Source organism: Oncorhynchus kisutch, linkage group LG16 (assembly GCF_002021735.2).
Source record: "Oncorhynchus kisutch isolate 150728-3 linkage group LG16, Okis_V2, whole genome shotgun sequence".
NCBI lineage: Eukaryota > Metazoa > Chordata > Actinopteri > Salmoniformes > Salmonidae > Oncorhynchus > Oncorhynchus kisutch.
In genome coordinates this window covers 28,752,275-28,857,548 of record NC_034189.2, presented here as the reverse complement: position 1 = coordinate 28,857,548, position 105,274 = coordinate 28,752,275, and the positions used below count along the sequence as shown (strand labels likewise).

At 44.0% G+C, this 105,274-nt stretch overlaps 5 protein-coding genes across 16 annotated transcripts; all 5 read left to right on the top strand.

Annotated features, from left to right (window-relative positions):
• The first annotated feature begins 3,658 nt into the window (after positions 1-3,658).
• LOC109906591 (menin-like) lies at positions 3,659-13,084 on the top strand. Of its 3 annotated transcripts, none has more exons than XM_031792178.1 (10): positions 3,659-3,680; positions 6,082-6,602; positions 6,851-7,059; positions 7,313-7,441; positions 8,290-8,330; positions 8,497-8,584; positions 8,733-8,869; positions 9,908-10,040; positions 10,238-10,402; positions 11,389-13,084. In XM_031792178.1, exons 2-10 carry the CDS (start codon positions 6,167-6,169, stop codon positions 11,899-11,901), a joined length of 1,851 nt encoding a protein of 616 aa, XP_031648038.1. In that variant the 5' UTR covers positions 3,659-3,680; positions 6,082-6,166; the 3' UTR covers positions 11,902-13,084. The 3 variants fall into 3 exon arrangements, with proteins under 3 accessions (XP_031648038.1, XP_020359955.1, XP_020359954.1); XM_020504366.2 differs by lacking the exon at positions 3,659-3,680 and adding an exon at positions 4,095-4,182; XM_020504365.2 differs by lacking the exon at positions 3,659-3,680 and adding an exon at positions 4,095-4,432.
• A 123-nt stretch (positions 13,085-13,207) lies between these two features.
• Positions 13,208-33,401, top strand: LOC109906590 (mitogen-activated protein kinase kinase kinase kinase 2). 5 transcript variants are annotated; one of them, XM_020504361.2, is made up of 32 exons: positions 13,209-13,610; positions 16,848-16,905; positions 18,448-18,538; positions 19,903-19,967; positions 20,070-20,125; positions 21,779-21,826; positions 21,935-21,977; positions 22,156-22,228; positions 22,497-22,628; positions 23,141-23,203; positions 23,416-23,497; positions 23,837-23,947; positions 24,066-24,144; positions 25,229-25,287; positions 25,471-25,523; positions 25,855-25,893; positions 26,571-26,604; positions 26,752-26,908; positions 28,761-28,936; positions 29,491-29,532; positions 29,810-29,894; positions 29,987-30,066; positions 30,157-30,217; positions 30,480-30,603; positions 30,711-30,769; positions 30,870-30,973; positions 31,102-31,285; positions 31,399-31,479; positions 31,578-31,664; positions 31,828-31,898; positions 32,020-32,075; positions 32,194-33,401. In XM_020504361.2, the coding sequence occupies exons 1-32, from the start codon at positions 13,515-13,517 to the stop codon at positions 32,279-32,281; spliced, it is 2,637 nt and encodes an 878-aa protein (XP_020359950.1). In that variant the 5' UTR covers positions 13,209-13,514; the 3' UTR covers positions 32,282-33,401. The 5 variants fall into 5 exon arrangements, with proteins under 5 accessions (XP_031648037.1, XP_020359950.1, XP_020359948.1 ...); XM_020504359.2 differs by having other exon boundaries at positions 30,708-30,769; positions 32,194-33,386; XM_031792177.1 differs by lacking the exon at positions 29,491-29,532 and having other exon boundaries at positions 13,208-13,610; positions 32,194-33,386.
• Positions 33,402-33,736: 335 nt separating this feature from the next.
• Positions 33,737-42,888, top strand: LOC109906588 (RNA-binding protein 4.1). 6 transcript variants are annotated; one of them, XM_020504353.2, is made up of 4 exons: positions 33,737-33,846; positions 34,631-35,066; positions 39,417-40,311; positions 42,114-42,888. In XM_020504353.2, exons 2-3 carry the CDS (start codon positions 34,655-34,657, stop codon positions 40,289-40,291), a joined length of 1,287 nt encoding a protein of 428 aa, XP_020359942.1. In that variant the 5' UTR covers positions 33,737-33,846; positions 34,631-34,654; the 3' UTR covers positions 40,292-40,311; positions 42,114-42,888. The 6 variants fall into 6 exon arrangements, with proteins under 6 accessions (XP_020359942.1, XP_020359946.1, XP_020359943.1 ...); XM_020504357.2 differs by lacking the exons at positions 39,417-40,311; positions 42,114-42,888 and adding exons at positions 35,370-36,197; positions 36,430-37,689; XM_020504354.2 differs by lacking the exon at positions 33,737-33,846 and adding an exon at positions 33,853-33,931.
• A 9,307-nt stretch (positions 42,889-52,195) lies between these two features.
• Positions 52,196-67,091, top strand: LOC109906587 (splicing factor 1). Its single transcript, XM_020504350.2, has 12 exons — positions 52,196-52,594; positions 53,136-53,267; positions 55,510-55,585; positions 62,660-62,812; positions 63,129-63,218; positions 63,368-63,551; positions 63,699-63,814; positions 63,946-64,053; positions 64,356-64,542; positions 64,713-64,962; positions 65,156-65,320; positions 65,552-67,091. The coding sequence occupies exons 1-12, from the start codon at positions 52,339-52,341 to the stop codon at positions 65,878-65,880; spliced, it is 2,046 nt and encodes a 681-aa protein (XP_020359939.2). The 5' UTR covers positions 52,196-52,338; the 3' UTR covers positions 65,881-67,091.
• A 7,215-nt stretch (positions 67,092-74,306) lies between these two features.
• LOC109906586 (glycogen phosphorylase, muscle form) lies at positions 74,307-99,092 on the top strand. Its single transcript, XM_020504348.2, has 20 exons — positions 74,307-74,788; positions 89,606-89,707; positions 90,088-90,166; positions 90,316-90,419; positions 90,639-90,770; positions 90,859-90,970; positions 91,184-91,266; positions 91,380-91,523; positions 91,744-91,836; positions 92,167-92,313; positions 95,003-95,166; positions 95,279-95,393; positions 95,499-95,600; positions 95,709-95,856; positions 95,940-95,998; positions 96,247-96,388; positions 96,618-96,825; positions 97,155-97,289; positions 97,402-97,468; positions 97,687-99,092. The coding sequence occupies exons 1-20, from the start codon at positions 74,546-74,548 to the stop codon at positions 97,837-97,839; spliced, it is 2,532 nt and encodes an 843-aa protein (XP_020359937.1). The 5' UTR covers positions 74,307-74,545; the 3' UTR covers positions 97,840-99,092.
• Positions 99,093-105,274: the final 6,182 nt, after the last annotated feature.

Sequence of the window (105,274 nt, the reverse complement as noted above, 5' to 3'; positions counted from 1 at the left end):
CTAAATACAAAGGGTCTAAATACAAAGTTGGAACCATGTGTTTTATGTATTTGACACCATTTCACTCCAACTCTTACCACGAGCCTACCCTCCCCAATTAAGGTGCCACCAACCTCCTCTGTAGTACACTGTTGTAGGTGATAAAACAGATCTGTATATAATAACAAGATGCTCATGTCTCCGTCCTAACAATGGGAGTCGTTGTCCCAAAGGCAGGCGAAACGCATTTGGGCTTATTTTGGATAGATTATGGCTAGAGTGCAACCTCTCGCTTTGCCTCTTCCTCTCCAGATAAAATCATTGACCTTTCGATCAGCCGACCTATGCTTGGCAGTAATGACTGATTTTATTGGTGCAGAAGAGGTGGATTTGGTGAATGTGCACTTGGTCAAAAACAATACTTGCATGTACCTTTTTACTTAGACCTTTTTTGGAAGTACATACCGGCCATGAGGGCAATACTGACAACTTTCTCAGTGAAACTCCATTCTTTGGTAAGTACTGAATGTATTTTGACATTATTATGCTTAAAAAGCTGGTGAGTGACAAGTTGAATGTGTGCTTCCTGGGCTTAAAGGGGAAATCTCCTATTCACCCAGATTCTGGTTCAGTTATACACATGCTGCGTTCAACCAGTTAGCAAGTCGGGAAATTTCAGAGTTTCCTAGTTCCCACTAGCACGTGAATGCGGCATAGCCTACTGTGCATTCAGAAAGTATTCAGACCCCTTGAGTTTCCACTTATTCTAAAATAGATTAAATTACTTTTGTCCCTTACTCTACACACAATAGCCCACAATGTCAAACCGAAAACAGGTTTAACATTATTGCAAATGCATAAACAATTAAAAACAAATACCTTATTTCCATAAGTATTCAGACCCTTTGCTATGTGACTCGAAATTGAGCTCAAAGTGCATCCTGTTTCCATTGATCACCCTTGAGATGTTTCTACAACTTGGAGTCCACCTGTTTTAAATTCAATTGACTGGACATGATTTGGAAAATCACACACTTGTCTATATAAGGTCCCACAGTTGACAGTGCATGTTCAAGCAAAGACCAGGCCATGAGGTCGAAGGAATTGTCCGTAGAGCTCCGAGACAGGATTGTGTCGAGGCACAGATCTCGGGGAAGGGTACCAAGACATTTCTGCAGCATTGAAGGTCCCTAAGAACACAGTGGCCTCCATAATTCATAAATGGAAGAAGTTTGGAATCACTAAGACTCTTCCTAGAGCTGGCCGACCGGCCAAACTGAGCAATGGAGGGAGAAGGGCCTTGGTCAGGGAGGTGACCAAGAACCCGATGTTCACTCGGGTACTGTCCACAGTGACCAAGAATCAGATGGTCACTCGGGTTCTGTCCACAGAGACCAAGAACCCAATGGTCACTCGGGTTCTGTCCACAGAGACCAAGAACCCGATGGTCACTCGGGTTCTGTCCACAGAGACCAAGAACCCGATGGTCACTTGGGTTCTGTCCACAGAGACCAAGAACCCGATGTTCACTCGGGTTCTGTCCACAGAGAAACTCTGGACAGAGCTCCAGAGTTCCTCTGTGTAGGTGGTAGAACCTTCCAGAAGGACAACCATCTCTGCAGAACTCCACCAATCAGGCATTTATTGTAGAGTGGCCAGAAGGAAGCCAGTCCTCAGTAAAAGGCACATGACAGCGCACTTGCAGTTTGCCAAAAGGCACATAAAGGACTCTCAGACCATGAGAAACAAGATTCTCTGGTCTGATGAAACCCAGACTGAACTCATTGGCCTGAATGCCAAGCGTCACATCTACGGTGAAGCATGGTGGCAGCATCATTCTGTGGGGTTGTTCTTCAGCGGCAAGGACTGGGAGGCTAGTTAGGATTGAAGGAAAGATAAACAGAGCAAAGTACAGAGAGATGCTTGATGAAAACCTGCTCCAGAGCGCTCAGGACATCAGGCTGGGGTGAAGGTTCACCTACCAACAGGACAACAACCTTAAGCACACAGTCAAGACAATGCAGGAGTAGCTTCGGGACAAGTCTCTCTGTCCTTGAGTGGCCCAGCCAGAGCCCGGACTTGAATCTGATCGAACATCTCTGGAGAGACCAGAAAATAGCTGTGCAGCAACTCTCCCCATCCAACCTGACAGAGCTTGAGAGGATCTGCAGAGAAGAATGGGAGAAACTCCCCAAATACAGGTGTGCCAAGCTTACCCAAGAAGACTTGAGGCTGTAATCGCTGCAAAAGGTGCTTCAACAAAGTACTGAGCAAAAGGTCTGAATACTTGTTTAAATGTGATATTTCTGTTTTTTATTTGTCATTATCGGGTATTGATGAGGGAAACAACAATGTAATACATTTTAGAATAAGGCTGTAACGTAACAAAATGTGGAAAAAGTCAAGGGGTCTGAATACTTATATAAATGTGATATTTAAGATTTTTTTTTAAATACATTTGCAAACATTTCTAAACCTGTTTTTGCTTTGTCATTATATGGTATTGTGTGTAGATTGAGGGGGGGAGAAACAATTTAATCAATTTTAGAATAAGGCTGTAACATAACAAAATGTGAAAAAAGTAAATGGGTCTGAATACTTATCGAATGCAATGTTTATGCATAGCCTATTTATGGCAAAATACCTACCACATTTTATGATTGCAAACATTGCCCTATTTTTTTCTGCTATGAGAATGTAAATAGGCCTATGAAATACTAAGGCTATAATAAAAAAGAAGCCCAGTGTATGCATGTGTTATGATCAATCTTTCTACAAACAATAATATAAAAACAATTCATTGAAACATGTTAGGCCTATTATGTCCAACAAAACATAGCTTTGCGAGACCATTCCATTTCACACGGGGGGTGTACACGCCTCTTTTTCATTATGTAATGTTTATCGCTAGACTTTCCCATTTTGTAACAATGTATCAGTATCTCGTTATAATGTTGCCCTCTGCCGGTGAACCTTATTATGATGTTTTGGCAACAATGGTGCAATGTTGAACTACATCTCCATAAATGCATCTGTTCAGTCGATAAGGAAGTTCGATACAATTCAATGAATTTGCTATCTGGTATCCTTGGGACGTCCCTACCCCCCCCCCCCCCCCCCCCCCCCTCTACTTTGATGCTAATTAGTATTTTCACATCAAGGGTAAATACAGCCGATTTATATTGATAGATCACCTTGTCCGAGAGAGATTTACATGGTTATCAAAACGTCAACCCAGAGTCAGCCTGCACGAAACACAGCCTAAAATCCAGTTTCTAAAATGCCCGTTGGGAAAAATGAATTGTTGGAAAATTATTTAAAACATTTCCCTGTTTTGGCCGCTAGGATTTGACATCTCCACCGTGGCGCTCTATAGAGGCTTACAACCCATAGGAATTCCCACCCAGTTGACTACTTTAAAATGGTGGCAGGTAGCCTCGTGGTTAGAGCTTTGGGCCAGTAACCAAAAATTGTGAGATTGAATTCCCAAACTGACAAGGTAAAAATCTGTCGTAACCCCTCCTAGGCCGTCATTGTAAATAAGAATGTGTTCTTAACTGACTTGCCTAGTTAAATAAAGGTTAATAAAAAATAAATGGTGCTCCCATGGTAAAACGTTTTTTTTTTTTGAGTTTTTGTATGGAGGCCAAGAAGAGTCGACTTTGGTCAACAACGACAAAAATGAATGGCTTACTTCCTAGGTGAGATTTATTTGATTGAATAGAAATGTAATTATAAATGATTTGTTTGTAGTGTACTGATAGGTAGGACATGTGACATTACGGTAACTTTGAGATTAAAACACATTTTTTTATCGGAGATTGCTATGGGTATTCATGACATGAGGCTAGAAGCAAAGCAACTCACTCAATTTCAATGTATGGGGCTTTATTGGCATGGGAAACAGATGTTTACATTGCCAAAGCAAGTGAAATAGATAAACAAAAGTGAAATAAACAATACATTTACAGTAAACATTACTCACAAAAGTAAAAAAATATATATATATATATAAAAAAGACTTCTCTCTCTCCATTGAATAGAATACAGGCGGTTGACGTCGTCAACCCTTTTCGAATATTCAAAAAGGATTACAATAATGAGATGTGTCCACCAATCCAAAAAAGGATACGTGGGAACTAGACAGCCCGCCGTGCCTTGGACAACGACTCCATTGTTAGGGCGGAGAGAGACGTATATCTTGTCAGTATATCCACAATCTTTGATAGAACTAACACAGAAACAAGGGGGTTTGTTCAAACACGTTTAAATTGAGCGTGCAGCTTCGTAAATCTACGGATACTCTGAACTAATATTGCATTGAGCGCGACTCACAATGTAAGATTAAGCAAGCGCGCCAAATCTTCGAGTTCTGACCGATTTGAACAGACCAACACAGTCATAGCACTGCGCGGCAAAGCACAAACATGTGGGTGCAGCTTTCAACAAACTGGTGCGTATAAGGTTTATTTGTACATTTTAATGAGCGGGCTATGAGTTTGGTCATGTTTAAGTAGATTAAAATACACAAGTTGTGTATTTCATGTTGGCATGATTACTGCTAGCATAACCATAGCCAAATTGCATAGTATATTTGCATATTTGTAGCTGCCCGTTTTAGCTTTCAATGTATTGCCTCCACCTGCATGTTTGGTGTTGACTAGAAATTAATCTTAATAATAAGCTAGCTAACGTTACATGTTTAATTTTCCGGTCCTGTGTGGGTTGTTGTAACCGTTCAGTTTCAGTAAACTATCTAACCTACCTAGCTACTGTAGGTAGTTGCCTGGAAACCCGACGTTGAATTGCATTAAAGTCTACGCCAAGGCAGAAATCAAATTAAATTGTATTGGTCTCATACACATGTCTAGCAAATGTTATTGCGTGTGTTCCTTGCTCCAACAGTGCAGCAATTGCTAACAATACACATCTGTCTGTGTGATTGGATGTAGAGACATGATGGACCGTGTGTGGATAGAATATTTATTTAACCTTTATTTAACCAGGTAGGCAAGTTGAACAAGTTCTCATTTACAATTGCGACCTGGCCAAGATAAAGCAAAGCAGTGGAGTAAAACAAACATACAGTAGAAACAAGTCTATACGATGTGAGCAAATGAGGTGAGATAAGGGAGGTAAAGGCAAAAAAAGGCCATGGTGGCAAAGTAAATACAATATAGCAAGTAAAACACTGGAATGGTGGATTTGCAATGGAAGAATGTGCAAAGTAGAAATTAAAATAATGGGGTGCAAAGAATATATAACGTTAGTATCGTCGTTATCTGAAGGACTTGGTCAGAATAATATGCACAGCAATAGTTGAATAGGGTGGACTAGAAAACAATATACGCATAAAATGGGTAAAACAATATTTAAACATAATTAAAGTGACCAATGTAACATATTTAATTCATTTTCTGAATAACTAAGATGTAAATATTGTTGTTCCTGGAAGCCGTTGTCGTAGTGATAACCAAATGATACCTGCGCAGCCTCTTAAGGCGCAAGAATGAGCGTTTGAATCAGGAAGGTTTACTCTCGCGACCTCTACAAGCCAGAATGTTGAATACAATTATATTTTAATGTACTTCACCGGTTGTCTGTGCGGTTGGTCCTTTCGGTGGTAGTAATGTGAGACAATATATCAACAGGGAAGTATATTTACAAACTTTTCAAACCGCTGGTGTCACCTGAAGCTTGCGCAGAATCATGTCGCTAAACATGCTCGGCAAGTATTCCTCTTGTGCATGTATCCAACTTGTGCGCATGCTCCAGGTCATAGAAATATGAATGCACTACTAGCGCTTTGAGAAGTTAGTTAGCTAGAATAATCTGGATTTGTTATTAATTGAAAACCTTGTTATTAATTTAACCCAGTTTTGTATCAGATATCAATATTTGTTCCCCGTATTAGTTTACCATTTTTAAACACATTTTGCATAATGAATGGGTAAGTGGATAAATGTCACGCCCACTAAGGCAACCTAGTCTATTCTATTTTCTCCATAGTGGAAAAAAAAACATTTGAATTTTACGGAAAAATACAGCTCAAGTGATTTTAAGGTGTGTGCTGGTACTGATTTCCACATTACTCTCATCCAGCCCCTGTGACATCACTACAGCTGAGAGTAGAGAAGACACACTGGCCAAGTGAGTGACTGAGCTGTGGCAGAGGAGAGGGGTCAACATGGGGCTACACTCAGCCCAGAAGAAGCACTTTCCCCTGAAGGGGATTGGTGGCGTGGTTGCCCTGTTCGAAGCGGAGCTCCGTAAATCTGAACCAGACCTAGCCCTTCTCTCATTGGTCCTGGGCTTTGCAGAACACTTTCTGGCTGTCAACCGGGTCATACCAATTAACGTCCCGGGGGTGCGCTTTGAGCCGCTGGAGCTAGACTGCCCAAACTCCTGCTTTCCTACAGTGGAGTTAGGGATGCTATCGGCCCTGCACGAGCGCTTCGCAGCCCAGATCCGGGGCGCTGTGGATCTGTCCCAGTACCGCAGGCCTGCTGGCGGGTCCAGCAGGGAACTGGTGAAGAAAGTATCTGACGTCATCTGGAACAGCCTAAGCCGCTCCTACTTTAAGGACCGCGCCCACATCCAGTCCCTCTTCAGTCTCATCACTGGTAGGGGTCATTAGATGCAGGGACGGGTTATATGGGGGTACCACTACATTAATAGAATATGATCTATAATATTGATACAGTCTCCTATGTTGGATGATTAGCTATATTGCATTTGTGGCCCAGTAGCTATATTTCTTGGATAAACCTGTTTCTGTGTCTTTGCAGTGTGTCCATCCTCACACCAGTCAGTTATCTGAAAGAGGGGTAAAGCTACAAATAATCTATCATATTTTTGTCATTTTGAACAGGCACAAAGCTGGACAGCTCGGGGGTGGCGTTTGCGGTGGTGGCAGCATGCCAGGTGCTGGGGCTGCGGGACGTGCACCTGGCCCTGTCCGAGGACCACGCCTGGGTCATCTTTGGCAAGAACGGAGAGGAGACTGCAGAGGTCACCTGGCACGGAAAGGGCAACGAGGACCGGAGGGGGCAGACAGTTGCTGCCGGTGTCGGTGAGAGGGTAAGTAAGATAACGATACTTCCGTCCCCCGCGGAAACATTATAATAACATGCACTCTCACATACCTTTTTTAATATAGCTACATATCAACTACATATAACAGCTGTTCTACACACACACACACACACACACACACACACACACACACACACACACACACACACACACACACTCCTCTCACCTTGCACATGTAATCACAGAGTAAAACACAACACCTCTCAACCCTAACCCCCATCTCTCCCCCCTTCCCCAGAGCTGGCTGTACTTAAAGGGCTCATATATGAAGTGTAACAGGAACATGGAGGTGGCCTTCATGGTGTGTGCCATCAACCCCTCTCTGGACCTGCACACTGACAGCTCCGAGATGCTACAACTTCAGCAGGTCAGACCACCACCAATATTAACAATAGATGTACACTAGCACAGGGGTTCACAAAGTGGGGTCAGGGGGTCCATGGCCAGATCTCAAAATATATATATCTAGTAAATTAATATTTGTTTTGAACATTAATGCTTTAAATGAAGCTTTAAAACTGCAAATGGCATACTGCCCCATGTCAAAATTTGTAGAATTGCAATAAATTAGCTTAAAACGGCAAAAAAAGGTTTTCTCTGCCCAAGGCAGAATGTAAGAGGAGGGCCTTTTAATATGTTATTTCCCAGGGCCTGAGACTTAATTACTCTGGTCATGTACTGCAGAAGTCTTGTAAAACTGCTTGTATGCTATTTTTATCGCACTCTAATTTTTAAAGTGATATTGATCTGATATTATTTTATTTAGAAAATAAATGTAACCTTTATTTAACTAGGCAAGTCAGTGAAGAACAAATTCTTATTTACAATGACGGCCTAGACCGGCCAAACCCGGACGATGCTGGACCAATTGTGCGCCGCCCTATGGGACTCCCAATCACGGCCGGTTGTGATACAGCCTGGTATCGAACCAGGCTGTCTGTAGTGACACCTCTAGCACTAAAATGCAGTGCCTTAGGCCACTCTGGAGCCCAAGGGGTCCCTGACGCAAAAATGAATCCCTGCACAAGCACGTGTGATATAATGAATAGGACTTCCTGATATTGTAAGGGGAGAGTTGCACCTGTTGGCATCATCAAAGTCCAAGACATCAAGCATTCCCGAACTGTAGTTTATATTTACCGTGATCAGTGCTTCTGTGTGATGTCCTCTTTCTGATCTCTCTCTCTCTCTCTCTCTGATCTTTTTCGTGCACAGAGGCTTCTATGGTTGCTGTATGAGCGAGGAGACCTGGAAAGGTGATACTTTTTGAAATGTACCAAAAAGTATCTGGAAAAACAATCTGTTTTTTGAATTGTTGCGGTGAAAATGTCTCATGGTTCTAACCAAATGAATTATTATTTTCTGTGGTGAACAGGTTCTTATCCTGTCAAATCAACCATCTTTTCACTTGCTGTTTCACAGATACCCCATGGCCATGGGCACCCTGGCAGACTTGGAGGACCAGGAGCCCATCCCTGGCAAAGAGAGCCCCCACGCCATCCACCTTAAAGTGAGTGTGTGGAGAGCTGTACATATTCTTGTAAAAAAAAAAAAACTTTGTCAAAATGTCATGATCTTAAATAATTGCTTCTTTTACTCCTTAACTTATGTCATCATTGTGAATTTGTTTGCTTAAAGTGTGTTTATTTTGTTTCTAGGCTGTGAACTCTGCTAAGAAGTACTACAACAACGAGCACATCTACCCCTTCATGTACCTGGCCGGCTACCACTACAGACACAGGGAGGTCCGGGAGGCCTTGGGGGCCTGGGCCGAGGCTGCACAGGTCATGCAGGAGTACGTTACTGGAGCAGCTAGCCTGGCTACCTTCTCTATGCATCTTACACACTATTGCTCTGTGTCAACTGTCTTTCTTATTGCAATAAGTGTGTTTGACCCACATAAATAACCTTAGGCATCATTCATTTAAAAATCCTTGTTAGGTGGTTATGATAATGCCTTATATGGTATGATAAGTTATATTGAAATCTGCATGGATGCTGAGACAAAGCCCGTTGACCATCTCTGGCTGAGGTACGCATTGACGATTTACATCAGTTGCTGTTTCACCTTTCTGACAGCAGAGGGCAGCAGATCCCTAGCGGTAATGTTTTTGAACACTTCCTCAGTACTTTATGGTGTTAGTTTGTCGTCTTAAATCTGGAACAAGTTGTCTGAAATTGTGATTTTTATTCTAGCTTGAGGTTTTGCATGGCAGTTTTCCATTTTCTATGGCGTTATATACCTTTTATATAGCTTGAAACGCTTCTCTTTTTCTTATGATTTCAGTGATCCTAATGCATGCACGTCTTCCAGGGGTAGAATTTTGTCTAACTAAAAACGATCCAATCACAGGAAACTTCCTCCCAACCATCCAGCCTTGGCACTAGTTCTTAGAGGTCGGACCGACCGGATCCTCCCGTCTCTGTCTTCTCTAGCATGTGTGCGACTGGCACGCCCAGAGCAGTGTAGCAGTCAGTGCATTCCGTCCCTCCTCTTTCGCCTTCCCTTTCCCCCTCTGCCTTTCCTTTCCTGTTTCACCTATTGTTCTTTAATCTCGGCTCCATCTGTTCGCTGTCACGACAAAAAGGAACATGGAGTGTGATCTACAAACATACACAAAACGTTACGTTTTTGAGTATTTGCTATACTGTTTTTGTTTTCCCACCAAAAAGATGGGCTAGAACAGTGTTTATAAGTGCACACACCCTTTAATACCCCTTGTCCTGCTTATGTGGAAAACAAATAACAGAACAATTGTATTGGTGATGATCATGAATTGCCAGTTTTCAATGTGTGTTTAGAACAAGGTGTGATTTCTCACCTGTCTCTCAGCTACAACTACTTCCGCGAGGACGAAGAGATCTACAAGGAGTTTTTCGACATTGCCAACGACGTCATCCCCACCCTGCTGAAGGAGACGGCTGCAGCCGCCGAGAGCGGAGAAGGGAGCGAGGGAGGAGAGAAGGTAATGACTCTCGCCACCAAGGCACCATTGGAAATTTACATGAGAATGGAATAGAATGGTTCCCCTTCTCATTTTAATCTCAAGTCAAAGAATGAGGCAATCATATTTCATATTACAGCTACTGCCTCTCATGCTATTCTCTGAGGGTTTCCTTTTTCTTCTCCATAACACACTTTCCCCCCACCCACCCCCCTCAGGACCAGCCCATACAGGCCTCTGCCCTCCAGGACCCAGAATGCTTTGCCCACCTGTTGCGTTTCTATGACGGCATCTGTAAGTGGGAGGAGGGAAGCCCCACCCCTGTCCTTCATGTTGGCTGGGCCACCTATCTGGTCCAGTCCCTCAGTCGCTTTGACCCACAGGTAAAATAACACAAACCTGGATTTTAAATCCGAAACCCTTCCCCATTTACTTTAAAGAGATCTAGTGTTCCACTCATAATACAACCAATCTAACTTGGTCTTTCCACAAACGTTGGCTGTACATGGTAGTGGTACATCTCTTTGAAACAATGTTATTATTATCCCTTTTTTTTTCTCGCGCCTTTTAATTATGTTGCCTCACATTGGGTTCAATGTAAATTACACGACGTGACCTAAAGTATGTGGACACCAGCTGTCAAACATCTCATTCCAGAATCATGGAGTTGACCCCCCCCCCCCCCCTCTTTGCTGCGTTCTCCTGGCATCGGCCAAACCCAGATTTGTCCGTCGGACAGCCAGGTGGTGAAGCATCACTCCAGAGAACGCGTTTCCAACCCCCCGAGAGACCAATGGCGGCGAGCTTTACACCACTCCAGCTAACGCTTGGCATTACGCATGGTGATCTTAGGCTTGTTTACGGCTGCTCGGCCATGGAAACCCATTTCATGAATCTCCCGACGAACAGTTATTGTGCTGACGTTGCTTCCAGATGCAGTTTGGAACTCTATAGTGAGTGTTACAACCAAGTACGGACGATTTGTACGCTCTACATGCTTCAGCACTTGGTCCCGTTCTATGCGCTTGTGTGGCCTACCACTTCGCAGCTGAGCCATTGTTGCTCCTAGATGTTTCCACTTCACAATAACAGCACTTACAGTTGACCGGGGCGGCTCTAGCAGGGCAGAAATATGACGAACTGACTTGTTGGAAAGGTGGCATCCTATGACAGTGCCACGTAGACAGTCTCTGAGCTCTTCAGTAAGGCCATTCTACTGCCAATGTTTGTCTATGGAGGTTGCATGGCTTTGTGCCCTATTTTATATACTTGTCAGCAACTGGTGTGGCTGAAATAGCGAAATCTACTCATTTGAAGGGGTGTCCACATACTTTTGTGTGTATATATAATGTATGGACATCATCCACAGATCCGTCAGAGGGTGTCCATCATCACCAAAGAGCCTGAGCCCCAGGACGACGATGACCAATCCAGTGAGGACCCTCGCGAAGGCCGGAGACGTGGCCCGAGGCGTGAGTCCAGACTGGAAGACCAAGCTTCCCCTCCAACACAATCCACTCCCACCACCCCTGTCCCACCACCAACCCAACCCAACCAGGCTAAGAAAGTAGGTGGCGAGGGCGGGACGCGGCGTCGCTCTTCAGGGCTCCGCGGTGGAGACCCCGAAGGCAAGGCCAAGTCGTCCAGCCCGGTGCCCTCTCCTCTCCAGCAGCTGCCCTCCCCCAGTGGGAGTCCCCTGGTGGCCTTCCGGAGCAAGAAGATGAAGGGCATGAAGGAGCTGCTGTCTGCACCCAAGGTCAACGCCAGCGCCATAAAGCTCCAGCTCACCGCCCAGTCACAGGTGCAGATGAAGAGGCAGAAGAGCACGCCGTCGGGTGACTACACCATGTCCTTTATGAAGCGCCAGCGTAAATCTCTGTAGAAGGAGGACTCTGTCTGTAGAACATTCCTCTAGCATGGTTCCCAAGTCTGGTTGTGTTGTAAAGCCAACACTTATGGTCATTTATCATAAGAGTTGACTATACAGCTCACACAGATCTGGGACCAGGCTAGACTTTCTCTTCATTGGGAGAGAAATGAGGAGAGGCTGTCTGTAGGACATTTCCATTGTGCTGTGACTGTGAGAGGCGAGGCAGCACAAAAAAGACTGCCGCATCAACTTGCTTGCATCTGCTGAGCATTATGCGATTTACTTTCTTTTTTCATCCAAAGGTTATTTTAGCAATCATATCATAAGTCCCAATAAGTAGGGCCGGGATGATACCAGTATCATGATACTCGTTAGTATTGTGGCAATCATTAAGTTGTAGGCATCCAGAGTCACATTTGTTTATTTTCCGAGCTAGAGTGTACAATATTGTACGTACAGCAGGTTTTGTATGGTTTGTGTTTTCATTTTTGCCATGGAAAAGTATTGTGATGCTGGCATCGTCCGGACCCTACCAATAAGGCCATACGAGGGTCGGTAAGCACGTGACGTGTGTTTTAAGAGTGGAGGTAGTCACTTTAATCAAGTTTGAACATGTGTTGACCAAGTTGCTCCTTTTAATCTTGTGATTCAATAATGATTGTGTATCATACAATTAAATGCTGAGCAGTGGCACACATCAACTGTTGAGTTCTGATTGACTTGTGTGGAAGTTATTTTAAAGCCAAAGTAATGGGTGTTTTTAGATGATGAAAACACCCTGTCCCTGGACATTTTATGGGATGGGAGAATTGCTCTGTTAATGCAGCCAGAATTCCATTCTATATTTTCCATTCTATATTTTCAAGTCTTGACTTAATTTTCATATTTTTCACTGAAATCCCTGGAAGTGATTCGGTCTATTACTGTGTAACAATGTCCAACCCTGCTCTGTTGTCTCTTACATGCTAGCTATTGGTTGCCTTATACACCGCCTTTTTTTATTTCAAATTTAGGTGGCCTTTTTTTTAGTTTTGAGACTAGCCAGAGCTGCAATAGGCAACCTCATGATTAGAAACTGACCAGAAATACCATGCACTGTTTAAAGGGTATTGCTGTAGTTTTCCCAGCTACATACAGTAGTATTTTGCTTGATCATTGGTTTTATTTGCAGGTAATAAAATAATTTCAAATATGATACCCTTTTCTGTTTTGAATATAATGTGAATACTGTTGCACGTGTCATAATGGGCTATTCGTAGATGTTACAGTGTGCGTCCTCTGCTCGTCTGCTCTAATGACCAGGAAAATTCCGACATGCGCCTATAGTCGACTTGAGAATTGAGATCACTTGACTTTGCATGATCTGGCGGGCTCGCCTCGGGTAACATGAATGACTCGGGACAAGGGTATCTGTGGTGTCTGGCGACGTAATCAATACCCATACTGTCAGGCTATCAATTATATTTGCTTGGTCAGAAGAGTCGTGGTGTAATAGTATTTCATCGAGACAGCACCCCTGGGATTACTGCAACTATACCGCGCGTCCAGTTGTTGATTCGCTGTATGTATTGTCATGAGTGGATATCAACGTGCGTGAGTGACCAGACGCAGTTCTGTCTGCAGGCATGGATACCACTATTGGAGTCTCGTTTTTGGACCCGTTGAATGATTACGAGTTAATTCATCGTATTGGGAGTGGCACGTACGGAGATGTGTTCAAGGTGAGTCGTGAGTGGGGGGAAATATCAGTTCGCACGTATGCGTATGTATGCGTTTTAATTGACATGCCAAGTCATTAAACCATTAAACCAACGTAGCCTAGCTGTTAATTAACGTTTTTTTCCTTCCTGTATTCCACAATGGGACATTTTATTGAATTTTATGTTGACAGGCTTGAAACCTTCAAAAGTGGATAGAAGCACAGCCACCATACATTAACGCTCTTAACATAATCTATGTTAAACTTTATGTATGACCATTCAACAAATCACGTGTATGCAGGTAACCAATAACTGGTAAAAGGTTGGGTATGGCGCCCTTGCAAGTGTGACTGCTATGTGAGAATAATGCGGGGATAGTCAATGAGCCCTCATCTTAATGATGCCTTTAGTGCCTATGTATGGTCAATGCCCATAAACTACTGGTAGGTATTACATCTTCTGCTGTTCAGTATTCATAATCAGGCTGGAATAGCATCAGGGCTGGTCAATTAGTTCAACATCCATAACGACCAAGGCCACTACAGGAACATTTATCAAGGCTCAAGGCATTTCATTCTAACTTTTTATTAGCTCTCTCAGCAATACTATAAAGCTCTCTGTAATATACTCTCATTTTGTGCTGTTTTTTTTCATGAAGGTGGAATAACTGACTTCATAGATCACCATTTTAAGACCAGGGGATGTTACAAGAAATCTAGTCTGAAGGGCACTGCGACATTTATCAGCATTTATGTTTTATGTATCTTGACTATCGATAAGGTATTTTTCAGTCAGTCTCGTCTATTTTGACTTCGTGATGTGAGCCACAGGATAAAAAAACATCCTGTGATCCCACCCTGAATGTAAAATAGATGCATCCTGCAAGATCAACAGACTCAAATTGCTATGTGCCTCTCCCCCCCTGCCAGAAACATTTGGTATCCAATAGACTACAAAAGGAAAACAGGTTCAACAGGCAACATTTACTGCAAGCACAATTGTTAACTTTTGGGCTAATGCTTTATGAATAATTCAAAATGTCCCCTAGACAAGTCCTCTGTTTCACTCAGTCTTGACGTTATGTAATGTTGTACAACCCCTGCCATGCCTTAGCGCCATGTCACTGCCCGGGCTATGCCTGCCTGCCTGCCTGCTGTGAATGGAGAAACTGCTACTGTCCCATAGACAATGGCCTATTATCACCTCCCACTACCTCGCTGTTCTCCTCCTCTCCTCCACTGTTCTGTTTCTCCAGCCGTATTGGAGCTCCGTGGAGGTCAGGGGTCAAACCACTGGCCATGTGACCTCGTGGGCTCTCTGACTCTGTGGACATTCATTAGATGACCATTGTTCACAAGATCCAGGAAACTCTTCAGCTACTCAGCTGAGGGTTCTGCTCTCAAGTGTGTGACCTGTTGCAGCTACATAAATAAAGAATGAAGCCTTTGTCAAACAAGAAAGCATGGATTTCATGCCTCAAAAGTAGCCCTGATATTCATCTCGAAGACCTCAGTGGGAGGTTGCTTTTACGAGTGAGTAGTTGTTTTTGTCTTGTCGTCTAGTGAAACTATGCCAAAGACAGGTTGAGGAGTCATACATATGTACGTTCATGGTTATAAACTTGTGACCTGTGACCTGACTGAGATTACCTGAGGTTCGATGGTAGGGGAAACCCACAGAACAGAAATATGTTTCATAAACCAGCAGCAGCACTGCAATGCCCAGTCATCACTGTCACACTGTGGGCTGTTGGTTGTTTGTTATTGCAAGTTACATCACACACACACACACACACATTTCCATTTGTGCTGTTGTTGCAGTTGTGCGGATCTGTCTCTCACTGAATATCAATAATGTCTTGAGGCCAGTTTAGTGCAACATACTTCCGAATGATCGTATGGAAAAGCAGGGAAAAGCCGTCTGTTTTTATTGTGTGGTATTTCAATCATCAAGCCCTGAGAAATAACTACTTTTGGAACTATGATCAAAGTGATTAAGTTTTATTTTCATTACCACTGTCTGTGAACTCTATCCCACAACACACTGTTATTTCATGCTGCCTTTGGCGAACCTTAAAGAGACATTACTGTCACTTTAGTCACAGGAAGTGCTCTGTTATAACAGGAAAAAAACAGGAAGTCGGTGTAGCCAAGCTTCAGGTTTTGTCTACAGGCAATCTGATAGACCATTGGTTGATTCTATATTTGTCGGGCATAGAGTTAAGGGCCTTTACGACCTGACGTCACTTCACCGTTTGACCTGTCAGAAAGAATGGGAGCAATCCATGTTTTTAAAGGATAAAACGAGAGGAAATGACGGACGAACGTCGGATGGACATTGTAAACAACATCCTCTGGATTCAAAGCCAGGGACTTTTCCCCTTGTTCTCTCTTACGCCCTGACATAGACCATGTCACTGAGCATGACACTTAAAGCTCTGGGTCTGCGTCTGAAGTGGCACACTATTCCCTATACAATGCACCACTTTTGATGCAGGCCCTGGTCAGCAGTAGTGCACTATAGAGGGAATAGGGTGTCATTTCAGATACAACCCGGGACTGTGTAGGAAATACCTCTCACTACTATAGTGTCCCCAGCAGCCCCTGTCTCTGTCTCCTGCTGTTGCATTTCTACAAGGTGAAGCTGAAGGTCAGAGGCAGCATGCGAACAGCCCGGCCAGACCAGGGTCTAATATTGTTTCTTTTATCGTCAAGATGGCCGACTAGGGGGTTTGGGTTTTGAATGGATGCCCGGGGCTTCCTATAGTGATGGGAGGAATGTGGCAGATCTCCAAACTGAGATGAAAATGCATTTAGGAATGAGTTACAGAGAAAATTGCATTTTGGCCCCCCAAAAAATGGCTTTTCACTTGAATTTCACAAATAGGACTATCATAGCTATATAAATCTAGATATTTTGTGATTTAATTGCATTAGCTGTTATGTTTTCCATTGCCAATACTAAGAAATTGTATTTAGAGTTAGAAATTGTGGGAGAAAAAATAGAAAAATGAAATGGTTGTAAACAGCTAATTGACTGTTGTAAATAGAACGATTGCGATGAGCTGTCAGCAATTTGATGCAATTGCTTCGAGGAAACTGCTTGCTGATGGTTTAGTGTTTCACTCTCCCGGATGTAGCTGTCTAGTGCTGTAGGCCTATGTACTGCTGACCAATCCATGGACATGTCATTCTGTAGTCTGTATTCCCTGCATTAAGTTCACAGTATTAATCACTCACAGTTCACCCTTTCTTTCAGGCTCGCAACATCAAGAGTTCGGCAATGGCAGCCATCAAAATAGTCAAACTGGATCCTGGTATGTGACCAGTCTTGTCAGACCTGTATTATGGGTTATTTCTTGCATGCTTTGCCTTCCTGTATGCTTTGTGTAGTACATTCTTAAGTCTTTGGAGACAATCTATTGTGTGTGTGACACAGTTAGCTACTACTACTAGCAGCAGTAGGCTAGTAGTAGAAGTAGCTAGTAGTTCTAGTACTAGTATCAGTATTAGTGTTGAGATGTCAGGAAATGGCCTACAGTGAGGGGGGGGGGGAGTATTTGATCCCCTGCTGATTTTGTGCGTTTGCCCACTGACAAAGAAATTATCCGTCTATAATTTTAATGGTAGGCCACTCCAGGACCTTAATGTGCTTCTTCTTGAGCCACTCCTTTGTTGCCTTGGCCGTGTGTTTTGGGTCATTGTCATGCTGGAATACCCATCCACAACCCATTTTCAATGCCCTGGCTGAGGGAAGGAGGTTCTCATCCAAGACTTGACGGTACATGGCCCCGTCCATCGTCCCTTTTGATGCGGTGAATTTGTCCTGTCCCCTTAACAGAAAAACACCCCCAAAGCATAATGTTTCCACCTCCATGTTTAACGGTGGGGATGGTGTTCTTGGGGTCATAGGCAGCATTCCTCCTCCTCCAAACACGGCAAGTTGAGTTGATGCCAAATAGCTCAATTTTGGTCTCATCTGACCACAACACTTTCACCCAGTTGTCCTCTGAATCATTCAGATGTTCATTGGCAAACTTCAGACAGGCATGTATATGTGCTTTCTTGAGCAGGGGGACCTTGCGGGAGCTGCAGGATTTCAGTCCTTCATGGCGTAGTGGGTTACCAATTGATTTCTTGGTGACTATGGTCCCAGCTGCCTTGAGATCATTGACAAGATCCTCCCGTGTAGTTCTGGGCTGATTCCTCACCGTTCTCGTGATCATTGCAACTCCACGAGGTGAGATCTTGCATGGAGCCCCAGGCCGAGGGAGTTTGACAGTTATTTTGTGTTTCTTCCATTTGCGAATAATCGCACGAACTGTTGTCACCTTCTCACCAAGCTGCTTGGCGATGATCTTGTAGCCCATTCCAGCCTTGTGTAGGTCTACAATCTTGTCCCTGACATCCCTGGAGAGCTCTTTGGTCTTGGCCATGGTGGAGAGTTTGGAATCTCATTTATTGATTGCTTCTGTGGACAGGTGTCTTTTATACAGGTAACAAGCTGAGATTAGGAGCACTCCCTTTAAGAGTGTGCTCCTAATCTCAGCTCGTTACCTGTATAAAAGACACCTGGGAGCCAGAAATCTTTCTGATTGAGAGGGGGTCAAATACTTATTTCCCTCATTAAAATGCAAATCAATTTCTAACATTTTTTACATGCGTTTTTCTGGATTTTTGTTGTTGTTATTCTGTCTCTCACTGTTCAATTAAACCTACCATTGAAATTATAGACTGATCATTTCTTTGTCAGTGGGCAAACGTACAAAATCAGCAGGGGATCAAATACTTTTTTCCCTCACTGTATATCTGTATATGTGTCTTAGTTTGGTCATGTGACCTGCATGCTCCCTGTTCAGGTGATGACATCACATCCATCCAGCAGGAGATCACTATGATGAAGGAATGCAAGCACAAGAACATTGTGGCCTATTTCGGCAGCTATCACAGGTACATGTTTAGGCTTGTCTAATGTTACACTTCATGAGAGTTCCACGTCCACCTGTGGAATTCCTTGGATTGTGAGTGTTCTTGGATGTGTTGAATTCCACTATTTTTATTTAACTAGGCAAGTCAGTTTAGAACAAATTCTTATTTTACAATGACGGCCTACCCTCCCCTAACCCGGACGACACTGGGCCAATTGTGCGCCGCCCTATGGGACTTCAGATCACTGCTGGTTGTGATATCGCCCGTAATCGAACCAGGGTCTGTAGTGGCGCCTCCTATAGCACTGCGAATCAGTGCCTTAGACCGCTGCGCTACTCACTCATTGTGCCACTCGGGAACGCTCTTACCTCAAACGCCCACTTCTAGGACTTAGAATGCAGCATTCTCTCCCACACTACAGAAATTGTGGCTCTCAAAATGAACGTTATACACACAAAAAGTTTGGTTGTTGATAGAATACGGTCACTAACAAGCGCATGCATACACACAGAATTAAACTTATGCGTGTGTGTGTGTATGTGTGTGTGTGTGTATGTGTATGTGTGTGTGTGTGTGTGTGTGTGTGTGTGTGTGTGTGTGTGTGTGTGTGTGTGTGTGTGTGTGTGTATGTGTGTGTGTATGTGTATGTGTATGTGTATGTGTATGTGTATGTGTGTGTGTGTATGTGTGTGTATGTGTGTGTGTGTGTGTGTATGTGTGTGTGTATGTGTGTATGTGTATGTGTGTGTGTGTATGTGAATGCGTGTGTGCGTGTGTATGTGTGTGTGTGCGTGTGTGCGTGTGTGCGTGCGTACGTGTGTATGTGTGTGTGTGCGTGTGTGTGTGCGTGTGTGCGTGTGTGTGTGTGCGTGCGTGCGTGTGTGTGCGTGTGTGTGTGCGTGTGTGCGTGCGTGTGTGTGTGTGTGCGTGTGTGTGTGCGTGCGTGCGTGTGCGTGTGTGCGCATGCGTACGTGCGTGTGTGTGTGTGTGTGCGTGCGTATGCGTGTGTGTGTGTGTGTGTGTGTGTGTGTGTGTGTGTGTGTGTGTGTGTGTGTGTGTGTGTGTGTGTGTGTGTGTGTGTGTGTGTGTGTGTGTGTGTGTGTGTGCGTGCGTGCGTGCATACACCCACACTGTTGCTAAGTCTCAAATTATTTTGCTGAAGGTTTTTACCTTTTTATCTTAGTCCTTTTGGAACGTCTGAATATTAACTCTGTAACATTTCAAGGTCAGATAACATTGCGATTTGTTTGGATGGCAAAACAGTCCCTACTCAGTTCTCCTCTACAATGAAGTTCATAGTAATTGGTTTTTTTTGTTGTCTGGAAAGTCAACAAAAATGCATTCCCGACTGGTAATCAAAGTGTGTATCTCCCATTTTTTTGCAGAAACACTAAATTGTGGATATGTATGGAGTACTGTGGAGGGGGGTCGTTACAAGACATTTACCACGGTATGTATTGCTACAACTGAACTGACCTTACCTTATAGCCATGTATTGTCCTTCCTCTCTTGTGTGGCCATTAATCTAAGGTCTCTACTGGTATTTCCACAGTGACTGGGCCCTTAAAGGAGAAGCAGATAGCCTACATCTGCAGAGAAACCCTCCAGGTTAGTCAGCCCAGGGATGTACTATAAGTGATGAGCTCTGTCACTTTCCTAACTGGGACAGACGGTCACAGTATAATCCAGTAGCAGTGTGTGGATAGAATCACTGCGGAAGCCAAGCCAGGACCAAAAAATATATACATATTACAACCTATGTGTTGTGATAATTGCGTTGTTTGTTCTATAAGCTGGTGGTTCACATCCCTTTTTACCGTGATATAAAGGCCGAGACAATAAGAAGACACAGTGGCAGAATAAATTCAACCACACCTTGGTTTCATCATTAAATCAGAGAGCAACATCTGTCCGGTGAAGTCCACAAACAGACAGTTACATGACCTACGACTGCATGGTCAAGCAAGTTAATGTTTCCAACATTTTCTGACCAGTAAACAACTCTTAATTTAGAACCACAGTGTGTTACCGCAAGTTGAAAAGAAAACAGGAGCTGCCTCCACTATTCCAGCACCATTTCAACTTCAACATCATCAAATCACCCATGCTTAGTCTAGTAATTACAACTAAAAGATACCAAAAAACAATTTAGTCCAATCAACGTAAACTAAATATGATGTGGCTGTCGATGGTTCTGATTTCCGTGTGTGTGTATGCGCGAGCTTGCAAGTAGACAAAAACATGTTGACTCACCCAGAAATGCCAATGTCATCCTCCTTTCTTTCATGACTCTGTCATACAGTCCACACTTTAAAAAATGTTGTTGTCCTAGGCTACCTGGCTAAAATGCTTGATCACTACCCTGACTTCTTTTCATGGACAACGATGCGCCAGACCAGCTAGTTAACATTAGCCTACTTCATCTAGCTATATATTGAACTTCCATCCTCTCAGGCCAGGGGCACAATATGAATTTATGGTTGGATCAGAATCTCTGTATTAATCATTGGCCAGTCCATAATTCATTTAGGAAAGGGATGATTTTAGCTAGCCACCAGAGGACAACGACACTACGAGATGCAACAATTCAAGTTGTTTCTGTAAATGACGCTTGGCTTGTGAGTTGTGTGAAGCAAAATCCACTGGGCTCTTTTTATTTCATTTATAAAAACATCTTTAACCTTTATTTAACTTGACACTTTGTTTTCGTTGCTCCAGGACCATTCACAGTTGAGCTCTCTCAGTTCAGCTCAATGCTGAACTGAATCCTCGCTGGCTTCCCTTGCATTCAATGCGACGAGCGGCATCAATGTCATACTCTTTTTGACCAGACGGTATCAGATAGATGGCTTACAGATCCAGAGACAGAGGGGCGCTGTTTCGCTCGCTCTGTTGTTTTCTCCAGTGAGATACATTCAACCTCCTGCGAATTGAAGAAAAAGGATGAAACACAGAGAGAAAAAATATATATATATTTTTTTCTTTCTTTGTCTATTCTTTGGGGAAGGCTGGCTTCTCTTTGGAATCCTTCAATAAACGCCACTGGTATAATCATGTGTTTCTAACCACAGGAAAGCAATGCAGCATGTTTCGTGACACCACACACACACAGCAACATAACATTACCTCCCTTATTCGTGTCAACACTTTCTGATTCTTGCACACTGTTGTGTTGTGTCTGGCTTTATGGGCTTGTGTGGTGAACTGAGGATGAGATTGAGAGATTTGTCAAACTGTTTCTGTGTTTTTGTTTTTCAACAGGGCTTGTACCACCTGCACGAAACAAGTAAAATGCATAGAGACATAAAGGTATCATTTTGACATACCGGTATGTTATTGTCAGTGAATGGCTCTGATCGGAATCTTTGTGAGCTCATATCTGTGTGTGTGTGTGTGTGTGTGTCCATCTGTCTATAGGGAGCAAATATCCTTATCACAGAACGAGGAGATGTCAAACTGGGTCAGTGAACATCTATTCTATACCATCAATCACACTCACTCACTCACTCACTCACATACATTGTCTGCGATAACTTTGAGGTTAACTAGCGTGGTAAAAATAAACCACTCACAAGACATATTGGATTCTGCATTCTGTCTCCCCCTGCCACCAAACTGTCATCTCTGTTTCCATGCAGCCGATTTTGGAGTTGCTGCAGAGATCAGTGCTTCTGTAGCCAAGAGGAAGTCTTTTATAGGAACTCCCTACTGGTAAGATAACTGGGCTCAAACCACGACCTTCAACGTTATGACTCATTGAAAACGATATACTTCAGTGCTTATTTATGCTGACACTGATACGTCTTACAGTAGTCATACGTTTCCTTCTTTGGATATGTTCTTTCAGGATGGCTATGAGACACTTTATAAGGTGGTCCTATGTCCTTATGACAAGTCCTATAATGCATTATAACCACATCATAATTCATAACCCCCAATCTCCCATTTCACCTGACTGGTGTTTATGTACCCATGCCAGGATGGCACCGGAGGTGGCAGCAGTGGAGAAAAAGGGCGGGTACAACCATCTGTGTGACATCTGGGCGGTGGGCATCACGGCCATCGAGCTGGCAGAGCTCCAGCCGCCCATGTTTGACCTCCACCCGATGAGGTGAGCTCTGAGACAAAGGACAGAGTTACAGACACAAACTGAGACGGAGGCAGAGATCCAGGCACAGAAAGGCAGAGATCCAGACAGAGACACAGACACAGACAGAGACAGGCAGACTCCGTACCAGTCCCCTCTAGACTCTAGCCTTTAACATCAACAATAAATAGTTTCCATCCCCTTTTCATTCACTCCTCTAAATCCACAATAATTCCACTGAAAATAAATGATGATGGATATATATATTTGTGCTGTGTTGCATTTCGCGGGCTATCCACACACCTCTGAATCCAATATGGTATCATAGCTTTGTAGGTGACGACAACAACAAAAATCTCAAGCCTGGGAGCAGGTCTGTTTGTGCTTTTGGAAACCGCCTCTGGAGTGTTTGTCGTTGTGGCAGACATGTCAGCGAAGGACAAAGGAGCTGGCCAAGGCACATAATAAACAGATCTATGAAGAAGGCTAGGCTTTCCACCGTGTTAATGTTTCAAACTATTAAAACTATGTTCCAGAGCCTTGATGTTAATGTCGAAAAGCAGCTTCCAGCCACCCAGGCTCAAGGACAAGACCAAGTGGTGAGATGGACATGAGCACACCACATTCCCTGAACAATTCAGCCACCTCACCATGCATCATACTGTATGTGAAATACCTCTTCTCCGAAAGCATCCTCCTGACACGAGATTGTTTTTTGAATGCAGCATTGATATTCTCCATATTTCTCAATATGGATATGCATTTTTATTTTTTTTGCTGTCTCATCTCCCTCCCTCCCGCCTCTCTGCAGGTCTGCGGGGTTCCAGAGCTTTGTGAAGATGTCCCTCATTAAGAACCCCAGGAAGAGACCGTCGTCCGAGACTTTACTGCAGGTACACTTCGGTACACCGCTGAGAGCACGTTGCTTTCCCCTCTCTCTCTCTCTCTCTCTCTCTCTCTCTCTCTCTCTATAAACCAGCGGAGGAAACATTCATGAAAAGCCCCTGGATGGCGATCAACATTCACCGTCATTATAGACAGAGCCTCTGGACTAGAGCCTCTGACTGAGGTGCTAAAAGCATAGCGATTCTGTATTCATGTCTATAGCTAATAGGGACCCCTAACAGGGCCTCGGGAGCTGTGAGAGATCAAGGAAATTAATGATGAAGTTATTTATTGATGTAGAGCTTTTACATAAACTTTTTTTTTTAAATCTGTTGTCGTATCCCCAGCATCCATTTGTGACCCAGCTACTGACTCGTAACCTGATCATTGAGCTGCTGGACATGGCCAACAACCCAGACCTCCACTCCACACACGGCATGGATGATAACGACATGGAGGTGAGGATAGGTGACAATAGACAGACAGACGCACATGCATGGCCATCACCCAGAACTCTCAGGAACATTGCTTGTTCCTAGTGTGATTTATTATGCGTGTGCGTGTGTTTGTCTGCAGAATGTAGAAGCTGCTCCTGATAAGATCCAGTCTGCAGGGAAACACCTGCCCGTGGAGAGGACTCTGTCTGAAGAGCAGTGTGAGTCTTCAAATCCCTACACAATTATGACACTGAAGCATCATCATCAGCCCACGCATGACATCATCACTACAATTTGTGAAAAGGGTTATCGAAGTTCTATTTGCAAAACCATCAAAATCAACATCAATGAGGGTCTTATTCCCTGAACACTGTACACTGGCTTTGACTGTACATCCGTCCACGATAATTCAAGTGGACACTCATCTATAGATAGAGAGGGTGTGTGTGTGTGTGTGTGTGTTTGTGTGTGTGTGTGTGTGTGTGTGTGTGTGTGTGTGTGTGTGTGTGTGTGTGTGTGTGTGTGTGTGTGTGTGTGTGTGTGTGTGTGTGTGTGTGTGTGTGTGTGTGTGTGTGTATGTGTATGTGTATGTGCGTGTGTGCGTGTGTGAGTGCGTGCGTCTATCCTTGTGTATCGCGCGTACTTGGAGAGTTGAGGTCAACATCACCCTCGCTGGCTTAATGTATGGAATTGGGGACGAGGTAAGAGAGCAGAGCAGCACGCAACACAAGACTCTTGGGGTCCTGACTCCTGTTACAAGACGCTCATTGAGACTTGAAGGGGGAGATGAAGTCACCAAGTCACACGGTCACCCAACACAGAGGGACGCATAGAGGTGGCACTGTCCTCACACGCACATGCCATGTCCCCTTTCTGCCATGACTCTGACGTGCCTGGCGTCCCACGTGTGAGGAGGAGGTGGGGGAGGCGAGGAGGTGGGGGAGGCGAGGAGGGATGACTGAGGAACTATTGTTATGTCTCCTATCAGTGGGATTACAGCATACACAGGGTGCGGTGATGGTGGACAATGCGGCCGCTCTACAGCAGCCTGGGACAAAAAGCGTATATATAGACAAGCATGTCAACAAAGATGGTGGGAGTGGGGAGGGGTGTTGTGACTCGTCTCTTATGCAAATACAATAGGTTCTTGGGCATGTTTGTGGAAAGGGGTGTGGTGAGTCATTGTGAATGGGCATCACAATAGGTTTTCTGGGGTGAGCAGTGCAGTTAGTAATTATAAGTACATACTTTGTATTTAATTGTAACTTTTCCTCATGGTTAACTAAGCTGTGCTTTCCTTAGTTGACCAAATGAAGTTTGGGCCCCCGTTGAGGAAAGTCACAGAGCCTTATCCTGATATGGTGAGTGACATTTATTTCCTGTGTTTGACATGTAGGGGGTTAGAGGTCAATTCAACATAGAATGGCTATTTGGGGAAGTGTGATTATGGGATGTATGAGTTCTTGTATGGCATAGTTTTAAGATGTTATTAATAGGGATACTATGAATGTGTATGTTGTTGATGTTTTTTTGTCATATTTCAGCAAAGCTCGTATGAAGACGATTGGGACCTCTCAGAAGATGAAACTGAATCACCGTAAGATGCTCCTCTTCCTCACCAATTTTCTCAAATCTAGTAGCATTACATCAAAGACATAGTATTTCAGAGCATTATCTCAAATCTGCTATCGGTGTTTGTGTGGCCATGGATGTGACATCCCCACTAGAGAGGGAAAAACATTGAAAAAACTCCCGATGCATTATTAATAGACTCATATTTGCAGTAAAAGGAAAAGTTTGCTTCCTCATTGAGAGAGAACACTGGCTGCAACGCTCCTATTGTCACAGAACAGGCAGTGCTCTGTCACATCATGTACACAGAACAAGTGGCTCCATAGAGACATTAACATCTTAGCTTCCTATTTCAGGAGCCTGTTAGAATGTGTGGAGGAAGCTCTGCAGCTGAGGTAGGCCTGCAGACCCCCCCCCCCCCCCCCCCCACCCCCCCCATTGTAAAAACACTATTCAACACTATTCTACCCTGTGGCAACTTTTATCAAGGAAGCAATGAAAGTTTGTTTATTTACATTTAAATGATTAGCTTTTCATGTTAACTTGACATTATCTGGTAAAGAAGTATAGAATATTTGACCACTGATTATTATTGTTTGGTATGCATATTTTAAATTAAATTTAAAAAATAATTATTTAACCTTTATTTAACCAGGAAGGGCTCATTGAGATGAAAATCTCTTTTTCAAGAGCGCCCTGGCCAAGATAGACAGCACCAAGTCATTACAAAAAAATTACAGACAGACGACATGAAAAACTACAAGTAATAACGAAGTTATGCAACCATAAATAAATAGGTTATTAGTAGGTTAAAATGTACTAGTCACAGACAAACGACTTGACATGCTGCCATCTTGGATTTGAAGTTGATCGAGTGTGATAGACATGTTGTGTTTTTACAATTCATTGAACCTGCCCTGCTCCAAATCTTGTCCTATTAAGATCCAACACAATTGAGCCCATGTCAGTTTATTGACTGTGACAGCAAGTATCCCACATGGAAAGCAAATCTGATTTACCTTTGATTTACCACAGAGTGCTTCAGTAACAATATTACCATTGACTATTTCAGGAGCTTAACCATCAAAAGAGTGCCATCTACTGACGTAAGTGCCAATAACACAACCCCAAGAAAACAAAGAGTTCCTTCTGAAATAGTGTAATGCAATACATGAAGACAATCCTTTTGACCTTTCAGCTATTTCCTATTGCATTATATGATGGTGTTTTGTCTATTGTCTTTGGTTGTGTAGGGGGGTAAAGGTGGGAGGAAGAGTGGGTTGTTCAGCCCTTCCACAGCCTCACTGCCTGCCATCGGCTCCTTCTGTCCCACCCTGGAGGACAAGGACCTCACCCTCCGCCCCAGCTCCACCCTGGGGCCCGACTCCACACCCAACAACTCCATGTCAGGTACTGAACTTCCACACACAGAGTAAATGTTTCCAGGTTATATGTCAATCTGTCATGACAACTGATTTGGTTCTGGGTCCCGAGATTATACACTGCTCAAAAAAATAAAGGGAACACTTAAACAACACAATGTAACTCCAAGTCAATCACACTTCTGTGAAATCAAACTGTCCACTTAGAAAGCAACACTGATTGACAATACATTTCACATGCTGTTGTGCAAATGGAATAGACAACAGGTGGAAATGATAGGCAATTAGCAAGACACCCCCAATAAAGGAGTGGTTCTGCAGGTGATAACCACAGACAAGCTTCCTGGCTGATGTTTTTGTCACTTTTGAATGCTGGCGGTGCTTTCTTTCTAGTGGTAGCATGAGACGGAGTCTACAACCCACACAAGTGGCTCAGGTAGTGCAGCTCATCCAGGATGGCACATCAATGCGAGCTGTGGCAAGAAGGTTTGCTGTGTCTGTCAGCGTAGTGTCCAGAGCATGGAGGCGCTACCAGGAGACAGGCCAGTACATCAGGAGACGTGGAGGAGGCCGTAGGAGGGCAACAACCTAGCAGCAGGACCGCTACCTCCGCCTTTGTGCAAGGAGGAGCAGGAGGAGCACTGCCAGAGCCCTGCAAAATGACCTCCAGCAGGCCACAAATGTGCATGTGTCTGCTCAAACGGTCAGAAACAGACTCCATGAGGGTGGTATGTAGGCCCGACGTCCACAGGTGGGGGTTGTGCTTACAGCCCAACACCGTGCAGGACGTTTGGCATTTGCCAGAGAACACCAAGATTGGCAAATTCGCCACTGGCGCCATGTGCTCTTCACAGATGAAAGCAGGTTCACACTGAGCACATGTGACAGACGTGACAGTCTGGAGACGCCGTGGAGAACGTTCTGCTGCCTGCAACATCCTCCTGCATGACCGGTTTGGCGGTGGGTCAGTCATGGTGTGGGGTGGCATTTCTTTGGGGGGCCGCACAGCCCTCCATGTGCTCGCCAGACAGAGGTAGCCTGACTGCCATTAGGTACTGAGATGAGATCCTCAGACCCCTTGTGAGACCATATGCTGGTGCGGTTGGCCCTGGGTTCCTCCTAATGCAAGACAATGCTAGACCTCATGTGGCTGGAGTGTGTCAGCAGTTCCTGCAAGAGGAAGGCATTGATGCCATGGACTGGCCTGCCCGTTCCCCAGACCTGAATCCAATTGAGCACATCTGGGGCATCATGTCTCGCTCCATCCACCAACGCCACATTGCACCACAGACTGTCCAGGAGTTGGCGGATGCTTTAGTCCAGGTCTGGGAGGAGATCCCTCAGGAGACCATCCGCCACCTCATCAGGAGCATGCCCAGGCGTTGTAGGGAGGTCATACAGACACGTGGAGGCCACACACACTACTGAGCCTCATTTTGACTTGTTTTAAGGACATTACATCAAAGTTGGATCAGCCTGTAGTGTGGTTTTCCACTTTAATTTTGAGTGTGTCTCCAAATCCAGACCTCCATGGGTTGATACATTTGATTTCCATTGATAATTTGTGTGTGATTTTGTTGTCAGCACATTCAACTATGTAAAGAAAAAAGTATTTAATAAGAATATTTCATTCATTCAGATCTTAGGATGTGTTATTTTAGTGTTCCCTTAATTTTTTTGAGCAGTGTATGTTGACGTGAATATTTGACGAGTGATCAGTGTATTCCAATGCAATCGTAATACGTTCAATTATACAGTATATCTTCTGTGTGTTGTAATCCGAATCATTGTAGCTTTTCTCATTCATGCTAAGATTGACAACATGTCTCAACATGACAAATGGGTTCCCCCATCTCTCCTCCTCTCGTGTGGTTCTCTAGTCTTGGCCAGGTGTTCTGCTACCCAGGACATCAGCAGACAGTGGTGCAGTGACCCCAGTGTTTCTGAGGGGAGCGCCGTGCAGGCGGAGAAGATGACAGGGGGAGTGGCCTCTCCGAGCAGGGAAACCTCTCTCTCTCCAGAGTGGAGCACACTGAGGAGAAAGACCGAGGACTCTGTGAGTGTCCAACACAGGAAAATGTTGGCCCACTACATATGAGTACATTAGTTTCATATCCATACTGTATGTGCTGATGCCGATAGTTGGCTTCAAGATATGGTATGGATTCGAGGCTGTCAGTATATAGCATGGTTGGGGTTAAATCCAATGTAAATTCTGACACTTTGGGATGAAGTGAAATTTCAACGCAATAGTTGAAAAGTGCTATTCAATCCAACCCTGGGACGTAGTGACAAAAAGTGTGTGGTTTGTTAACCAAAAAAGTGTGTGGTTTGTTAACCAAAAAAGTGTGTGGTTTGTTAACCAGCAAGTGTGTGGCTTGTTAACCTAATATCCTGTTTCAAAACATCCAGTTTTATCTCATTTTAATAAACAATCATTTTGTAACATTAATATAGGAGGAGAGAATTCAGAATAGTCAACCAAACAGCAGCCAGATCCCATGACATTGCTGTTTTTGCTCCATTCATTTAAACAACATTATCATTTGAACGACACAGTTACCCCTCTTTTCTGTTGTTGTTGTTGTGTGTAACCCTTTTAACTTCTAGAGAGCTGATTGTCATGGACTCCCTCCTACCCCTCAAGTCCATGTAAGTGCAGAGGTCGAGTCTAACAGCATGTGCCCTACGGTACAGGGACATGACCAATGACACTGCTGCGCCGACAACTAACAACCCATGCTTACACACAGACCTAGCTAATGGCTGTCGGTCTAACAAACGCCTGGTGGAATGCTCACTGCAACATTGCTTCTGTGTAGATGGACAGTGGACAAATTTCAGTATTCTAACCATGCCTATTTTACCGTAATGTCGGAATTAGTCAACACGATATTAAAACACACAGTATGTTGTTTTGGTGTAATAGATGGGTGCCTGTTTCTCCAAAGTCTTCAATGGTTGCCCTCTGAAGATCCACTGCGCTGTGACCTGGATCCTCCCGAAAACCAGAGGTAGGGTTGCAGAAATGGTTGAAGAGGTTCAAATGAGGTTCTAACATACGACCTAGAATATGAACCAAGACATGGTCTTGTCTCTTCCTCAGATCAGTATCTTATTCTGGGTGCAGAGGAGGGTGTATATACTCTCAACCTCAACGAGCTCCACGAGGACACTCTGGAGAAGGTAGTGGTACAGACGTTTATGAATAGGGTAAAGGGTGAAGTCGTGTTGAATTCCTGACCATACCACTAATACCTCTCTCTTCCCCCACAGTTGCTCCCGCAGAGATGTGCCTGGCTGTATGTCATGAACAACGTTTTGATGTCCGTATCAGGTAGGACAATCGATCCCCATTTTTCGTTTGCCCAATCACACACCTATCCGATTGGTCATAGGATCCTACACCATCAACTACACTACTCCAAACCAGATCTGGGTTCAAATAGTATTTGAGTGTTTGCTTGAGCCTACTTTGACTGCCAGGTGGGTGGGGTTTGCACTCCATTGGTTCCATTGTACCAGGCAAGCTCGAAAAAGAACTGCTAAATTGGAACACTGGTTCTTACTATTCCTTCCCTCTCCACCCCCATCTTCAGGGAAATCTTCCCAGCTGTACTCCCACAGTCTGATGTCTCTGTTTGAACAGAGAAGTCACAAGCAGCAGAAACAGAGTCACCTGTCCCTCAGTACCAACCGCCTCACTGAGAGGATCAACCCCAGGTAAAGTGAGTGAGTGAGTGAGTATTAATGTTATCGGGTTAAGTTTGCCTTCAATTTATGTGCATCTCCTAATTTCAAATGTTTTTCAAATGTTTGTCCATCAGCAGGAAATATGCTGTAACTGTGAAGATACCAGACACTAAAAGCTGTCGAAGATGCAGTGTGGGTAAGTGTAATTTCACGTTGCAATATGTTCAAGAAAGTTTATGAAATTGACCTAAAGTGTTTTCAGTTGCTCTTTCTCCCTCCCTCTCTCTCTGCCGCAGCAAGGAACCCATACACAGACAGCACGTTCCTGTGTGGGGCTGTACCATCAGGTCTGGTTCTACTCTTATGGTATGACCCCATGCAGAAATTTATGCAGCTCAAGGTGTGTATTGACATAACTCAATATTGTGCTATTAAAATGATTACTTACAATTGATTTCAATGAACCGTGTCTGTTAGACTTGTAAAATGTATCCTCCTATGCTCTCTTCTTCCCTCTCCTTCTCTCAGCATATAGACATACGTCTACCAGATCCGCTCCCTATCTTTGAGCTACTGGTGTTAGTGACAGATGAGTTTCCACAGTTGTGTGTTGGTGTGAGAGACTGCACTGCAGAGAAAGGGAAACCGCCAACCAACCAGCAACTGAAGTTTGATATCGTAGAGTTGAACGGCACACCAAACTCTTCACCAGGTGGCACAGAGATGTTAGATGCCAGGATTTCAACCATATAACATTGTGTCGAGGAATTGTATAATTATCTTTCTTTCTCTCTATTTCTCTCTTTCTGTCTTGTGCGTGTGCAGAGAGTATGCCTGTCGGAGCCGGACCGGGAGCCGTGCAGGCGACACAGCTGGACAGAGACACGGTTCTCATTGCACTGGAGAGTGAGTCTATTGGAGCTCGATCGGAATATATTATCTCCCTGGAATATCATTATCACTACCTACCCTTTAATGTACAATACTAATGGTATTTTTTACAGAGACTGTGAAGATTGTCACCCTGCAAGGGCTTCCTTCCAAGGAGCTGCCTTTTGAACTGGTCTTTGACTTCCCCATTGAAACACTAAGTAAAAACGTCATTCAATCCCAATTAGCATTCTTTACTGCATAGAATGTTCTCAATTCATCACCAAATCATAGCTACAGGGGTGAGGTACTGTAGCTACAGCTAACACACTACGTACTGTATGTGTGGGAGATTCCTTTGTGACATTACTGTTGTGTGGCTAGTTTGTTTACAGGACAGTGTTCTGGCTTTCTGGAAGCATGGTCTTAAAGGGAGGAGTCTTCACACAAATGAGGTGATTATAATGCCCTCTCTCCACCATGAGCTTGTGCGCTCATTCAAACCAAAAATGCTTGATCTGCATTGTAAGTATTTTATCTCTCTGAAACATTGAAATACATTTACACTCCTCTTAGGTCACGCAGGAGATTACAGACGAAAGCAGAGTATTCCGGGTCTTGGGGACGAACAGGTATGCTCCAAACTCTAGCTGACCTGTTATCTTGAAAACCACATTATGTGTGATCCCATAAGGGGTCAAAAGGTTATTTTGAGAAAACCAATCACGCTGTCTTTTGTCATTTCCATAGGGATATTGTCCTTCAGAGTACCCCCACAGAGGACCCATCAGCAATGAGCAACCTCTATATCCTGACTGGCCATGAAAGCAGCTACTAAGATTAGACAGAGAAAAAGAACTGAGGAAGGAAGGAAGGAAAGGAGAGAAAGCTATATTAAAGGAAGAAGTGAAGGAGTGTGTGTCCCAGAGATGGGCAGCTTTTATTGTGTGAAGAAAGGAGGCACTACAGGCCACTGGCTCTTCCCTGGCACCTAATAAACTCGAACGAGCCCCCTGTCACCTAATAAACTCGAACGAGCCCCCTCAGTGTAGACTTGTCTCAAACTGATGTAACCCCCTCTACCTGCATACTGGGAACAGACAGACCATATGAGACTCTCACACAATTAGCCACAGAGAGAAAACTGAGCTGTTGTGTGTTCAAGGAAGAACTTTCTGAAAAAGACTTGTTAGAGAGAGAGCCCCCCAGTCATGACCCCTAACCCCTTGAATGCGCACACACTACTTTTAACCTGGTTCCAACCCCATTGTGTTTTCTTACTGGTATGCCATTGGAAATACACTAACTGATGACCGAAGTCTGCACTGTCTCCCGATACAACATTGTGAAGTGGAAACCAACTACATCGGTGAACGGAATATACCGCGAGACCACCATGCTCTGTTCACTACCTGAAATGGCATAGGTGGCACCGCTCCCAGATGTCAACATGAACAGTTTTCACCTCATACGCTTGAAAATATGTCACCTAAAATCAGAGTGCTAATACAGTTTAAAAGTGCTCAGATTAAGACTTTTCCAGGATTTAAAGTGTTTTCAATAGAGATCTCTGTTGAGCATGCTTTTTAGGACAGGATTGGGCTTAATCTGCATCTTGGGAAACCAGCCCTAATGGAGTTGAATTGTATGATGAACTCCAATATTGTTTTGTTGTGTTTGGTCTCAAACCAGACATGTGTGTTTGCCACAAAGTAAGACTACGTTGTGTTTAATGATACTGGTTTGCTTTTGTTTGGTTGTGCATGGGAGGGACTGGGCCCAATGTAACACTCGTCATCCCTGAAAGACACTTGAAGGAGAATACATGTTGCTATTTAATTGTTTCTTTTAATAAAAAAAAAGTGAAAATATGGATTTGAGAGTTTTTATGTATACTTGTTGAACTTATGCCAAAACATTGAATTCCCAATGATAAAATAAAAATATTTTAAAAAAAATGTGAGTCGACTGATGCAAAGATAAAAGATGAATGTGTTTCTCTAAAGACATTAGACAACATTACCTATGAAGTTAGTCCAGTTTAGCAAGCCTGAAGAATGTGTGTGACAAGTGGCAAAATAGATTGGCATGCTAATTAGTATTAGTATAAATTTCATTATATGGCTCTTTGTACAATTAGTTGATAAAAATTGTCATCCTTTTTATCCACTTGTAATAAGACGTTCCTATTCAAGACTATTTACAACAGTATTATGAATTGGGTCAGTTTACGTAAAAACATGACATGTTGCTTAACTTTATAATTGATGTAGTATCTCGACTAAACAGACGGGGGCGCCATTGCTTTTTTAAAATCCCTTTGCGTCACACACTTCCTAAAAATAATCACGGCGCCATTTCAGAATTCATTCATTGGCATTTGCAGTTTGAGTCGTTATTCAGGTAAGGGGGACATGGTGGAAATTGACATCTCAATCAGTGTTGATTTGTATTCAACAAGTTGCTAAAGGGAGGACTAAGACACCCTGTACGATATAATCACGATGTGTTTTGTTTGACCAGAGTTAGTCATAGCTAGCACCATACCGTGCGAACGTTTCTTTTCAACAACAAATAATATAGATATATAATGTTAGAAACTAGTTAACGCAAACGAAGACCAAGCTAGCTGGCTAGGTTATCAACCTCATTTAGATTTCAGTTGGAGGTTTTCGAGAGTGTCAGCCAGGTTAACAGAACAGGTAGCTAGCTAAACTAGCTAAGTTAATTCCGACAGAACAAGCAACTAGCTGACGTTAACTGGCTAAAGTGAGGGAATTTCTAGTTTTTATAACCACAGTCAGACTTACGAAGTTAGCTGCAAGATAAAAAATAAAATAAATGTATATATTTATACATTATCTCTTAATAGCCATGAAAGATTAAATGGAACGTTCTCAATACTAACGTTAACTTTCCTATTTGGCCTGGTCAGTTACTGTTAGCTGGAGAATTAGCTAGCGGTATGTAACTAGATAACATTAGCTAGATTGAGTTGCTAGCTACTGTACGTCAGATAGCTTGCAAACTTATTCTCTTTTGACATTTTATTAAAGTAGGCCTATAATCATAACATTAGTTATGAAAGTTGTATTTCATGGCAAATTTTGGACGTGGTATTTTTCTTCATGCTTCACATAGTTGAAATGGACTTGGTAAACAAACAACTGCTTGTCTCCACTTCCAGGAATAACACGCCACAGATTTGAAGATGGTGAAAATATTCATAGGCAATCTTGACTCCGACACCACCGTGGACGAGCTACGCACTCTCTTCTCCCAGTATGGCAAGATCTCAGAGTGCGACATCGTCAAGAACTTTGGCTTTGTGCACATGAACGACAAAGCCGAAGCGGAGGAGGCAATCAAGAACCTTCACCACCATGAGCTCAACGGGGAGCAAATGAACGTGGAGATGAGCCGCGGCAGACCAAAGTCCACCACCAAGCTGCATGTCAGCAACATCCCAGAGGGTTGCACCAACGAGGAGCTGAAGACCAAGTTTGAGGAGTATGGCCCTGTGGTGGAGGCTGACATAGTGAAAGACTATGCATTTGTCCACATGGAGTCTGTGGATGATGCCATGGAGGCCATCAGTAGGCTGGACAACACAGCCTTCCAAGGTGAACCCGCAGATAGTCTGAGCTTTCTGTAGTTACGGAATACACTTCCCTTTAGATGGCATAAAGATCGTAAAGTGATGCCGAAAAGCATTTTGGTTTAATTCTCTGAGTTTAATGGATACGTAATGGCACTAAAGTCGTGAGTCTTTCGTGATTATTTTATCCGGTTTCAACGTAACTGCAGGTGAACTAATTGATGCTAATATATAAGTATTTGCAATGAGGAAATAACAGCCGTTAAGAAGCAGTGGTGTGCGTGTCAGAACCCAACCGTCTCATGCGTCTCTTCTCTCTCCTCAAAAGGCAAGCTGATGAGCGTGCATCTGTCCACCAGTCGCCTGCGCACGGTCCCGGGAATGGGAGCTCAAACGGGCTGCTATGTCTGCGGGAAACAGGGTCACTGGTCGAAAGATTGCCCGAACGGCGGTCAGAACGGCGGTAGCTATGGTGACAGTGGTGAACGCCCCAGAGGTGGCCTAATGATGGGCCGCGGCAGGGGTTTCCCACGGGGTCCCCCAGGTTTCAGCAGGAGTGGTGAAAGATACCCGAGTGGCTACGGGATGCCCCCAAGAGCTGCGGCATCCTATTACATGGGCAGGCTAGGGTATAGCAGATCGTCCAGTTATCTGGGGGGGCCGCCTCTTCCCCCTTTGAGCCGTAGGCCTAGCTATGGCTCTGCTCGGGAGTACAGCTCCGATGCCAGGGATCGGTACAGTGGCAGGCTACCGAGCTCTTATCCCGAGAGGGTATCGGCCTATGAGCGAGACCGTTACAGCATTCATGTTGACTATTATGAGAAGTACAGGGCACGGCCATACGGCTCAAGCTATTTTGAAGAGCGCCGTCTGGGCTATATCCCCCCTCCCCCCTCTTCCTCCCTCTCAAGGCTCTCCTCTAGTGTCGACCCGTACGAGCGTCGCCCGCTACCACCATCCTCGGCGACCGCCTCGTACTACTTGCGAGACCGCAGCCCGATCAGACGAGTGCCTGTCACCTCTGACAGCTATGGTTATGAGCGTTCACGGCTGTCCCCGGTGTCATCCTCCAGAAGCTCCTCGTACGCCGTCCCACAGGCCAGGGACCCTTACACCGATCGGACACGCTATGCTTACTGAGCTACATACTGCCAAGGTGAGCCAACCAACCAGGAGTACTGGCCCATTGCTCTGTGACATTTGGAATGGTGCGTGCCATTGAATGTAAAAAGGTACACTGATGATGACACAGTGGGGGCTGGGAACTGTAGACTCGTGTTCATCCTAATAGTTCTTCAATGAAGAACATAAACTATGCCCACCCCACAGTGCTTTTAAACCGTAAAACACAATCCAATTCTCAAAGCGAATGCTCTGCTCTTTTCTAGGTGTGTATGACTCGCCAGACTTTTCCTTTGCTACCATTCCTCCTCTGAGCTGCATGGTTCCATCGAGCTGTGCCGCAAACAAACCTTTCGTGACTTGGAATGTGATGGCACGAGATTGATGCAGGCGGAAATCGGCATGTGCATCGTCCTGGCACCTGTGTGCCAGCCGTCGGCAGATGAATCTTCATCTTCAACTGACTAATCAATCCATATTCAAGTCAACATACTTTCTTTATTTACAGTTGTCACTTACAAGGACACTTAGCTATCTGGAACCACAGGTCTGGCACTGTGTGTGTGTGATGTTAATACTAGCTTAACTATACCGGCTTTCCACTCGCTTTGTTTGTCTTTTTTATTTTTTTTATCTTTTTTTAGAAATTATACATCTTTTTATTTTTAAGAATCTCCTCAAAGCAAATTAGCCACTGAATTTGGCGTATTGAGGTGACCATAGTTTAGAGACTTTTGTCTTACTTGAGAAATATTTTTCATTCATTTAAATTGTTTTCAGCTATTAATGACAAATTATCTCATTCATGCCATGTTTCGCTCAGTCATTCAACCACATTTTCGTTTTGAATTTTCCCCAGTAATACACAATTTAAGAATAGACCGGTATGAATATTTGTGAAATTCATGCACTGGCTTTGAGAACGTTCATTAACATCTGTTTTCTCAAGAGGACATTCCACTTCGTGTTGAGGAAATCCTCGTCATACTGCTTTTGCTTAGAGTTGCTGTCACGGTGACATTATCCGTATCCCAAAACAAACATTCCAATTTGTCTCAGTTGATATGCTTCATCAATAATATCTGCATACGTCTCCTAACCAAAAAGAAGCATTTAAGTTTGTACTAATTTGAACAGTGTGCATAGCACGTATAGATTAATGCACCGCCAAAAGTAATCTTCTTGCGTAATTCGGGAAGGCCCAATCTGATATACACCAATTCAAGAGGATATAGCAATATGTTAAATATTGTTTTCTAACAATCTCTGTTTTAGTAAATCAAATTCACCTGTGTTCATTGAATATTCATTGCTACTAAACATGAACATGTTCAATACAGCAAATAACATGAGCATAACTCAGGGCTATGACATAATCATTAAGGTAAGGGGCTCTTGTCTTAATCACTTTCTATGGGTGCCTTTTACAGCGAAGCTATTTTGGGAATTGTTGTAGTTTGTATTTTTCCTAAGTCCAAGCGTGTACGTTTTTCGCATTTTATTTTTTAATAAACTATAAAGTATTTTTTTGTGCCAGTTTTCTTTATGTATGCTCTCTTCCGCCTTTATCCACATCGACACTAAATTGAAATGAATGCTTTTCTGAAAATACCTACTAAAACCTGGTACTACTAAATCAAGTACAGTCGGAAATAAATGCACGTATGCTGCTTTCGTCCAATCAACCGGTCTGATTTCGACGCCCTCCAATCTGGTTTTGCCTTTTGAGGGGATGGGCAGAGATTGTGCTGTGACTAGCAGGCGCGGCGCCATTTCATCTCGGAGACCAGTGGCATCCCACAGTGAAAGGTACGAAAGTAGAAAATGTGATTTATGGCGTTTTAAAAAAAAATGTTATGTACATTTTGACGTTGCATATTTCCTTATGTGAACAGCAAATAACTGACATACAGCTATGAACGCGTTTCGGATCTATTGTTAGGATAGCATGCTCGTTATGCATGCATATGCGGACACTTGCTAGAGTTGCCACAAGAGGCAATTCGGTGTCGCTAGCTGTCTTGCACGTTACAAATGACTACACGTGCAAATGTATGCTTTAACTATGCTGAGATGGCGATGTATTTTAAACGTTCGCTTACGTGCCTGAATCATTGGGCTGAATTAATGACCAATGGACAGCTTGTCTAGTTCCAAACCTGCTAGCTACTTCTGACACTGGTGGCAGAGAGTAACCAGCATTATGATTGGTAAATTGGTCCTGTTAATGATCCAATGCATCCTCTTGCACAGCGGATTATTGATAGAGCGAATTTATCAAATAGTCAAATAATCAATGTGCTCTTAGGTTCATAAGACTTCCTGAGCCAAGTTATTTCATGTTTCATCAGTTTAATTTCCTCTTCCACTGTTTATATACTGAAGCAGGAGCATCATCACCATGGTGAAAATCTTCATTGGGAATTTGTCTCCAGACACCACGGCGGAGGAGCTGCGCTCCCTCTTCTCCCAGTATGGCAAGATCTCAGAGTGCGACATCGTCAAGAACTTTGGCTTTGTGCACATGGACGACAAAGCCAAGGCAGAAGATGCCATCAAGAATCTCCACCACTACGAGCTCAACGGGCAGGCCATGAATGTGGAGATGAGCCGCGGCAGACCCAAAGCCTCTACCAAGCTCCACGTGGGTAATATCAACAGCAGCTGTACCAACCAAGAACTACGGGCCAAGTTTGAGGAGTATGGCCCAGTGGTGGAGTGTGACATAGTGAAGGACTACGCCTTTGTCCATTTGGAGCGTGTGGAGGATGCCATGGAGGCCGTCAGTGGGCTGGACAACACAGCCTTCCAAGGTGAACTCACACAGGCAGGGCTTGGTTGGTCAGTGCCCAGTGTGGTGTAGGTCCACCCTGATAATTAGAATGAGTTCTATTCACTAAGAAAAGGTCTTAACAAAACTGATAGGTAAGTCATGGATAAAGGTAAGTAGTGAAAGTAAGGGGCAGTTAACCGCTGTCTCCAAATGCACATGTTGTACTCATTTTTGTATCTTTAAAATTCATCCCAGAATATGGACTTGTGTGTCAGTTGTGGATATATTTCCGTATACCTGGGTCAGTGTTGCTTGGATAGAACAATCGTCAGTGTTTACGTTCAGAGGTGTTTTAAAATGTAGGCTATTAGGATAGTGTTTTAGTACGTGCCCGCCTCCTTTCTGATTCCGTAGCTCATATGCATAGATGGAACAGTTTATTGTATCGTCGTAAACTCTTGCGTCTTTTTTTTTTTAAAGGCAAACTGCTGAGCGTGAAGCTTTCGACTAGCCGCCTGCGTACTACGCCTGGCATGGGAGAGAGGACTGGTTGTTATCGGTGCGGGCAGGAAGGCCACTGGTCCAAAGAATGTCCGCTCGACACGTTGGGCAACTACAGAGAGGGTGCCGAGCCACGCTCTGATGGATTCGATGGCGGTGCCCCCAGGTTCGGCGGGGGGAGTCGCAGCGGTCGCGTTTATCAACGGGGCTTCAGTGGCGGCGATCCAGGTTACAGTGGCAGCTACGCTTCCGTGCACGACTTTGGCAACAGATGGTCTGTTTACGGCAGCGGCAGTGTACCCGGGTATGGCAGGGGCGCGGGCTACGAGGGCGCAATGAGTTACAGTGTCCCGCAGGGTTATGGAATGAGCGCTGCCGAACAATGCATGGCCCGGACATACGCCAGCGAGTCAGCGTACGGCTGCACCAGCTCGAGCTATGGTGTGATCCCAGCCAACCCAGTGCGCCGGTCATCTTACGAGGACCGGGATCCTTATGGTGTTGTGGACTTCTACGAGAAGTACCGGGCTCACTCGTATGGAGCCAGTTATTTCGAAGAGCGCCGGTCTGTCCCTTTGCCAGCCCCACCTCCCCCCTCCTCCTCAGCCATAATGAGGGAGCGCCTGCCGCCCTCTAGCCTCGACCTATACGAGCGCTGTCCCCTCCCTCCTCTACCAGCCTCCATCTCCTCATACTACTCCCGCGACCGGAGCCCGATCCGGCGAATCCCTGCTGATGCTGAGGGCTACGCGTACGAGCGCGCGCGCCTCTCCCCGGTGTCCTCCCTCCCCAGAAGCTTGGCTTATGACATCCCGCGGGACCCCTACGCTGAGCGGGCGCGCTATGCTTACTAACCTTTTTCCCACTTGTCCAGGTGAGACCTGACTAGCTTTCACAGGTTTGCGTGATTTTAAGTTCCCTGGGAACTAAACCCAGGTCGCAATTGTAAATGAGAACTTGTTCTCAACTTGCCTACCTGGTTAAATAAAGGTAAAATAAAATAAAATAAATAAACTGAACAAAAATATAAACGCACCATATAAAGTGTTGCTCCCATGTTTAATGAGCTGAAATAAAAGATCCCCAGAAATGTTCAATACCCTGAAAAAGCTTATTTCTCTCAAATTTTGTGCGCAAGTTTGTTTACATCCCTGTTAGTGAGTATTTCTCCTTTGCCAAGATAATCCATCCACCAGACCGGTGTGGCATATCATGAAGCTGATTAAACGGCATGATCATAACACAGGTGCAGCTTGTGTTGGGGACAATAAAAGGCCACTTCGAAAATGTGAAGTTTAGTTACACAGCACAATGCCACAGATGTCTCAAGTTTTGAGAGAGCGTGCAATTGGCATGCTGACTGCAGGAATGTCCGCCAGAGAATTTGAATGTCATTTCTCTACTGTAAGCCACCTCCAATGTCACTTTAGACAATTTGGCAGTAAGTCCAAACGGTCTCACAACTGCAGACCACCTGTAACCACGCCAGCCCAGGACCTCCACATCCGGCTTCTTCACCTGCGGGATCGTCTGAGACCAGCCACCCGGACATCTGATGAAACTGGGTTTGCACGACTGAAGAATTTCTGCCCAAACAGTCAGAAACTGTCTCAGGGAAGCTCATCTGCGTGCTCGTCTTCCTAACCAGGGTTTTGACCTGACTGCAGTTTGGAGTTGTAACCGACTTCAGTTGGCAAATTATCACCTTTGATGGCCACTGGCAAAATGTGTGTTCTTTACGGATGAATCTGTTTCAACTACCGGGCAGATGTATGGCATCGTGTGGGCAAGTGGTTTGCTGATGTCAACGTTGTGAACAGAGTGCTCCATGGTGGCAGTGGGGTTATGCTATAGGCAGGAAGTTGCTACTGACAACGAACACAATTTGTATTTTATTGATGGCAATTTGAATGCACAGAGGTACTGTGCCGAGATCCTGAGGCCCATTGTCATGCCATTCATCCGCAGCCATCACCTCATGTTTCAGCATGAAAAGGCACGGCCTCATGTCACAAGGATCTGCACACTATTCCTGTAAGTTGAAAATGTCCCAGTTCTTCCATGGCCTGCGTACTCACCAGACATGTCACCCATTGAGTGTGTTTGGCATGCTCTGGATCAACATGTACAACAGTGTTCCAGGTCCGGCCAATGTACAGCAACTTTGAACAGCCATTGAAGAGGAGTGGGACAATATTCCACGGGCCATAATCAGCAGCCTGATCAACTCTCTATGTGAATGAGATGTGTTGTGCTGCATGAGGCAAATGGTTGTCACACCATGTACTGACTGCTTTTCTGACTGAAGCCCCTACCATTTCTTTAAGTTATCTGTGTTACCAACAGATGCATATCTGTATTCCCAGTCATGTGCAATCTGTAGATTAGGGCCCGATGAATTTCAGTTGACTGATTTCCTTATATGAACTGTAACTCAGTAACATCTTTAAAATTGTTGCGTTTTATATTTTTGTTCGGTGTAGTGTTAATATAAACACTGGGTGTTTGATAGTTTCTCTAGGTAATGTCTTAGATCTGTCAGGTTTTCTGTCTCGTCATAGGTTGATAAAGCCGACGCTGTCAAGCCTGTTGATCGAATAGGAGAGAATGCATGCCGTGGAACTTGACTGCATCTTGTGGATGACCGTGTTACTATTTGGTATGCTCTCTTTTCAGGTGTCGCAACAGTGTCGTGCTCGGTTGGCCATCTTAGTTCCGTCTCGCTATGCGTTTCGACGTGGTCGTGGGATGGATGGGGAATGTGCGGACCTTTATCTTCACTGTTCGATATCTGTCTTGTGTGTTAACTGATAGCTTAGTGATGTTTTGTATTTCCCAGCTGAAAACAGAATGTAAATATAGATTTCAGGTATTATTAGATTTTAGGTATTTAACGAAAAGCAACCATGTGCACGTTTTATTTTTTAATGTGAGTCCTTCAGTTGGAGGTGTTGTAGCAGTAGTTGAATCAGTCATTGCACTTAACTCTAGTTAGCAGTTTTATGCATTAGTGCGATGAATGCAATCAGTTGCTCATCACATTCGCCTTCCTTTTTAAAATGCATATAAAACCATTAAAACAATCGATACAGGTGTTGTGAATGAATGTGTAAATAATATATATTTTATTTTACTCCACATCTAAGGCAGGGGAGGCATATTATGCATTTCGGCTGATATTTTTCAATACCTTTTGAAAGTGAAATTGCACTCAAGGGAAGCCCTGCTGCTTCAAATCTAATTTTCCACTTAACATATGACTGTATTGCTCATGTGTTTGAATGAAATAATACACTTTGTATACATCCTGAACATTTCTAAACTGTTGTATAGTCCCATTCCATCTTGAAAAGCAATGTGTTTAAGAGTGCATTTGGCACTATTTGCCCTGAATGATATGAGAAATATTTATGTCCATTTTGTTTCTCAATAAAATCACTCTGAAAAGGTGTACTATTTGTCATTTGATTTGTGATTTCGTTCCATGTCTTGTTCACTTTACTATCCCCCCCCTGAACTCTTGGAATGTAGTTTTCAAGCTCAAATGTTTCCTCCTCGGTATCTCAGCAGTAGCATGAATACATTTTAGTGTGTATTTCTTAGACTCTTAACATGATAGTGGTAATATTGAATGGCCATGATCTATACTGTAGGTTAATTAACACACCTGAGGTTAATCCAGGACAAATCATGTTAAAACATACTATTTGGTTAGGCCTTCACATTGGTTTGATGATTGACCCAAAAAATATTCTGAATTATTTTTCCTTTTTTTCTTGTCATGGTCAAATAACTCAGGCATAGATTGGTAGTTTTTCCTAATTTGGCACACAGAAATTTGAGGCCATGAGTAGCTTGGTAAATGAAAAATAGCACCGATTGGCCTATAGGTGACACTGTTATAAACAGCTTCACTTAAACCATCATATCCTTTGCCCTGTTTGAGCTAGAGACTATAAACTTTGTTGGTTGCAGAGGGGGGGCTATAGGTGGACGGGCTCATTGGAACGTCTGGAATGGAATTAATGAAACCGAGTCAAACATGGTTTGTGTTTGATACCGTTCCATTCCAGCCATTAACATTTTCAGGTCTTGCCTTAGATTTTCAAGTTAATTTAAGTCAAAACTGTAACTCGGCCACTCAAGAATGTTCGCTGACTTCTTGGTAAGCAACTCCAGTGTAGATTTGACCTTGTGTTTTAGGTTATTGCCCTGCTGAAATGTGAATTCATCTCCCAGCGTCTGGTGGAAAGCAGACTGAACCAGGTTTTCCTCTAGGATTTGGCCTGTGCCTCCATTACGTAATTTTGTTTTATCCTGAAAAACTCCCCAGTCCTTAATGATTCCAAGCATACCCATAATATGATGCCGCCACCACTGTGCTTGAAAATATGGAGAGTAGTACTCAGTGATGTGTTGTATTGGATTTGCCATAAACAACACTAGCTATTCAGGACAAAAAGTGATTTGCTTTGCCACATTTTTTGCAGTATTAATTTAGTGCCTTGTTGCAAACAGGATGCATTTAAAAAATAAAAAATATTTCTGTACAGGTGTCCTTCTTTTCACTGTTGATCCATCCTCAGTTTTCTCCTCTCACAAACATTAAACTGTTTTAAAGTCTCAATAGGCCTCAGGGTGAAATCTGTGAGCGGTTTCCTGTATCTTTGTCGAGACTGGGTGTATTGATACACCATCCAAAGTGTAATTATTAACTTCACCATGCTCAAAGGGATATTCAATGTCTGCTTTTATTTATTTTTTACCCATCTACCAATAGGTGGGTTTTAGTGGTTGAATCTGTGTTTGATTTTCACTGCTCGACTGAGGGACCTTCAAGATAATTGTATGTGTGGGGTACAGAGATGAGGTAGTCATTCAAAAATCATATTCGACACTATTATTGCACACAGACTGAGTCCATGCAACTTAATATATGACTTGTTAAGCACATTTTTACTCCTGAACCTATTTAGGTTTGCCATAACAAAGGGGTTAAATACTTATTAACTCAATACATTTATCTATTTTTTTCTCCCCAATTTTGATCTTGTCTCATCGCTGTAACTCCCCAAAGATCTCAGGAGAGGCAAAGGTCGAGTCATGCGTCCTCCAAAACAAACCAAGCTTCTTAACACCCGCCCGCTTAACCCGGAAGCCAGCCGCACCAATGCGTCGGAGGAAACACCGTTCAACTGACAACCGAGGTTACCATGCAGGCGCCTGGCCCGCCACAAGGAGTTGCTAGAGTGCGATGAGCCAAGTAAAGCCCCCCTGGCCAAACCCTCTCCTAACTGGATGACGCTGGGCCATTTTGTGCACCTCCCTGTGGGACTCCCGATCACGCCTGGTTGTGATACAGCCAAGGATCAAACCAGGTCTGTAGTGACTCCTCTAGCACTTAGATGCAGAGCTTTTCATTTTTTATTAATTTGTAAAGATTTCTAAAAACAAAATTCCAATTTGACATGGGTAATTGTGTGTAAGCTAGTGACAAAAAAACTTGAATGAATAAATGTTAAATTAAGGCTGTAACACAACAAAATTGTGGAAAAGTCAAGGGGTGTCGATACTTTCTGAAGGCACTGTATTTTACGTCCATAACCATGTGTGTGAGGTGTATAATTTGTTTCAAAGTAGAATTGTTTAAGACTACCAAGAAACACTCTGTGTGACCCTGATTTAACCTACTGCAGCAAAATTAACTGTCCTCCAAGTTTAGCTGGAATTTAGCCCATAAGGATTTTACAAATGTGATTGGTTGGTGATATGACATTGGCACACGTCTCTTGCGCTGCGCATCATAGCAGATCACAACAACAATAGGATAAATGTTTAACATCACCAGCACCATATCCATATAATATAATATCTTGCCATAAGCGCAAAGTGACTGCAAAAGATACAGGTTGAAATGTCACTTTTCATCAAATGAATTGGAAGTCTGACTGAAATATGGGACAAATTGACAATTTTTTCACAATTAGTGCATTTGAATTCTTATGATAAAATGCGGAACATGATTGGTTGGTTGCAGGGCGCAGGAAAAAGGGCCTATATTCGGGACTGTCCCGCACAATCCGAGATGTGGTCACCCTAGATACTAAAACAATAACTATTGATCAAGTGGACTTTGTCCTTCAAATTAATGTTAGATTTAAATTATGCAGACTAACTGTGAAATATTGTGATTAGTCGATCTGTATAATCACATATTATTGCCCTATTATGTGGTCTGAACTTAGTGAAAAGTGGATATTTTATTCTGGAAAATTCCTGCCGCTTGAGCAGTCAGCGTTTTACAGCTGTGAGAGTGTGTTTTAGTATTTTGGAATGCTAATGTGGAATGTACCAACTCAAATTTAAATTATTTACACCACTCGGGGCTCCCGAGTGCCGCAGCGGTCTATGGCACTGCATCGCAGTGCTAGAGGCGTCACTACAAACCCTGGTTTGATCCCTGGCTGTATCACAACTGGCCGTGATCGGCAGTCCTATAGGGTGGCACAATTGGTCCAGCATCATCCTGGTTAGGGTTTGGCCGGCGTAGGCCGTTATTGTAAATAAGAATTTGTTCTTAACTGACTTGCCTAGATAAATAAAGGTTAAATAAAAAAATACACAAACAGATTTAGACAAAATGAGTCCCAGTATTCAAAGATGCCTGTAATATACTGTGGAAGGACCACCAGAGGGCAGGCTGGGCTCATGGATAGTAGCCCAACAAGGCATGGGAGACAAGGTAACCAGAGGCAATTAAGCACAGCTGACGGTACTAATGACATACTCTCCTTCCCCTATAAGACAGAGAATGGAACCAGCAGAGAAAGGGGGGGGAACTATCTCTGGAAGATGGCCACCGAGAGAGAGGAGCTATCCAGGAAGAACCACTAAGACGGTGACAATCCCGTGACTTTTTGTTGTAGTTTAAAGATAATCCTATTGTGTTCCTGTTTCATCTGGAGAAGAAGATGTATGTTTTTCCTTGGAAGATTTTCATTGATTATGTTGGAGTGTTTGTGTTGACCAAATGCCCTCAATAGAGAACTGTGTTCAATCAAGAAAACCTACTCCTGACTCGTTTATTCCACCTTCCCGCTTTAGAGTGACACCCAATTACTTGGTCTGCTCACATTGGTGGAGAATGCGGGTATTAGGTGGACGAGTGACACAAGGATAAGTGAGTAAATCAAGATTCTTCCAGTAGACCCGGAGGAACCATTCAAGAACGATGGATAACGCCCTACTACAACAATTGATCACGGCACAGCAGACAACCATAGAACTCCTGCAACAACAGCTGAGCCGACGAGAAGAACCCAGAGTTAAGCCAAGAGCGGCTGCTCACGCCATCTTACCTCGTCTCTCCAAGGAGGATGATATTGAGGCCTTCCTCATGACCTTCGAAAGGACGGCCACCTCGGAAGAGTGGCCGCCCACAGAATGGGCGAGCGCATTAGCCCCTCTTTTGACCGGGGTGGCTCAGGAAGCCTATTTTGACCTGGATTCCCGTGAAGCTGCGGACTATGGGCGACTAAAAACCGAGATCCTGTCCCGGTACCAGCTGACGGCCAGAGATAGGTCTGTAAAGTTCCATCAATGGACCTATACAGCTGATCAACCCGTCCGTGCCCAGATCTTCGCATTAATACGACTGACGAAACAGTGGCTAGAACCTGGAAAGGGAGTAGGACATGTGATAGAGACTCTCGTAGTGGACAAGATATTGAGAGAATTACCCAGTGACTTAAAAAGGGTTGTGGGGCAAGCCAACCCGTTGTCAGCCGACGACATAGCCCAGGCGGTGGAAACATATCGGTCTACAGGGGAGTTGTTAAAAAGTGACAAGGAGGAACGGAAGGAGTCTTCCAATCCCGTACCACGACTCACCCCGGCGCGCCCGCCACCGAAACGTCCAAGCCCCCCCCGGAGGTGGGAGAAGTCAGCCACCACACAGCAGGGTCGGTGTTATAAATGTCAGTCTCCCAACCATTATGCCCCACAATGTCCTAGCAAGGATGAGCCCATGGTCACGGAGTCATCACTGCCTACCCCCACACATCCCGTTTTGAGGGGGCAGGATCAACACTGTTGGTTAGCAGAGATAGCCCCAGCCTCAGAGATTCCGGTGCGAGTCGAAGGACAAGATGTGGTAGCTATTCTCGACTCGAAGTATGGTTACGTTAGTAGAGGAGCGGATGGTGACCTCTGCAACCCTGCTACCAGACAAAGTAGCCGTATCCTGCATCCATGGAGACACCCACTATTACCCCACTGTGAATCTGCCTATTCTCACTCCAAAAGGAAGGTGTACAGTCAGGGCAGGGAAAGTGCCCCAGCTGAAGGGGCCATTATTCATCGGGAGAGACTGTCCCCTATATAAGGAGCTTCGGCAGATGACGTTATGCACGGGAAGAAGGGGGACAGGAAAGAAGAGAAAATTCAAGCCCGAGGTAGTAGTCCTACAAGGAGACGTAGCTGCTTCCTCGTCCTCTGCAGCAGAGGAAGAAATAGCGACCCAACGTTTACGACAGATATTCCAGGAAACCACCGATGAAGACACATTTGAAGGGTTATACACAACGCATGAAGGAAGGAGCAACCAGGCGCTAAGGGATATATTTGAAGCTCCATCCGAGGAGGGAACCTGGAAGGGATTCTCCTCGGTCACCCCTGATGGGGATGTGGAACATCCTCCACATCCGTCTACCGAGGTCGACCTGCCCCAGGAATTAAAGGGACAGTTCGGCACCTCGCAGCATAGAGACCCAGACCTAAGGGAGGCCATGAGGAAGGTGAAGGTGATCGACGGGAGGAACGTCGACGGATCAGGTGAGCCTCCTCTTCCTTACTATGCAATCTTATACTGGGTCGTACGACAAAGGGGGGAAAACCAGGAATTACTAATGGTGCCTAGGCCATACAGGGATACAGTTCTACAGTTAGCCCATTCCCACGTCCTAGGAGGACACCTGGCACGAGACAAGACTATTGACAGAATCATGCAGAGATTCTATTGGCCCCAGGTCACCCGGGATGTGGCCAGGTATTGTAGGACGTGTGATCAATGTCAACGTACAGCCCAACGGCCACACCTACGTAACCCTTTGATTCCTCTCCCCATCATAGAGACTCCCTTTGAACGCATAGCTATGGACCTCGTAGGACCCCTCCCAAAATCCGCCAGAGGACACGAGTACATCCTAGTGGTTATAGATTACGCTACCAAGTTCCCGGAGGCCATACCCCTGCGTAACATGTCGTCAAAGGGAATTGCCAAGGAGTTATTCCTGATGTTCTCTCGTGTGGGCCTTCCCAAGACTATCTTAACCGATCAAGGAACCCCGTTCATGTCCCGGTTGATGAAGGACTTGTGTCGGTTATATCAGGTGCAACAGATACGTACAAGCATATTCCACCCTCAAACAGATGGGTTGTGTGAACGCTTGAACAAAATGATTAAAAGCATGTTGAGAAGAGTGGTGTCCCGAGACGGGAAAAACTGGGACATGCTTCTCCCACACTTAATGTTTGCCCTGCGAGAAGTACCCCAGGCATCCACTGGATTCTCTCCGTTTGAATTGCTCTATGGCAGACCCTGTCGAGGAATCCTCGACTTAGCCAAGGAGACTTGGGAAACCCAACCATGTCCCTTTCGATCCACAATAGAACACGTTACCCTGATGAGAGACCGCCTGTCAGCAATATGGCCCATAGTCAAGGGGCATATGGAGAAGGCCCAAAGGACCCAAGGCCGGGCCTATGATAAGTCCGCGACCCCCCGTGAGTTCACCGTGGGAGAGAAAGTGATGGTGCTTGTGCCCACGGCCGAACATCGCTTGCTGGCGCAGTGGAGGGGGCCCTACGAGGTAATGAAAAGGGTCTCACCGGTCAATTACCTCATCAAGCAACCTGACAGGAGGAAGAAGGTCCAACTCTATCACATAAACCTGCTGAAGACGTACCATGGACGAGAGGAGGAGGTGGCTTTGATGGCCCTGGAGGGCAAAGGAAAAGAGGAGGCTCTACCACAGGTGCGCCGTGGCCAAACTCTCCTACCGGAGCAGTCAAGACAGCTAGACAAGCTGATTATGAACTTCGGTTGAATATTCTCTCCATTCCCAGGACAAACAGATGTCCTGTTCCACCATATCCACACCCGGCCAGAAGGTGCATATCCGCCCTTACAGGATTCCTGAGGCTCGCCGAGTCATCGCTAAGAAAGAGGTGAGGGAGATTTTGAGGATGGGCGTGATAGCGCCCTCAACGAGTGAGTGGTCCAGTCCCATAGTCCTGGTCCCCAAATCCAATGGTAGTATGAGACTCTGCAACGACTTTAGGGGCGTGAATGCCATCTCTACATTCGATGCGTATCCCATGCCCCGCGTGGATGAACTCTTGGAGCGCTTAGGAAAGGCCAAGTTCATCACTACCCTGGATTTGACGAAGGGATATTGGCAAGTGCCGGTGGCTCCGGAGGATCGCCCAAAGACTGCCTTCGCCACCCCAGAGGGGCTTTTCCAGTATGCGAGGATGCCCTTCGGACTGCACGGTGCCGCTGCAACTTTCCAACGCCTCATGGATGCCATTCTACGGCCCCATCAAGAGTATGCAGCGGCATACATAGACGATGTGGTCATCCACAGCGAGGACTGGGATAGTCACCTCCTGCGATATGGGGCGGTGCTCGTGAGTTTGGAAGCCACAGGGTTGACAGCCAATCCAAATAAATGCTGCCTGGGCCTGGGGTACACCGTGGGGAATGGGAAAATACGCCCACAGGCAGAGAAGACCAGGGCAATTCGTGACTGGCCTCGACCCCGGACCAAGCGAGACGTTCGGGCCTTCTTAGGGATAACAGGATATTATCGCCGTTTTATCCCGGGATATGCAACCATTGCCAACCCCCTCACAAACCTCATCAGGAAAAACCTGCCAAACCAGGTAGAGTGGAAAGACGAGACGGAAGAGGCCTTTCAATTGCTAAAATATGGCCTGTGTTCTGATCCCGTTCTACAGGCTCCGGACTTCTCACAAGAGTTCATTGTGCAGGTCGACGCCTCGGATACAGGGCTCGGGGCCGTACTAGCTCAGGGTAAAGGTGAAGCAGAGAAGCCGATTCTCTTCATTAGTAGGAAGCTCAGCGATCGGGAACAGAGGTATGCGACCGTAGAGAAAGAGGCCTTAGCCATCAAGTGGGCCCTCGATTATCTCCGGTACTACCTACTGGGTCGGAGGTTTGCATTAGTTACTGACCATGCGCCCCTCACGTGGATGGCTGGTAAGAGAAACAATAACAACAGAATAGCCAGATGGTTTTTGTCTTTACAACCGTTCTCTTTCCATGTCATCCACAGGGCCGGATCGAGGAACGGGAATGCAGACGCGCTGTCCCGACGACCAAGACGCAGGCTGGGCTCATGGATAGTAGCCCAACAAGGCATGGGAGACAAGGTAACCAGAGGCAATTAAGCACAGCTGACGGTACTAATGACATACTCTCCTTCCCCTATAAGAGAGAGAATGGAACCAGCAGAGAAAGGGGGGGGGGGGGGAACTATCTCTGGAAGATGGCCACCGAGAGAGAGGAGCTATCCAGGAAGAACCACTAAGACGGTGACAATCCTGTGACTTTTTGTTGTAGTTTAAAGATAATCCTATTGTGTTCCTGTTTCATCTGGAGAAGAAGATGTATGTTTTCCTTGGAAGATTTTCATTGATTATGTTGGAGTGTTTGTGTTGACCAAATGCCCTCAATAGAGAACTGTGTTCAATCAAGAAAACCTACTCCTGACTCGTTTATTCCACCTTCCCGCTTTAGAGTGACACCCAATTACTTGGTCCGCTCACAATACCAATACACTAACGCTGAGAATATTTCACAAATGTTAACATACACCATTAGTCAAATTGACCCCAGAATTGGTATATAAACTCAGTATATTAAGTAATGACTATAAGAAGATTACCTGCTGCATTCAAAGATAACTAACCTACAGCATAGATACACATGGACATTTTCTCTGATTGCACATAAAGGAATATAGTTCCTACATGATAATGCTTGCTTTGTTATCCAACTTTGTTATCCAGCTTGCTTTGTCATCCTTCGAACTCAGTTCATTGCTGCTGACGGGCTATATTTATAATAATCTAATATCAAGAAGAGCATACCCACCATAACTTGTTTTTTCAATGTTTTGATCTACTATTTGTAGTATGGAGTGGTGATATTCCTAATTTCAATGCAATCATGTGTTAAGGTTTGTCAGTGCATGTTTATTTATTTAATTTAAACGTATTAATCCAAAGTGACAAGTGAAGTGCTTCCCTGGCACTACCACCAAGGTATAACTAAAACGAGCACCAGGGGCACAACTGTACGGTCGCGCGCGCGGGTAATGGTAGGCGGACACCAAATGTCAAAGCCCAATCAAAGAGTGTGGCTCAATGATTGTCAAAATTAGAGTCCAATCGTTTTTCGAGGAAATTGAGCGATGGCAGATTGATGCTATGTTTTATCCAATGATAACAACGGGCACAACAGTCACAACTGGGCGGTTGCGCGCGCAGGTAATGGTCAACACATTTAAAAGCCCAATCAAATAGTGTAGCTAAATGATTGTCAAGATTAGAGTCCAATCATTTTTTGAGGAAGTTGAAGACACTATGTTTTATCCAATGAAAAGCGGGACGTTTCGGCTGGCACTGCTCTACACCAATAGCTATGCTACGCTGTACTGTTCGTCCTCCTTTGTGATATTCCGCTGTGCGCCATCTTGTGCCCCCCCCCCCCAGCGCGAGTGGAGAAGGTTGTGGAAGTCGTTGAATTTAATATTTCTTAATATATTTACAAGCCTAATTTAATACAACCTTAATTTGAAACAGAGCACATTTGGAAATGGCTACGGGAGCAAATGCAACCCCTCTGGGGAAGCTGCACCCGAGTATTGGCGCTAAACGAGGCTTTGAAGCCGGGCCCGGTGCGGGGTTAATGCCTACACCGGGGCCGCCTGTTTCCTTTCCTTCGCTCCCGAATTTTCAGCCCCCAATTCCAAACATCTCTTTCCCGCAAGCTCACCCAGTATTTACTGCGGTGGCCGCTTTTCCCACCCCGCCACAACCACCCCAAGGAGCAGGAATTCCGTCTCAGTCAGGTAAGCCAGGCTAGCTAACGTTATCTAGAGAAAGGTCTGCAGTGCAAGGCTGGTGTTGCTGGGATGAGCTAGCTAGATATGTTTTAGCCGCTGATAGCTAACTTTAACTGATCATTCACGTTTATGCGAAACATTGCAACTTCAGACATGCAGCATTATCACCCTGGCAAGTGAAGTAAACAAGATAAAGATAGCTAGACATTAATTAGTAATAGTTAACGCTAGTTAGCAAACAATGCGCGGTAGTTACACGTACAATGCTTTTGTGTAATAACTAGTTCATTGCAGCCACGGTAGAGCCCCGTTTCATAATATTACCATATGTTCCAGTTACCTGTCGTAGTTTTGAAGTAATCACGAAAAAACGGGCCCTTTATTTTTAGGGCATTTTTCACCCTGGCGTCGTCTTTTAGCTGTGTAACGTTAGCTGACGTTAACGTCACTAATTTAACATTTAGCTAGTTGTATGTTAATCCATTTGTAAATTCAGTGAACATGTATAAATACTCAAATTGAGAATACCCTCTATCTCATCTGTCAGACTTCGGTCAGAAAAAAGCCAGGAAAAGAAGCCGCTGGAGTAGCGAGACACCCGACCAGAAGACAGTCATTCCTGGCATGCCCACCGTCATCCCGCCTGGACTGACTCGGGATCAGGAGAGGGCCTATATAGGTAACCATCTTTTCCACTACTGTATAACTGAACTGTAAACTGCACTGTACTAGTGTTTTAGATATACAGGAAATCAGTCAAGTCAAGGGGCGTTAATGTAGCGTGTTCTTCTTTACCTGACCCAGTGGGACCCAGTTGTGATTTCCTCACGTTTTACACATTGAAATGTTATGCATAGGTCCTGACATGTTTGCTAAATTTCATCAGTAAGAGTTGATTGAATCAGATAACAGGACATGTTGGGTCACTCACTGGTAGAGCTGGGAGACTGACCAAAATCCAGACTGGTGCATAACCACAAGGTTGAAATGCATTCTTCAAGATGATTCAAGTACAGTATTTGCCAATAAATTTAAGGGAAAAAATTGAGGGAAAAAAAGTTTAAATTATGCAACTGAAGCTATAATCCAAAATCCTATTGCTCAGATGAAATTCAGTATTCTTATCCACTGAGTATACTAACTTGTTGATGTGGAGTGTGACGGAAGGCCATTGTCCTAAGACAAGGAGGTACAATAATGTGGTTCTCCTATAGCATGCTTTTTGTGGCATTAAGGTTTGCATACCACTGGTCGTCCATTAGCAAATCAGAAGGGTGTTGCTGCTTGCCGTGTAATTGTTTTGGGCTGCAGGTCACTGTCCCCTTGTACTTCACCAACTGCCCTGGCATGAAAGGGTCTACCCACGTTGTCCTTGTAACATGCAAAATGATTCCTTGATATCATACATGTGAGTTTAATGTGTGAGCAATGGCGAAAGATTCATACTCATTTCCAGTGCATCCTTTAAAATAGGCACTCATCTGGATGTTTTCAGACCAAATGAGTTTAAGAAACGGTTGGCTTGACAATAACTGCCTTTCAGCTGTAGTGTAACACCACCAAACTGGCTTTAGACACTTGTAAGGTGTTTGAAGCAGGTGAATCTACCCCTCAATAACAGAAGGGGTTATCAATGTATGTCATTGTTTATGGTTGGTCTTCCTTGGTATGTAAACATTCATTTCTGCCAGGGTTGGGCGGTATCCAGATACTTTTTTTTTCTTGATCCAGTAGTGGATTGATTGTCTGCTGTACCCAAGAAGCTTGATCTTGCAAGCTAGCCACTTAGCTGGCAAGTTATCAAGCCAAATGCATAGCTGGAGCCCTGAGCTTGGGAATTTATTTGGCACATCTGGGATCGTTAACTTCGTTATAAGCCATTTCTTTATTTTTTAAATTTTTTATTGTGTTCAAAGTCAGGCTGTCTGTATTTCAAAATACCTCAAAATATGGCATACCGCCCAAGCCTAATTTGTGCCTACCTTATGTTCTCACTTCTATGTTTACATTGCTCATTCAAAACAAGAACTGCGGGGGGGGGGGGGGGGGGGTCCAAAGGGATTTGTTTGAAGCCCATAAGATGAAATAGCAGTGAAATATCAATTCACAGGGGCTGTCTTCATCTCTGGCATCATTTCTCAATTAAAGAAGAAACTTCATAATTGAGTCATTGTTGAATCTTGTCAGGAAAGGGTGGGAGTTTTTGGTGTGGGGGGGGTGTATTTGGTCATGATCCCATATAGACAGAAATGTGCATGTCATGAGTGATTTATTTTTGTTCCTTCTCATTTTACATAACAAATAGCTTCTCAGCTGTAGCTCTACAGGAGTGCAGACAGTGACACTTCAACTTTCTTCATGTATATTGTGTTAGTCCTATTTGTGGATCAGGCTCCCCTTTTATGCCAAAGCCACATTCAACTACCATCGTATGACAGTCTCAAATTTAAATTATTCTTGAATCTTTTGGGGTGGGGTTTGGAATGTGGTTAATTTATGCTGGCGGGCATCGAATGGAACTCTGGTCTAATGATCCACGCTAAAATGTTTCTGTTTAAACCCTTCATCACTGGGATGCCACATTTTTCACCTTTGCATTTGTAAAACATCCTGGAGCTTGTTGTTAGCTATTGACGACAGTTCACTTTCAGTTCAATGAATTGGTTCTAGAGTTTTGCATGGTCATTTTGGTACCTCCGTTTCCCAGAAATGAAGAAGGGTTTTTACTTGCGTAGAATATTTGCTGAATTTCAGAAGTAATTTTATTCCCCTTGTATTTTTATGTAAATGATTCATCATTCATTGTAGTCATGTTTTTGCCTCTCAAACAAATGAGACAGTGCTTGAATTTGAATGTTATTGTTGTAACCACATTTCTCTCCATCCTTCTTGTTTTTCTTTCCTAACCTGAATTCTTCCAGTCCAACTGCAGATCGAAGACCTGACTCGTAAACTGCGTACAGGAGACCTGGGAATCCCTGTTAACCCTGAGGACAGGTCGGGAAAAGTTTTAAACCCACGAACAGTAACATTTTCTCTACCTTCTTGTCGTTCTTTTTGACGCCAAATGTTGGTCTTTGGTAAAATGATACATATTTCTCAGAAGATGCTTTAGGTCCCGAAGTTTAGTAGGTTTAGTTGCCACAGTAAGGATGAGTTATTATCCAGCAGTGGTAGTGTCATAATATAACATATGTTCTCCTTCCAGTAGTATTTTGGGATGTCATACTTCTAGGTGCTTATAGTCACAACTTCCAGGATGACTGAAGACTAAAGTTTTGCTCAGAATGACTTTTTAGTGTTACATCCCAATCTGTGCAGTTGGGTAGTTATTTTGTAAATGTAATCCTTTAGTTTCTAGTTACCTGTCCAAAACTGTAATCAGTTAGGTACCTTTTGGATTACCCAAATTCCTTAATGAGATCACTTCCCCTTAAGAAGCATTAGAAGAAGACAAAAAGGACCCATTCCTTTTCCTGCTCTTTCCCGGCAATCCATCAAACACATTTGGTGTGCCATGATAGTGGTCTCTGACCTGTGGTCAGTCTCGCTCAGGTGGAGCAAACTCAAACGTGCACCTTTTTTCAATGCTGAATTGAATGTCATTGAGAAAACAAAGTTGTTCAAATGTACATTTTAGTCATTTAGCAGGTGCTCTTATCAGAGCGACTTACATTATTGCCTTAATCTTAAGATGGCTAGGTGAGACAACACATCACAATCGTAGCAAGTACATTTCCCTCAACAAAGTAGTTATCAGAAAAGACAATTGCATATATGTGTGTGTGTGATTACTTTTTTTTACTCCCCGGGCCAATTTGTTAGATGTAGACCTTCATTTCTGAATTGGTAGGCATCTAAATAGGAAGGAGTAAAAAGTGGTAATTACAGTGCCTTGCGAAAGTATTCGGCCCCCTTGAACTTTGCGACCTTTTGCCACATTTCAGGCTTCAAACATAAAGATATAAAACTGTATTTTTTTGTGAAGAATCAACAACAAGTGGGACACAATCATGAAGTGGAACGACATTTATTGGATATTTCAAACTTCTTTAACAAATCAAAAACTGAAAAATTGGGCGTGCAAAATTATTCAGCCCCTTTACTTTCAGTGCAGCAAACTCTCTCCAGAAGTTCAGTGAGGATCTCTGAATGAACCAATGTTGACCTAAATGACTAATGATGATAAATACAATCCACCTGTGTGTAGTCAAGTCTCCGTATAAATGCACCTGCACTGTGATAGTCTCAGAGGTCTGTTAAAAGCGCAGAGAGCATTATGAAGAACAAGGAACACACCAGGCAGGTCCGAGATACTGTTGTGAAGAAGTTTAAAGCCGGATTTGGATACAGAAATATTTCCCAAGCTTTAAACATCCCAAGAAGCACTGTGTAAGCGATAATATTGAAATGGAAGGAGTAACAGACCACTGCAAATCTACCAAGACCTGGCCATCCCTCTACACTTTCAGCTCATACAAGGAGAAGACTGATCAGAGATGCAGCCAAGAGGCCCATGATCACTCTGGATGAACTGCAGAGATCTACAGCTGAGGTGGGAGACTCTGTCCATAGGACAACAATCAGTCATATATTGCACAAATCTGGCCTTTATGGAAGAGTGGCAAGAAGAAAGCCATTTCTTAAAGATATCCATAAAAAGTGTCGTTTAAAGTTTGCCACAAGCCACCTGGGAGACACACCAAACATGTGGAAGAAGGTGCTCTGGTCAGATGAAACCAAAATGGAACTTTTTGGCAACAATGCAAAACGTTATGTTTGGCGTAAAAGCAACACAGCTCATCACCCTGAACACACCATCCCCACTGTCAAACATGGTGGTGGCAGCATCATGGTTTGGGCCTGCTTTTCTTCAGCAGGGACAGGGAAGATGGTTAAAATTGATGGGAAGATGGATGGAGCCAAATACAGGACCATCATGGAAGAAAACCTGATGGAGTCTGCAAAAGACCTGAGACTGGGATGGAGATTTGTCTTCCAACAAGACAATGATCCAAAACATAAAGCAAAATCTACAATGGAATGGTTCAAAAATAAACATATCCAGGTGTTAGAATGGCCAAGTCAAAGTCCAGACCTGAATCCAATCGAGAATCTGTGGAAAGAACTGAAAACTGCTGTTCACAAATGCTCTCCATCCAACCTCACTGAGCTCGAGCTGTTTTGCAAGGAGGAATGGGAAAAAATGTCAGTCTCTCGATGTGCAAAACTGATAGAGACATACCCCAAGCGACTTACAGCTGTAATCGCAGCAAAAGGTGGCGCTACAAAGTATTAACTTAAGGGGGCTGAATAATTTTGCACGCCCAATTCTTCAGTTTTTGATTTGTTAAAAAAGTTTGAAATATCCAATAAATGTCGTTCCACTTCATGATTGTGTCCCACTTGTTGTTGATTCTTCACAAAATAATACAGTTTTATATCTTTGTTTGAAGCCTGAAATGTGGCAAAAGGTCGCAAAGTTCAAGGGGGCCAAATACTTTCGCATGGCACTGTATATAAACCTCATGGCTCTGCGTTAAGGTGTGCTGTGAAGTTACCATGGTAACCTCTGGTTTACTTGGGTGTTCAAGCATTTCCAGTTTACGTTTATACCCATCTAAATGAGCCTCGTAAGAGTTTGTATCCTTATAATATTCCTATATTCCATAATTATTTTCTTATACTTAAATGGTGTCATCGTCTCCTGACAGATGGAATTATTACTATGCATTACTTTGCTCTGTCAAAAGACTCTGTCAATTGCCCTAATATTCTGAACTCCCCTATGTCTTCATTTGGACAGTGAAACTAAAATGTTTCATTTGACTTTATACTCCAGCATTTTGGATCTGGTATCAAATGTTTTATGAGGCAAAAGTACAGAATTTCGGCTTTCATTTATGGGGATTTTCATATCTGTTTTACCGTTTAGAAATGAATGCACTTTATGCATGTACTCTTCCTCCCCCATTTGAAAGTGTAAAAACAGTTTTCAGGTGGGCATGGGCCAGGTTTCATAAAACATCTTAAGTGTTTACCTTATGGACTCATTTCCCCTTACCTACGTGAATTGTTCAAGGGCGTTGCATAGAGCCGCTCAAATATTTCCTTAGTTAAGGGCATACTTAAGGGGTTTTAGGGTAGTTTGAAGGCACGTATAGTGGAAGGAGTATCTGGTTACCATGGAGATGGCCTGATTCACTGACTAAACATCTCCTCAAAGAGATCACTTTCATTTTGTGAGATGGCAAAATTAAGTTTATACAGCCAAGACAGGATAACTAAATTCCTTTAGAAGATAATAAACCATGTTTCTTGTAGTTACTGTTCTTTTTTCTCAACTTGTTTATATTACTTTCTCGTGCGTCAACCTAGCTTACAGAGTAGCTGGAGTAGCGATGGAGTAGCGATGGATCGTGCACCTTCCATTGTTTAGCTAAGTAGCTAGCTGGTTGACGTTTTCCTTTTGGAACCAGAGCAGATGAAATCAACATTCACCTCTATAAATGCTGTTTACATTGATATCAATACATAATGAGACAGTTAAGGGACCTCATGGACACCCTTAACTTTTGAACTTAATTTAACGGGGAAATTCACCCTAAAATGTAATGTTAAACTGTCTTAAAGTTAAGGAAACTTTAAGGGAAAGATGAGGGGAAAATTTAACTTAAGGTGTTTTATGCAACCGTGCCATGATAGTTGTTCCACTAACTTTCTCACTCATTATTCACAATTCATTCATGAATATCCAGAATCATGTTAACATCCACCTTAATGTAGAAGTTTTCTAAAACGTATTATATTCTTATTTACAATATAAGTGACTACAAAATGATACAGTACATTATTTATTATTTAGTTCCTATTGGACAAAACAATGTAATCTGAAACACAGTCTGTGAATGCATCCAACAAGTTTGACATGCCACAAGCTTGATATAGTCATTGCGTGCTTGGAATATGGGACCAAATACTACACTTTTGACTACTTTAATACGCAATGAGGGGAATTTAGCCAAATACTTAGATATATTTATTCAAATGTGGGGACTAGATGCATAAAGGGCCTTCATTACTAAATGGTAAAACATATGAAACATTTGATCTCTAATCCAAAATGCTAGACTAAAGAGCCAATTGTCGCTTCACTGTCCAAATAAATACGTAGGGGAGTGTATATCACACTTGCTATATATTTCTTACTGCCTTAGCTGTGACCTCTTGTATTTATCTATCATCGTCTTATTTTTGTTGACTATAATTGAGCTAATATGTCGACTTGTGCGTCATGGTTTAGCCGTTTCCTGTCAACTCAGATGTTGACAATGTGTTAGAGTTTTTTTTTTAGAATGCATCTTAGAGGTAGGTTTGGGTCAGTACTTATGACAAATTTAATCTATTTTTGGTTTAACAGCTTATTATGATTGCTTATAATTTAGAATTTGTGATTGCATATTTCTCCTTTTGATAGTCATAGAGCTGTAAGTTAAAGTGAGTAAGTAGACCCAGATCTAACATCTTAAATACTTACTCAATGATATACAGATTGCTATATGAACAACCAACTAGGACAGGTTTGGTTTTCAGTAATGGTTTTCTTTAGAATAACCTGTTTCTGCCAGTGCTTGACCTGACTTTAATCCTAATGTGTTACCCTTTTCTTGGCTTGTCTCGTAAATTAAAATGGTCCTACCATTGTTAGATTCCACCTGAAACCTGACTAATGAACATTTAACCGTTGGGTGTTTTTCCATGGTCATTAATGGGTTTTCCATAATGAAGCTTCCCAAAGTTCCGCCCAGTGGATTCGACAGTATTCCAGTTGGAACTTTGAGGCTCTGGAGGAGAAACCCCTCTGATCCTGGCTATTCCGGAATGACACAGATCGGCTCTGACACTGTAGAAGTCTGCATCTATTATTCCAGCAGGAAATGTCATAATATTTTTATGAGTGTGAGATTGATCTCTCTTTATTGGCCACTGTCCCTGTCGTCTGTATTTGACATAGTTTCATTGTAATCTTAATCAGATATTTCCACAGCGACAACAAAAAGCTCATCGCAGGACGCTAACAATGTCACTCCAACAAATAACAGGAGTGTTTCCGGTTGTCACCGGTGGAAATTTCAAGATTTAAAAAGAACCCTTTCCTCTATTTCGATTTTTCTACTTTTTCTCTCCTGAATTGTTCGGCCAAATGTTAGCTCTCTTGTGGGTGAGCGCACTATGAAAAGGGTTAACTTCTAACCATAATTCATTTTCTCTAACCCCAAATTACCCCTCGTCACCTTAACCTTTTTCAAACGCAGAGCCTCTAACGCAGAGTAACAGGTTTTCAGGTGTTCCATCCAAGAGGAGGTATGGACCTGGCTTAAACACCCACCACCTCGGCATCCAATATGGCACCTTCTGACTCCCAAAACCAGCAGTTCCTTGAGGAATGCATCCTTTTTTTGCCCTTTGCAACCTGTATGCAGGATTAATTCTGTCACCCCCCCTCCTTTTTTTTCCTTCTTCTATACTGAACAAAAATATAAACACAACATGCGACAATTTCAAGGAGTTTACAGAGTTATAGTTCATATAAGGAAATCGTTCAATTGAAATAAATTCTCTAATATATGGATGTCACATGACCGGGAATACAGATATGCTTCTGTTGGTCATAGATACCTTTAAAAAAGGTAAGGGCATGGATCAGAAAACCAGTCAGTATCTGGTGTAACCACTGTTTGCCTCATGCAGCGTGACACATCTCCTTTGCAGAGTTGATCAGGCTGTTGATTGTGGCCTGTGAAATGTTGTCACACTCCTCGTCAATGACTGTTTGATGTTGGTGAGAACTGGAACACGCTGTTGTACATGTCAGTCCAGAGCATCCCAAACATGCTTAATGGGTGACATGTCTGGTGAGTAAGCAGGCCATAGAACACATTTTCAGCTTTTAGGAATTGTGTACAGATCTTTGCGACATGGGGCTGTGCTGAAACATTAGGTGATGGCGGCGGATGAATGGCACAATAATGGGCCTTAGGATCTCCTCACGGTATCTCTGCGCATTCAAATTGCCATTGATAAAATGCAATTGTTCATTGTCTGTAGCTTATGCCTGTCCATATCATAACCCCGCAGCCACCATGGGGCACTCTGTTCACAATGTTGACATCAGCAAACAGCTCGCCCACACGACGCCAAGCACTCCGTCTGCGGTTGTGAGGCCGGTTGGACATACTGCCAAATAGTCTAAAATGACGTTTGAGGTGGCTTATTGTAGAGAAATTAACATTCAAATCTCTGGCAACTGCTCGGGTGGACACTTCTGCAGTCAGATGCCAATTAGTGGCCTTGTGTTGTCCTCAGCACAAGGTGCACCTGTGTAATGATCAGCTTCTTGATATGCCACACTTGTCGAATGGCTGGATTATATTTTTGAATGACATTTTTTTTATGTCGATTGATTATCTTGGTAAAGGAGAAATGCTCACCAACAGGGATGTAAACAAATTTGTGTACAAAACTTGAGAGAAATAAGCTTTTTGTGCATATAGAATATTTCTGTGCTCTTTTATTTTCGCTCATAAAACATGTTGCGTTCATATTTTTGTTCAGTTTAGATAGATTTAGTTGATGAAGTTGTGGTTGCCCCTTCAGAGTAGTCTTTATTACATATCACAAGGTGATATGTCCCCATTTTTAAGACGTGTATAAAATACCAGAACCGAATTGGCCAGTCCAACGCTACAGCCTATTAGCAACCAAACTTCTTGAATTCTCAAAAGGAAATTAACACCAATATTGATATCTCATAACAAGCCCTATGAGAGAACACTTTTCTCCACCAGTGACTGAAATGCTTGCTTGTAACCATTGTTTTTCTTGCATTGCCTTCCCTTCACTGATAAGTGGCTTGGAGACATGACCATGCTATTATGAAGTGGTCCTTAAAATGTTTTATTTCATGGTAACATTATTTAAGGCGTAGTTAGACATAGGGAAACTTGTGTATGGTTGTCAGTGGTCTTAGAGATATTAATGTTTGTCTGTCTACTCTCTCCCCTCCCCAAGGTCCCCGTCTCCAGAGCCCATCTACAACAGCGAGGGGAAGAGGCTGAATACCAGGGAGTACCGCACACGCAAGAAGATCGAGGAGGAGCGTCACTCCCTCATCACCGATATGGTGGCACTCAACCCTGAGTTCAAGCCCCCCGCTGACTACAAGTATGTTCTCTATCTCCTAACATAGTCTTGTTTATTTGGATCCCCGTTAGCCGTTATTAAAGCAACAGCTGTTTACCCTCTAGTTTGTTTCCTGCTCCTCCCAGAATGGTTTATTTCTTGTTTGTTCCCTATGGTGGTGTTGTGATATCTCATTTTCCTTTATGGTTGGTCTGAATTTCAGAGCTATTGCTGTAGGTCTCTGGTACTTTTCACATGGCTTCTGAGAACAGCCATACTTTATTTTCTTCACCTTGGCATGAATGTGTAGAGACTGGGTTATAGCCTTCACTATACTGAACATAATTGTCCCCCACAGGCCCCCAGCTACTAGGGTCAACGACAAGGTGATGATCCCACAGGACGAGTACCCCGAGATTAACTTTGTTGGGTTGCTCATTGGGCCACGGTGAGTTATAGGCCTTTACCATGGATCTATCTAATGTTCCTTTTGTGTTGTGGGTCTATTTGGGGATTTGCCTAGAAGCCCAGTAGGTGGCGCCTATGAGTCCTTACTGCAACACAAACACACGGTGTGTGTTACTTGTGTCCTTGCAGTGGCAACACCCTGAAGAACATAGAGAAGGAGTGCTGTGCCAAGATCATGATCCGTGGCAAGGGCTCTGTGAAGGAGGGCAAGGTGGGCCGTAAGGACGGTCAGATGCTGCCAGGGGAGGACGAGCCGCTGCACGCCCTGGTCACCGCCAACACCATGGAGAACGTCAAGAAGGCGGTGGAACAGGTCAGCTCACACCCCCACACCCATCATACAACTCATTATCTACTACGAGCTTACCTTTCAGTGTCCATTGAGTTGGATTATACTGCCACTATGCAGTTGTATTTTGATTTGTCCACACATACTGAGAGTGCAATCTGGTCTCCGTAGATCCGTACCATCCTGAAGCAGGGCATCGAGACCCCCGAGGACCAGAACGACCTGAGGAAGATGCAGCTGAGGGAGCTGGCCAGACTCAACGGCACCCTGAGAGAGGACGACAACCGGTGAGCCTGCCACATTTTGACAGCAGCCATTCTATGACGCTTGCATATACCCTGCCTGGCCTGGATAAATCTGTTATCCACTTCACTTCTCTTGGTTAAATATGAAATGCTTCTCTTTGTTCCCCACCCAGGATCCTTCGTCCGTGGCAGAGCACTGAACCCCGCAGTGTCACCAACACCACCCTCTGTACCAAGTGCGGTGGCGCAGGCCATATCTCCTCTGACTGCAAGTTCACCAGGTAACTAATCAGCTACATACTGTTGTGTAAAGGATTTCTGGTCAGAAAGCAGTCTCTTTGCTTAAACACATTGAATGAAAGATACTTTTTGCTAGCCCAATCTGGTACTAGAGATGATGCCAGGAACCTGCCCCTTGAGGTGTTGCAGTCGGACTGTAAGTGTGGAGTCTGTGACATGTCTACACAGAGGGCCCAGAACAGTGGCTACTTGGAGTGATTGTAGCTCTGACAGTAAATAAGGCCATTCAGGATCTTTTCCAAAAATCGACCATGTATTATAAGGACCTATCTCCTCTTTCTAGCTCCTTTGCGGCGCCCAGGGCCGGTGAGCCTCCCCAGTCTGCCCAGGACAAGGCCCGTATGGACAAGGAGTATCTGTCCCTCATGGCTGAGCTAGGCGAGGCCCCTGTACCTTCCTCTGGCGGGGGACACTGCAACAACCAGAACAGTGGCCACAACCGAGGCAACAACAATAACCAGCCACCACCGGTGAGTTAAATGAAGTGACGAGCACAACCTGAGCTTCCATTTTCTTAGTCTATCCATAAAAATGGGCCTTTACATTCCAAGTTAGAAGATTCATGGATTTGAGTTTCATCAGCAGACGAGACGATGAACAATACAAGTGCCTCTCGTCTCATTCTGTGTTTGTACTGCAGAGCCGTCCTCCCTGGATGAACTCTGGCCAGTCTGAGAACAGGAACTTCAACAGCATGCACGGAGGCCACGGCGGTCATGGCAACCAACACGGGGGTCATGGCAACCACGGAGGTCACGGAGGCCACCACAACTTCCCACCCCCCATGTCCAACATGGGAGGGCACAACATGCCCCCCAACAATGGAATGCCACCCCCGTGGATGCAGCCCCCACCGCCCCCCATGGGCCAGGGACACGGCCACCATATGGGTAGGAGGGAGACAGCCTGCTGTCGAAATGTGCCGTCTGTGTTGTTGTAGCCCGTTTCCGTTTTGTTATCCCAGTTTGTAAATTGCGTTGGTGGTGTCATGTACACACAAATGTAATAAGCACAGGCCTTCTGTGCTTTGTCTTTGTAATCCAATCGGTTGTGTCCATTAATATTTCCTCCGTTTGTCTTCAGGTCTGCTGCCACCACCCATGGGTATGATGCCACCACCACCTCCGCCCCCCAACAACCAGCCTCCCCCGCCACCCTCAGGTCCCCTGCCACCATGGCAACAGCAGGCCCCCCCACCCCCTCCTGCCAGCAGCATGGCCACTAGTGCACCACTGCCATGGCAACAGAGTAAGAACACTAGCCGCAGGCTCTTTGTTTCAGAAGCTTTGACCAGTTAACCAGAAAAGTACAGCCAATTTCTCACACTTTTCATGGTAGCTTTTGTAGATTTGACGCATGGCGGCTTTACATAGAAAATGTTTTGTTTTCCTGTAAGATCTTAGAGGGATATCTAATGTTGAGAAAGTGCAGCATGTTTTTTGTTGTATGTCCTACTAACTAAAGTTCTTTCCTCCCCAGATACCACCACGACATCCAGTCCTGGCTCTGGCAACCTGCCCCCCTGGCAGCAGCCCCAACAGTCCGCTGCCTCGGCCGCCCAGCCCCCTCCCCCCATGGGCAACCCCTCCATGGTCCCCCCTCCGCCAGGGGTGCAGCCCCCTCTCCCCCCCGGCGCCCCACCTCCCCCTCCTCCCCCACCCCCCGGCTCGGCCGGCATGATGTACGCCCCTCCTCCCCCTCCGCCCATGGACCCCTCCAACTTTGTCACCATGATGGGGATGGGGGTGACGGGCATGCCCCCCTTTGGTATGCCCCCCGCACCACCACCTCCACCCCCTCAGAATTAAACACCCTCTGTACCCACCCAGGTTCCTCAGTCTCAACCACACAGCCCTCCCAGATTTTACCCAACACCATGGACTCGCAGCACACCACACAACCAGCTACCCAATGGACTGATACGCAGCTCTGCCCAGGGAATATAGTTGTTCAGTAAAATGACATGACCTGTGCTATACTCTCTTAATCACAGTCCTGGTTAACGTGCAGAGAAACTCTTCAAACAAGGGAGGTGGTGTGGTTAAATTTGTACATTTTCTTTACAGAATTTTTCTGTTTTTAAAAGTTAAGTGTTTTTGTTGACTGTGTAGGCTCTCTGTGTCCATCCAACACTGTTGCTGTGCATAGAGTATATGGTATGCCTTGTATCTATTTTGCAGGGCTTACTCCCCTCCATGGTTGGCTTATAACTGTTTCACCATCTCTCACACCAAATAAATCACCTCAAACAAAAGCTTTGGTTTGCCGACTGGACTGGAGCTGAAGCTTAGTAACTATTTGTTTTCATTTGCAGTGATCTTTTACTGTTCTGATGATCCAGACAGTTTAGTAGGCATGGCAGTCCAATGGACTCAAGCTTCATTCATCGTCATGTTCCATTCATTTGCTGTGGTTTCACGGCGATTAATATTTTTGTAATTACACCTGATTTCAAGTGTAATTGTGCAGATCTTTTGGATGTGAGAATCTCCTTCCTAATTCTTTTGTCAGAGAAACGGGTCTTTTGTAATGCTGTCTGATTTCAGAGGTTTTGGGTTTTATCAATTTGTTTGCATAATTTCTAATCCCCTATTTTATTTTAAACCCTGTAAGCTGTTTCTAATTAACTTTTTCCCCAGATGCAAATTAATTTAGGTCCATGAGGATGCAACAGGGAATAGGATTTTGGATCCTAGAGTGAGTTGGCTTAAAAAGATACTCTGAACTACTTCTGATTCTGATCGTATGCGTGATTGTTCTGTTAACAACCTCTCCCCTCCTTGCTATGATCTGTAGCTGTGTGCAGTGCTTATATCGCCTCTGCAACATCACCACGCCTTCTGTTCTCTTGTTGTTGCTTAATGAGAAAAAAGAATACATGATGTTAGATGATGATATACAATTTGTATTTTTACTCTATTTTTGGAATTGGTTTGTCAGCCCTGTTTTCGGTCTAGCCTGAATGAATAGTCCTTGCAATGTTGCTTGATTGTTATTAAAAGGAAATATCTTTAATTTAGCTGTCGTTTTCTTTTTGCCTTGCAAAAGTGTCATCGCTGACGCTTGGATACAGCTTCCACAGACCATCTTTTTAATCTGTGTAGACAGAATGCTTGCTCAGCCTCCCTCAATTTATGTAACATCCTAGTCATGAGGCTGTTTTTCTGTGTACTATGTCTGCAGTCCTACATAAGAATACAAGTAGTTTTATTGGTTTTGCTTTAGTTTCTTTCACATGCCTTGTGTAAATCAATCTTGCAGGTAAAAACAAAGGTGTGCAGGTGAGGTTGGGTTTATGAAAACCACACAAAAAAAAACATTTCATCACATTCCCAGTGGGTCAGAAGTTCACAGACTCAATTAGTGCTTGGTAGCATTGCATTTAAATTGTTTAACTTGGGCCATATGTTTCTGGTAGCCTTCCACAAGCTTCCCACAATAAATTGGGTGAATTTTGGCCCATTCCTCCTCACAGAGCCAGGTTTGTAGGCCTCCTTGCAAACACGCTTTTACAATTCTGCCCCCACATTTTCTATAGGATTGAGGTTAGGGCTTTGTGATGGCCACGCCAATACCTTGACTTTGTTGTCCTTAAGCCATTTTGCCACAACTTTGGAAGTATGCTTGGAGTCATTGTCCATTTGGAAGACCCATTTGCGACCAAGCTTTAACGTCCTGACTGATGTCTTGAAATGTTGCTTCAATATATCCCCATAATTTTCCTTCCTCATGGAGCCATCTATTTTGTGAACTGCAGCAAAGCATCCCGACAACATGATGCTGTCACCCCAGTGCTTCACGGTTGGGATGGTGTTCTTCAGCTTGCAAGCCTCCCCCTTTTTCCTCCTAACATAACAATGGTCATTTTGGCCAAACCGTTCCATTTCTGTTTCATCAGACCAGTGGACATGTCTCCAAAAAAGTACGATATTTGTCCCCATGTGCAGTTGCAAACCGTAGTCTCTTTTTTATGGCGGTTTTGGAGCAGTGGCTTCTTCCTTGCTGAGCGGCCTTTCAGATTATGTCGATATAGGACTTGTTTTACTGAGGATGTATATACTTTTGTACCTGTTTCCTCCAGCATCTTCACAAGGTCCTTTGCTGCTGTTCTGGGATTGATTTGCACTTTTCTCACCAAAATATGTTAATCTCTAGGAGACAGAACGCGTCTCCTTCCTGAGCAGTATGACGGCTGGGTGGTCCCATGGTGTATATACTTGCGTACTATTGTTTGTCCAGATGAATGGGGTACCTTCACCCGTTTGGAAATTTCTCCCAAGGATGAACCAGAATTGTGGAGGTCAACGATTTATTTTCTGAGCTCTTGGCTGATTTCTTTTGCTTTTCCCATGATGTCAAGTAAAGAGGCACTGAGTTTGAAGTTAGGCCTTGAAATACAGCCACAGGTACACCTCAAATTGACTAAAATAATGTCAATTAGCCTATCAGAAGCTTCTAAAGCCATGACACCATTTTCTGGAATTTTCCAAGCTGTTTAAAGGCACAGTCAACTTAGTGTATGTAAACTTCTGACCCACTGGAATTGTGATACACTGAATTATAAGTGAAATAATCTGCCTGTAAACAATTTTTTTTTTTATTACTTGTCATGCACAAAGTAGATGTTCTATCTGACTTGCCAAAACTATAGTTTGTTAACAAGAATTGTGTGGAGTGGTTGAAAAACAGGTTTTAATGACTCCAACCTAAGTGTATGTAAACTTCTGACTTCAACTGTGTGTGTATGTACATATATATATATATATATATAAACTCAGCAAAAAAAGAAATGTCCCTTTTTCAGGACCTTGTTTTTCAAAGATAATTCATAAAAATCCAAATAACTTCACAGATCTTCATTGTAAAGGGTTTAAACACTGTTTCCCATGCTTGTTCAATGAACCATGAAAAATGAATGAACATGCACCTGTGGAACGGTTGTTAAGTCACTAACTGTTTACAGACGGTAGGCAAGTAAGGTCACAGTTATGAAAATTTAGGACACTAAAGAGGCCTTTCTACTGACTGAAATACACCAAAAGAAAGATGCCCAGGGCCCCTGCTCATCTGCGTGAATGTGCCTTAGGCATGCTGTAAGGAGGCATGAGGACTGCAGATGTGGCCAGGGCAATAAATTGCAATGTCCGTACTGTGAGACGCCTAAGACAGTGCTACAGGGAGACAGTGGCAGACCACGTGTAACAATACCTGCACAGGATCGGTACATCCGAACATCACATCTGCGGGAAAGGTACAGGATGGCAACAACATCTGCCCACCAGGAACACACAATCCCTCCATCAGGGCTCAGACTGTACGCAATAGGCTGAGAGAGGGCTGTACTGAGGGCTTTTAGGCTTGTTGTAAGGCAGGCACTCACCAGACATCACCGGCAACAACGTCGCTTATGGGCACAAACCCACCGTCGCTGGACCAGACAGGACTGTCAAAAAGTGCTCTTCACTGACGAGTTGCGGTTTTGTCTCACCAGGGTGGATGGTCGGATTTGCGTTTATCGTCGAAGGAATGAGCGTTACACCGAGTCCAGTACTCTGGAGTGGGATCGATTTGGACGTGGAGGGTCCATCATGGTCTGGGGCGGTGTGTCACAGCATCATCAGACTGAGCTTGTTGTCATTGCAGGCAATCTCAACGCTGTGGGTTACAGGGAAGACATCCTCCCTCATGTGGTACCCTTCCTGCAGGCTCATCCTGACATGACTCTCCAGCATGACAATGCCACCAGCCATACTCCTCGCTCTGTGCATGATTTCCTGCAAGACAGGAATGTCAGTGTTCGGCCATGGCCAGCGAAGATCCCGGATCTCAATCCCATTGAGCACGCCTGGGACCTGTTGGATCGGAGTGTGAGGGCTCGGGCCATTCCCCCCAGAAATGTCTGGGAACTTGCACGTGCCTTGGTGGAAGAGTGAGGTAACATCTCACAGCAAGAACTGGCAAATCTGGTGCAGTCCATGAGGAGACCTAGTCTATGCTTGGAGTTATTGAGAGATGATTTGGCAATGTGAAGATAGGAATTCCAAAGTATGGAAACTTTATCTGACAGAGAATGGACCATATGTGTCAGTGGGGAGGGTGAAGGTTATCTGTGTGTCTTGTGTTGTATGCATGGATTTCAGAATTAACCTGGAAGAATCCATTGAAGGGTTTGGGTGGGAGGTATTTGTAGATGAAGGTGCAGTCAACATGTCAGCTCAAGTCTGACAAGTTGGTCAGTGTATAACGTGAAATTCTAGCAAATGGTAATTGACCTTTTTACAATATGATATATGGGTAAATCCATTTGAATTCAATCACTTTTTGACAACATCCCTTTTGATTTAAACAAACAAAACTTTCCACACATGTTTGCTCATGGAAGAAGTGGTCAGAAAGTGACCTTTTGGACCTGAATGCCAAAACATTCAGGAGATGAAGGTGCTCATACCCCACCATACCATGAGACATCCATGTCTTTATCACTGGAAAATATACACGAGTTTGATATCATTTAAAATCTTACAAACAGTGTTGTCAAATTATTGAAAAAAATTATCTAAAAACACGTACACTCAGATTTGTTCATATTCACGTATGTTGTTGCTTAGACCCTATTTGACATCATCTGAGGTTTTTGTGCTGTGCCTGCCATCAGTTGAGACAACATGCTCTTGAATACTTGCTATATTGTATTTACTTTGCCACCATGGCCTATTTATTGCCTTTACCTCCCTTATCTCACCTCATTTGCTCACATTGTACATAGACTTATTTTTCTACTGTATTATTGAATTTCTGTTTGTTTTACTCCATGTGTAACTCTGTGTTGTTGTACTGTATGTGTCGAACTGCTTTGCTTTATCTTGGCCAGGTCGCAGTTGTAAATGAGAACTTGTTCTGAACTTGCCTACCTGGTTAAATAAAGGTGAAATATATATATTTTTTAAATAAATACAACAGGGTGGGTTTCATTTCTATCACAGAAATATAATGAATAGAATGGACCTATCCCTTCAGACCACTGCAATTTATCTGGTACACCAGTTGCATTTTAATTGAATTGAAATGTTAACTTCTAATTGCTACAACAAAGATGACCACCGGTCCACCCACGGTCGAATTTCAGATATCTTTCTATTACATTGATCATCAGATATATGGGACCAGAAATCGTCCCTGGCATTTCCAACACACTGGCCTATTTGTTTCCTTGAGGCCCCCATACCAGCCAATTGTTTTCCTCGATTCCCCCACAACAGCCCATATTTTCACTTGAGGCACCCATTATTAGACAGATAATGATCTGTGGGCCTGTATAACTTGTTTTTTTTGCCACAAAATTATCATGATATGACTAATAATTGTGGCCTCTGGGAAAATATGGGCTTGTGTGTTGGAAATGCCAGGGCCTACCTTCTATTCTGGTCCCAGTCCGTCCCTGAGAGGCTGAATAGAAATTTGATAAGAGCTCAGAAAATATTTAATTGTCTGGTATGGTTTTCAGGCAGACAGAATCTTACTCCCAAATAATAGGCTATACATCACGCAGTCCTGACAGCTGATAGGCTACATGGCTCACACCCCTCATATGCACAACCCCTCAATGCCATCATCCCTTTTCAACCTTTCGAGGGAGTTTTGGGGACTTCTCATTCATTATGATTAGCTCTGCATATTGTCATTAAGAGGGTCAGCTCTTAATTGGGCTGGAGCTTCTGTAAGACTCACGCTGTACTTGAAATAAATTATGGGTGCATTCATAGAAATGCAGTTGTGCAGGAATGGCAATACCAACTCTGGTGTCCTTGTCCATACTTGAAGAGACAATGGCAGGGGTTCAGCTTGGCCATCTGGCAAATCAAATAAAAGTTTATTGGTCTTGTATACAAAAATCTGTCAGACGCCAGATGGGCTAGACCATTTTTTAGGAGGGTATGCTGGTCAATTTTTAAACATTTTATATCATTTATTTGGGGTAAAAAAGAGCCAGCCTGTTAATATAGACTACATGACCAAAAGTACTGTATGTGGACACCTGCTTGTCGAACATCTCATTCCAAAATCATGGACATTAATATGGAGATGGTCCCCCCTTTGCTGCTATAACAGCCTCCATTCTTCTGAGAAGGCTTTCAACTAGATGTTGGAACATTGCTGCAGGGACTTTCTTCCATTCAGCCACAAGAGCATTAGTGAGACCTCACTAATGCTATTGTGGCTGAATGGAAGAAAGTCTGGGCACTGATGTTGGGTGATAAAGCCTGGCTCGTAGTCAGCGTTCCAATTCATCCCAAAGGTATTCAATGGATTTGAGGTCAGGGCTCTGTGCAGGCCAGTCAAGTTCTTCCACACCAATCTCGACAAACAATTTCTGTATGGGCAGAATTGTCTAGAATGTTATTGTATGCTGTAGCGTTAAGATTTCCCTTCGGACCTAGCCCCCAAAACTGCCCCAGACCATTATTCCTCCTCCACCAAACTTTACAGTGGGCACACGCCATGCATTGGGGCAGGTGGCGTTCTCCTGGCATCCACCAAACCCAGATTTGTCCATTGGACTGCCAGATGGTGAAGAGTGATTCACCACTCAAGAGAACATGTTTCCACTGCTACAGAGTCCAATGGGGTGAGCTTTACACCACTCTATCCGGCGCATGGCATTGCGCATGTTAATCTTAGGCTTGTGTGCGGCTACTCTGCCATGGAAACCCATTTCATGAAGCTCCCAGCGAACAGTTCTTGTGCTGACATTTCTTCCAGAGACATTAAGGGAACTCAGGAATGATTGGTACAACTGAGGACAGATTATTTTTACACACTACACGCTTCAGCACTCGGCAGTCCCGTTCTATGAGCTTGTGTGGCCTACCACTTCGCAGCTGAGCCGTTGTTGCTCCCAGAAGTTTCCACTTCACAATAACAGCACTTACAGTTGACCAGGGCAGCTCTAGCAGGGCAAACATTTTACGACCTGACTTGTTGGAAAGGTGGCATCCTATGCAGGTGCCATGTTGAAAGTCAATGAGCTCTTCAGTAAGGCCATTCTACTGCCAATGTTTGTCTATGGAGATTGCATGGCTGGGTGCTTGTTTTTATACACGTCAGCAACAGGTGTGGCTGAAATAGCCGAACCCACTAATTTGAAGGGGTGTCCACATACTTTTGTATATATAGTGTATTTTTGTAGAAACCTAGGCTATAGCCTACCTTTTTCTCTGTTGACATAATCTAGCATCTTTCTCAACTGGGCAGATGCAGTGAGGAACATTCCCCCTGCCAGGATTGGCCGGCCCAGTTGAGTTCAAAGTCAAACATGCCAGTTAACCAGCCAGATCCTACTGAAGTTGCCGAAATTGCCGGTAAAAAATGTAATGGTTGGTGTCGAGAACAAACAAAAAAGCTCTCAAAGCCTGTGCAGCAAAATATGGGCTACCAAATGAACAGATGTTAATGTTTAAAAAAAAAGTTATGCTGGTGCTTTTGCCAGCTGAACTAAAGAAGCAAAAAAGTGAGCAAGGATTGTGAGGGAAATGCTACCACTACGAGCCGAGTCAAATTTGGATGATGAGGACCAAGAACGTGATTCTAGACCCACAGACAGTTTAAACAGGGAATCTGCCATTGCTACATCAATTTTTGGACTTATTGATATATATTGATTCTTGAAAAATATAACTTATAAATGACTCATGAGCTTAGTTCAACCGTCATACCTTGCATCAGAGCTCAAAATATTAGTTTGTTTTACTCCCATATTTGTAAACAATGTAAATGCAAACAAACACTGTATAGACTCAAAAAATGGTTAAAACTATATTTTTGATATCATGGATGGTCAGTCCTTGCATCCATGGCTTTGTCTATGAATTTGAGTGGCTACATTACTCAAGACCCATCCCTCAGCTTTTTACCAAAACAGAGGAGGGGTGGTATGCTATTGTTTCAATTAAGGATGATTCTAGCTTTGTTTTGTGGCTATATAGTGTTTGTTTACATATACTTTGTTTACAAACATTGGAGTAAAACAAGACAATATTTTGGGTTCTGATGGGATACAACATTTGAGCGGTTGGTACCGGGGCTGGCGGTATGGTGCAATATTGCCAGAGCAGTCCACCACTGGACGGTCGTCCCAAGTTACCACGGTCACAAAATCATAAACCCCGCCCATTTCAACAATTATCTTCTTAAAATCAGATTTTAAACCTAACCGTAACTTTAGCCACACTGCTAACATTATGCCTAACCTTAACGTAAGACCAAAAAGCACATTTGTGTTTTCTTGAAGCTTTACGATATAGACTTTGTGGCTGTATTATCGCGTGGAGACCCCTCTGGTCAGAGGGAGGCAGGGCAAACACTGTGACAAGCATAGGCATAACACAGTTAGTTACTTGCCATCTCTCATCAGCCTAGGTCGATATTTGCCATTCGGATCTACAGTCGTACAATAGAAAATACGCATTTAACAAGATGCCTAAGCCATTGACAGACCAGGAGAAGAGAAAGCAGATATCGGTGCGAGGGCTTGCAGGTGTGGAAAATGTTTCAGACCTCAAGACTAATTTTAATCGCCATCTCCACTTTACACTCGTAAAGGACCGAAATGTGGCGACCAAAAGGGACTACTACTTCGCCTTGGCCAACACAGTGCGCGACCATCTGGTTGGCCGATGGATCAGGACGCAGCAGCACTACTACGAGAAAGACCCCAAGGTAAGCAGTCGAGTTGCCGCAGTGACACAGTGTTCCCGTCCCATCGCAATCTTCCGCACATATTGCAGGCTTCGGCACGTAGGCCTACGCCTCTGTCAGACTCCGGGTAAAGTGGGGAGGGGGTGGTTTTCCCAGGGAAATATCACTGCGCATTATGTGAAATTATGCTGAAATCTAGACTCTGCGCTTCAGACGCTAAAATTACAGAAGTGTTATGCTCATATAATATCAATTGAAGGGAAAGTAGACTATTTCATCCTCAATGTGATTATGCAGGGAAAATGGTAAAGGAATGCCAAATTCTACATTGAGCGCTCCATCAAAGCACCTTGCTAGTTAGGCTACATTATGATGTTGCATCTCTGGATGAGAAAACATTCAGTACATTTCTGTATATTATCTAATTCTTAATCACTGAGTTGATAAACTGGAGACCGCATCCAAGATGGACGCCTGTCGTTTTCAACATAATCTACTCACGTTCGCATACTCTTATCATTTTTTTTTAATAATATACATTTCATACATTTTGAAGGATATACATTTAAATGTTACATTTGTTAAGAATGTATAGATTTTTGTAACACAAAACATCACAAACACGCAAAACCAAAAACGCACACAGGGTTGTACATTCAAATACATGTAAAATGCTTAAAGCTGCAATATGTAACTTTTTGGGCGACCCGACCAAATTCACATAACAATGTGAGTTATAGGCCTGTCATTCTCTTTTGAAAGCAAGTTTAAGAAGTGGTAGATCTGTTCTATGTGCGCTATTTCTATGCTTCCTGTTCTTAAATTTTTGTGTCTTTAATTTTCGGTTTTGTACACGACCTACAATATTTTTGTTTATGTAATATATATTTCACAGCGGTTTAGAAGTTACAATGATTCTCTACACTATACCTGCTTGGTTTGTCACATAAACTGAAATTAGGCTAACTATTATAATTTCAGCAACCAGGAAATGGCAAGCGATTTCTGGATAGTGCATCTTTAAGAGTAGCAATAGATTGAATTACTTTATTATTCTTATAGAGCATATTTTTTAATGTAACAAAGTAATTATTTAATTCAACCTTTAAAAATACAGAATATTATTTGTTATGTTCTTAAAGAAAGTAATTTTATGGGTGTAATATTGAGCAAGAGTTATGAACAAATGCATCACATACGGTTCATTAGTTGAGAATCTTGGATTATTAAACAGAAAAATAACATCATACATTTGCAGATTTAATGTCTACCCAGGAAATAGTTACATACACACATTGGAAAAATAAATGTTAAATTGATTCTGTCCAATTCTAGTGAATCTTTTTTTTCATTTCAACAATTTACTATCTGTAATGTGCTAGAAGCCTTGCTTAAGACTGATATCCACTGGGGCTGATATGCTTGATCCATTTTTCCTGCAGATCTCTGCCCCCTTGATTGCTGAATCATTAACCCATATTTTTAATGGGCAAATATATCTGGTACTATCCCCAAGGTTTGGAAGGCGGCCCATCTACTCCCCGTTCACAGGTGGTGACCCTAAATAATTATCGCCCAATTTTTTGCCTAGGTAAAATATTAGAATTCTTGATTATTTCTCAGCTAAGATCTTTCTTATCTTTGAAATGTATTCTAAATGTGCTGTACATCAGACAGGTTTTAGACCAGGTCATAGCACTATCTATGCTGCATCCCTAGTTATAAATTATTAACAGTATGGATAAAAGGCAACATTGTGCTGTCATCTTCATTGACCTGTCAAAGGCTTTCGATACTGTTGATCAATGTAACCTGCACTTGTATGCAGATAATACTGGGTATGCTATTGCCCCCACAGTTGACCAGGCTCTATCTGAACTACAGTCTGTCTTCATTGTATTACAGAAAAACTTTATTGACCTGAAATTAGTATTAAATGCAGGTAAAACAAAGTATATGTTGTTCTCTAGAGCGCATAAAAATAACTAATGATTTAAGCATATGTACTTTGGATGGTGTCTATATTGATCTTGTCCCTGCTTACAAAAATCTGTTCATCTGGATAGATGAAAAGCTGTCTTTTAAAAAGCATATTGATGAGGTAGTTAAGAAGCTGAGAATAAAAATGGTCTTCTTCTATAGAAATACAGTGCATTTGGAAAGTTTTCAGACCCCTTGACTTTTTCCACATTTTGTTACGTTACAGCCTTATTCTAAAATGTATTACATTGTTGTTTTCCCTCATCAATACCCGATAATGACAAATAAAAACAGAAATATCACATTTACACAAGTATTCAGACCCTTTACTCAGTACTTTGTTGAAGCACCATTGGCAGTGATTACAGCCTCAAGTCTTCTTGGGTATGACGCTACAAGCTTGGCACACCTGGATTTGGGGAGTTTCTCCCAATCTTCTCTGCAGATCCTCTCAAGCTCTATCAGGTAGTATGGGGAGTGTCACTGCACAGCTATTTTCAGGTCTCTCCAGAGATGTTCAAGATGTCCAGGCTCTGGCTGGGCCACTCAAGAACATTCAGAGACTTATCCCGAAGCCACTCCTGTGTTGTCTTGGCTGTGTGCTTAGGGTCGTTGTCCTGTTGGAAGGTGAATCTTCTCCCCAGTCTGAGGTCCTGAGTGCTCCGGAGGAGGTTTTCATCAAGGATATTTCTGTACTTTGCTCCCTTCATCTTTCCCTCGATCCTGACTAGTCTCCCAGTCCCTGCTGCTGAAAAACATCCCCACAGCATGACGCTGCCACCCCCATGCTTCACCGTAGGGATGGTGCCAAGTTTCCTCCAGATGTGATGCTGGGCATTCAGGCCAAAGAATTCAATCTTGGTTTCATCAGACCAGAGAATCTGTTTTTTTCAAGTGGCTTCTGTCTGGCCATTCTGCCATAAAGGCTTGATTTGGTGGAGTGCTGCAGAGATGGTTGTCCTTCTGGAAGATCCACCCACCACCACAGAGGCACTCTGGAGCTCTGTCAGAGTGACCATCGGGTACTTGGTCACCTCCCTGACCACGGCCCTAGCTCTAGGAAGAGTCTTGGTGGTTCCAAACTTATTCCATTTAAGAATGATGAAGGCCAAGGTGTTCTTGGGGACCTTCAATTCTGCAAAAAAAGTTGGCACCCTTCCCCAGATCTGTGCCTCGACACAGTCATGTCTCGATGCAGACATGTCTCGGAGCTCTATGGACAAATTCTTCTACCTCATGGCTTGTTTTTTTTTTGCAAACATTTCTGAAATGCTGGTTTTGCTTTGTCATTATGGGGTATTGTGTGTTGATTGATGTGGAAAAAAACAATTTCATCCATTTTAGAATAAGGCTGTAATGTAATAAAATGTGAAAAAGTCAAGGGGTCTGAATACTTTCTGAATACACTGTATTATGTGACTTGTTAAACTTATTTAGGCTTGCCATAACAAAGGGGTTGAATACTTATTGACTCAAGACATTTCAGATGTAATTTCTTTATTGATTTGTAAACATTTCTGAAAAACATAGTTCCACTTTGACATTATGGGGTATTGTGTGTCTTTTGTCTGCGCTTATGTCTGCGCTTATGTACAGCTCTGTTCCATTCGAACCACAGGTTTTTTCAATGGGTTTCAAGTGTGGAGACTTAACCATTTCTTTGTGGATTTTGGTGTGTGCTTGGGGTTATTGTCTTGCTGGAAGATCCACTTTGCGGCCAAGTTTCAGTCTCCTGATATCCGAAGTCTATGCCGTATTCTGAGGCCTTGAACCTCTTGTCCACTTTAGTAGTGTTGTTTGTGAGATTCACAAAGTCCCCCAGCATGTAGGGCTCCACTGTCACACAGTCCACCACCTCACCCGTCTCCAAGATTTGAAACACAACAACCAGCTGTCTAAACAGGAGGCAGGTTCACTTCCTCTGAAGATTTCTAAACATTACTAGTGCATAACATTTGTCATTTAGCAGACGCTCCTAGGACCAGTGGAATCAAAGGTCCATCACTGTATTTGTAGGTAGTTATGGGTTTTGATTTTGTTCATGCATACCTACTGTAAAATATGATGGTGGATCTTTGATGTTATGGGGCTATTCTGCTTCCACTGGTCCTGGGGCCCTTGTTAAGGTCAACAGCATCAACGTTGTTGCCTCTGCCAGGAGGCTGAAAGCTGGCCGGATGTGGATCTTCCAGCAAGACCATAACCCAAAGCTAGAGGTCGACCGATTAATCGGAATGGCCGATTTAATTAGGGCCATTTTCAAGTTTTCATAACAATCGGAAATTGGTATTTTTGGGCGCCGATTTGCCAAATGTTTTACTTTTTTTAAGTTGATTTTTTAAATCTTTATTTAACTGGGCAAGTCAGTTAAGAACACATTCTTATTTTCAATGACGGCCTAGGAACGGTGGGTTAACTGCCTCGTTCAGGGGCAGAACGACAGATTCTCACCTTGTCAGCTCGGGGCACCCAATCTTGCAACCTTACAGCTAACTAGTCCAACGCAATAACGACCTGCCTCTCTCTCGTTGCACTCCACAAGGAGACTGCCTGTTACGCGAATGCAGTAAGCCAAGGTAAGTTGCTAGCTAGCATTAAACTTATCTTATAAAAAACAATCAATCATAATCACTAGTTAACTACACATGGTTGATGATATTACTAGATATTATCTAGCGTGTCCTGTGTTGCATATAATCTGACTGAGCATACAAGCATACAAGTATCTAAGTATCTGACTGAGCGGTGGTAGGCAGAAGCAGGCGCGTAAACATTCATTCAAACAGCACTTTCGTGGGTTTTGCCAGCAGCTCTTTGTTGTGCGTCAAGCATTGCGCTGTTTATGAATTCAAACCTATCAACTCCCGAGATGAGGCTGGTGTGACCGAAGTGAAATGGCTGGCTAGTTAGCGCTCGCTAATAGCGTTTCAAACTTCACTCTCTCTGAGCCTTCGGGTGGTTGTTTCCCTTACTCTGCATGGGTAACGCTGCTTCGATGTGGTGGTTGTTATCGTTGTGTTGCTGGTTCGAGCCCAGGGAGGAGCGAGGAGAGGGACAGAGGCTATACTGTTACACTGGCAATACTAAAGTGCCTATAAGAACATCCAATAGTCAAAGGTTAATGAAATACAAAATGGTATAGAGGGAAATAGTCCTATAATAACTACAACCTAAAACTTCTTACCTGGGAATATTGAAGACTCATGTTAAAAGGAACCACCAGCTTTCATATGTTCTCATGTTCTGAGCAAGGAACTGAAACGTTAGCTTTCTTACATAGCACATATTGCACTTTTACGTTCTTCTCCAACACTTTGTTTTTGCATTATTTAAACCAAATTGAACATGTTTCATTATCTACTTGAAGCTAAATTGATTTTATTGATGTATTATATTAAGTTAAAATAAGTGTTAATTCAGTATTGTTGTAAATTGTCATTATTACAAATACATGTGTTTTTTTAATCGGCCGATTAATCGGGATCGGCTTTTTTAGTCCTCCAATAAACGGTATCGGAGTTGAAAAATTATAATCGGTCGACCTCTACCCCAAGCACACATCAAAATCCACAAAGAAATTGTTCATCAGTAGCAATATGCTAAATGCGTTTACATGAAAGAAGCTATGCAAATATAGCAACAAGATAACAATATGAATTTTAAAAGTGTGATGTTGGTGATGTAGACGCCAAGGAACTTGAAGCTCTCAACTTGCTCCACTATAGCCCGTCAATGAGAATGGGGGCGTGCTCGGTCCTCCTTTTCCTGTAGTACACAATCATCTCCTTGGTCTTGATCATGTTGAGGGAGAGGTTGTTTTCCTTGCACCACAGGGTCAGGTCTTTGACCTCCTCCCTATAGGCTGTCTCATTGTTGTCGGTGATTGGGCCTACCACTGTTGTGTCATCAGCAAACTTAATGATGGTGTTGGAGTCATGCCTGGCCGTGCAGTCATGAGTGAACAGAGAGTACAGGAGGGGACTGAGCACGCACCCCTGAGGGGCCACCGTGTTGAGGATCAGCGTGGCGGATATGTTGTTACCTACCCTTACCACCTGGGTGCGGTCTGTCAGGAAGTTCAGGATCCAGTTGCAGAGGGAGGTGTTTAGTCCCAGGGTCCTTAGCTTAGTGATGAGATTTGAGGGCGCTATAGTGTTGAACGCTGAGCTGTTGTCAATGAATAGCATTCTCACATAGGCGTTCCTTTTGTCCAGGTGTGAAAGGGCAGTGTGGTGTGCAATAGAGATTGCATCATCTGTGGATCTGTTGGTGGGGTATGCAAATTGGAGTGGGTCTAGTGTTTCTAGGATAATGGTGTTGACGTGAGCCATGACCAGCCTTTCAACGCATTTCATGGCTACAGATGTGAGTGCCACGGGTCGGTAGTCATTTAGGCAGGCTACCTTAGTGTTCTTGGGCACAGGGACTATGGTAGTCTGCTTGAAACATGTAGGCAATTCAGACTGAGACAGAGAGAGCTTTGTACACATCTCTATGTGTGGAGTAAAGTTGGTCACATTTAACATGCTAATAGAAATGAGGTAAAACTGATTTAAGTTTCCCTGCATTAAAGTCCCCGGCCACTAGGAGTGCCGCCTCTGGATGAACGTTTTCCTGTTTACTTGTGGAGGTATACAGCTCATTGAGTACGGTTTTAGTGCCACCCTCAGTCTGTGGTGGTATGTAGACACCTACGAAAAATACAGATGAAAACTCTCTAGGTAGATAGTGTGGTCTACAGCTTATTATAAGATACTCTACCTCATGCGAGCAAAACCTTGAGACTTCCTTAGATATCATGCACCAGCTGTTGTTTACATAAATGCATAGGCCCCCATCCCGTGTCTTACCAGAGGCTGCTGTTCTGTCTTGCCGATAGAGTGTATAACCCTTCAGCTGTATGTTCTCAATGTCATTGTTCAGCCATGTCCCGTTGGTTGGATAAACATGCTTTCAGTTCGTCCCATTTATTTCCCAGCGATTGAACGTTAGCTAGCAGGACGGAAGGCAAAGGCAGATTAGCCACTCGTCGCCTGATCCTCACAAGGTACCCTGATCTCTTTCCGCGAAATCTCAGTTTCCTTCTTCCACAAATAACAGGGATCTGGGGTGTTTGTATAATATCCCTCCCGTCCGACTCAGTGAAGAAGAACTCTTCATACAGTTTGAGGTAAGAAATCGCAGTGCTGATGTCCAGAAGCTCATTAGAAGCAACATTATGTACAAAACAAGTTATGAACAACGCAAAAAAACTAACAGGATAGCATGGTTGGTTAAGAGCCAATAAGATGGCATCCTTCCCATCCAGCACCATCACATAAACAATAGAGTAGATAAAGTTGGTAGACAAACAAGCAAGCAGTATTAACTCAAAAGCGGGCCTTAATTAATTCGCATTAAAAAACAAGTGCACAGAATTTGCAAAAAATTCCATGTCAATGAACAACTACATGTAGCACCAAGAAAACTGATCAATGAGTATGTTTACATGCACACTAATAATTCAATATTAAACTGCTTATGGCAGTAGGCCAGGCACGTGCACAGATAGGGGTCTACCTGTGCCTCCCACTTGCTCCTTTGCCGTCCCACTCGCCAAGTGCCCTTTTGGGTGGTGGTATAATTTTATTTTTGAATACAGGTTTTGGCATTGTTCTGAACCGACTGCCCGCAAGTCGTCATGACATCGTCAAGTTCGCCACCCTCTACCCCCACCCAGTCCTTTTGTTGCGCCTGTTGTTCTGGCCTGTAGAGAGCTCGCACGCACAAAACAAGCTCTCAGTCTTATGGCAGAGTTAGATGTTCATCCACGTCTTCCAAACTTTTTTTATTTATTTACTCCAAACGTCAAATTTCAAAGTGTTTTTGTTGCTCCTGCTGCTCGTAAGTTTAGGCACTCATTCCAAATGGTTACGGTAAGGGTTAAGTTTTGGGATAGGGTTAAAACCAAAAACCAACTTGCACGATAGAGATCGAACGCACAACCTTCTGATCCAGAGTCATGGGACCACCCCCGCCCACAACACCCTAACAAAACCCAAGCCTACTTGATGGTAACAGCGCTCACTATTGCCCCAGTGGCCAGTTTTGAAGGCATTTCCCGACGTCCTTAGGACATGGATAGACGTTAATCTTGAACTACGTGGCTGTGCATGCTTTTCTGCTGTCCGGTATTCAAATTTGAGATGTAGTCACCGGTCCAGTGTATAGCTAGCTACCTAGTTTAAATATCAACAGTACTGCAACAGCAGCAAAACATTTGATTAACACTTGATAACACTTGATTTACATCATCGATATTCGGTCTGGTTGGCTGATACACGCAGCAGAGAGAGGCCGAAAGAGAGAGGATCAGATGCATCAATGAGGCCTCCGACTCAACTCCCCCCCCTTCAGTCGGGAGTTGGACATGTGTGTCAGGGCAGCAGCAACACAGACCACAATATACAAAAATATCCAAACAAGCCAGCCTGACATTTATCATGGGTTAGAAGATTATGAATATTATATTATTAAGTTATTATTTAAAAATCGAAAGAGCATTGAAGATTTTTAAAAAAGCAATCAGTCAAAAAAAAGGGGGGGGGGTTGTGGTCTTTTTTTCATTTTGAGCACCTGCACCCTGAAAGGTCTGTGCACGGCCATGCAGTAGGCCTGACTTTGACATTACTAGTCATATAAACGCCTTACTCTGTTTTATATGAATCGGCGTAAAGTGTAAAGTCATAATCGGCATAAGCAGGTCTCCTGCAGCACGGTGATCAAATAAAGACCCTGAGAACATATTTGACCAATACCTCCATGCCCTGTAAGAAATATAAATAATCATTTGTTTACACGAATCCTTAGTTGATAACCCCTGGTCATCAAGAGTTCAATGACATTTTTGGTATTCGGCCCATTTTCCTATAATAGTAATTTCTCATAATCAATCCGTTCTTCCCAAAGTCTTCATGTTTACAAATGCATTTAATAGCTGTAGTAATAGTTGTAACACTGCTGTTATTTAGAGTGTTTATGTAACCCCATCTCCACCAATGACTGGCATCTCCCTCCCTAGTCGCTCTAACCTTTTAGAAGGGGCCACTAATGCGACTATTTTTAACAAGGGACTAGATGCCTTTGTCACTTTATCATGGTCACACTCAATGGGACAGTAGGGAGCTCTGTTTTCCATGTCCTCATTTGCATGCCCTCCTATTGTCGGAATAACCCCATTTGAAATGTCACAGGTCAATCGAAGTCTCGGGTGTCGTTCCCTCCTAGCTCTTCATTTAGGATATCAAACACACCATCCCGATCAATTATGTTGTAGCACTTTATACAACGAGTGGGTCTAATCCTGAATGCTGACTGATCCAGTCAGTGTCTATTCCAAGTTATCACAGGCTAAATATATGACGTTAAAATGCCTATTTACTCTGTTCCATCTGACTGTGCAATCCACTGTCTCAAAAGCATCTAGACATTACCTTATATTTATTTTAGAATAATATTTCATTTTCAACAGCAGAGATTTGTATAAAGCTTGCTATCTGTCTCTCCGACATTTTCAACATTGTTTCAGTATTCAAATTCGATCTTCAGCTGTCCCATAGTAATTTTGTCGGGAGTCGGGACGAGACAGACAGGCAGCCAGCGTTTCTCAGCCAGTCAAAATCATGACTCAGCTGGCATCATTTTTATAGATATATACAGGGTACGACAAAGCCTCAACAGTTTTTACCCCCAAGCCATAAGACTCCTGAACAGGTCATCAAATGGCTACCCGGACTATTTGCATTGTGTCCCCCCCCCCCCAACTCCTCTTTTTACGCTGCTGCTACTCTCTGTTTATCATACATGCATAGTCACTTTAACTATACATTCATGTACATACTACCTCAATTGGGCCGACCAACCAGTGCTCCCGCACACTGGCTAACCGGGCTATCTGCATTGTGTCCCGCACTTCCTTTCGTTTGACATGTTTTAATTGACATTTCTTTGTAAATCAAATCAAATCAATGTTTATTTGTCACGTGCGCCGAATACAACAGGTGTAGACCTTACAGTGAAATGCTTACTTACAGGCTCTACCCAACAGTGCAAAAAAGGTATTAGGTGAACAATGGGTAAGTAAAGAAATAAAACAACTGTAAAAAAGACAGGCTATATACAGACACCGGTTAGTCAGGCTGATTGAGGGAGTATGTACATGTAGATATGGTTAAAGTGACTATGCATATATGATGAACAGAGAGTAGCAGTAGCGTAAAAGAGGGGTTGGCGGGTGGTGGGTGGAGGGAAGTTTGCAGCCTTTCCAGCTTCAGTTTGAAGTGATTGTTTTAGCTGTGTTGTTGGCTAGCTGTTCTGAACAGCAGTGTCCTGACGAGTGAGCACATTTTCTATGTCAGGCATTGGCTCATTGTTATGGATGTATCCAAATAAAGGTCACTAGAAAACAGCTTAAACAAATGCAAATGCAGCTACTTTGCTGTTATTCTGGCTGCAATTTTTGACGTGACTAAGTTAGCCGTAGTTGGCTAGCTAGCAAGCAAGGGATAGGAATGATGCCCGCCAGTATGGCAATGGAACATTTGAAACGAACGACTGGGTCTACACCTGTTGTATTCGGCGCACGTGACAAATAAACATTGATTTGATTTGATTTACAAAGAAATGTCAATTAAAAATAGATACAGAACAAAAAGACTGAACGACTGGGTTGCATCTCTGGCAACCGAACCGATAGAAAGAACGACCAGCCGGCTTGGGTAGCAACCTTAGATTTGTGTAGGGACTATATGAAATTGTATGAATAAATTCATAAAAATTACATTTTTTTCAAATAAAAATATGTAAATCATTATTTAAATAAGATAGTAACCCATTGTATAAAAGTGATAATGCCCTCAAAGCCGGTGTTTGAAGGATATATTGGCACGGTTTGCCAGCCCTCAACTTCTTCTGGGGCCTAACAATACCCATGAAAATATATCCTCCAAACACCGGCTTCGAGGGCATTATCACTTAAGTGGGGCAGCAGGGTAGTCTAGTGGTTAGAGTGTTGGACTAGTAACCGAAAGGTTGCAAGATCGAATCCCCAAGCTTTGAGAGCATGCCCCTGAACAAGGCAGTTAACCCACTGTTCCTAGGCCGTCATTGAAAATAAGAATTTATTCTTAACTGACTTGCCTAGTTAAATAAAGGTTTTAAAAAAAAAATCATAAATAAATAAAAAGTAGTGACCTTAGAAATAATGAAGCGAAGAGGCATTTGCAACTAGAGGCATAAAAACTCTATATCACCTTTACTCCACACACAGAGATGCTTGCAAAGCTCTCCCTCCATTTACCAAATGTGACCATATCTCAAACAGGAAGTACCAGTGACGCTCTCAATACGGTAGTGGTCCGATGAAGCAGAGGCTAAACTACAGGACTGTTTTGCTAGCATTAATAAGTGCTTCATTAATAAGTGCCTCGAAGACTTTGTCCCCACAGTGACCTTACGTGCATATCCCAACCTGAAGCCATGGATTACAGGCAACAACCACACTGAGCTAAAGGCTAGAGCTGACGATTTCAAAGACCGAGAGACTAATCTGGACGCTTATAAAAAATTCAGATACGCCCTCCATCAAACAGACAAAGTGTAAATGCCTTTTATGCTCACTTTGAGGCAAGCAACACTGCACCACCATGCATGAGAGCACCAGCTGTTCCAGACAACTGTGTGATCACGCTCTCTGTAGTATATGTGAGTAAGACCTTTAAACAATTTAACATTCACAAGGCCGCAGGGCCAGACAAATTACCAGGATGGGTACTCAGAGCATGTGCTGACCAGCTGGCAAGTGTCTTCATTGACATTTTCAACCTCTCCCTGACCCAGTCTGTAATAGCTACATGTTCCAAGCAGACCACCATAGTCCCTGTGCCCAAGAATGTCAAGGTAACATGCCTAAATGACTATCGCCCTTTAGCACTCACATCTCTAAAAATATAATGCTTTGAAATGCTGGACATGGCTCACATCAACACCATCATCACATACACTGGACCCACTCCAATTCGCATACCGCCCCAACAGATCCACAGATGACGCAATCTCTATTGCACTCCACACTACCCTTTCTCACCTGGACAAAAGGAACACCTCTGTTAGAATGCTGATCATTGACTAAAGCTCAGCATTTAACTCTATAGTGCCCTCCAAGCTCATCACTCACACTGGATCCTGGACTTCCTGATGGGCCACCCCCGGGTGGTGAGGGTAGACCACAACACATCCACCACACTGACCCTCAACACGGGGCCCCTCAGGGGTACGTGCTTAGTCCGCTCCTGTACTCCCTGTTCACCTACGACTGCGTGTTTGTGCACGACTCCAACACCATCATTAAGACCCAACAGTGGTAGGACTGATCACTGACGATGATGAGACAGCCTACAGGGAGGTCAGAGACCTGGCAGTGTGGTGCTAGGACAATAAGAACTCCGTCAACATCAGCAAGACAAAGGAGCTATTCGTGGACTACAGGAAAAGGAGAAAAGGAGGGCCGAGCAAGCCCACATTCACATCGACGGGGCTGTAATGGACAGGGTCAAGCGCTTCAAGTTCCTCGGTTTGCACATTACTAAGGACCTATCATGGTCCAAACACACCAACACAGTAGTGAAGAGGGAACGACAACGCCTCTTCCCTCTCAGGAGGTTGAAAAGATTTGTCATGGACCCTCAGATCCTCAAAACGTTCTTCAGCTGCACAATTGAGTATGTTTACACGCACACTAATAATTCAATATTATAGAAGAAGGCCGAGTATGACATTAGTCATGTCAACATCTTACTCTGCTTATCTTAATCTGCATTAGGTCATAATCGAAATAAGCATACGGCGAGCAATCTTTCAAATTATTAGGACATGTAAACAGCTTAATCGGCGTTCCAGTGGTGGATTTGATCTGCGCATGTGCCAGGCCAGTCCCGGGTAGCGCGGCCAGTCCCGGGTAGCGCAAGCTTCCGTCTTATGTGCGAGTGAAGTGAGTTAGGGAAAAACTGTAGGTATGCATCGTATAAATCGTTTTCACATACACACCTCGCATGTCCCAACTCAGAATCAAATAGTCTTCGCAGAAATAACATGGTCACTGTGCGAGAACGTTTATTTTGTTTGCCGATGTTCTGCATTAACAAACGTTCCCATCGGGTAGCCTGATTTCAGATGTGTCCATGTAAACAGGATTGTTGCATTATTATGTGCATGTAACCATGCTCATTGAGAGCATCTTGACTGGCTGCATCACCGCTTGGTATGGCAACTGCTTGACCCGCAAGGAGCAACAGAAGGTGGTGCGTACGGCTCGGTACATCACTGAGGCCGAGCTCCTTGCCATCCAGGACCTCTATACCAGGAGGTGTCAGAGGAAGGCCCTAACAATTGTCAAAGACTCCAGCCACTCAAGTCATAGACTGTTCCCTCTGCTACCGCACGGCAAGCGGTACGAGAGCACCAAATCTGGGACCAAAACCTCCTGAACAGATTCTACCCCCAAGCCATAAGACGGCTGAACAGTTAACCAAATGGCTACATGTCCCCCTTTTTTTTCTATGGACATTCTTGCACTTGCTCTATGCACACTCACTGGACTCGACCCACACACTCACACATACTACACACTATATACGCTGACACAAACAAAACACTCACACATAGACACTCTTCACATAGGCTGCTGCTACTCTTTTTATTATCAATCCTGATTGCTTCGTCACTTTTACCCCTACTTACATGTACATTACCTCAATTACCTCAACTTCCTCATACCCCTGCACATTGACTCTGTACTGGTACTCCTTACAGAGACTGGACTCTGTTTATCATGCATCCTTGCTCTTTATTACAAATGCCAAGTCACTCACTCGCCATTGCAACCTGTACCAAATGGTAGGTTGGACCTCACTTCATATGCACAGAAAGCTACATTTGTATGTGTTCATCGACAAAGCCCTTTTGGGTAAACTCCCTCTTTACCTCTGTAGTCTGGTCTCCTTCACCACCAGCAGTTGTTGATTGTTGCTGCCTTCTTGGCCAGGTCTCCCTTGAAAAAGAGACTCCGGGTTTGCTTTTCCTGGTGAAATAAAGGTGAAATAAATAAAACAATAGAAACTCCTTGTATATAGCCTCGTTATTGTTGTTTTTTGTGTTACTATTTCCATTAAAAAATATATATTATTTGCTCATCTTCTCTTACCTTTGAACTCACGGTAAAGTCTACACCTGTTGTATTTGGTGCATGTGACAAAAATGTATTTGATTTCATTATGATTTCATCGCATAGCTTCAGTGTGAGTTACATACCCCATACATGAATCTGAATGAGAATATGATGTAAAAACATGTATGTCCTCGGTGACGTTGTAGTAGGTGGAGACAAGCTGCAGAGACATCCTATACGGACATGAGTAAACGAACTGCCACGGTTTGCAGCACTCTTGATGTCGGTTATTGTGAGACCATGGGATGAATCCAAGTGCTTTATAAATAACTTTTGTCTTTTGAAACAGTTATAATAGAGGCTTGGGAGTTAGTTGAACTCATTCCAATGCTCTCTCAGAAAGAGCTGTTGCTTGACGGGTCGCCAAGTATAGATCTGCTGTTTTTGGCAGCACCGGCTCTCCCCTCTTGGCTACAGCTGCTTCCTCTCTAGAAGAATAGGAGAGGCAGAGATCATGTTGCATTTCTCAGGGCTACCACATGGGGGCACACTACTGTTGGATGGCTGAAGGTGTGTTTTAATGCAGAGGGTATTCTGCGCTGTACTGTATTGCATTCACTTTTCTTGATGTACCTTCCTCTGTTGCTCCTCTCCAGCGTGTGTACTACCTGTCCCTGGAGTTCTACATGGGGCGCACCCTGCAGAATACCATGGTGAACCTGGCACTGGAGAATGCCTGTGATGAGGCCACCTATCAGGTGACTGACGGATAGGCCTTAGGGCCATAGGACCATTCTGGATCATAACAGTGTCCCATCATAGTTACCTCAACCTAGTACATTGTCTGTGACATATACTGTGGAGGGTATGAAACTGGCACATTGAACATTAATGACACTGACAATGAGTGCTTTTTTTTCACACTCCATGTAAGATTCTGATGTAATACTTTCTGATTATATAATAATTTCAGGTACGTGGCCCTACTCTGAGATTGAACACTGCCCCATCCCCTTGTATTCTGATGCTAAAGCTTGACTTATTACGCTAAGGTAGCTCCCATCCTCCCTCCACCCTAAAATGTATCATGGCTAATAAAGTACTATAAATCTTAACAATGTATCTTCGTCTTCAACAGTTGGGTCTGGACATGGAGGAGCTGCAGGACATTGAGGAGGATGCCGGCCTGGGAAATGGTGGTCTTGGACGGCTCGCTGGTGAGTTTCTCCTCCTACTCCTTGGCTCTCGATTGGTCTACCTCACTGGTTCTTCCCTGCACAAATAGTGTAGCCAATGACAGTGATGCTCAGGCAGTGGTCAGGAAAACCCCCACCTCATCTCTCCCTCCCCCCACCTGTGCTCTCAGCCTGCTTCCTAGATTCCATGGCGTCTCTGGGGCTGGCAGCTTACGGCTACGGCATCCGCTATGAGTTTGGCATCTTCAACCAGAAAATAGTCAATGGCTGGCAGGTAGTTTGACTGACTGGCAAAGTTGACTATATTTATGTACATGTCTGTGAGTGTATATGGTACTTTCCAGTGCTTGTTGGAGTCATGTGCTTTAGATGGTCCACTTATTTGATGAATCATTTCTCACATTTTTGTCATCTACTCACAGTAGAGTCATGATGCTGTATAATCAGAATAATCAACTCATAGTTCATTGTAGTGACTGACATCTCCTCACAGGTGGAGGAGGCTGATGATTGGCTGCGCTACGGCAACCCCTGGGAGAAGGCCCGCCCCGAGTACATGCGACCTGTCCACTTCTATGGCAGAGTGGAGCACACCCCCGAAGGGGTGAAATGGGTTGACACACAGGTGAGAGGCCACATAGAAAGGATACAACATAGAAATAGTCATCATTGTAGCCATAACTAAACATTACATGACCCTGCTATGTTGACAGGTAGTGTTGGCCCTTCCTTATGACACGCCAGTCCCTGGCTACAGGAACAACGTTGTGAACACCATGAGACTATGGTCCGCCAAGGCCCCATGTGATTTCAACCTGAAAGACTGTGAGTTACTTCTGGACTGTTTGGGCTTGCCTGGTTTACCGCTTGAACCTGCTGATTCAATTATGCATCGCTCAACATCTTTACAACCTTTGTAATAGTATTGTCAGTCAGCTAATTCACCAGTCAGATTGTCAGGATTGGAGCTGGAAAACAGTCTAGTGCAAGGCATTTTAAATGTATGATGAGACCAGACGTTTTTCTGCCGTTCTACAGTCAATGTTGGCGGCTACATTCAGGCTGTGCTGGACAGGAACTTGGCTGAGAACATCTCCCGTGTCCTCTACCCTAATGACAACGTGAGTAGAACCCAGTGTTTATGTCACTTTTATTTACCCAGCCGTCAATGCACTGTTATGAGGAATTCATAATAAACAAGTGGGATGGACTGTGGATCTGTGTTTGACCCTAGTTCTTCGAGGGCAAGGAGCTTCGTCTGAAGCAGGAGTACTTTGTGGTGGCGGCCACTCTGCAGGACATTGTCCGTCGCTTCAAGTCCTCAAAGTTTGGCTCCACCGAGGTTGTGCGTGTGGACCTGTCCACCCTACCTGACAAGGTAAGCTCGATACAATAGATATCCTTAGCGTCCTAGACTGTTGTAACCGGACGATATGTATCAAAGCACCATATACTCTCCAAATGTGTTTGTTCATTGACCACTCTTCGGTACTATGCCAAAGACACAATGGCGGAGTGTGAGACTATATGCAAAAGTTTCCTTCCCTAACTGCATCGTATCTATTGTGCTGATGTCCTCTCTCTTGCCCATATTGTAGGTGGCCATCCAGCTGAACGACACCCACCCTGCCTTGGCCATCCCTGAGCTGATGAGGATCCTGTTGGACACGGAGCACCAGACATGGGAGAAGGTACAGTGCTGGTCCCCCTGCTTAAGCAAAAGTGTTGCACAAAAAATAGAAGTGTAACGAATACTCACCACGAAAAGGGGAATGCTCGCAGAGATCTTTATATAATGACGAGATGCTCATGTCTCTGCCCTAACAATGGGAGTTGTTGTCCCAAAGGCGGGAAGGAAGGTCACAAGCTTAGGTCTAAAATAAGCCAATAGAAACACATTGGGCTTATTTTGGACAGATTTTTGGCAAGAGTGAAACCTCTCGCTTAGCCTCTTCCTCTCACAGCCTCTTCCTCTCACAATTTCCTTCTACATGCATCTTTGTGTTTTACCCCTCTCTCAGGCCTGGGACATCGTTACTCGTACCTGTGCCTACACCAACCATACAGTCCTGCCTGAAGCCCTGGAGCGCTGGCCAATCGACCTGTTCCAAAACCTTCTGCCCAGACACCTGGAGATCATCTTCGAGATCAACCGACGCCACCTGGAGGTAGAGAGAGGAAGAAGGCTGGAGGGAGGGGGGTGGAGTGGGAGAAAGAAAGAAAGACAGTGAGAGAGAGTGAGAGAGACATCCAAATGTTCACTCCATATTACAGTGTGGGTCAAATAAGAAAGGCATGGGTCTTAAAACCACCAGACGGTACAATTTTAGCCTTCTTACGCCGTGATTTTGCAGTCTCAGACAAAATGTCTACATCGTGGGCAAGTTCTTATGTCGTAAACGATTGTCGGACATCTTGGCTCATTCAGTGTGACAGGGTCTAGGTCTGCTAATTAAGTACCATTACGTGTGGTCGTAGGCTCCAACAAAGTTCTGTCAGTGTCTGAAACGTTGAGCCTTTATCGTATAGTGTAGCTGATGTTAAGAGCCGATCCTGGTGACTGACCTCAGCCACAAGGCACCTGACGATTATTGTGAATAGTCAGATTAATCTAACGGTTTGTTTGAAACGTTTTCATGCTTTGAAAGAAGAAAGATTTCCCTGAAAATATTTGTTATGTGATACATCTGGAATCAGGTTACCTGGTGGGATTTGTACAAAATCAGCAATCAAAATAAATGTTCAGCGACCATGTTCTTTAGGGGAAGCCTATTTAATTCTGAGTTCGAACACCAAAAGAATGCAGGCACCTGCTCGTCGAACATCTCATTCAAAAGTCATGGGCATTAATATGGAGTTGGTCCCCCCTTTGCTGCCAAAACAGCCTCCGCTCTTCTGGGAAGGCTTTCCACTGGATGTTGGAACATTGTTGCAGACACTTGCTTCCATTCAGCCACAGGAGCATTAGTGAGGTTGGGAACTGATGTTGGGCGATGAGGCCTGGCTCACAGTCAGAATTCCCGAATCCTCAGAAAGGTGTTCTATGAGGTTGAGTTCAGGGCTCTGTGCAGGCCTGTCAAGTTCTTCCACACCGATCTCGACAAACCATTTCTGTAGGGACCTCATGTTGTGCATGGGGGCATTGTCATGCTGAAACAGGAAAGTGCCTTCCCCAAACTGTTACCACAAAATTAGAAGCACAGAATCGTCCAGAATGTCATTGTATGCTGTAGCGTTAAGATTTCCCTTCACTGGAACTAAGGGGCCTAGTCTGTACCATGAAAAACAGCCCCAGACCATTATTCCTCCTCCACCAAACTTTTCTGTTGGCACTATGCATTCGGACAGGTAGCGTTATCCTGGCATCCGCCAAACCCAGATTTCTCCTTCGGACTGCCAGGTGGGTAAGCGTGATTCACCACTCCAGAGAATGCGTTTACACTGCTCCAGAGTTCAATGGCGGCAAGCTTTACACCACTCCAGCCGACGCCTGACATTGCGCATGGTGATCTTAGGTTTGTGTGTAGCAGCTCGGCCATGGAAACACATTTATTTATTTTTATTTTATTTTTATTTTATCCCCTTTTTCTCCCCAATTTCATGGTATCCAATTGTACGGGCTCGGGAGAGACGAAGGCCGAAAGCCAAGCGTCCTCCGAAACACAACCCAACCAAGCCGCACTGCTTCTTAACACAGCGCACCTCCAACCAGGAAGCCAGAACCACCAATGTGTCGGAGGAAACACCGTGCACCTGGCTACCTTGGTTAGCGTGCACTGCGCCCGGCCCGCCACAGGAGTCGCTGGTGCGCGATGAGACAAGAATACCCCTACCGGCCAAAACCTCCCTAACCCGGACGACGCTAGGCCAATTGTGCGTCGCCCCACGGACCTCCCGGTCGCGGCCGGCTGCGACAGAGCACGAACCCAGGGTCTCTGGTGGCACAGCTAGCGCTGCGATGCAGTGCCCTAGACCACTTTGCCACCCGGGAGGCTGGAAACCCATTTCATGAAGCTCCTGACCGAACCGTTCTTGTGCTGATGTTGCTTCTAGAGGCAGTTTGGAACTCAGTAGTGAGTGTTACAACAGAGAACAAACATTTTTTTCACGTTCTACGCGCTTCAGCACTCGGCGGTCCCGTTCTGTGAGCTAGACATTTTCCACTTTACAATAAAATAACTTACAGTTGACCGGGGCAGCTCTAGCAGGGCAGAAATTTGACAAACTGACTTACTGGAAGGGTGGCATGCTATGATGGTGCCACGTTGAAAGTCACTAAGCTCTTCGGTAAGGGCCATTCTACTGCCAATGTTTGTCTATGGAGATTGCATGTCTTTGTGCTTAATTGTATACACCTGTAAGCAACGGGTGTGGGTGAAATAACCATATCCACTAATTTGAAGGGGCGTCTACATACTTATATAGTGTATATTTGAATGTGAAAACTATTTCTAAATTGCATATTTTAAGTTGTTCCGAACTCACTTCACTCGCACATAAGCATAGAGTGAGGCTTGTGCCGCTGGTGCTGGCACATGTGCAGGTGAATTAAACCATTGCAGTTGATGTAGCCTATGTCAACTGGCATAGCCTCGCAAGCCATTCACAGATGGCAGATTCGCAGATTGCACAATCTGTCCAGGTTGACATCAAGATCTAATTTTGGAACACCGCACAGTGTGACGTGATGAAAGACTGAATTCGACGTACCGTCTGCAGAGCCTTTTAGAGGGATAAAGAGTTAGATGCAGTCCAAACCATTGCCTCAACATTTATGTGCTAGCATCTCTCACTAACATGATCAAAACAGGAAGGGCCGTACAACTACTATAAAATGCTTTGTCCCTCCTCCCTCAGCGCATTGCTAACCTTTACCCTGGGGACCATGACCGTCTGCGCCGCATGTCCCTGGTGGAGGAGGGCGACCAGAAGAAGATCAACATGGCCCACCTGTGCATCGTGGGCTCCCACGCCGTCAACGGAGTGGCCCGCATCCACTCGGACATCATCAAGGCCACTCTGTACAAAAAAAAACTGTTGTTTTATTTTGGCGTTAGCTATACTGTACTTTGCTATCCCATTGGTCAGTGAGATGTCGAGGGGCATTTGATCATTTGCCCATTGTGTCCACAGGTTCAAGGACTTCTACGAGGTGGACCCCCACAAGTTCCAGAACAAGACCAATGGCATCACACCGCGACGCTGGCTGGTCATGTGCAATCCTGGACTGGCTGAAGTCATTGCAGAGGTATGTGGTGGAGTATACAGCTAAAGTGAAGTAAGAGTGGCTTTGACAGTAGTGTTTGATAGAATTCTTCTAAACATGGGTGTTTCTGAATGTTTGAATGTGCAGAGGATTGGTGAGGATTACATACGCGATCTCGGCCAGCTGAAGAATTTACTGGAGTTTGTGGATGACGACTCTTTGATTCGGGACATCGCCAAGGTCAAACAGGTCAGAACACAACAGTCTCTTCTCATATGGTGTCGTTGTCATTTCGGTCCACATCTCCGACTTGAGACAATGACTATCACTCCTCCTAACACCTGTTTCTATCTGTAGGAGAACAAGCTTAAGTTTTCTGCCTATCTCGAGGAGCACTACAAGGTGAAGATCAACCCCAACTCCATGTTCGACGTTCAAGTCAAGAGGATCCACGAGTACAAGAGGCAGCTGCTTAACTGCCTGCACATCATTACTCTCTACAACCGTGAGTGGTACTCCATTCTTTCACAGCTCTAGTGAGAGACATTATTCAGTAAACCAAGTTAGCCTGTTTTCTTTTTCAATCAGGCATCAAGAAGGAGCCCAACAAGAATTGGACCCCCAGGACTATCATGATTGGAGGAAAGGTGAGTAGCAATTAAAGTGTGATTACATAACAAGGATACACAGTGTATTGTAAAAGTCTTAGTCATAGATATATTTTGTTAGCCTGGTCCTACATCTGTTTGAGCTGTCTTGCCAACTCCTATGGAGACAACGACTATAGTTTTTAAGACAGCACAAACAGATCTGAGACCAGGCTAATCTTTTGAGCTACCCTGTATGAGATTTTGGCATCCATGTGCTTCCATATGTTTTTCTCCATTTTCCCCAGGCTGCCCCTGGTTACCACACTGCTAAGCTGATCATCAGGCTGATCACGGCAGTTGGAGATATTGTCAACCACGACGAGGTGGTGGGCGACCGCCTCAAAGTCATCTTCCTGGAGAACTACAAGGTCACTCTGGCCGAGAAAAGTACCAAAAAAAAGTCACATACTTTGTTGGTTTCTTTCTTTATGCTCCAATAGGAGCTAAGTAACCCTCCATGTCTTCCTTCTTCGTTTAAGACTTCGCGCTCGCTAGCGCCGCCAAATTTTGTTAAAGGTTCTAAGACCCATCTTTCTCGGCCTGGTCTCATCTCTCTATTTCTGTTTTTCCCTGTCCCGCTCTCCCCCCCCCCATCTCTCTTTCTCTCTCTACCCAGTCATCCCTGCGTCCGATCTATCTGAGCAGATCTCCACAGCTGGCACAGAGGCGTCTGGAACTGGCAACATGAAGTTCATGCTGAACGGTGCGCTCACCATCGGCACAATGGACGGAGCCAACGTAGAGATGGCTGAGGAGGCCGGGGAGGAGAACCTCTTCATCTTTGGTATGAGGGTGGATGACGTGGACGCCATGGACAAGAACGGGTAAGACCGTGGAGGGTGTGAGTGGGTGGGTGGATGGATGGATGGACAAAGAGGTTCTGGTTAGTGATGGTGGAGAAGACAAAAAGATTGGCATTGGATGATAGCTATGGAGAGAACTTATGGATGACATGGAAGGATGCTTACTTGGTAAAGTTTGGTGAGGAAGCCAAGACGTTTGGAATGGTGAAGGATGGAAGGGAAGCAGATTTGTTTTGGGGGGGGGGGTGACTTGGAAATGATGATAGGTGGAAAAATGACATAATGGAAAAAATATGTTTTATCTTCTTTATAAATGTATCCTCTTCTTTGGTAATTTATCCATCTTCCAGATATGATGCCATGGAGTACTACAATCGCATTCCTGAGCTGAAGCTGGCCATGGACCAGATCGCTGGTGGATACTTCAGCCCCGACCAGCACGACCTCTTCAAGGACATTGTCAACATGCTACTGCATCATGACAGGTGGGTGAAAATGCTGAGTCACCGAAAGAATACCCAAATGCTGACACACTGTACTCAACTGATATACACGCAGCCACACAATGTCTAACCGAGCATGATGTTTGTGTTGCAGATTCAAGGTGTTCGCTGACTACGAAGCCTACATCAAATGTCAGGACAAAGTCAGTGCTCTCTACAAGGTCAGTGTTTCATAGACTGAATATCTATTGTTTTATTTTTTCTTAATTTCTTTCTTTTTTTGTAAAGTGTGTTAAGATCTGTTTAAATGCACTGTAAATAAAAGGTGACTTGACTATTCCCCTGTCAACTCTCAGAGTTTTTCCACATACATAACATAACAGTATTCCTTCCTTCTGCAATGGTTTTAATTCCCCTCTCTTCCGATCCATCCCAACAGAACCCCAAAGAATGGACCAAGATGGTGATCCACAACATCGCCGGTTGTGGTAAATTCTCTAGCGACCGCACCATCTCCCAGTACGCCCGGGAGATCTGGGGCATGGAGCCCAGCCTGGAAAGGATCCCTGCCCCAGATGATCCTCGCCAATAAGCCACGGCCAGACAACCAGCCTCAGGCTTGTCCACATTCCCAACCTCTGTTTTTCCCACAGCCCCAACTTCTGCCTTTACCTCTGGCTATTCCACAGACAAAAATGGTAACTTGAGAAATGGTTTAGAAACCTGAAATCTCCCCTATAACTAGTACCTTTTCATTGTGCTATTTAATTGTGGTCAGTATTAGTTAATGATTGACTATAGCAACCCCCTGTCCAGCTATGTGATGGCCAATAACCTGATACCACTTTTAACCTTGACATTCAGTACTAATCTTCAATGGGCTGGGTCAAAATCAGCATTCACCTTCTCAATGCATAGTCGACTGGCTGTGCAACATCAGTAACACTGTTGACCATCATTTCAGACAATTTGGCCGGAGAATACACCCTTTAACAGTCATTGGGGTCAACAAGTAGCTGGAAACCTCAACACTGTCTAATGGTACCAAAACCATGTCTTCCAAGGATGAGACAAGATACAACATTAGAGTGGCTGAAAATATGCACATTCTTCTCACATAGACACTGTGATTCTACACTACAGCTTTGGCCTGCCAATGACCACCTCTTTAATCATATCTGCACCAAATAACGAATCAGGTTCAATGGACTAGGTTGACATGCTCATCTTTTGGCTAGCCCCCCACACAATGCTTATTACTAAAAATTGTTTCTGCTGTCAGCTGTGTTTTGTTTAGCATGATCCCATCAGTATATCCTCAAAACATTGTCCCGGTGTCGGAAGTTATGATCCATCATTTAGTGCAACAAACTAAGCCTTCTGTCCTCCACCTTCTCTGCCTAATACCTCTATGATTGACTATAAAGCTGCCTTAACGAAGCTGTGTGTGTAGTTGTACGGCCTAAAGTGAGCCCATGAACACCTTGACTGCTCATGTAAGCAGCTAGTTTTTTATGTTAAAATAAATAAAAAATTCTGGTACAATAGTATTTTTCAGTGTTTGGAAGTCTTGGACTTAACTTTAAGATTATACTAGTAATTGAGTGTGTAGGGTTGATGTAAATTGCACTTTCCATTAGTTTATTCATGTTTATCTTCCTTTATGGAAGAGTCTGAAAAGCACTGAAAGCTTCAAACCCTGCATTCTCTTGTTAATGTGAAACAACCGTCAATAAAGGAGACAAAGTTACAACAATTGTTTTGTTACATTCCAAAATAGCTACATTCTCTCATCACTTTTTGTCTATACATTTTTGTGTCTATAAATAAAAACTGAGCAAATTACACCACGAAAATTAGGTAAAGACTATAAAATTGCAAACAAAGCCAAAGTGAAGTACACACACAACAAACACACAAACAAGCTAACTAGCTGTATAACTGGAACCTGTTGCTGCGTTAGAGCCACGCGGGACAACTTTGTTTGGATGTCTGGACGATACTGAAAATATTTAGCTAGCTAATGACCTCTTTTTCCACATGGAAAAGACAGACAGAGACTTGCTAGCTATGTTAGCTAGTTAGCTGGAATTTTCTACAAGGAATCTGCCTCCCAAAAAAAGCTTCTCCCAAGTGGGTGTGACACCTACTCCCATTGCCTGCTGTACTGCTGCTTGGATTCCATCTGGCGATCTGTTCACCGTCTGCCCTGGCCTGTCTCCCCCTGTCTGGTGTAGGTACCCCCACCACACTCACCTCTCTCTCCCAAGCTTTCGACTCTGAACTTACAATGGCTAGCCCCAAGTTGTTATATTTTTCGAAAGTGCTTTATGCTATTTGCCTCACCACTTCTGCGTGCTTTGTTGACTATAAACTTGCTTGTTTACCCAACATGGGACAGTCTATGTTATGTTTGTTCCCATACTCGGGACTCTGACTCTCTATTGGCCACACAAACTCTTGGCCTCCCATCCTATTCTAACCACCTCTCGCCGGCTTTGTATTCATGTTACCTGATGAAATTGCTGTACAAAATGATCTTGTTGCCATCTAATGCACATTCAAATGTAATAAATCAATACTGCAGAGCTCTCCATGTCCTTTGCCATGCCCTGATTGTATTACTGCTTATTATATCTGGAAATGTGCATGTTGTTGGTCAATTTCTTCAACAGATGATCAGGTCTATATAATTATCAAACTTATATATATATAAAAGGAAACAAACTCTTTAAGTATTAAAATTCTCCTTTAGCAATACAATTGTAGGCAGAAGTTGGTACAGAGCTAAGACCTCCTGTAACTCCTAAAGCCTCCCCAGTCCCCCTTGCGTGACTTTCCCTGGCAACAACATTTTAATAAATCTAACCTCCCTCTGACAGCAGCAACCATCTTGTCAGCAATTAAAAGCTCTGAATTGGGTTTGACCGAAACTTGACCTTTCATTACAAGTATAGGGTCATAACAAGGTGAATGGGTCTAAGCATCTTCTGACAGGTGGCTGTTTTCATCAGGCCTGCGGCAGCCTTGTGTTCTCAGAAAACCGGTCGTATTCTCAGAACCTCATGTGGCTTGTCACCAAAAACACTCACAAACTTTTGACTCTGAGGGTTTTTCAAAACGACTACATATGAACCAATAGGCGTGGCTCGTCTGCTCAGATTTTGGGTTTACCCATTGATTACTGTTTTTCAATTGGTTCCCCTGGATCTCTATTCCTCAGAGCAGAGACTGCTGGTGCAGAATAAGAAGCACCAAAAACATGTACCTTAAAGGTTTACCCCAAGTTTTGTTTTTAACAATGTGACCAAAGTGGTCATGTGTAACAACATCTGGGAAGACACTCTACCCATGACTTCCCTGTGGAGTGGCATGCTTTGGCAAGCCTCCCCTTTTATGGTTTGATTAGCCCTCTCAGTAATCCCGTTGCTTTGTGGGTGGTAGATACAAACAAACTTCTGATCGATCTCCAATTGGGCAGCCACCTGTGCAACCACATCTCCTGTGAAATGGTTGCCATTGTCTGCAGAGAGAACTTCCGGTACACCAAATCTAGGGATGATTTCCCTTACCAGAAGTTTTGCTACTGTTTTGGCATCACAGTGCACGGTTGGAAATGCTTCAACCCACCTGGTAAAATGGTCAATTATTACCAGGCAGTATCTCTTTCTTTCTTTTTGTTCAGGCATGTCTATGAAATCCATAGCTAAATGGGTGAACGGTCCGGCCGGCGCTGGGAATTTCCCTGGTTTCAGGGGGTTACCCTTACCAATGTTGTATATGTTGTATATGTTGTTACCCTTACCAATGCATGTAGTACATTTATACACGTGTGTTTTGCCACAGATTTGGACAAAACCAGGTGTCAGATATTAGTCTTACCATCTCCTCCCTTGGTGCGTGACCCACCCCGTGGGCCAGGCGATACACAGAGGAAATGAGAGGTAAGGGCAGAACAGGTTTGTCAGGGAGGGACTGCCTCCACAGGCCATCAGGGCCCCTAGAGCAAAATCTAGACTCCCACAAAGGGTGATTAAGTGCATCCGCAGTCTGGTGTTTGTCCAGATCAGCGATTTAAGACGTACACAGGGAGGATAGCATTACAGCATGAGAATGGCAACGAGAACCAGCATTCTTATCAGCAGCTGCATTACCCAAACTAACGCTGTCAGTGTTACCTGTGTGGGCACGGACCTTAAGAATAGCCAACTTGGCAGGAAGCAACATAGCGTCAAGCAGGACTTCTATCTGTAAACTGTGTTTAATAAGGGTACCAGACGCATTAACAAAGTCCCTACCCTTCCAAATGCCAACTCAGGAGAGGCAAACACCAATGGCTATGCAGAGTCAGAATAAATGTTAACCTTCAAACCACTACCTAATATACATGCTTCAGTAAGTGCTAGAGGCTCAGCTTGTGCTGAGCAATGTTCTAGCAAAGGCTGTTCAATCAATACTGTCCTATCTAATGAAACTATACCAAACCCTGCATGTTTCCTACCAGTCTCCCTATCAATAAAGGCAGAGCCGTCAAAAAAGAGAGTAACATCAGGGAGCTCAAGAGGTTCATCATAGAGGTCAGGCCTGGCTTTGAAAACATGTTGGACTTGATCAGGACAGTGGTGAGGTTCTCCATCGTCCAGAGACACGTGCAGTTGTGCTGGGTTAACAGAGCATTGTTGAATCGTAAGGTGAGGCTGTGTCAGTAGACATTCGTACCTAGCCAGTCGTGCAGTTGTAAGGAATGAGTTTTTCTGATTCAGTACACAGTAGTAGGGTGTTGTAACGTCAGAGTGGCAGATTTCTCAACTGCATAAGCCGTAGCTGCCAGTGCCTTATCACAGGGATGCAGACCTCATCTTTTGGGGTATCCCAGCAACTCCCATTGTCCTCACTGACTTAGATGTGAGTCCCAGGCCGAGGTGTTGGCCTGTAGATCCAATGCAGGAGGTGTGAGCTCCAGTGTCTATTAAAAATGGTACCTCTTGATTGTTGACCTTCAGAGTAATGACTGGTTCTTTGGTACCATCCGGAAATACACTGGCAAAAAAATAAAGGGAACACAAAAAAAACACTCCCTACAACGCCTGGGCATACTCCTGATGAGGTGGCGGATGGTCTCCTAAGGGATCTCCTCCCAGACCTGGACTAAAGCATCCGCCAACTCCTGGACAGTCTGTGGTGCAACGTGGCGTTGGTGGATGGAGCGAGACATGATGTCCCAGATGTGCTCAATTGGATTCAGGTCTGGGGAACGGGCGGGCCAGTCCATAGCATCAATGCCTTCCTCTTGCAGGAACTGCTGACACACTCCAGCCACATAAGGTCTAGCATTGTCTTGCATTAGGAGGAACCCAGGGCCAACCGCACCAGCATATGGTCTCACAAGGGGTCTGAGGATCTCATCTCGGTACCTAATGGCAGTCAGGCTACCTCTGGCGAGCACATGGAGGGTTGTGCGGCCCCCCAAAGAAATGCCACCCCACACCATGACTGACCCACCGCCAAACTGGTCATGCTAGATGATGTTGCAGGCGTCTCCAGACTCTTTGATTTGCCAATCTTGGTGTTCTCTGGCAAATGCCAAACACCTGCACGGTGTTGGGCTGTAAGCACAACCCCCACCTGTGGACGTCGGGCCCTCATACCGCCCTCATACCACCCTCATGGAGTCTGTTTCTGACCGTTTGAGCAGACACATGCACATTTGTGGCCTGCTGGAGGTCATTTTGCAGGGCTCTGGCAGTGCTCCTCCTGCTCCTCCTTGCACAAAGGCGGAGGTAGCGGTCCTGCTGCTGGGTTGTTGCCCTCCTACGGCCTCCTCCACGTCTCCTGATGTTCTGGCCTGTCTCCTGGTAGCGCCTCCATGCTCTGGACACTACGCTGACAGACACAGCAAACCTTCTTGCCACAACTCGCATTGATGTGCCATCCTGGATGAGCTGCACTACCTGAGCCACTTGTGTGGGTTGTAGACTCCGTCTCATGCTACCACTAGAGTAAAAGCACCGCCAGCATTCAAAAGTGATCAAAACATCAGCCAGGAAGCATATGAACTGAGAAGTGGTCTGTGGTCACCACCTGCAGAACCACTCCTTTATTGGGGGTGTCTTGCTAATTGCCTATAATTTCCACCTGTTTTCTATTCCATTTGCACAACAGCATGTGCAATATATTGTAAATCAGTTTTGCTTCCTAAGTGGACAGTTTGATTTCACAGAAGTGTGATTGACTTGGAGTTACATTGTGTTTGTTTAAGTGTTCCCTTTATTTGTTTGAGCAGTGTATGTACTGGTGACGCTGGAGAAGGGGGTCAGGGCATCCCTATTGTTGATTATTCTGCTGTGGGAACCCCACCTGGTTTGTTGCAGGAGGCTGTTGGGGTCATCCATATTGTCGACCATTCATTGGTTGAGTCTGGGAAAAAACAGGTTGAGTGCTGTCCAGTGTAGGCTAGTCTTCCACCTCTACCACCTTGGAGGTTCCCTCTACCAGCATTCCCTTTCCATTGACCTCTTCCCCTCTGCTGCCAAGGTTGCTGCTGTGGTTGTTGTCGGCACATGTTTCTCATATGACCTGTCCTTCCGAAATTCCAGCACACCAGAGGTTGTCTCAGTGGTGGAAGGTATGGTTGTGGGTTGCCATATGGCTGAGGAGGGAACTGAGCTGCAGGTACTTGGTGAAACTGTGATGCAGGTGGTTGAGGAGGTTGTGGTGGTGATTGTTGTGGCTGGGTGGCTGGAGTTCCAGCCACCATTAGAATGTTGGTTTTTCCTTTGTCCAGTTGGGCTAGTTGGGCTTTCTTGCTCTTTCCTCAGTCTTCATCTTTTTCCAGGCTCTACAGTGATGCGGGGAAATAGTTTCGCTGCTGTTTCCAAGTCCCCAAAACTCCATGGTTTGTAATCATAGTACAGTTGTCCCGTACCAGAGGTCTTTATTACCAGGGGATACGTTCCCACGGGACGGTCATCTTCACCTGGCTGTGTCTTCATCCAATTCAGTCCGTTTCATCTCCAGTCTCTGTGATGTTCGAGGCTGTATGTTTTTAAATTCACCCTGAAATAGTGCTACTTCACCATGTTTGATAAACACCTTAGTTCTGCCCTCGAGTGATCCAGCTGTTGTTGCATACTCTGTGAACCGGCTGCACATGCACGAGAGTCCTTCAGACTATCGGAAAACTCGCCTTCTTCTTCAATTTCAGTTTACAGAAAACGTTTGACCTCTGTCATTGCCAACAAAGGGTATATAACAAAGTATTGAGATAAACTTTTGTTATTGACCAAATACTTATTTTCCACCATAATTTGCAAATAAATTCATAAAAAAACCTACAATGTGATTTTCTGGATTTTTTTTTTCTCATTTTGTCTGTCATAGTTGAAGTGTACCTATGATGAAAATTACAGGCCTCTCTCATCTTTTTAAATGGGAGAACTTGCACAATTGGCTGACTAAATACTTTTTTGCCCCACTGTATATTCAGAGGCTTCTTTTTCCATTGTGGGGTATTTTCCTACTAAGAACTGTAGAGGGGTGGTGGGTTTCATAGCAATCGGCCCCTCAGGTAACTCTGAGCTCTCGTCTACCATATCTCAAAAAGTGTTTAATTTGTACATACATTTTTTGGGGGGGCTCTACGTGTAATGTGAATACAGATAAAGAATACAAAATAACCCTATATGTGTATAGTCTATCCCTTAACTCGCATAAGTTTATTTAAAGCAGGGTGATAAGTAAATGATAACTGAATACCATGTAATGTACGGGTGGTGTAAAATAATCGTCCTCTATGGGGCAACCACAAAATAGTAAAGGGTTCAAGATCATTTATAACTGGTATAAACGTTGGTGTATCCTCCACAACAATCCTGGCATCTCTGTGATAATCTTCTCCTTCCAAGGGAGAAACTATTACTTGGGTCAGTAACACACGGACAGGTGCATTCCCTAATACAGCAATGGTGTATGCTTTAAGGTTTATCCCCCCACAGCCAACCCTTTGAGCATCTGATCGAAATGCTCAC

What these genes read in the sequence shown, in the direction of transcription:
- LOC109906591 (XM_031792178.1), top strand. Translation starts at nt 6,167, where the DNA reads ATGGGGCTACACTCAGCCCAGAAGAAGCACTTTCCCCTGAAGGGGATT. An exon ending in GCTGCACAGGTCATGCAGGA is followed by an intron (nt 8,870 to 9,907) that starts GTACGTTACTGG and finishes CCTGTCTCTCAG; the next exon opens with CTACAACTACTTCCGCGAGG. An exon ending in GGAGCGAGGGAGGAGAGAAG is followed by an intron (nt 10,041 to 10,237) that starts GTAATGACTCTC and finishes CACCCCCCTCAG; the next exon opens with GACCAGCCCATACAGGCCTC.
- LOC109906590 (XM_020504359.2), top strand. Translation starts at nt 13,515, where the DNA reads ATGGATACCACTATTGGAGTCTCGTTTTTGGACCCGTTGAATGATTAC. An exon ending in AAATGCATAGAGACATAAAG is followed by an intron (nt 21,827 to 21,934) that starts GTATCATTTTGA and finishes ATCTGTCTATAG; the next exon opens with GGAGCAAATATCCTTATCAC. An exon ending in CTCAAGGACAAGACCAAGTG is followed by an intron (nt 23,204 to 23,415) that starts GTGAGATGGACA and finishes GCCTCTCTGCAG; the next exon opens with GTCTGCGGGGTTCCAGAGCT.
- LOC109906588 (XM_020504351.2), top strand. Translation starts at nt 37,896, where the DNA reads ATGGGCAGAGATTGTGCTGTGACTAGCAGGCGCGGCGCCATTTCATCT. An exon ending in GTGGCATCCCACAGTGAAAG is followed by an intron (nt 37,973 to 38,548) that starts GTACGAAAGTAG and finishes TATATACTGAAG; the next exon opens with CAGGAGCATCATCACCATGG. An exon ending in GGACAACACAGCCTTCCAAG is followed by an intron (nt 38,977 to 39,416) that starts GTGAACTCACAC and finishes TTTTTTTTAAAG; the next exon opens with GCAAACTGCTGAGCGTGAAG.
- LOC109906587 (XM_020504350.2), top strand. Translation starts at nt 52,339, where the DNA reads ATGGCTACGGGAGCAAATGCAACCCCTCTGGGGAAGCTGCACCCGAGT. An exon ending in AAGCCCCCCGCTGACTACAA is followed by an intron (nt 62,813 to 63,128) that starts GTATGTTCTCTA and finishes TGTCCCCCACAG; the next exon opens with GCCCCCAGCTACTAGGGTCA. An exon ending in ACAATAACCAGCCACCACCG is followed by an intron (nt 64,543 to 64,712) that starts GTGAGTTAAATG and finishes TTTGTACTGCAG; the next exon opens with AGCCGTCCTCCCTGGATGAA.
- LOC109906586 (XM_020504348.2), top strand. Translation starts at nt 74,546, where the DNA reads ATGCCTAAGCCATTGACAGACCAGGAGAAGAGAAAGCAGATATCGGTG. An exon ending in AGCACCAGACATGGGAGAAG is followed by an intron (nt 91,837 to 92,166) that starts GTACAGTGCTGG and finishes CCCCTCTCTCAG; the next exon opens with GCCTGGGACATCGTTACTCG. An exon ending in GACGCCATGGACAAGAACGG is followed by an intron (nt 96,826 to 97,154) that starts GTAAGACCGTGG and finishes TCCATCTTCCAG; the next exon opens with ATATGATGCCATGGAGTACT.